Source organism: Ctenopharyngodon idella, chromosome 7 (assembly GCF_019924925.1).
Source record: "Ctenopharyngodon idella isolate HZGC_01 chromosome 7, HZGC01, whole genome shotgun sequence".
In the NCBI taxonomy this organism is placed as follows: Eukaryota; Metazoa; Chordata; class Actinopteri; order Cypriniformes; family Xenocyprididae; genus Ctenopharyngodon; species Ctenopharyngodon idella.
Genome location: NC_067226.1, coordinates 33,907,887 through 34,052,065, shown reverse-complemented (window position 1 = coordinate 34,052,065; position 144,179 = coordinate 33,907,887). Strand labels below are relative to the sequence as shown.

The following is a 144,179-nucleotide window of genomic DNA, read 5'->3' as shown; positions in this document are numbered from 1 at the left end:
GTGCGTGCGTGAGCATCGGCATCTCATGTGCTGTTCATGTTTTGTAATTTCAGTGTAAACGCAGTAAAGAACCTTTATTCCAACACGCTCGGGAGTTGGAGTTTTCACTCGGGTGTGTTACATATGCATTGTACTTTTTAAAGATATAAATAAATATTATATTTTATAACTGGTGACAAGAATATACAGATTATGATGCATATCCAAATATTTCTTTCTTCATTTTCAGCAGTGTATATTAAACAGTTTTAACATTTGGCAAGGCAAGTGTATATTATATAAAAAAAAAAAAAACATTCGAAAAATGTGCTTGTGCTATTTTTGCTTAAAATAAATTATTCTTGGTTTTGATATTTTATCTAATGCAATTACTTTCAGACATCAAGTATGGTTTAATACTGTTTGGGGGGAACTAATACACAGCCTTCAAAGAAAGTGTTATCAAAACTTGTAATAATTTCATAGTGGGATTGATTATTAAGCTCTGTGTGTGTGTGTGTGTGTGTGTGTGTGTGTGTGTGTGCAATGCTTTGAAATGCCACTAATCATTTGGGTCCCCTGGATCAGAGTGTTATAAATGAAATCCATGTGAGACGCATTTAATCAATGCAGAGGTACATTATAAATGCAAATGTACAAAATGTGTACACTGCATTTCAAAACACAATAACATCAGATTCCAAGCACACAAGTAAGTGTAAAGATATACAAAGGGTTGTAACAGCTGCTAACAGTATAGATTACATAATGAGATGTTTGTTCCATTCAAATTTTATGACATGACCTTTATTATTATTATTATTATTATTATTATTATTATTATAAGAAATGTTGCTTGAGCAGCAAATCAGCATATTAGAATGATTTCTGAAGGATCATGTGACACTCCAGACTGGAGTAATGACACTGTTTTTACTGTATTTTGGTCAAATAAATGCAGCCTTGGTGCGCAAAATAGACTGGTCTCTTGAATGGTAGTGTTCATCAGCCTCAACAGCGGCACATAATTACTGTTAGCATAATTCTGTTCGCTCTGCTGAGAGCTTTTACCCAGCTGCCCCTCATGAATCAACATCCCATAGTTACTGTGCGTCTAAACTTAATAGAAGTATTGATTTGTGTGTGTTCTATGGTAAGTGGAGCAGTGCTGCTAGTGTGTGTGTGTGTGTGTGTGTGTGTGTGTGTAGCTGAAGGTTCAGTTAGTAGCACACAGCTAATTTCAAAGCTTTCAAACAAACACATGAACACTAATTGGAAATCGAATAATTAAATAATAATTAAATAACAGAATAAATGGTGACACGTACTACAAACTGTGCATGTTTTGGTAAGATGATCATTCCTACTACGCAGTACATTTTTATGTTCTTTTTATTTAATTTCACTTTTTAAAGATGGAAATCTTCTCTCTGGAAATCACAATATCATTTTAATATTTTTATATATTTCTGATCTTTCAGTAAGCAACATGTTTTCTTGTGAACTTGGTTTTAATAGAAAATCAATTTACAATTATGTAAGTCCCTTTTAAATTTTTATTTATTAGAGATGTACCGATACTAAATTTCTCCACCAATACCAATAGCCGATTATTCAGAGCCGATTATTATTATTATTCATAATATTTTTAATTATTATATTTTGAAAGAAATGCAAATAAAAACTTTATTCTCTTCATTTCATCAACTTGTTTCAGAGTAACTGGAATCAGTTATAAGAAAACACATTACTCAAATTAATATTATCACACATTAACTAAATTCTGAAGATTAAATTAATATTTAATATTTAATTAAAATTTATGAATGTTATTCATTCATACGGTTATTATTAATATTGAACATCAAACTGGTTTCTTAGTGTTTTCTTTACACAAAGCACAAATTCAGTGCATTTTCTAGCCCTCTTTTGATTGACAGGATATGTCGGCCCTGACTATCGGCTGTTTTTAAACTATCGGCCGATACCGTTTATTGGCTGATATATCGGTGCATCTCTATTATTTATTGGTCAGTTAGTTAGTTACTTAGTTTTAAATATTTTCAAATATTTATAAATATTTAAATGTTAGCAATGGATTTGATGGATTCTGTGATGTTTTTGTTTGTAGTTATATTGTGTCACTTTGAAATATTAAATCCTGTTCTATAAAATGACAAAAATATGAATGATAATGTTACAAAAATAATACAAAAATGGAAAACCCCTCTGGAGCCGCATCTCTGAAATTCTCATTGTTCAACAAATGCGCATGTCAGAGTGTCTATCCCTTTTTTAAACTATTTAAACTATTTATATTTTTAAAATACATCCTCTTGGTCTTATTATGCAGAATCCATCAGTGCATGTTAAAAAACTGCATTTTGTGTTGACAATTTTAGGCTATGAAACCAGGTCTGATGCATTAAACACGTTGCATATGTTGAAGTACAGTGTACAAGACCCCAAAACAACAACCATCTTCTCATTTTATCACTTAAATATTACTGGGCTACACTTGATGAATAATTGCATTAGGTGACTATACTCTTACTGAAATAATTACATTGAATGTAACTGAACCCTTGAAAGTGCTGCTTGATCATTTCAAACAATGTACTTTTGCATCATGATCCACCTGGTTTAGAGTAGTAAGAATGTCTTTCTGTTGTATTTCAAATCAGGACTCAGTTTATGACGCCAGCTTTGTGTTTGGACTGCACAAACTCTGGCATGAACGAACCCCCCAAAAATAACACTGAAATGCAATGCAAACGTTGATAAGAGTTAAGTAACATGTTGGCCACACTGCCAGGAAGATGATTTGTAGCATTTAAATGAATTGAACAGAAAATAAAAGCTTGATCGATTGCCCTGCATTGTGGGAAATAAATGGTCGCGTTGAGAAGGAAGGAGTTTGTGGTTCTTATGATGGACAACAAATGCTCTCACTGTGCTGAATCATTCCTGAGAGCTATTTCTTCTGAGTGTACAAGATAAAGGAGTAATGCGACGGGAAAAAATATAAATCAGTTTTTAATGAAAGTGATCATAACATAACCACAGCGAATAGAATTGATGTCACACTCCTCAACACTGCTGTACGTGAATTTACAACATATACAATGTGTTACTGTAATGCTTTATTTTGTTATAAACTCCATGAAAAGTAGAAAACCAGCAATCAAAACGCTTCTGGTTGTGGAGATAAGACCTTCTTCAGAGGTAATTGACGTGAGGCGCTCTCTAGACTCAGAACTGAGATTAGTTGTGTCAGCGAGGCTCCCACCAGTGGATGACATAATAGCTGCATCCCAATTCAAAGGCTGCATCCTTAGAAGGCCGACTGCGTCACCGTGGTGCGACAAAGGCTGTCTTAATTCGAAGGCTCCTTCATATTTTGCTTCAAATTGCTGCCGTAGTTTCCCATGAAATGAAGGATACAACAGATGGATCCTTCATGGCCTTGCCTATCCCAGAATTCATTGTGCGCCAGTGATGACAGGAGTTTTTTGAGAGAAACTCCCGAATTACACTTTTAAGCCAGCTTGGGCATTTCCACTGTACTGTTAGCTGTCATTCTGTACTCGCTGTACATCGACACACAACCATCAGTGGTTGACTTTTTTTAATGTTGTATTTATATTTGAATGCAGTTATCACCCTTGCCTAATTTGAAGATTGCAATAAAGACTTGAAGCTAATGGGAATGTTGGAAACACAGTGTCTGTAATTTGGCACGCACACACAATATTTTCCCAGCACTTCAAATGTTATTTTTAATGTGATGACCAAAAACATTATTTGTTCATTCTTCTGAGATTGTCCCGATTTGTAAAACAGAAAGTTTCAAGATGTGGGAAATCCAACAGGTGAAGTATGAAGTACTCACAAAATTTCATGGAAAACAATAACTTTTCTTGTGAATGAATCACAGAAAGCGAGAACAGCGCTCTCCCTTTATAATCAGAAACAGTCAGTCAATGATTTCAGCACACTTGTGAAAACTCTCATTTTGTTCAATGAATCTAAGTGCACAATAAATCTTTAATTTACAAGTGTGTTGATGTTTTTTCACACAAAAGTGTGAAAACTGATGTTCGATTTGAATTTTGCTGAGGAGGAGCACTGACACATCTTTTCTTTATGTTGTCTTATGTTTGAATAGCTAAATTAATGCTAGGCCTGACTATTTAAGTGACTATATTGTGATTATAAACTAAGCTTCCTTACATCACTGACGTATTCAACTAGAAATGCAAACAGACTATTAATTTTGACAGTGGAAAAGAGCTTTAAGATACAATATACAAATTGTGTTCAGTGCAGTTTTATCATTTTTGCACTTTTTACCTCATTTGCATAATTAATTTAGTGAATCATATACTTAAAAAAAAAATGAAATTAAACAACATTATTATCATCTGACTATACTGACCTTTTTGAATAAGAACAGAAACTTGAACTGAACTGAGAATATGAATTGAAAATTGAGCTGAATAATAACACTATTCACTTTTGTAGAGTTATTGAACTGAATTGAATCAGCATTAAACTAAATTGAGCTGAATAAGGACACTATTGTATAGCTGCTTTACAGCTGAAATTGAAGTAGTTTCATAACTAAATTATGCAACATTAACACTGTTATTTTCCTGTGTAATAACATGCTTAAAACAATTATATTATGTAAGTCATTATATAAATAAATATTACTTCACATGAATTCCCCACAAATTGTAGTGTGGTCCCCTCGTAATTCCTGTTTTAAAGCTTTTAAGGGGCTATATGTAGAATTCAGAAACCCTTGTTTACTTTGCGTAAATAAAGTACAAATTACTTTGTACACGCAGGTCGCATATATGCAACAACATTACTTTATCCACAATGTGGCAATCATGTATTGGGGCGTCGATTCACAAGGTCTTCAAAGAAAAACTGCATAAACAGAACAGACGGGAACGCATGCAAGCTACAGCGACAATGGAGGCCGACATAGACAAGAGATTGTGTGAAGAGGTTAGAAAGTACCCTCATTTGTACAACTCTAGCAAGAAAGAATACAAAGATGTTTACATGGGTTGTAACTCGTGGCGAGAGAGTGCTAAAAATGTGTCGAACGCCTGTGTATTCATACGAGTCAAATGAAGTATACTTTGCAAGGCTTTTCGTTCGACAGTACGCGTACATTGCGCGTACATTAGTGCGTAAAAAAACAAAGTATACCCAGGGCTTTACTCGTTTCACTTTTGGTGTGAATTGGCCTTCACATTTGCCAAAATAGAACTTTATTTTTTTGTCATTAAAAAACAAACAAGCAAGCCCAGCCCAGGTGAGAAAAAGTAACGCAAAAGTAACGTAACTCATTACTTTCCATAAAAAAATTCTGCAGTTTAATTACTTTTTATGTAGTAACGCAGTATTGTAAAGCATTACTTTTAAAAGTAACTTTCCCTACCACTGCTCACACCAAAGTTGTTCGCTTAGAAGTAAAAAGTTGGAAATCCCTTTGCCCCGAACATCCCGACGTCCATGCTGCTGAGAGTGACGTTAATTAGATGAACATATAAATAGTATGTGCTGTGCTTTAACATACAACAAAAATGACAGCGGCAGTTCAGAAAGCAACTGATCATAGCAATATGGATATGTTTGAACCATCTCTGGGATTCACCGGCAACATGTTGACAGATGAGGACATTTCACGAGTTCGCCTGCCCATTCAGTCTGAATGGTTAATGGTAAAACAAACTTGGCTTGCTGTCCTCGAAGGAGGCTCGAACCCGAGGCTCGGCTTGAGTTCTGAGTTAAACCCCCCTATAACAGTGCTGCGTAGAGGGAGAATAATAGAAATAGAGGAGGAGATGGGGAGGAGGAGGGATGCTGGAAGAATTGTCGCTTGGATGACGCAGTGACTGCTGCTTATATACGCTCATAATGATGATTGACAGGACTGAATGTTTAGGCTCCTCCCGAACCTACTTTTGGAACTACATTAAAATTACACTGTTATGATATTTAGTATATTTGAGACTATAGACTATTAAGATCTGGCTATGTGAGAATGTAGTTTGAACGGATCTCTTTTCTTTGCATGACGCACTGACATTACAGTACAGAATGGCTCTTTGGGCATTATCCTGAACATTGTATAAGCATTCATTTCATGTGTCATTGAACAGATAAGAGGCTCTCTGGAGTGTAACCGTCACATCCTTTGGATTTTCTTCACATAAAAATCAGTCTACAGGCTTTCACTGACAACCTAGGAAGTTGGGGGAGGTCTCGTTTAAGTTTGATTACAAACTATTCATACTTGAACAGCAATAAAAAAACGATTAATACATGAAAATTCTTACATATAGCTCCTTTAGGATTTCCAGTGATAAGATCTGCAGTCTATTAACCAATGGTTGGTGATGATTCACCAGAAATATTGGAATCAATATAATCTTTATTGTGGTTGAGAACAGACATTGCATTTTCTCATCAAACAGGACACTGGCGTTTTGTTGGTTTGTCCTTCACATTAATAAAAGATACATTCATGACTTGATTTATATGACTTCAGCTGAGGCACTTGATATCATGCAGTGCAGACTAAAGCTCTCTGCAAATGTGAACACTTCATCAAGGACAACAGACTCAAAAAACATCAGCAAATCAGATTGTAACTGAAAGAGACAGATGCTCTTGTAAAGACAACGTTAAGATAAATGCAACAGTTTATGGGGTTTTTCATCTTTTTTGCCCCACAATTCAGACCAAAAACACGGTAAATGTGAATGCTTCACCAAGTATGCAGTCAAATTGTACAAACTGTACTTGCAGGGGTGGTTACAATAGAGTTAACTGCAAACGTCTGTGCCAATAAACCATAAATAAATATATTTACTAACCTTTGCTCCACAATGACAGTGTAAGAGAAGACTGACAGTAGAAGAAGAAAGTTTCTGTCTGCTATAGCACCCCTTGTGGCAATGCTAAGAATGCAGCTTCGTTTGCGTACAAAATTGAGCTTGCGTATCTAGACGTGTGTTCAGGGCCTTACTCAGATGTGTATTTCATTATTTTATAATATAAAAATATAAATTTGCTCCCTTGTTTCTTATAAATTCAGGATGCACTGGTTTGTGAGTACAGCTGCATCAGGTTGGTATGGTTTGGAAGTGTCTGATTTTGGTCTGATTCTGTGGCTTTGTGTGCTTCTGTTTTGGAGTGATTTCATTTTACTGAACCCCATCCAGGGCAGGAGCAAAAGAGAGGGCGTGGGTGTCATTTCAGGATTCATGCCTTCTTGTTTGATAGAGTTAGATGCAAAGAATTCAAGTTAGTTTCCATAAAGATGCCATCAAAACTTTGAGATCCTCTTTTAATTGTGTGGACTTACACCAGATGACTAGCAGCTTAAATATCCCATAGTGTGTACTGGTTGAAGCATGGTGTTAGTGCTAATCGTCCAAGTGCTGCTCCTCCCAGGTGGACGTGGGAATGGCGCTGTAGGGGTCCATGATGACTTTGGCACAGCGGATGATCATCGCCACCAGCAGCAGACAGAGGAAGGCGATGCATGCCAGGGTCAGACCCTGATCCACGTCCACAAAAGCAGGGTCTGGTGTTGTCTCCTCCATCGCGTCGGTCTGTCCGCATCAGTCCAGGCCTCTGCTACCATCCTGATCACTTATCTGAGGGAGATTGAGAGACAAGTTAAAGTCCAAAAAACTAAGCTGGTTTACATAAAGGATTTTAGGCTCAGTACACCTTAAACTCCAACAACAGCATCTGTGGGCTGTTGTCGAATTACCACAGTTAATATTGCAGTAAAATCTGTATTTGATCTGTTTTTACATTCGTTCTGAGCTATTTTTAGATTGTTTGACTGTGTCAGATAGACATTTTTGGAATTTTGAAAGACTTTTCAGTGGCTCTATGTGGAGTGAGTCTCTAGGAGTCATTTGTGCACATGATTGTAGAACTGTAGAGTTAGGAAACCAACAACCATATTTAGCTTTTATGTGTACATGTTCAAAAAACTACAAACTTGTGATAATAGCCCTAACCTTAGCAATCAAACTTTTTTTAAATGGGCACAATTATCAGCCAATGCTGATAACTTTAAGAGATTTTTTAGGCGAGAATGTAGTTGTTTAGACCTCAGACATGCAATTTATATGTAAACATAGCGCCTATTTGTGAGCTCCAGGCCGTCAGCGAGCGTTCAGCGCTCATGTATCCACAGAGAACAGCTTCATCTCGGCCAGTCCTTCGGGAATTTGCCGCTGGCTCTTATGTAGATAGTGGTTAAACATGAGGTATAATTAGTTTTGGGTATATCACACAGGCAATCTTTGGTCTTAATAATCTATTACTTGTTCCAGAGCTAATAGATTTGGCTTAAGGGCTCTATTAAGATTCATAACTTTATATTTACATTGAAATTAAATCCTGTAATAACTAGAGCGCTGCTTTTGAACGTTTGACTAAACTGTTTGCGTGTGTTTATTTCCTATTTTACGTCTTATACTGTTAGAATAGCTATTGTTGTTCATTTAAATATTATTGTTCAATAAATAATATTTTATATAAATTAAATGCCGTATTTTTTGGAATTGAGAAAAAGTCCATTAGTGATTTTGACTTCAGTGAACGTTACATTAATACGCCATTAGATGGCGGCAAAGACTGTCTTTATGAGTGAGTCAGTCAGTCGCAAAGACTTTTATATTGAAATAGACTGAAACAAGGAAACAAGGACGTTGTTTTTACTTTAAACAATATCTTACAAGAAGCAACTGACAAATGCATTGACTAGCGCTGTCATGGGAAATCCTCTTAAATGTTAAAAGGACAAAGACAAAGATATTGCTTTCCTCAGTGGACATTCAAACTGATTTTGTGATTATGAATATAGGATTGACCTGAAGAATATCAGATGCAGGTAATACACTCGCTCAGGCGATCTCTCTCTCATAATACTCTCATATTATAATGAACTTCAATGAAGCGACTCAACGTTCCTTCGTTACTAGTTATAAAGTGACGTTTCAGAATTAGTAACGGATCTTGGGCTCAACTGTTAAACTGTCAACTTGAGATTTGAATCCATGGCAGAAGGAAGTAGTTCCTCACAAAAGAGGGTTTTTAAAGTCAATCCGTTGTTGTTTCTTATTTATTTACACACTTGTGCCGCCGAACTGTTGTATAAACGCAATATCACACTTGTAGCCGTACAGCCATATCGCACGGCTACTCATGTGATATTGCTCAACCAAAATAATGCTGGGTTTTTTCAGCCCATGTTTGGGTCAAATATGGACAAACCCAACCATTGGGTTTAAAAAATGTAATTTAAAAATTTAAACCAACATTTGGGTTTGTTCATATTTGACCCAAACATGGGTTTAAAAACAACCCAGCATTTTAAGTGTACTGTTTTACTGTATGTTTAATCAAATAAATTCTTTCAAAACATTAAAAAAAAATCTTATATTCATCTTATATTTCATTTATATATCTAACTCTATTCACACATCTAAACTTATTCTACTCTTTGTATTGCATCACTTTTTTATGTTACTCTTTAGGATGTTTCTTCATTTCATCATGTTTTATTCTCTGCTAAACGAATAACTGTAAATGTTTATTTGTCATCTGCTGTTGTACCATAATGTGTTTTATAGTTTGTAATCATGCAGTGTGCTGCATTTATGGAGTTCATGAATCATTGATGAGATCATTAAACAGGTATTATGAATGTGATGTTCAGCCATTATAGCAGCGTATTAGTCATTTAAAAGAAGTGCATATGTTTTGCATGATAAGAGTGCAGACAAAGCACGCATTAGTCATCTCTGTTAGAGGGTCACATTTAATGCATTACAGATTGCTGATGTAACAGCTGATCACTCACTAAACAGCATTAATTCAGAGGCATCATTGAGTGAAGATGCCAAGTACAAATTTATTACGATTTATTTTTCTCTAGATATGAAGACAGGACTATAATCAATTGCTTTTGGATTAGGAGCCGGTTGCATGTCAATATCATTCAGTTTTATTGTCTGCACACAAAAAGGAAACCAATAAAAACTGTGGCTAATGAATTTCTTAGAGGCATTGAGTGTCTTTTAACTGTCCTTTGATTATGACTGGCTGTGAAGTTGATCTGCTACTGGTTACTAACTCTGTTCCATAAACTGTTTAAGGTCACATTGCTCAACAACAGGTGGTAGATGAATATATTTACACAAACATATTTAATATAAAACAAATGCTTTCAGATGGGTGTAGCTTTTTTAAGGGAACATGGTAAATATTTATTTTCATTTGATAATGTCATGTTTTCTAATGATCTCAAGATAATAATAATAAGACCTCTTAGAGATGCTATACACAATTTCATTCAGATATAAGTTAGGAAAGTTTTTTTATGAGGAGACGACTCAAACTTCAAATTCAAACATAAAAAGTTATTTTATTGTGAGGCAACTCTGAGCCCAAATTTACAGATGATTTCAAAGTTTGTAATGTTTTGATTCATCTCAGTTGGTTGGGTTGGTTCGTTGATCAGAACACTTTATTGAAGTTTTTTTCTCATCTCTGTAGAGGAAAAGAATGGGAAAATACTTCTGAAACCAGGACTGCTGAAAAGGTCACTGTTGCGCTTCATTAGTTCTGCAGTTCTGCTGGGTAAAAATGTTCTTTTGTAGACAACAGTACTGAACATGTCCAGACATTGTCTGAAGTCATTTTAAGTGACATTAAGTGAAGTTAATGGGGGAACACTGAAAGGATTTAAACATCACTCTAAGCCCAAAAACTTTACAGTCTCTCTTTGTATATATATCAGACATTTAAATCTGAGTCTTGTTAAAATGTTTATTTTAAATACTTTTCCTTAGATTTCTGCATATTAAGTGTATAGAAAAGGTTTTATCTAGGTTTGTAGATGTTTGTGGATGTTCATATGTAGTGTAGTTGAGTTAAATAATGAGGTATAAACAGTAATGTTCTGCAATGCAGTTCACTCAATGTACAGAACATATCTCATTTATCACAGTGAATATGAGCGCCAAATTCAATATGTGATGCTTCGCTGAGTCTTCACAAGGAGGCATGAGGGTGGATATATCAATATGATGATATAGCGCTATTCCAAACAAAATTAATGACCCCCATTTTAACTCAAAACAGTTTCAATGAACACCAAAAATGGATCAGAAACAGAAAGTACCTTTAACCATACAATACTAAATAGGCTGGTATAAGTAATTTCATATAAAATTAATATTACGGGCAAATAATTATTATGGGGCAGTCATGGCCGAGTGGTTAGAGAGTCTGGGTGTGTGTGTGTGTGTGTGTGTGTGTGTGTTCACTGCTCAATACTAATGTGTGTGCACTAATGGGTTAAATGCAGAGGACAAATTCTGAGTATGGGGTACCATACTTGGCCTTCACTTTAACTTATGTATTTATCATGATATAGAATATTTGTACTGAACAACCTGATATCCTATCAGTCGATACTCCGGCTAATGACATTGTGGAACAGAGGCCTGCTAGTAAGAGCTGAGTAAACTTCACTCCCTTGGCCTCAAGAAACGCACTAGTGACTGACGCTAGAGACTGCGGTTAGTGCGCCCACCTTGTTAGTGTGACTCCTGCTCAGAGTGGGTCGAGTAGGACGGGTTATATATGGTGCCGTGACCCTAGATGGGAGTGAGGTTTAGGGGGGTGAGTGTAACAGAGGCCAGCTAGTAAGAGCTGTGTGAATAAACCTCACTCCCATGGCCTCAAGAGGCGCACTAGCGACTGACAGGTCAAGTAGGACCGGTTATATTTGGTGCCGTGACCCGGATGGGAGTGAGGTTTAGGGTGGTGAGTGTGACGGAGACCAGCTAGTAAGAGCTGTGCAAGTAAACCTCATTCCCCTGGTCTCGAGAGACGCATCAGCGACTGACGCTAGAGGCTGAGGTCTTCACTGTCCTTGTTAGAGCACCCACCTCCCATTCTGGAGACGGCGGTTCGAATCCTGCTTGGAGCAGGTCGAGTAGGACCGGTTACATTTGGTGCCATGACCCAGATGGAAGTGAGTGTAATGGACGCCAGCTAGTAAGAGCTGTGTGAGTAAACCTCACTTCCCTGACCTCAAGAGACGCACTAGCGACTGATGGGTCGAATAGGACCGGTTAAATTTGGTGCTGTGACCCGGATGGGAGTGAGGTTTAGGGTGGTGAGTGTAACGGAGGCCAACTAGTAAGAGCTGTGTGAGTAAACCTCACTCCCCTGGCCTCAAGAGAAGCGCTAACGACTGACGTTAGATGACGATTGATGTTTTCACTGTCCTTGTTAGTGCACCCACCTCCCATACCGGAGACGGAGGTTCGAATCCTGCTCGGAGCAGGTCTAGTTGGACCGGTTATATTTGGTGTCGTGACCCAGATGGGAGTGAGGTTTAGGGGGGTGAGTGTAACGGAGGCCAGCTAGTAAGAGATGTGTGAGTAAACCTCACTCCCCTGACCTCAAGAGACGCGCTAGCAACTGACGCTAGAGGTTGCGGTCTTTAGTGTACTTGTTAGTACACACACCTCCCTTGCCGGAGACGCCAGTTCGAATCCCACTCGAAGTGGTGCAAGTAGAACCGGAGGGGTTACAATTGCATTACCCAAAAGGCCATACTTCATTCAGTTTGTATTCTTTGAGCAATGCTCTCTTTTTCAACACAACACTTTTCAGCTGTGTCTGTTTTTCCCATGACCACCACCAATACCATGACCCACGGTCCGGAGGCAGACCCTTAGCACTATTTAAATAAAATCTACTTTAACAATGATGCAAACTTCCAATCTGAGAGGCCTTGTGTGGAACACAACACACATTCCACCTCTGTCAGCAGGTTTTTTGGATTATCCCCGCTTTCATCAAGCCCACAAGCCCTTTCACGTCTTTGGTGAGGTCTGGTCTTTAAGCGGACATGCTGTTTGGGAACAGTAATTAGTGTTCACTCAAGGACGCAGCAACAGTAACCGTGGCAACGGTATTAGCAATTTAATGGAGAATTACAGCTGTCCCCTCTAACCAGGATACACGCAGAAAAAAACCTTTCATCTCTAAATTAACCCGAGTGTGGACACACTCTGTGGCTTCAAAAAAGACTCACCAAATCATTTCGAAACCGCTTTGTTTGGGGGGAAGAACGCAAACACAGACAGTATGAAATTAAAAGTGTCTGCTCAGAGATTATCTCCAATAACCAGCTAGCAATTTTATCCATTTATCTATCTGGTCCTTTTCTGAAGCGGTCATGTTTGAAAGGAGATGAAAAGCTGATAAATTGGTTTACATTTTTGTGTTTCCTACTGAGTCTCTCACTGAGTTTCTCACTGGCAATTCTTGACAAGATAATTAATAAACACTTTCAATATAGTGCATCAAGCAGCTCTGAGAATATATCAAACAGAATAAGGCAAACTCTAGTCTGATTAATTAAAAGCCAAAAGGAGACAACACAGAAAACACAGCTGAGTCACTGAAAGCAGCTCATATAGAGGACTGCAGGAGTCCTAAAACCCAGAAATGAGCATTTTTGCACTTCATACAAATGCCTGAAATAGGTCTGTGGTTAAAACAAGCTCAAGATATTTTCTATGTATTTCATTCTACGGCATAAAATACATCAAGTAATACCTCACCCGTGATTTTTCAAAGTTTTTACATGGTTGATAACAAGTGGCTAAATTGGACTACAGAGGTTGTCGGGGACATTAAACATCATCATTGCAAACTGGTAAACTCATCTACTCTCTAGTCCGCTTTCACAGCTTCATTGTGTTTATAATCACACTCTTGCAAACTATTCTAACTCAAAGTTTCCAACTTGTAGATTTCAAATAAAGATTGAAAAGTTGTCAAAGTTTAATGTTGTTGACATTAAAGTCGTGCATACACGGTGAATATATTTTCACCTTACTTTGAAGCCTAACTTAAGCTTTTTACTTCTGGTGATTGTATTTATAGGCTTTAAAATTCATATAAATAGTAAAATAAATAAAAATCCTATTGGTTTTGGATGAAGGAACCCGGTTGAAGCTAATTATCACTTCTTCAGCGCTCTATTAACACAGAACCTGATTTCACCAAGTGCAACATGTTCTTGGATCGACATCTTTGTTGATTCTGGAACAACATTTCCAATCAATCAGATTTGAGGGAAAGTTCACAGTTGATGTCAAGTTTAGGCTTACAACCAGGGTTAGGTTCTTCTACATCAGTGTTATTCACCTATAATTTTCCTCTGATTTTAGTGATAACTTATGGGTAAGGTTAGGTTTAGAGGATATGGTTAGGACAAAATTTTCAGACAGGAATGTTGTTCCAGGATCAAAAAAAAAATATGTTGACCCAGGAACGCATCTAACTCTGAAAAATCAGGACGTGACTCTATTAACAGTCTGGAAGTTAAAGGGCGTTTCACAGACAGAAAGCTGCATGTCATCAAGCGCAGCCGAAGGCCGTCTCAGTTTGAAGGATCCTTTGAAGGTAGCCTTAGTTTTGCGTCCTTCATTCAGCTCATTTCGAAGGATGCATCCAGTATATTCTTCGCGTCCTTCAGTCACTCACAATCCTTTGCATACATTACAATTCACGGAAAAGAACTGATGGAAAACAAGTCGGCACTGAGCTTGTCTGAGTTCATTATGAAATGTAAGACAAGAATAATGTTTTCAGAGATAAAGGCATACATATTATCTTTTGTTTTGGTGTTAATTAATCACAAAACTGCCAATAGTGTAAGCCACTGGGAGACCACAGACAGCTGTATTGCATTAATAGAAAGCCAGTTAATATAAAGATTTTGGTAACAATTTACAATAAGGTTCATTAGTTAACATTAGTTAACTACATTAGTTAATATGAACTAATAATGAACTGCACTTCTACAGCATTTATTCATCTTTGTTAATGTTAACATTTAACCAATACATTATTAAAAGGCAAAAATTAACAAAACATCTGTTTGGTTTTGATTATCATCTCTATCCTATAGAGATGATAATCATTTTAAGGTTTTTAGATTTATGAGGTAAATAACAAACGGAGTGGATGGATTTTTACCACAGTAGGGTGGATGTGTACACACACAAATATGTTCAAAACAATATAAAAGTGAATTTTGTATAATAGGTCCCCTTTAAAAATCTCATATTTAAAAATCTCAAAGCATATATTTTAGCATGAAACAACAATGCTAAAGATTTTAATTGACTTGCAACATTAAGGTCTGAGAGTTATTAGTTATTATAAATGCTAATGCATTGCAATCCGTTAAAGAAATCTAACATGGCAGTCTAACTTTTGGCCAAAATACCATAATTTCTTCAGTTCTAATTAAAAATGTAAAATTGTGCTCTGAAACTCTAGGGCAAGTATGTGAATGCAAGCACTACTAGTTATACTACTAATGAAATATGTCAGGCCGCAATTCATAATGCAACGTAAAGCAAGTATTAGCATAAACTGTTCATCTTCAGTCAGTTTTCTCTTTCACTACTGTCATATCAGAACAACTGAAGAGAGTCTGAAGAGAATCTTGCTGAACAAGCAAGTTAACGTTAGTTAAACGGTCAACATATTACAAACATTATGTCACAGACATTATCACCACGGTAACGCAAGAGAGCATGTGAGTGTATTCAGTGCACACTTATAATGTGTTGGTCAAGCATCAGCTATCTGATTGTGTATTTTCATCCAGAATGTTTCTGCTCTTAGTTGAATCTGTAGTATTGTACAGACATGTTTTGGTGATTAAAGGGTCCAAAAGCTGTCGCTGGAGATAAATTATTTTCTCTGCCGTTATCATTTAAGCTGTGATAGTGTGTGACATTTGCAGTATTTTGATAATTGCATGCTGTGATTAACGACTGAGAGTGTTAAACTGTCGAAGCTGGGATGGGAGATAACGGGAGTGTGTGTGTGTGTGTGTGTGTGTGTGTGTGTGTGTTTGAGGCAGAAACTACAGTGTCACTCAGGCCTGACATGAAGAACAACTCAATTTACGAGTGACTAGAGGGGAAAATACATTCTTGGACCTCTTTAGACTTGTATTTGAGCCTTTGTGTTGGAGTGTGTTGCATTGTGCAAAAAACGGAAGCTAGCAGATAATAATATCATTTATCATGGCAAGGGATTGGAATCCGAGGGAATTTATCCATTATCATTCTGATTCAGATTAAACTTTTCCATTTTTTAACATTTAAGAAGCCTTATAACAATTCCATTGTCATTTTTTTTATTTTGGGGAAAATTGACTCCAATTTTTAGTCCTAAGTGTCCTGAAAAAAAAAAAAAAACTATAAATAATAATATACAATAAACAATAGGAACAAGCAGCAAGTGTCACAAACTTTAAGTGCATATAAACTAATTTGAGGCTGATTCATGAGTCTTTCTGACTGATTCAAGAAAAATAATTAGTTTATAAGAGTCGTTTGTGAATCAGACTGCACAGGTCATGTTTTTTGGTTCCTGTTGTGTCGATCATGCAGAGAAAACATTGCAATGTAATGTTGTGAATAGGAGTGGGCAATATTTCATGATATGAGAAATTTCATTTCATGATAACGATATATCACAATAAAGGTATTTTGTGTTATCTTATCTAATTTCTGTTATTAAAAATAAGAAAAAGAAGCAAATTACAAACAATAGGACAAATGCAATATAACAAAAAAATGAATTAAACAAGTTTTTCAGGTACAATAGGTTTTTTAAAATATAGTTAGAATTAGTACAGAAATTTAATAATCAAATGTAAAAAAAAAAAAAAAAAAAAAAAAAACTATATATATATATATATATATAGATTGCATGGTCTTCACAATGAATTAAATATAAATTTACTCCTATTAAAGCTAAAAAAGTTATTCAGTCAAGAGCAGTAAGTTGTTTTCCTTTTTGATTGATTCACATTAATGAGGTTTATTAGGCTGCTGTCACTTGTAAGACCAAACGCACAGATTCATTATACTGATACACATCCGGTTTACACACAACTGTTTACTTTCACACAGACGTAACCGGGGCTGCGTTCCACTCCACTTTTGGACACACACTCAAGAACTTCCCTAGCCACTTCCCCTCAGGTGAATCCCTGCCACCATTCTGAAGTGCGTTCCACTTCGTGAAGTGGACAAAGGAAGTTTATGGATGCTCCCTCGCTCCCTCCAAAGCAGATTCCATGTGATCCGATTCTGTCAGTAGTGGGCGTTCATGCAACGACATAGTCAAGTCAAGTCAAGTCACCTTTATTTATATAGTGCTTTTTACAATGTAGATTGTGTCAAAGCAGCTTTACATTGATAACTGGTACATTATTTGGCTGCACAGCAGCTCTTAAAGAATAGTGTCAATGCAGGCAGATCAAAGCACTGTTGAATATCAAATGTCAAGTCAAGTGTCCCCAACTAAGCAAGCCGCAGCGGCAAGGAACCCAAACTCCATCAGGTGACATCAGGTGGCAGACAAGTGGCAAATAGGTGTTTAAATGGAGAAAAAAATCTTGGGAGAAACCAGGCTTAGTCGGGGGGCCAGTTCTCCTCTGGCCAACAGTGCTTCGTTACGATTCAGGTAGCTATCATAAGTCCGACAGGATCGCAACATTCAAAGTATGACATAGTCAACAAGACTGAGGGAAGTTCGTGAGAGAAGGGCATAAAAAACCCGAGCTGGAACGCAGCCCGGGTTTGTTTACTTGGACACTCCACACGATGGGCGTTTGGACATAATTGCATGTGTATTCAACCATTCAAGATGTGAAAGAGAACTGAATTCACGATCGCATGCTGAGAGACGCGACATTTCTGTGCGTGCGCTTACGCTGTGTGTCAGTCAGCACATGCACCTCATCCAGTTCTTTTTCACTGCTCATTGTGCTTTATAACACTTTTTTTAACATTGAGCATGTCCCAAATTCGCAATCTCGTTCTGAGAGAGGCAACTTCCTGCTCGCACTTTGGCAGTGTGCCATTCACCACGAGCACCGCACCAAGTTCCTTTTTTTAGCATATATTGCACTTATAAGATAACTCTTTTTAAAGGGTTAGTTCACCCAAAAATGAAATTTCTGTCATTAATTACTCACATTCATGTCATTCCACACCCATAAGACCTTCATTCATCTTCAGAACACAAATTAAGATATTTTTGATGAAATCTGAGAGCTCTCTGACTTGTCCATGGACAGCAATATAACCAACACTTTCAAGGTCCAGAAAGGTACTAAAGACATCGTTAAAACAGTCATGTGACTGCAGTGGTTCAACCTTAATGTGATGAAGCGACGAGAATACATTTTGTGCAAAAATAACGACTGTATTCAACAATCTCGTCTCTTCTGTGCCATTCTCATACGTTGTTTACATCCAGTGCTTCTGTGTTCTACGTCAGAACGCTGACTCATTATTGGCCGGCTCCTGCGTCAGAATCACACGCATGCTGCTCAGGTGATCAGCTTTGGCCAATACTGAGCCGGCATTCGGACGTAAACACGAAAGCTTTCACTGTACTTACAGCATGAACTACGTAAGTATAAAAAGAGATAGAAGAGATTGAGATTGTTGAATAAAAGTTATTTTTGTTTTGTTTTTGCACACAAAAAAAATTCTTGTCGCTTCATCACATTAGGTTGAACCACTGCAGTCACATGACTGTTTTAACAATGTCTTTAGTACCTTTCTGGACCTTGAAAGTGTTGATTATATTGCTGTCTATGGACGAGTCAGAGAGCTCATCAAAAATATCATAATTTTTGTTCTGAAGATGAACGAAGGTGTTATGGGTGGGGAACGACATGAGGGTAAGTAATAAATGACAGAAATTTTCATTTTTGGGTGAACTAACCCTTTAACATTAGGCACGTCCCGCTCTTTATATACTCATTCATGCATTTGATCACTTGATCATTGATCAGTGTGGATTCAGTCATGCTGCAGGAAACACTAAGTATTTTAATAGTGTACCATGTGCGTTGGCAGCAGAATACAGACGTTCAGAACTATTAATCAAACTGAAAGTCATGGAAATCATTCGGTTCCAGTATTTTTTAACAAATGCAACTGGTTTTCAGTTCCCAGCTGTAATCACGGCCATCTGTCAGAGATGAAGAGCAGAGACAGCGCATCTGTTGGGGCCGATGCTGCAGCATGAATACACACTCACACTTTCTTTACGGTGGTTTGTTCATCAGCTCTGGACACTACAGTGCTGTTTGATGGAGATTAGAGTCCTTTCACGCAGAGAAGCAGTTCTGTTTGTTAGTGCGTTTGCATTTAACTCCAGGGAACAATCCTCTTGCTATACCTCTCACTTTCCCCTTTCACCCTCTCCTTTTCCTCTTTATAATGGTCAATCTTCTCTCTCGCTCTATTCCCACTTGTTTCTCCTTCACATTCTCTAGTCTTGCCACGTGATCTGTCTGTCTTTTAAAAGAACTGCATCCTCGTGTTGTTCCAAACTCATTTATTTTTCATGTCGAACACAATAGGAGAATTTTTACAGAGCTAGTGCTTCTATTATGTTAAAATTCTGCGTCCGATAGTTATGTCACGGGTCAAATTTCACACTATGGAAAACAACAATAACAACAAAAATCAGGTTAAACAGTGAACCTTTCACATTAATAAATCACACATTACCAAAAAATGAAAACATATGCTTTTTAGCAACAGTTTAAAGACATTTGTTTTTCACAAAATGTAAATATTATTAACTGTATGTTAAATACTTTTTATTTAAATTTAAAAATTTATTTTGATTTAAAAAACTGTTTTTGCTTTCCTAAAGCTCAAACAGTAGAGCATGACGCTAGCAACACCAATGCTGGCATGTTCATGAGCCAACATAAGAAATAGTCACACATTTTCAGGAAAAAAGTTGCGGGTCAAATTGACCTGGAACATAAAATAAGGGTTTGAACAATGTTCCTGGTTCATCCGTGTCGACAGCCGTGCATGTGAACACGCTCAGGATGCACTAAAACAGTCAACATAAGATGTAAGACACAATCGAACACTGATCTCTAACACTTCCCAGCATCCGATCGTTTGATTTCACGTGTTCCTCTGGATCAGTGATTAGGGGCGAGTGGGGTGAAGTGAGGAATCCAGCCAAATAGCTTTAAATCAATTCCTCCACAGTCCCAGTGGCAATAAGCCCACATGAGTTCATTTGTTCGTACTTTCTCCTTCTCATCAGGACAAGTACTGTTCTTCTGACACAGAGAAGCCTACAAATCAAATAAACGGCTTCATATTAGTGCCAAATAGATGTATAATATAACATAATTTCTGAGTGAATTCCCAGGCTGATGATGGGATTTATATGCTGATTTGTCACTGATTCAAGTCATTTTAGGTCTAAGGAAATATTTAGCTAAATGTTGCTATTATAACCTGTTTATTAGGGTTTGTTGTGTTTTTTTGAGCTACATTTAATATAATCTTCTTAATTGAGATCAGGTTCATTCATTTAAAAAATCCTAATTGTTTTTATACCAGAAAATACTGTTAAGGAGTTCAGGGTTGGTAAGATTTTTTAAATCTTTTTAAAAGAAGTCTCTTCTGACCAAGGCTGTATTTATTGAATCAAAAATACATTAAAAACACTATTATTGTAAAATATTTTTACAATTTAAAATAACTGTTTTCTATGTGATTATATAGTAAAATGTAATTTATTCCTGTGATCAAAGCTGAATTTTCAGCATCATTACTCCAGTCTTCAGTGTCACATGATCCTTCAGAAATCATTCTAATATGATGATTTGCTGCTCAAGAAACATTTATGATTATTATCAATGTTGAAAACAGTTGAGCTGCTCAATATTTTTGGAGAAAATAGGATAATTTGAATAGAAAGTTCAAAAGAACAGCATTTATTTCAAATAGAGATCTTTTGTAACATTACAAATGTCTTTAGTGTCACTTTTGATCAATTAAACGCATCTTTTCTGAATAAAAGTGTTAATTTCTTTAAAAAAAAAAAAAAAAAAAACTTTTGAAAGGTGTCTTATGTTTAAAAAGATTTTAGGTAGCTGAAATGTAGACATCTACTTTTATTAGTAGCTTGTTTTATCAGTAGTATATAAGTGGTATCTTATAGCATCTACTTTTATTAGTAGCCGAGAAGCGTACTTGCATTCACTTCTACTTACACAGTGAGTCAATAGTATGTTTTAGACATTATTTTGCACAAAGTGTTACTGTTTGTGTGTTTTTTATTGTTTAGTTGTGGCACAAAATAGTTTACATTTCCAGTAAAGCACACACACTATATTTTAATTATAGTTTGTTTAAGTAATTTATTATGTCCTTTTGTCATTCTTATTTCAAGTATTTAAATTTAGCTATTTTTGTTTTGTTATATATATATACTTTTATAGTGAAACTATAGGCTACACTGTAAAAAAAAAAAAAAAAAAAAAGAATCTAAAGAATCTAATCTAAATTGTGGCAAGAGATTACAAGCAATATTATTAATTAAATCCAACATATAAGAATTGAGTTAGAATTAATCAAATTAATTCCTTAAAAGTCAACCATTTAAAATGTGTAAAATTAGCAAACACCATTACAAAAACCACAAACTGACATTAAAAGCAAAGAGTCAAACTTGCCAACTAAACGAAACACTGATCACCATAATGGTGATCAAACATTTTCAATAAAATCAACATCGACATCTAAACCTCTGTTAATTCATGTGTTTCTCTTTCCTTCAGTGATTCTGCTTGTTATCATCAGGTGTCTTCAATGTTGGCAATAAAAAAATAAAGAGTTCTTAATTCATCTTTGATGTATGTCAGATATTTTACTTAAATTTTACTCGTTTTAAATGGTTGGCATTTAAGGAATTAATTTGATTATTTCTAACTCAATTATATGAATTTTGCTTGTAATCTGTTGCCAAAATTATATGGAGTAGATATAGCATATTACAGTGTAAGTTACCTGGTTGCTATAAAATTTTGAGTTCAGTGAAATTAAAAATTTGAGTTAATACAATGAAGGCGATTGGTTTAATCAACAGAAACTCAAAATATTATGTTATCTGAACCACATTAATTACTGAAGTTGATTTGACAAAAGAAAAAATGTGATAAATCATGAAAATAATTTTTTACAGTGTTTAGTATTTCCAATTTGTCCATATATTTCATGTGTACGTCATAATATCAGTATAATACCCATGTCATTATACAAATTTGTGTCCTCATAAATCACAAAAACGCACACGCACACACACACACACACACACACACACACACACACACACACGCACACAATTATAGGCGTGTTTCCAGGAGAGCATTGGTCAATGTCACATCTGTTCCACATATTGTTTATTCCAAATAAATCACAGCAACTTACGCCAATATTAATGCGTTTAATCATTTCTAAATAGCAGATGGAGTCTGATACAGATCCTCCCGATGCCAGTCCAACTGATTCATCCATTATTAAAGCTGCGGTAGGGTTTTCTGCATCCACCAAACAGAAAAGACCTTTTTTCACACTTCTGGAAAGTAGAAAGCTGCCATGCTGCCTTATATTGGTCATATTGTCATCTAAATGACCTGCCTCCGTTTCCAGTCATTGCAGGGATGTCAAAACAATGTAAAAACTGGTTTCATGCTATTCGACTTGATGAAAACACACATTTTATGGCTTCAAGAGCGTGTAAGCGGCAATTCATTTTTAGGGAAATGTAAGTGCAATGACAAGCTACAGAAAAGTTTATCGTGTTCTTCAAACTATGGCATGCTTATTGATTTATGAAAAACAAATCTGTCCATTGTTAAAAAAAAATATGTTGGGCTATTTCAATTCGGATGTGACAGCTCATGGATTGGGAATAAATGTGACCCTGGACCACAAAACCAGTCATGAATTGCACGGGTATATTTGTAGCAATAGCCAACAATACATTGTATGTGTCAAAATGATCAATTTTTCTTTTATGCCAAAAATCATTAGGATAGTAAAGATCATGTTCCATGAAGATATTTTGTAAATTTCCTATTGTAACTATATCAAAAATGTATTTTTGTGAGGGGATATGCATTGCTAAGGACTTCATTTGGACAACTTTAAAGGTGGTTTTCTCAATATTTTGATATTTTTTTATTTTTTTTTAGATTCCAGATTTTCAAATAGTTGTATCTCGAACAAATATTGTCCTAACAAACCATACATCAATGGAAAGCTTATTTATTCAGCGTTCAGATGATGTATAAAGCTCAATTTTAAAAAATTGATTCTATATTTATATAGTTTTGTGGTCCAGGGTCACAAATATCGGGCCCAAGATGTTAAAGGTTTGTCTGGTTTGCATGGCTCTTTTTGCCCCTGCTGGTAGAAGCTGGAATAGCACACTCTTTCTCAGCAGCTATACAAAGAAAAATGCAAGCAACATAAGCCACTAATATTTCATTATATTACTGTAGATGTTTTCTAGTGACATATTTTGTTTAAGAGGCTCTTAAAAGCATGAAGTGGGCTTTTATTTTCATTAACTGCCATTAAGATGAAAGAGAATGCTAACATGTCTTTCCAGAAAGGCTATTTAAGGTTGTTTAAACAAACACTTTCAGTTTACTGCTCTCATTCTTCATATACATTATATATATATATATATATATATATATATATATATATATATATATATATATATATATATATTATCTCTCTCTCTCTTTCTCCAACCTTTATCTTCAGGTCTCTCCGGCAGGATAGTTCATATCTTGGTGCCCAGAAAATATTCCTCAAATTAATTTCCTGTATGACCTCCATCCACCCCAATAAACCTCAGGTCCTCACTGGAGAGTTTAAAGCTCAATTTCCATTTTATCATCAGCTCTAAAGTCTGCTGACTGTGAGGGTCTTCACTTCCACAGCTTTAAAAGACTCGCAGGTTTATTTTGAGGACAATAGATCTGATTTAATATTTCCTATGAGATTATTAGGAAAACCCTTTTAAAAGTGAGAGTACAAAAGAAAGGGAGCAACACTTTGATCCGCAGGGTAAATAGTGAAGGTAAAAATGATTAAGCTATGGTTTAATAAATCATATTCGTCATGATTCCAGGCACAAATCGATGAAGTGTGTTTGCCAGTATAATCTTTCATCTTTAATAGTCTGGCACCAACACACATTCTCTATGAGGAACGTTCTTGTCATTATAGGCTCGCTGAAAACTGCAAGAAAATGGTGCTTTGTTGTGGTTATTTCATGGAGTAACAGAGTAAATGTTTCATATTAGCAGTTTCCCTCAGTGTAATTTTTCTGTGACCATTAAGTCTCGTAAAGACTGTGACATTAGATTATTATTGGATTGTGAAACGTGTGTTTTTATGACAGGTGTTGGAGGTGAGGAGTTGAAAGAACGTCAGCCGAAAAGGAAAGTAATTTCAGAGGCAGAAAAACTTCTGTAGGATTTTTAAGGACAAAACATTTCATTCCCTTAAATAATGTGTGTACATTTTGATTTCATGACAGGGTTATTATAGTTAACTTAAACTAAAACTAAAATCATAACACATTTTTGTTGTTGTTGTTGTTGCTTGAAATACAATAAATGTTAACTGAAATATTATAAAATAAAAAACTGCCAAGGCAGCATTTCTCATTTTTATTTAGTTTAACTTGACGTACTAAAATAACGAAAACTAAAACTAAAATAAGAATTTAAAAAAAACTATATAGACATATGTTCTTTTTTAAATTTTAAATGACAAAAACACACAAAAAATAACTAAAACTTAACTTAATGAGGACCTATAATGCCCCTTTCACAAGATGTAATATGTCTCTGGTGTCTCTAGAATGTGTCTGTGAAGTTTCAGCTCAAAATACCCCACAGATCATTTATTATAGCTTGTCAAATTCGCCCCTATTTGGGTGTGAGCAAAAACATGCCATTTTGTGTCCCTTTAAATGCAAATGAGCTGCTGCTCCCGGCCCCCTTTCCAGAAGAGGGCGGAGCTTTAACAGCTCACGCTTCAGTCGCTCAACAACAACAAAGCTGGAGAATCTCACGCAGCCAAAATGAGGATTGTCAGTAACGGTGTTCAGCCTTACATTGTTCAAACCGGAGTCGACACTGATGCAGAGACTCAGGAAGAAGTTACAACTTTTAGAATGAAACTGGACGTTTCTGAATGGTTAGTGGATACATTTATGTATTATGTATTATGTTGCTGTGGAGTTGATTCAACTCATCCACTAGCATGTGCCGTCATGTTAATCTTTTGTGCAAAACCCGTATGGACGCTCATTATGCATAGCGTACCTGTTTGCCAAACAGAGCCATACACACCAGGCTAACGTTTATGATTGCTATCAAATGCTGTCAATGGTCTAATATATTTTTCAAAATATCTCTTGGACTCTAATTAGTGTTCTGTGCTCGTCTGTGCAGCCAACGACAGAACAGTTAGCATGCTTTGCTCGAACTTTTGACATGGTGTTAGAACTGGTACATTATTTACGCTTGCGAAAACAAAATGGCGGCGCCGTGGGTGGAAACATACAGATTAAAGGGCGATAATATTATAATAAGATCCCTCTTCCTACGTCACAAGGGAAGCGAAATCTGAACGGCTCGTTTTTTTGACATGCTTGCAGAGAAAGATTTACCAGAACAAGATACTGGGATGTCCTTTTTCATGTTTTCTGGGTTGGTAGATGCACCGGGTCACGATTATAGCACTCAAACACGGAAAAAGTCAGATTTTCATGATATGTCTCCTTTAAATTAAAATGAAAATGGGTAATATACAAATAAAAATTAATTTAAAATATTCATAAAAACTGTAATAGTATCTCAATGATACTAAAATAACACCGTTTCATGATGATTTTAATAGCGTATATAATTAATTATCTAATCTAATTATCTAAGATATGCTTTTAGAAAATGTATTAATATGTAATGTGTTAATGTATTCATCAAAAAATATAAATATATATTCAGTATGTATGTATCGTGTATGTATATATGTGTGTGTGTACATGAAATGCAACTTTCATTTGATTAATAACTTCGAGCTGCAGTATAACGGTCTACTGTAGATGTGTTTTTGTTTTCTCAGCACATTTTCAGCTTGTCACTCATGTGTTTCTGTGCTGTATGTGATAATTAATACAGCACACCTTGAAATGTTGACAGTCGCCTGAGAGAATCAGTCATATAGAAAATGATTACAGTGATTCAGATTCTGCTTGATCATGCAGGACTGACTTTAGATATGAATCAAGAGCTGCGATTAGAGACACGCTTCTGCAGCTTCCCGTTACCATCGTTACAGTGCTATTAAAATATTTAAATTGAGAAAATCTTCATCATAATAAAGTCAGAATGTTGCAGGCGCTCTGACTTATTTTTAAGGCCAGGAACGATATGTGATTAAAGCATATAATAATGTTCAAGATATTTTAAAGATTCATTCTTTCAAATCTGTCATACCATTTTATATTTCAAAACTAGTGTAATAAATGCCCTCAAAATCAGAGCCATGATTAAATCAGTTAGCATGTATTCTTATTAACTATCAAACCAACAACCAAAATATAAAATAGACAATACAGAAGATTAAATTCAAAGGCATCAAAACTTTAGACAGGAGAAGAAACAGCCAATAAAATCACATTTATACCTCCAAATCACTGTAAATTTCTTGCAGTCACAGCTCTTTTTCTCAGACAGAAAGATATTATTATGAATAACTTCTCTGTGCTTTAAGAAATTTAAAGCGTTACAGTTGCCTCTGGTCTGACTGAACTTTTTTTTTTTACAGCGATTGCATGAAAGACTGAACGATTCACAGACAAAAGCATCGCAGTAGGGCTTTCAATCCCCGTCTTAAAGATTGCAAAAACTTTCTGTATTCCCTCAGCCGCGAAAGACTCGAATTAAATAAAAATGAGATGAAGTCGACACTCCTCAACATCATTATCCAGCTGTAAACTGGTAAAAGTGATCAAACCGCCTCACATTCAGTGAAACATGCAACAATTATTAGGATCTCGTACAGGAACAAGACAAAAGACACTGAGACTGGGCTCTCCGTTCGGGCTCCCCAGGGCGGATGAGAGGGATCGGGTGCCTGGCAGAGCAGCAGAGAGATGTGACAGGAGGAGAGAAAGGACATGGACCTACCTGAACTCACATCCCGTGGAGCAGAAAGTGTGGATGAAGTGTTTCTTGATGCATGCTGCAGAGCGGCTGACACTGAGGCAGTGATGTTGCTGCAGCTCAGCGCTCACTCGTACTGCATTGCTTCTTAAAACAGACTGAGAAAGAGAGAGAGAAAGAGAGAGAGAGAAAGAGAGAGAGAGTGTGTGTGTATGTGTAAGAGCACGAATGTTTAGAAATTGAAGTGAGGGACTCACACTCCACATCCATCTATCTATCTATCTATCTATCTATCTATCTATCTATCTATCTATCTGTCTAACTGTCTAACTGTCTGTCTGCCTGTCTGTCTGTCTGTCCATCCACCCATCCAAGGTAGTTTATTAAATGTAAAAAAAATATTATGTGCAAAATATTACAGTTTTTCTCAGTCTCTTTGGTACATTTCTTAAATCATCCTTAAGATTTGCAAACCAGCAAGTGCAAGACTTGGTCAGTTTTTTCAGATATAAACTATGGCTACAATTTTGATGACAATGACTGAAAATGCACAATACTGCATTTTATCTCTGTGGCATATTTAAATTTCAACAGTACAAATGTACACATTACTCTATGTGGGATATTGATTGATTGAAAGAGACTGGACATGATTCACAGTTACACTTTCATTGTCTGTCTGCTGTCTGTCAACAAATTACTGTACAATGTCATTGTGATATAAACAAAAAGACAAGACTATATGTATATACTGTACACACACACGCACAGACTGTGCAAGTGTGTGTGTTTGTGTGTTACATTATGTCTCTATAAAGTATATTTACTGTATAAGGTAAAATGCAAGTGGACTTATTATGTGGAGGTTGAACAAGTAGTTTTGAGAATTTCAATTATAATCTGAGAAATGCACCAAAGTGACTGAGAAAAACTGTAATATACAAATATATATATATTTTTCCCTCATCCCATCGGCTCCCCCTTGGTCGTCACACCACTTCCTCCACAGACTTACGAGCCGTCCGCTGCGCTCCATCCCTTCACCCCTTCGGCTGCAGCAGGTTCCTTCTTCCCGCCGGCTTTGCAGTTTGTCCTCGGTCACACCAGCATCACCCCAGTCCTCGGACACTCTGGCTCCACCTATGGTACTCGTGGTGACATGGCCTGTGTCTCCTGCACCAGCGATGCCGCTCAGCTCCATCGACCCTCGGTCTGCACCTGTTTCTCTGCCCTGTTTTGGATTACTGCCTGTTTGGATTAAACTCCGTATTGGAGTCTTTGTCTGTCTGTCTGCCTGCAATGCACACCAGCACTGTGACAGATGACCGGACTGCCCCAAATGGACGATAGGGCCAGAATAATCATCCTGGCTCAGGAGAGCCAAATTGTTTTTTTATTTGTTAAAGACTTTTGTTGCCTGGCCATCACAAGCTCCCTCGACGGCTAGACCCTGAAGACCTTGTTCCAGATCGGGGCTACCTTCAACCACCCCGTCGACCTCCCAGACACCACAGGACTGGACTGGAGGGAAACCATCATTAGGTGTCTGGAGAGCATTGCGTCCCATTTCAGAGCCAGACCCAGAGCACGTTTCATCCCGTAAGACCACAGATAAATCACGTGAGCCCCTCACAGATCAAGAGGCACCACCTGCTGCAATGAGTGAGTCAGAGCCCATGGACAATAGGACAGAGCTTGTCATCGCCCTGGAAGTGGAGCCCCAGTGTGGATCTGACCAGGGAAGTGAGCCCGCAACACCAGCGGCCGAGGGAATGAAGACTGAGGACTGGCTGAGGGACTTTAATGAGGACTTGACAGCACTGACTGTGTCATTCTGACTGTGATCTTGTCAAGCTTTGTGTCACCATCACCACAGAGCTCAGCCAGTCTTCCAGCCCCATCGCTATTGGATGTTTGCAGCCCTGCGTCATCTCAGAGGAAGCCCTGCTATGGCGTCGAGCTGCAGGTCGTGTTACCACCAGCAGTGCCTATGCAAGGGGATCCTGCAGCTCCTCCTCCGGCCTCTGATCCCTTCGCTCCATTTCGGCCCTGTCGACCTGTCTGCTCCGTCTTGGCTCCTAACACCTTCAGCTCCACCAGAAACCCTCGACCTTGTGGCTCCACCGGGTTCCCTCGTCCCTCCTGCTCCCCCTTGGTCAGTTGTCACACCACTTCCGCCACAGACTTACAAGCCGTCCGCTGTGCTCCATCCCTCCACCCCTTCAGCTGCAGTGCGTTCCTTCTTCCCGTTGGCTTCGCCTCTGTCCTCAGTCACACTGGCATCACCCCAGTCCTCGGGTACTCTGGCTCCACCTACGACGCACGTCGCACGACATGGCCTGGGTCTCCTGCACCAGCGATGTCACTCAGCTCCATTGACCCTCGGTCTGCGCCATCGGATCCACCGGCTCTGTCTCCATCAGTCGGCGCCGGATGTTGGCAGCCAAGCCAGCAACATCTTGGCTCCTCCCTCCCTCGACTCCGCCGTGGGCTGTCGGCACTGGAGAGCTCTGGGTCTGTGACTAACTCAATCCTCACAGCTGTTCGTCTTTTAGTTCATCACCATTGTGTATTTAAGCTCCTTTGGTTCTCTTATTTTTTGTCCGGTCACGTTCACGTTAAGTGTGTTTCTCTGCCCTGTTTTGGAATACTGCCTGTTTGGATTAAACTTCATATTAGAATTTTATCTCTCTGAGTATTCGTCTATACCTCTGTCTGCAACGCACACCATTATTGTGACTTTAACGAGTATCATGTTTTTCCCAAGAAATTATCTAAACATCATTTAAACAAACAATTACCTGAAAAGCAACGCTGCTTGCAGATTTTTTTGTCACTTATTTAAGACATAATAAAATGACATTCTCTAAAAGAAAGAAAATTTACTTGAAAACAATTTTTAAAGTCATTTTAGCAGTGAGATGTAGTTATTTGTGGAGAAGTCAGCTAAAAGTAACATTTTAAAAAATTGTTGAAATTACACTGACTTATACAGGAGCATATAGGCTACTTCACCTAACCTCAGAGCTCGTGGTAGGTCATGAGATGTTTACACAGTTTTGAAACATTTACACATTATCCAAAAAATTGTCTATGGAGAAGGTGGATGTGATTGTGACTGCTGTGGTCTATTAAGCTCACTGAACATGAGGTTATGAGCGGTCATACGTATCAGTAAGAAGCCTGTGATGCTAATGGAAGCAGACAAGCAGCAGAGGCACTCTCACCATCCTCCTGCATTCTGGATGTTTCTGTCAGCAGTTAGTGCTGTCGGTACAGGTGTGGCGCTGTCTACTGACTGTCACAGTGCCTGCCTGTCCTATAAACATGCTGCCTAACAAGGACAAACAAGAGAGATTTGGACAAGTGAAGTCTGTGCAGTGTAGAAAAATACTTTAAATGCACTTTGTCATTTGCTTGTTATCGTGTTTTCAGTGGAAAATTGTTATGGACTGATGAAGAAAAAGTTCGAAATGCATCTGTCTCAACGATATCCACATTCAGAACATTCAAAATGCAGGGACTTTTCAACTTTGCTGTTTTCATATATTCCAAACTCATGCATAAAAACAAGGATTTTTTTCTCCTATAGCAATGACATTGAATGGAGACTTTTGCTGCTCCTCTGAAGTTTCTCAACAATGTTTCAAAGTGAGCTCAGAGTTTAAACTAAAGTATAAAGTCTCAATATGAACTCAAACATTTCTCATCAAATAAAACCATTTCTCTTCTTCCAAAACCAAATAATCTGTGCTCAGTCCACATTCAGTATACTCTTACTGTATGTCAACAATTGTTACTGTTCAATATTATTGGGTTTCCACAAAAATATGAAGCAGCACAACTGTTTTAACATTGATAATAATCAGAAATGTTTCTTGAGCAGCAAATCAGCATATTATAATGATTCCTGAGGGATCATGTGACACTGAAGACTGGAGTAAATTATAATATTTCACAGTATTACAGTTTTTACTGTACCAGCCACAAACATTTGAATGGTAGTGTATAAAAAAATGAAACTCATATAACCTTGAAGTAAGAAAATAATAGCTACATTTTCATTTTGGAGTGAACTATTCCTTTAAGCTTATCAGCAGGTGAATTACTGAAGCAATTGCTTTGAAATCCTTTTGAAGTGCTCAGTAAAGGCCAATAGGCTTTGAATTGGGACAAAAAGAAAAGAAAATGGAATTCCTCTTTGAAAGCTGTTCTTTGATTACTAAAATACAATCGCAAGATTAAAATGCATACTATGGCCGATCTTATATTTTACAGAGGGGTCGGTGAGGTGAAGACATTGATGGCTGTCATGCAACAACATGCAGAATTTCACTTTTGAAGTTTACAGGGCTCAAAGTTGCTTCTGACTGCTGAATATTAAAATTCAATGAACACCCCTCGTTCAGTTTGATCTGTCAGCCCTGTCTTATCTGTGTGTTGTTAAAGCACAGGCCAGTTTTTCTTTGCTGGAAGGCATGTTTAATAAAGTAGAGGTCAGCAGAACGTTATATGCAGGTGTCTGCAGTGCAAGAGCTTAAAAACCAGGGCAGAGCAGCACTGCAGAGAACCAGAGGAGAAAAACTGGCACATATCTAAACACCGCTGCAGAACACACAACTCATGATTATGATTTATTTCATTTGTATTTTATTAATTTTTATTTGTTTATTGGCATGTATTTTATTATTGTACTGAGACCCTAACTTTCACTTATCTTTATTCCCTTACTTATCATTCTGTTCTGACTTCTGGTGCTTCAACTTCAATCAGTCTATCTATCTATCTATCTATCTATCTATCTATCTATCTATCTATGTCTGTCTGTCTGTCTGTCTGTCTAACTGCCTATCTATCTATCTATCTATCTATCTATCTATCTATCTGTCTGTCTGTCTGTCTGTCTGTCTGTCTATCTAACTGCCTATCTATCTATCTATCTATCTATCTATCTATCTATCTATCTATCTATCTATCTATCTATCTATGTCTGTCTGTCTGTCTATCTATCTATCTATCTATCTATGTCTGTCTGTCTGTCTGTCTGTCTGTCTGTCTATCTATCTATGTCTGTCTGTCTGTCTATCTATCTATCTATCTATCTATCTATCTGTCTGTCTGTCTGTCTGTCTGTCTATCTATCTATCTATGTCTGTCTGTCTGTCTAACTGCCTATCTATCTATCTATCTATCTATCTATCTATCTATCTATGTCTGTCTGTCTAACTATCTATCTATCTATCTATCTATCTATCTATCTATGTCTGTCTGTCTAACTATCTATCTATCTATCTATCTATCTATCTATCTGTCTGTCTGTCTATCTATCTATCTATCTATCTATCTATCTATGTCTGTCTGTCTGTCTGTCTGTCTGTCTAACTGCCTATCTATCTATCTATCTATCTATCTATCTATCTATCTATCTATCTATCTATCTATCTATCTATCTATCTGTCTGTCTGTCTAACTGCCTGCCTGCCTATCTATCTATCTATCTATCTATCTATCTATCTATCTATCTATCTATCTATCTATCTATCTATGTCTGTCTGTCTGTCTAACTGCCTGTCTATCTATCTATCTATCTATCTATCTATCTATCTATCTATCTATCTATCTATCTATCTATCTATCTATCTATCTGTCTGTCTGTCTGTCTGTCTGTCTATCTATCTATCTATCTATCTATCTATGTCTGTCTGTCTGTCTAACTGCCTATCTATCTATCTATCTATCTATCTATCTATCTATCTATCTATGTCTGTCTGTCTAACTATCTATCTATCTATCTATCTATCTATCTATCTATCTATCTATCTATGTCTGTCTATCTATCTATCTATCTATCTATCTATCTATCTATCTATCTATCTATGTCTGTCTGTCTGTCTGTCTAACTGCCTATCTATCTATCTATCTATCTATCTATCTATCTATCTATCTATCTATCTATCTATCTATCTATCTATCTGTCTGTCTATCTATCTATCTATCTATCTATCTATCTATCTATCTATCTGTCTGTCTAACTGCCTGCCTGCCTATCTATCTATCTATCTATCTATCTATCTATCTATCTATCTATCTATCTGTCTGTCTGTCTGTCCGTCTATTTGTCTAACTGCCTATCTATCTATCTATCTATCTATCTATCTATCTATCTATCTATCTATCTATCTATCTGTCTGTCTGTCTGTCTGTCTGTCTGTCTGTCTGTCTGTCTGTCCGTCTATTTGTCTAACTGCCTATCTATCTATCTATCTATCTATCTATCTATCTATCTATCTATCTATCTATCTATCTATGTCTGTCTGTCTGTCTGTCTGTCTGTCTGTCTATCTATCTATCTAACTATCTATGTCTGTCTGTCTGTCTAACTGCCTATCTATCTATCTATCTATCTATCTATGTCTGTCTATCTATCTATCTATCTATCTATCTATCTATCTATCTGTCTGTCTGTCTGTCTGTCTGTCTGTCTATCTATCTATCTATCTATCTATCTGTCTGTCTGTCTGTCTGTCTATCTATCTGTCTAACTGCCTATCTATCTATCTATCTATCTATCTATCTATCTATCTATCTATCTGTCTGTCTGTCTGTCTGTCTGTCTGTCTGTCTGTCTGTCTGTCTGTCTATCTATCTGTCTAACTGCCTATCTATCTATCTGTCTAACTGCCTATCTATCTATCTGTCTAACTGCCTATCTATCTATCTATCTATCTATCTATCTATCTATCTATCTATCTATCTATCTATCTATCTATCCCTCTATCTATCTGTCTGTCTGTCTGTCTATCTATCTATCCCTCTATCTATCTGTCTGTCTATCTATCTATCTATCTATCACAACATTCTGGTAACTGTATCAATGGCATCTATTCTTGACAAAATTTTCTTTTTTATTTATTTATTTATTTTTTAGTTTAAATCAGTAGAATCTCATGTGAAAGTCAAACTGTATATATTGTATAAATAATCTAAAAGAGCCAAGCAATGTGTAATCATAGAGTCATCATAGTGTGTGTGTGCGTGCATTTTCTTGAAATTTCCCCATAAGAACCCCCGACCTCCTCCAGTGTAGATCACTCATTGTTTGACCCTCACTTCATCTATAGAGGGAAATTGGTTTTTACTCCATCATAAATCATCAAAAGAGTTTCTGTACTGGAACACTGGAAGATTAATGTTTTCACTGTGTTTGTGTTTCGTCATCTTTATATAAAAAGGGCACCATCACTTCTGTGAGTGGGTTGAGTTAAGAAATGTGCATAACAAGACTGAGTCGAGCCGTTTGTGTCCAAAACAGTGAGCATTACTGTTCCTCCCCTCTCTTCTGTTTAAAAGACAAAAGCTTAAAACAGTAACTTTGGGATTTAGGATCTTATTCAGACTAACTTGTATTGGACAATGTGTGATAACAAATGAGTTTGGAGCAGTGTGAAATGACGGGTCACTGTATGACAGAATTTTAAAGCCAGGAAATTCCTTGGGACCTTGACCTCAATAGGAATCTATTCATGGACTTCATCATCAGATCGTCTCCAGGCACATGATTAATCAGGAAAAGCCCTATGGAAATAATACTAAAATTATATTACACTCTTGATGTTCTAGGATCCCTGTCATGATTTAGCTCAATTACAAAAACTAGATCATGTGACAAAACTAAACAGATTTAAGGGAAATTCAGGACCATATTAAACTCTGCATAGACATTTAATAGATGCAAATTATTTAATATAAACAGAAATACTTTATGATAAAATGATGGCAAACATTTAATACTTTATACATAAATGGGGGAAATTGGGCTGTATTTCTCACTGCTTTTTTAAAAAAAAATCACCTTATAGAGGCACAAGGCTAAAGGCTTGACTATACAGTGTATACGGGCCATTCTGAATTGGTTTAAAGTCAGAGTTGGAAACGTCTTGAAAAAAGTGTCTTTTTCCACAAATTTTGTATGTATGCAAATTGTATAATATCCAATCTCCACATTTCTAGTAATTGTGCAGTTAATTCTCATATTGTATTTTCAGAAAGTTTGGGAATATTTTTCCTCTCCCCAGATTTGTCAGTACTGAAACACAATGATAGATAATTTAATAAGAAGGGTTATATTGACCTATTGAGATTTTGTTTACATCTACCTTGTAAATATATATTTTTTGCTATTTTATTAAAAAGTTTTCACAGGTAAATCAATAACAATTACAATTTTAACTATATTATCAAGTGTAATTTATGAGATTTGTTGTATTTTGAATCCAAATTTCTTTGTAAAAGGCATAAAGTTTATCATATTGATTTCAAAGTGAAGGATTCATTAGTTTGAATATACACTGAACCAAACACTATAATAACATTTTAGTTGATAATTCAATATACTTTATTTTTGACAAAATATCCCATGTTTCGGTCGTGACTGCACATTTCCGGTAGTGACAGTAATGTGTTGGTAGTGACCATATCACATTACACAATTTTAACTCGCATACTAAAACACTAATGATTTGCATAATAAAACATACTAAACTTAATGATTTGCATAACTGTACTAAAATTTAGTTTATTTCCCCCAAATAAACGATTCATCGTTCGATTTCATGTGTTCCCTTTTGTCACTACCGAAACAGTCACGACCAAAACATAGATAAATAAAGTTTTGGTAGTGATGATTTTAGATACTTTGATAATCAGCACATGGTTAGCTAGCACAGTTCTGAACATTTGTACACACATAAAAACTACATTTTATCGAATAACACTCAAAAAACAATGACGTCACAACCGAAACTTCACCGGCATGTTTCGGTTGTGACAGTTTCGGTATGTGACAATTTTAGATACTTTTGAGCCTTTCTCAAAAATGGTAATCAGCACATGGTTAGCTAGCACAGTTGTACACACATTAAAAACTAAATTTTATGGAATAATACCCAAAAAAGTTTGCTTAATTGCAGAAAAATGTGTTTGGTGGTGACGTTCCTTAAAGTTACACACAGATTTTCAGACTTTTGAACACATTTAACTCAAAATGATGGACCTATCTACTATGAAAGAGAGGCTATGAGAGGGAGGGACACAGATCAGAAATGTAAAGTGTGTTAAAATCAGTCTCAGTTAATGGACTAAAACATACACTGTTTCGGTAGTGACATGAAAATGTAGGACACATTTTTTTGGGGAAAAAAAAAATGCAAAAATTATTTCAATATCATTACTGAGGATCTGAGGATCTAAAATTTGAATACTTAAATGCTTTTTAAATGTGTTTTTTGGTTGTGGGACAGCAGTTTACACCAATTCTGTAGAATGGCCCATATATATATATATTTATTTATTTATTTATATTTAAAACATTAAACATACTGGCCCCTATAAGGAAGTAATGTAATAATGATTAATCCATAATTAATAGCAAAAATGTGATGATAGACTTTCTGGAAGACAGAACAGGCAAAATTTATTCTAATTTAACTAATTTTCTAATAAACTTATAGCTTTGAACTATGAGTCTGAAACCAGTATACAAAAGAGAAAACACTCAGAACCTCAGATATAATGCATGCACTCAATATTTTACGGGTCTCAGAACAGGCAGTGATGTCTAAGCACACGACCAGAGCAAAGCAACAATGCACGAGTAAATTCAAGCCCGGGCTGAAGTTCTTGGAGGGCGGAAAGGCGCCGAAGCCGCTGCTTGGATCCTGCGCTCATTAATTCAGTGAAGTCTCGCGGTGTTCACGCAACCTCTCAGACATCTTGCGTTTGTCAGACGAATCTGCTACATGCACGAATCGCAGTGAAACCTCATCCAGCATCGCTCGATCGCCATCACATCTTCACATGCGGGGCTGAACTGAGTTTGCGCGTTCGAGACACTCGGAGAGGATCGCGTGCGGCTTTATTTTTGTATTGTGCGTCATTTCTGCTTTTCTGCATATCTGCGTTTCCACCGAGGCAATATGGCAACACCCGCCGCTGTAAACCCATCGGGTGAGTAGCGATTTCACAGTTGTGCTTTCAAATATGTTGTGTGTGGTGTTTATAAGGAAACGGAACGTCGGTTTTTTTTAACGCAATATTGTGTTTTCGCGTTAACAAAAGAAACCGCGACGCTTTAAACGCACGCGAGCACCCCCTCCCCCCTGTACAAGTAACAACAGCAGCGACATTTAGAATTTTAAACGCTACATTGTATCGCTGGAATATTAACGTTCTTTCTTTTGTGACTATAGAACGTCGCGCGAGTGTATTGTGGCGTTAGAATGAAATGTATCACATTTGGCTTTATTCGGCCGCGGCTTGTTGCTAATGTAAATTAGATGCTGAATACATTTCCACAAGCCGGTACGTGCTTTGATTTCCTTTGATACGCAACTACTGAATCTGATACGTTTCTTATGGGACTGTAATGGTGATGGGAGGTTATTTGTTAAGAGCTTGATAACAGCTCTACTTCCTCAGCCTGTTGATTCCATTGCGACAATGGTTGTGGACCAAATAGCCAAGTTTATTGTCATATGTGCAGATTAGGACAGCAAGTACAGAGAGGTTTTTTTATGTTTCTGTGAAGCACTTAAAAAGTCAGCAGACAAAAATGATCATGTAGCAAGAATATGAGACAAAATGGGGAGTGATTGCAAGATGTAAACAAAAGGTCGGGATTGTTGTGCAAGATTATCATGAGCTAATGTTTAAGTTGACATGAATGTGTGACATTTTTGGTTTGTCACTGAATTTTTATTGGTGTTAGAGCTTAAGCTGTTGCTGTTTAGGTATTAATGCAGTCCAGAGTCACGAGTATGTGGGCATCTGTGGTCTATTTTAGTCATCATCACAGAATGTTTCAGGGTTCGACTCATAACAGCAGTCAGTATGAAAGTATGTAGAAGGCCAAATTATTATATTAGCATGGAGAGATAGAAATGTTACTTCAAGTGAAATCAGACATCAAATTTCATCACTGTTAAAGGATTAGTTCACTTCAGAATTAAAATGTCCTGATAATTTCCTCACCCCCATGTCATCCAAGATGTTTATGTCTTTCTTTCTTCAGTCGAAAGGAAAATAAGGTTTTTGAGGAAAACATTCCAGGATTTTTCTCCATATAGTGGGCTTCACTGGGGTTCAACGGGTTGAAGGTCCAAATGTCAGTTTCAGTGCAGCTTCAAAGAGCTCTACATGATCCCAGACGAGGAATAAGGGTCTTATCTAGAGAAACGATCGGCCATTTTCTAAAAAAATAAATAAAAATGATATACTTTTTAACCACAAATGCTCGTCTTGCACTGCTCTGCGATGCGCCACGCATTGCGTAATCACTTAGGAAAGGTCACGCGTGACGTAAGCGGAAGTACCGATCCGGTGTTTACAAAGAGAACGCATAAAGACTAAGTCAAACAGCCTTTACAAAAAAGGTAAAACAACGATGTCGGATGATTTTGAAGTTGGAGGAGAAAATGAGATGGCGTTTTTCGCCCTACCGCGGTACTTCTGCCTACATCACGTGTGACCTTTCCAACGTGATTACATAATGCGTGGCACATCGCAGAGCAGTGCAAGATGAGCATTTGTGGTTAAAAAGTATATAATTTTTTTTTTATTTATTTATTTTTTATAGAAAATGGCTGATCCTTTCACTAGATAAGACCCTTATTCCTCGTCTGGGATCGTGTAGCTGCACTGAAACTGACATTTGGACCTTCAACCCCTTGAACCCCATAAATCCCATAGTGTGAATATGAAGCTCATAGTTGAGAGGAGAAAACACCTCAGTTTTAATCAGAGGCCCAAACTGAGCAAAAATATGCAATTTGGTGCTTATGTTGTTATTTATATGGCCATAAAGATGGAAAATGTTAGTTTTATGTTTAATTTCTAAAGAATATAGAACATAAACACATTTACAATTATACTAAAAGGGCTGTTACTTGCTTAAAAAATATAAACTGTCTGTCGACTGAAGGCATATATAGAAGTTCATATATCAAATCATTTTACATACAATAAAAATAGTCTGAATTGGAAGAAATAAGCACAATATTATCTCTGGCCTGATAAAACTGATATTATACTCAGAACAAAAGGTACAAAAGCTGTCACTGGGGTGGTACCTTTTCAAAAGGTACAACTTTGTACCTAAAATGTGCATATAAAGGTACATATTTGTACCTAAAAGGAACAAAAGTGTACCTTTTGAAAGGTACCACCCCAGTGACAGCTTTTGTACCTTTTTTTCTGAGAGTGTATGATGGAAAAAAAACCTCCTACATCTAATAAACTTTATGAAACAGTCTTGCTGTACAAATGTGACTGATCCAGAGAAACACGTCACAGAAACCTACTGCTGCTCAGTTCATTCAGTCTGCACTTGAAGTAAATTACGCTCCATGACTCTACTGCTTCCATGAACACTCTTTTTTTCCCCCCTGCGGGCAATTCCTTCCCAGCCACCTCATTATAAATGCAAATGAGGGGAAATGAATAAAGAATGTGTGCGTTATTAGCACCTGGTTGACACACCGAGCTGCCAAGCGCGCTTTAGAATGCACAAGAGCATTCTGGGCCGGAGTCACATGACTGTAGTTGAACTCAAGGGCACTTTGTTTTAAAGTCAGCTTGCTTTTATTTCGCTTGCTTAAGAAATATGTAGGCCATCTGTACTTTACCGTTATGCCTACAATGCTTAACAAAAGGCCCTGGTTGCAGCATGGCTGCGATAAGAACGTGTTTCGTACAAATAGCAGTTGGCGTTGGTCAATGGGGATTACAGACACAGTTGATTAGCAACAGTTCAGACTGTTTGCCGACCTCTTGTGTTTGTGAAGGAAGCCTTTCTGAGAGGAGGAACGGATTACAGGACTGACCAGAAGAGTAGCATTGCTAAGAAAGACTTGTTTCTGGAGCATATGGTGCACTACATCAGCTAGCAAACGCTAATCACCTGTTGACAGGATTGACTTTGTTTTTTTGGATAAAAAGGGCTTTAGATATTTGATGTATGTAATGTGAGACAGTGTAAGTCAACATGTAGACAATTTTCTGTACCGTTTACATTCAGGCGATGTGTGTGCACACCACTGGTCAAAAGTTTGGGGTCAGTAAGGTCTTATTTTTAAAGAAATTAATGCTTTTATTTAGCAAGGATGCATTAAATTGATCAAAAGTGACAGTAAAGACATTTATAATGTTACAAAAGATTTCTGTTTCAAATAAATGCTGTTCTTTTGAGCTTTCATTTCATCAGAAAATCCTGAAAAAAAGTAACCTAATTTTCAACATGGATAATAATCATAAATATTTCTTGATTATCAAGTCAGCATATCAGAATGATTTCTGAAGGATCATGTGACACTGAAGACTGGAGTAATGATGCTGAAAATTCAGCTTTGATCACAGAAATAAATTACATTTGACTATATATTCAAACAAAAGACAGTTCACACTATTACTGTTTTACTGTTTTTGATCCGCCTTGGAGAGCATTATACACTTTTTTTTTTTTTTTTTTTTTTGTGGCGCTTTGAGCGCTGTTGAGTGGATTCGTAACACCTCTGATTGGCTATTGTGTTCACGAGCTCATCAGATATGTCTGTGATTGGCTACAATGATCAACGCTTCAAAAACATGTTGTAAATAGTCATCAATGACGCTCTTCGCCAAACGCTTACACAGACACACACGGGAGCATTTGAAAGCAGGCCATGCTTTCAAATGCTCCCGTATTCAAAACACTTTCAAACACTTCTGTGAGCTTTCAAACGCTCTCGTGCGTTGATCATTGTAGCCAATCACAGACATATATGTTTGAACACAGTGGCCAATCAGAGGTGTTTACTAATCCGCTCAACAGTGTCACATTTTAAAATTTCAGTATAGACTTGGTATCGAAGTCGGTACTTTTGACTACGCTAATGCCAAGTGCGAACACACCCTAACAGCCATTTCAAACCGCGAGCGTGAGCAGCATGTCAGCTTCACGTGAGCGTAACTACACTACGCGCGAGTATTCATACTGGAAGTGTTTGTACAGCGTCACAGCAGCGGCTCCAAGCTACATATAAAGTGAGCATTTCTTTACATATAAAAATACATTTATAGTTGTCTAAGTTGGTCATTTATAAACTTGATAGTCTTGAAAGTTTGTTAACATGGGGAGGTGTATAACATTAGCATGTAAACGGTAAACCACAACAACAAAAAAAGCCTTGTGTCATTGCTGCACATGAATGAGGTAAGCCTGGACATGTTTACAAGAGCACAAACTCGGGTTTGATTTGGGTAGTGCTCTATATACCTGTCTGTGTAATAACTAAAAGAATGTTTATATATCATATTTTCTGGCTAGTTTACTTTAGTTTTTTATAACACACTATACTTTGACCCAAACTACATAATTAAAAACAAGTTTAAATGGGTAAATCTTCTATAAATATTTTTGATTCTTAATTTTTAAATTCTTGTTAAAACACACTAGACATGCTTATTCTGTGCATTGAGCACTTTTTGTGTGAAATCATATTTATTTTGTCCATCAAAAGTGTGCTTTTACTTTAATTGAGCATTAGCAGTGCAGCAAAAATAGACTCGGCACCGAAACCCCCGCTTCACTGCTGCTCACACGACGCTTCTGCTTGACGCTCACGCTGCTCTTGGTGTGAATGCAATGTGCACGGTGAAAACAAAAACACACTGCTCACGCTGCCGGTGTGAAACGTCTGTAAGGGTGCTTTCGCACTAGCACTTTTGGTGCGCACCCGGGTTCGACTGATGTCAGAGTTTGGTTCTTTTGGGCAATGTGAACGCTGTCTTCTGAACTCTGGTGTGCACCTGAACCGTACCCGAGTCTGCATAAAAAGGGCGGTCTCTGATGCGGTTTTGACTGAAAATATGAACGCAACACAGACCAAAGACATTGTGATTATAAGGTTCTGTCTGCATTCTGAGCAGCTTTGAGATATTGAGCTTTGAAGTTTTTGAGTTCCATACTGCTTTGTAGATGTCACAGAATAAGAATATGTGAATAACTCAGTTTTGACAATTCCAAGGTGACGCCATGTAGACAAATTAAAAACAGGATGTGATATCAAGATGCGACTCTAAAAAGGACAGAACGCTCAAGCATACCTGTTTTTTTTCTAGTCATAGTCGCGCTGTTGCACTTCACAGTTCGGTACAGGCATCAGAACCGCAGATCTTTGTGTGTGACGGAGGATTTCCTGCTGCTGTTTGACTCCTTTACACTTTATAAGCTCTTCAGGAGTTGTGTACACTCATACAGCCCAGCACACAGCAGTGTTTTGGATGTTTGACAAGTTCCAGCGCAAAATATACCTCATTAAATCCGTTTTTTTGTTTTGTTTTGTTTTTTTGTATCTTTAGGTTTGGTGTTAAAAATGTTAAAAATAGTGTTAAAAAAGGTGTGAACATAAGCAAAACAGGACTAAATGTATTGTTTTCTTTTTTTGGTCCGGACCAAAAGAACCAAGAGAACAGAACACCCCTAAGGGTCCGTTCACACAGAATGTGTTTTAGGGCCCTATGATTTCCGCGATGCAGAAAATGTGGACGGAATCGCGGAATCCAGTCATAAAAACGGAATTAAGTAGGGTGAATTCAGGGACACTTTTTGCCATTGAGATTAATTGCAAAAAGTGTCCCAATCAACCTGAATTCACCCTATATAACGCGGATGTCACAGAATTTGTCAAATTTTTGATTAATGAATAAAAAGCAAGTCAGTACACTTAAATCAAATCGTGATATAGACAAGTGTCCGTGAATATTAAACTGCAAATAGAGAATAATATTAAATATGAATCCTGCATGTCTGTGTGCCATAAATGAAGTGGAAGCGTGGTTTCATTTACCTCACACACACACGCACGCATGTAAGCACACACACTGAAGCACGTGCGATGCTCGCAATGTTTTCATCCTCTGTCGCCTTACTATATGAGGAAATGAACGCACGAAATTTATCTCCAGAGCCGCTCTGAAAGTCACTTCATCAGCATTTAACCGCTTCGTTTGAGAAAAAACCATCGTCATAAACACAGAGAAACTCAAAGCTCTCGGCAACTCGTTCGATTTAACTTGACAGAAACAGATTAGTGTTGTACAGTAGAATTTAGATAAATTAATTTAATAATAAAATATTAAAAACTATCTTTTTAAGGAATAATCTCAGTTTTTCTTCCATGTTTTAATTTTAATAGTAAAGCTCTGTTGTGCAGCACATTGTTTGACAAAAAAAAGTAAATTTCATGATTAAAAGATAAATTAAATGGTATGCATTCATTTGATTGCCGGAAAAATTAAAATACGGAACAGAATTTCTGAGAAAAAAAAAATAAAAAATTCATAAAAATAATTATTTTAAATTAATTAATTTAGTTGCTTTTAAGAATTCGATTAATTAGATATGCTTTTTGATTATTAAAATGTAATTAAACCATTAAAATGGAATCCAGAAAAGTTAAAACAGAAAACGGTATTTGGTAAAAATAAAATTTCGGGGAAAGAATAAAACGGATATCATAGGGCCCTAAAAAGTGTAATTTTTTGTTAAACTTTTAAAAAATTGTTGGTTAAATTGGATAAGTTTCATTATTTCCATTAATTAGACATTCTTTTTGATTAGTAAAATTTAATTTAACCATTAAAATCGAGTCCAAAAAAACCCGGAGAAAAACGGAATGCAGAAAAATTAAAACTGAATTCAGAAAAGAATAAAACGGATTTCATAGGGCCCTAGTGTTTTTTTCATTCCAGTGCTCAATTTTTCCATTGTTTTTCTATGTAAATACGTGTTAGCCAGACGTGTTTGACCGCTGCGCTCACATCTTGTCTTTCGTAGCGTCTCGCACATTTCACGGCATTCTAAAAACACGGTGCTCATGTTAAAATCAGTTCAACTTGTAAAAAAACACATCTTGAGACCTTGCATTTTTTCCTCCATTCCACTGCCCGTGTTGCGTGTTTTCCAAAGCGAAGATGCGTAGGCCTGTCGCAATAATCAATATATCAACTCATCGCACAGTAAATGTACATGACCTCAATAATTTTTGGTGACGCAATATATCTCCCATTATGTCAAAGCCGCAATCCACTGTTCTGGTTCAAATATAAACGTCACAGCACAAAATGGTGCCACTAAAATAGTTTTAGCCACAGATATGGCCTGTTGAGGCATCTGTGCCTTTGTTCATATGGACATCTGACTGCTAAGTAAGGTTTGTTTTTTCAGCAATTGTGTGCACCCTTACTTTACAGAGAAAGAAGGACAGGGAAAAATCTGTCAATGGAAAATCTCCATAAGTGCCTTTTGTCCATTTGCAAGTGTGTGTGTTTTTTTTTTTTTTTTTTCTACTTGTTATCTTGCAAATTTTTTAAAAATGTTTACTTACTATTTATTCAAGTTTTTTATTTATTTATTTAGAATATTTAATTTCCATGGTCTAAAGAATTAAAAGGTTATTGTCATTTGAAAGTAGGCCTACTTGCTTTATTATGCTGTTATATTATGATTATATATTCAATGGCATAAAATGGTCTTAAAATGACAATAATATCGTTTATCGCAATTATTTCTGTGACAATATATCACACAACAAAAAGTAGTTATCGTGACAGGCCTAAAGATGCGTTCTGTGTGAACTCGCCCATAGACTTCTATGTAAATGCCCCTCTGCAATAAAAGACGGCAGTACTTTGTGCTGCAAGTTCAAAATAGTTTTTAAAAGCTTCATTCTTCAAAACAGTCTATTTGTAAAGCTGCATGACATTGTGACAGATTCATAAAACATGATGTGCGGAAATATTTGAGTATCTCATATTTCCCCTTCTTCATGTGTTTTTGATCACCCAGTAGGCATTGTTGACTTAAGTGTTTTGTATATTGATTTACCTGGCGTCAGTAAATTGGGTTCAGAACAAGTCATTTTTGCAGCTTAGTTTCAGGAAATGCTTTTTCAAAGTTTTTAGCTCTGAAAGTTACAGTATGTTTCAATAGTTCATTGAACACTTTGAGAATTGAATGAATCCTTCTTGCATGAAACATTAGTAAGTGATTGGAGTTTTGATGGTTTTTAAAACATCTGTTAAGAAATACAGCATTCGTCAGTCTCTGTAAGCGCTTGAAATGAGAATAAACCTAAAAAGAGGACAGTTGCGCATGCATTATTGAAGTATTTCAGCATGTTTTCGATTTTCTGTTGACCATCATGTCAGAAATATCTAGAATGTTTGGCAGCATGAACTTTCTTTGGCAGTGTAACAGTAGACCAGAAGAGAAGAGTCATTGTTCACGTTCGTGTGATCAGAAATAAAAGATTTGATCATGTTAATTAAATCGTTTGTAGATTTTCCCTTTAAACACATTTCTTTTTGATCCATTTCCTGCTCTGAAGCACTGAATTGAGAAACTCTTTTCTGCATGGAAATATGCCAGCCTCATCTACACCCTGACATTATATTGCTTCAGCTGCACTGAATCACTCTTTTCACTCTCTTTTAAGTGCTGGTAGAGAATATAGGAACTGAATGTTTTGCTACCAAACCTTCTGAGTTGAACGGGTTATTTTTCCATTCTTCATTTGTTGTCATCATTGTGATTTGAATGGCCTGATTCCGTCTTATGTTTTTATTTTTTATAGGGATTTAGCAATTATAATGAAGGTTTTAGTAGTCCATTCTTAAGTTGTAAGTCAATTCCTCAAATAATACTTTCATTTATCTGTATTGTACACGGCTGCAAACTCAGTGAGAGTTTTGAATCCCAAATATGTGATTCATGTAATTTTTGTGATTTAGTTTCTTTTGCGTTTGGCTGGTGGGAGAGAGAAAGGCTTCGAAATGTTATAAAAGATTAACTTGTCAACACAAAATTCTCTGAAGAGTTTTTACACTTAATGAGGTATGTGTTATAAAGTCCATGTAAATGTCAGCCCTGAAAAATGTTTTGCTAGTCGATTATGTGTGCTCTGGGACTGGGGACTTTCAAGGACTTTAGAGAAAAGCTTTTGATTTTACTGGTGTGTGTGTGTGTGTGTGTGTGTGTGTGTATGTGTTGATTTGTGTATGTATATGTGTGTATATAATGATGATTTGCTGCTCAAGAAACATTTCTGATTATTATCAATGTTGAAAACAACTTAAAGGGGATCTATAATGCCCCTTTTTACAAGAGTAAGTCTCTGGTAGGGATGTGTCACAATTTCGAATATTCGATTAGTTGATTTAATTATAGAATATCGAATAGGTTGTGTGATTATCGTCTTAAAAATATTCCCCATGTTTTCGGTGGTGACATGTTCATGTTTCACCTCACTTCGCCCATTCCGCCTGACTGACAAGACAACGATGGAAGATTTGGATCTAAAGCGAAATATAAAAGCGTCCATTTATGCGGGTTTGTCATTTTACTGTTTGGTTGTTGTGTTTTTCATTTAGAATAACAATGAACCCACCATTCAAACAATCTCAGCTCCCGAATTGGCGCTAATTTGAAAGTGAAAGTAAAATGCCCATGACCGCACGGGCATTCATAATGGTGCGTGTCCACTGGTGCAGAGCGAGCGTTTTCAGTTAATGTAATTCCTATGGAAGCTCAACTTCTATCAATTGAAAACGTTTGCTCTGCACCGCACTGTTATGATTTTCAATCTGAAAAAAAGATTGAAGGCGTGAATGGTCTCTCTCCCTTTCTCTCTTCGTTTATGTGTGTGTAACTTCTACATGCGTGCGTGTATGCGGGGGAGGGGTGCGATTTTCGAATAATAATCAAATAATTCCCAGCGATCATCGAATATTGTTTTTGCTTGAAATGCCCATCCCTAGTCTCTGGTGTCTCCAGAATGTGTGTGTGAAGTTTCAGCTCAAAATACCCCACAGATCATTTATTATAGCTTGTCAAATTTGCCCCTATTTGGGTGTGAGCAAAAACACGCCGTTTTTGTGTGTGTCCCTTTAAATGCAAATGAGCTGCTGGCTGCTTTCCAGAAGAGGGTGGAGCTTTCAAGGATTAGTTCACTTCTGAATGAACATTTCCTGATAATTTACTCACCCCCATGTCATCAAAGATGTTCATGTCTTTCTTTCTTCAGTCGAAAAGAAATTAAGGTTTTTGATGAAAACATTCCAGGATTTTTCTCCATATAGTGGACTTCACTGGGGTTCAACGGGTTGAAGGTCAAAATTACAGTTTCAGTGCAGCTTCAAAGGGCTTTAAATGATACCAGACGAGGAATAAGGGTCCTATCTAGAGAAACGATCGGTCATTTTGTAAAAAAAATACAAATGTATATGTTTTATAAACACAAATGATCACCTTGCAAGTGCTTCCGCTTTCCGTATTCTTCAAAAACAAAATGGCCGATCGTTTTAGTAGATAAGACCCTTGAAAGTGAACTAATCCTTTAACAGCACACGCTTCGGTTGCTCAACAACAACAAAGCTGGAGAATCTCACGCAGCCAAAATGAGGATTGTCAGTAACGGTGTTCAGCCTTACATTGTTCAAACGACATTGATGGAGAGACTCAGGAAGAAGTTACAACTTTTAGAATGAAACTGGACGTTTCTGAACGGTTAGTGGATAAATTTATGTAGTTGCTGTGGAGTTGATTCAACTCATCGACTAGCATGTGCCGTCATGTTAATCTTTTGTGCGAAACCCATATGGACGCCCACTATACATAGCGTACCTGTTTGCCAAACAGAGCCATACACACCAGGCTAACGTTTATGATTGCTATCAAATGCTGTGAATGGTCTAATATTTTTTCCAAAATATCGCTCGGACAGAAACGCTCCTTTTTTAGCAATCGAGCTTGCCAGGGTCAACTTGCAGGCTATCCAAGCTAACGAGACTCTAAATAGTGTTCAGTGCTCGTCTGTGCAGCCAATGACCGAACAGTTAGCATGTTTTGCTCGAACATTTGCCATGGCACACCGTTGTCACATATGAAAACAAAATGGCGGCGCCGTGGGTGGAAACGTGCAGATCAAGGAGCAGTAATATTATAATAAGATCCCCTTCCTACGTCACAAGGGGAGCGAAATCCAAGTGGCTCGTTTTTTTCACGTTTGCAGAGAAAGATTGGCCAAAACAAAGTTACTGGGTTGTTCTTTTTTCACATTTTCATGGTTTTTCACCCAATTATAGCACTTAAACGTGAAAAAAGTCAGATTTTCATGATAAGTTTCCTTTAATATTTCTGTGGAAACTGTGATAAAAAATTTTTTTCGGGATTCTTTGAGGAATAGAAAGTTTAAAGCATTTATATGAAATAGAAATCTGTTTTTTAACATTACAAATGTCTTTATTGTCACTCTTGTTCAATTTAATGCATCCTTGCAGAATAAAAGTTTTAATACTGCCATCAAACTTTTGAACAACATCTCTCCAGCATCAGCTATTGAAACAACAAAATCGACCGAAACTCTGCCACATACCCACAATCCTTTGCTGAACCTCAAGTATTGATAATCCAGATCTGAATCATTCCTTCAGAGAATCAATTTATCTAAGTTTATCCGTCACAGCATAGATCCGTACAGACGGGCCGCGGTCCAAGATGCTGTGGTGTTCTGGGAAGGTTTTCTCTACACTTTAAATGAAGAATTTGCTCATTTGGCCTGTTTTTGTCTCAATGGAGTTCACTTCTCACACAAAACATGAAATGAGACGTGCTATCCACATTTCTAAAGAGCTCAGACATTACAGGCGGGATCCTAAGGGACGGGTGCAGTATGGATGTTTTGTTTTGGGGCAGATCTGGAAACGGGCCTCTGTATTGCCATTAGAGCGAGTCAGAGGAGAGAAAAGAGAGAGAGAAGCGTGTAAGCTGTTGAATCGTGATTTAAAATGAGAGACAGCAGCGTCCTATCTGTCTTCAATCCTTCACTCCATCCCATGAGACAGATTAATGAGTTTGACCTGAAGGCTTTCTGAGAGAGAACGACAGCGGCAGGATGAGGGAGCTCTAGAAAGTTCTGCAGAGCAGAAAGCATGTACAATGGAGATATTTTGAAGAATGATGACAGCTTTTTCCATGCAGCAAAAGCATACGTTGACCAGCACCAAAAAACATGTGAACCCTGTACAGCTTGACATGAAATAATAGTTTGCATATGTGTTTTTTTTGTTGAGTATCATCCATACATCAGGCTTTATTGGCTCATATCGCTGAACGCATGCAGACACACTTTTCTAACGTCCTTGCATTATTCAGCCTGAAGGTGGCGCTCTAATGTTGATTGACAGGCACGTATTTATTGCCTCCGAATGTAGTTTTAGAATGTCTCCGCTGCACAATTAATCGTAAAAAGATCGCAATCTCCATTCAAACACCCACACAATCTTATTTCATTAATCATCTCAAAGCTTTCATATGTCTTCAGAAGACATTTGTGCACAAGTATACTATGTATTTTGGTATTCTCAGATAAAGTTTTTGTATCGTTCACTGATAATAAACAAAAGTCTAGTTATGGGGCTAATTAAAGTGTATTTAACAGAATTTTCCCACAAGTTTGCATAATATTTTAAAGGGTTAGTTCACCCAAAAATGAAAATAATGTAATTTATTACTCAAGCTCATGCCGTTCCAGAGCTGTAAGACCTTCGTTAATCTTCAGAATGCAAATTGAGATATTTTTGTTGAAATCCGATGGCTCAGTGAGGCCTGCATAGCCAGAAATGACATTTCCTCTCTCAAGATCCATTAATGTACTAAAAACATATTTAAATCAGTTCATGTGAGTACAATGGTTCAATATTAATATTATAAAGCGACGAGAATATTTTTTTGGTGCGCCAAAAAAAAAAACTAAATATCGACTTATATAGTGATGGCCGATTTCAAAACACTGCTTCATGACGCTTCGGAGCGTTATGAATCAGCGTGTCGAATCATGATTCGGATCGCGTGTCAAACCGCCAAACTGCTGAAATCACGTGACTTTGGCGCTCCGAACCGCTGATTCGACACGCTGATTCATGCTCTTTGGACTCAGGGTTTCTCTTGTACCTTCATATGAAGTAAGGTTTGAAATAAGGTGTAAGTAAACCTCATAAATGAATGAATGAGAACTAGAGTACAGGAGAAGTGGACGGCAGACTTTATGAAATATTAATATGATTCTACACTCATCGGTGCTGAACGTGTCAGTGTGTGTTCATTTTCTCAGCCAGCTGCTGTTGGCGATGTTAGCCTGAGCTGGTGTGTGTGTGTGTGTGTTTCTTTTAAAGAAATTACTACTTTTATTCAGAAAGGATGCAATAAATTAATCAAAAGTGAGAGTAAGGCTATTAATAAAGTTACAAACTGTTTCTATTTCAAATAAATTCTGTTCTTTCTATTAAAGAATCCTGAATGTTTCAGTTTCCACAAAAATATGACGCAGCATAACTGTTTTCCACTGATAATAATCAGTATTACTGTTTGTTATTTTTAATTTGTAGGTTCATTTCATGTGCTAAAGTCTAACATGACTGCAGTTCATTGTGTTCGTACAGCAGCTGTATGTATGTGAATCAGTGTTTCATATGGTTGATTGTGAGGATGTTTTTGTCCTTTTCAGAAATGGGCACGGATCTGCCGGGGTCGGTAGCCATGCCAGGCGCTGTGGGCGCGGGCCAGGTCAGGATGGCGGGCGCCATGCCAGGGCGAGGAGGCAAGCGGAGATCGACGGGGTGAGTTATTTTGCTGAACATTGTGTATTATTTTCATAATTCCAGATGCTGTTTATAGTTCAATCTGTGCGACTGAAAAAATATTCTTATAAAGTCAGAATTATCCATTTTCAGCTATGTAGTTTAGCTGTTTGTTAATAGAAAATCAAATGTGAAAAATATCTCATCATTAGTACATAATGGTAAATAATTAATGCATCAACAGCCATTTACCCACATTCTCTATTAGACTATTATTATGAATGAATAAATTATGAAATGATTCAGAAATTCAGTTTCCCTTAGGGAATGAAACTCCTTTATATACATACATATTTATACATTTTTTTCAAATCTATGTTTGTAATTTCTTTGGATGTAATTTCTTATTGAATAAAATAAAATATGTAATGCGAGTGTTAATGTGAAAGCTGCACACTTTAGTTTAGTTACACTGTATTTTTTAATGTGTGTTCAGTGTTAATGAAAGTGGGAAAAAAGCATAATTTCATTTACTGATGGGCCTTCTTCATGGCTCTTAAGTACTGGAGTTACTGAGCTGCATGTATTTTTGGGAGACATGGACGTAGTGTCCATGACGTCACCCGTAGGTTTCTGAAGGGCATTTTTGAAGCCTAAAGTGGGCAGAGCCAGCCATCGCCATCTTGGCAGCGTGTCACTCGCGGATAACCGGAAATGGGCAAAAAGGCGGGACGTGGGTGGAGCTGAGGTGCCTGGTTGCTGAAACCACGCCCGCCTAGCTCGACATGATCAAGTTAGCTCAGGCTAAGGAGCTATCGATCTATCTTAGACACTATCTAAAACATTAATAAAGATAACAAATTATACATCATTTGGAAGTTGTAAGGGTTTACTGTCAATCTATGGTGTGTTTTATGATATAGATGCTCCAGGACCAGTAATATTGTAATTTGTCGGGTGTGCAAATGACAACACGCAAAATCAAAACCAGACTTCATCCCTTTGTAATGAAATAGCGATCGCAAGATGAATCCAGTCCGTCCATGATAAGTGTCCATTGAAAAACATCCAACAGCACTTTTTGTCCACACAAGCGTTAAATCCATGAAATATTGATATATTGTCCATTGTTTGCATCATATTTCTTCTGAATGATCTGCTCTCTAAATTATGCAATCTGAGCAGCGTTTATGTTGTAAAACTATAGACGATTGTATACATTAGACTCTCACAAACAAATGAACCCACATCCAGAGTATATTTTTAAAATAGTGCAGCAGTTTTAGTTATAATATCCAAGCAGTGCTGTCAGATTTTGTGCTCTCTTGAGAGGCATATTCTCCAACCATTGTCATAGTAAATCTCAAATAAACAAAACTTTTAGCCAATGCCAAGACGATCCAACAACAATGCCAAGTTCAGCGGCTGGAATTAGCTGAGGTGCAGCAGCAATCCACCTGTCACTCAAGTGGCCACGCCCTTAATTATGCAGAATTTTAAGGCTTAATATAATTTAAACGGATGAGTTATAAAAAAAAAAATTCAGCCCCTCACAGTTGTCCTGAAGGATTAATTAAATTAGCTGTATAGACCAAAAACACAATTTGTACCAGGCTGAAAACTTGTTTTCTTATTCTGCTGTAATATTGAGCATTTTAACATGGGATTGACTCCCTTTTAGAGCCTGTCTCTAGCGGCCAGTCGATGAATTGCAGTTTAAGTCACTTCCGTGTTGCTGGAGGCAGGACTACAGTTCCCAGATTGCACCACAGCATGAATAAATCATGCAAACTACTGCTCAGTGTTTTAGTTATTAACTGTAGTATGTGCATCAGTGTAGTCTGAATCTAAAATTATTTGTGCACTAACATGTATTTGTTTGATTAGCTTCTCTGTTCTATTGTTTGATTTACTTAAAGTCTATGAAGCCGTTTTTCTGTTGCATCAGCTGCATATATTTTCTTTTATTCATTTACATTTCATTTTTTGTACTAGGATGGATGGATGTATATCACAAAATCAGCCTGCTATACAAAAGTTATATATACCAATTCAAACCATGTTTTTTGTTTTAGGATGGACTTTGATGACGAGGACGGAGAGGGACCCAGCAAATTTTCAAGGTAAACTTTTCACACGTTTACCAGCTTTTACACAAACGAGTTAGCCCATGCACCATGTCCTTTCTTTTATATTTTCTGTTGTTTGACCATGTCTTTCAGCTGTGCCACAGAGTTTGTGCCATTTCAAGACATCTCTCATGTTTTGTTGCCCTCAACTTATGGTTTCCTTTCAGTTCATGTTGTTTTAAAGGAGCTGTATCCATAGTTGCGCTGCGACTGACGGTAAAGACGCTTCACTGTTAGCTGTAGTATTGGAATGGAGACACTGACCCCTGCTGGAGACACGGGGAACACTGCAGCAATCTCCCACTTAGAGGAATTGCTCACTAAAAAAAATAAAATAAAATGCTGTCATTATTTGCTAAAACTTTACCTTCATGTTGTTCCAAATCCATATGCGTTTTGTGTGTGTGTGTGTGTGTGTGTGTGTGTGTGTGTGCAATTGAAGAATTTAAAGGACCAAAACAATGCATAAAAGTCAGTCCCACATGTGCACTATATTTCTAGAGTGAAATTTATGTTGTCAATGAGCTAGAACATATCATCAAATCAAAACCGCAGAACACAGGTTTGGAACAACATGAGGGTGATGAGGGTATGAAGACACGAGGATAAATGATGACAATTTTCATTTTGAACTTCTACTAGAGTGAACTATTTCACTTAGCCATTATACAATGGCTATATTGATAAATAGGCCTTTAGTTGTGTTGTATGAAATGTAGACATTTTTATCTCTTTCATTTTTCAAATTTCTTAAATATAGTGGCGCCAAAATATTTTCTGTAGACTAGCTTTGACCCTTTTTTTTTTTTTTTTTTTTTTGTATTTAATGCAATGACGTTTAGACATTTCTGTGACTGAAGCAGGGTTATTATAGTGTTAACTAAAATAAAATAAAATGTATAAAATAAAACTTATTTTATTTTATTTTAGGTAGTTACCAAGGCAACATTTCTCATTTTATATATTATGTATAAATACTCTTAATACTGATATACTAAAATAAAATAAAAAAAATAAAATTCACACACACACACACACACACACACATATATAGATAGATATATATAGATAGATATAGATATATATAGATAGATATATATAGATAGATATAGATATATATAGATATAGATATATATAGATAGATATATATAGATATAAAAATGACAAACATATATATACTAAAACTAACTAGGGAAAATACAAAAATAAAACTAATATATATAGTTAGTTTGGACACAAATTACTATTTTTAATTGAACTATTTTTTTGAAAGAAGTCTCTTCTGCTCACCAAGGCTGCGTTTATTTGATCAAAAATACAGAAAAAATTGTAATATTGTGAAATATTATTACACTTTAAAATACTGGTTTCCTATTTTTATATACTTTAAAATATAATTTATTTCTGTGATGCAATAGCTGAATTTTCATTAGCTATTACTATTATATAATATAGATAATAGACTATTATTATATAAATATAGATAACCGTTCAAAAGTTTGGGGTCAGTAATTTTTTTTCCTTAACTTTTTTTTAAGGAATTAATACTTTTATTCAGCAAGGATGTGCTAAATTGATAAAAAAGTTATAGTAAATACTTATATTGTTAGAAAAGATTACTATTTTGAATAAATGCTGTTATTTTTAACTTTTTATTCATAAATAAATCCTGAAAAAAGTATCACAGATTGCAAAAAAAAAAAAAAAGCAGCACAACTGTTTCCAACATTGATATCAAATCATCATATCAGAATGATTTCTGAAGGATCATGTGACACTGAAGACTGTACTGATGATGAAAATTCAGCTTTGATCACAGGAATAAATTACATTTTAAAAGCATATTACAATAAATAATTTTAAATAGCAATAATTTTTCACAATTTTATTGTTTTTTTTCTGTATTTTTGAAGAAATAAATGCAGCCTTGATTGAGCAGAAGAGACCGTAATGTGTCCAAACTTTTCCCCGGTACTGTATATACTGTAATAGTCTCTCAATGATACTAAAATAATACTTTATGAAGCAATTTAGGCAAGAGTGAGTTTATATTCTGGGATACAGACACCTCAGATTGTTGAGTTTGTTTTTTTGTTTAGTTTTTCATTATCCAGTGCTCTCAGTCCATTATTATATTACCATATTCACACACTATCTGTAAGTCAAGCCATTCAACATTAATAAATACAGTTCATAATCATTTCATTTTAGCCACAATCATAAAGTGTTTAAAAAAAAAAGAAAAAAGTAGCATTTAAAGACATTTTCAGGCTCATTTATTTATTTGAATCTTTCTCTCTCCCTGTCAGGTATGACGATGATCAAATTCCTGGTGATAAGGAGCGCTATGCCAGGTAGGGCTGTCTCAGGGAAGTTCCCTCAGGATAGCTAGAAATCAGACCCCTGCTGTCAGGACCAACCTCACTCTCTCACCTTGGCCTCACAAGCGAGCGTCTCAGTCTAGACCTGATGTTAAATGGATATTTAATTATCCTCCGCTGACACTTTCATCTGAAATTGTCGCGTTGTTTTGAGCCATTGCACTCCGTGGACTCATACAGCGCCCCGGCTTCTGAAGATTGGTTCGCATCTGTCAGCGTTCAGTTTATTACCAAAGTCTCTGCTAAATCATGAGAATGAAGTAAAAAAGTCTTAAATTATCCTCTCTGGCACTTTTTTAACTGAATGTTTCGGTTGAAGTAGAAGTGTCGCAGTAGATCGGTCCAAGGAACTTCTATGTAAGTTTGATAAGAAAGCACAAGCCAAATAAATGTATTTCTGTATATTGAAAGTAAAGAGTCCTGAATGCCTCCTTTACAATAATTCATAATTATTTATTTATCCATCAAGGTCAACGTTGAATGCGTTTAAGTATGTGAGGGCAGCCATAAGTAGGTGACAATTAGGTAAATTTCATAAAAGTGAAAGAAGGATCTTAAAAATACCACACACACACACACACACACACACACAAAATGCTTAATATAAAATGCAAAAATATGAAATATAAAATAATGTAAAAATATAAACTAGAGCTGTTGAAGAAACAAGATTTTTTTTAAAGTAAAATCAAGCTGAAGAAAAAATAAATCATAAATAAAATAATAATTTTTTTTTAAGTGATTTATGTTGTAGTGCTGTTATATGTAGTACATAATTTTAAAATATATTTAAAAAATATAATTGTATATATTTATTATTATAATATTTTCTATTAACATTAGGTAACAAGAAATAATATATTAAATAAGAACAGAAATTATTTTTGTTATACTTAATATATATATATATATATATATATATATATATTATAAAATTTTATCTTATGTAAAATTTAAAAAAAATAAAATATGTAAAAAATTTAGTTTGAAAAGTCTTCTGCTCACCACGATTGCATTTATTTGATTAAAAATACAGAAAAACAACAACAAAAACAGTAATATTGTGAAATATTATTACAATTTAAAATAACTGTTTATATACTGGCACTTTTGATCAATTTAATGCATCCTTGCTGAATAAAAGTATTAATTTCTTCAAAATCATACTGACCCCAAACCTTTGAACGGTAGTGTATAATGTTACAAAAGCTTTTTATTTCAGATAAATGCTGTTCTCTTGAACTTGTTTTGATCCTATGGTCCAAGCGTAGTTGTGAAAATGCTGTGCGTCTCTCATTACATGCTAATGATGGCAGTATTGTTCCTCTGTCCATCCAGAGAGAACCACAGTGAGATCGAGCGCCGCCGGCGTAACAAGATGACCCAGTACATCACAGAGCTGTCGGACATGGTGCCCACCTGCAGCGCTCTAGCGAGGAAGCCAGACAAGCTCACCATCCTGCGCATGGCCGTCTCACACATGAAGTCCATGAGGGGAACGGGGAACACGTCGACTGATGGCGCTTACAAACCCTCCTTCCTGACTGAACAGGTGACGTATGGTGAAGCTTTTGATAGACATCAGCGTATCTCAACTGGGTTTGATCAGTTACGTTAAACACTCAACACAGGACAAAAGGTCTTAAAATACAACATTAGCACCCTATAAAGCGTGTTGTATCATATTTGATACACACATTTGCTGAAAAAACTGTTGTACACAATCTAATATGTCGTCTGTCGTCTGACTGATGATAGTTTATAGGCCTTTCAATATAATTGTAAAAACGTCTCCAACTTCAGCTTGTGATACACGATTTTTATAAAGTAAACGGAAGAATATCATTTTATCTTGTTAGTAATATTTCAAGATGAACACTTACTGGATTAAAGCAACTTATCGTCCATATATCATTCTTAGAAAAATCATGTAATAATGTAAGTATGAAATATGATCATTAGGCTGTTGAGGAATGTTCATTTGTTCATCTCATTCATCATTGCATTGCAAGTGATATTTCTATGTATTTTATGTAAGTATTCTGCTGTACTGTTATAAAGATCTCATTGATTTACATTACAAGCTGACCGAATTTCATCTTTATGGCCATATAAATAACAACATAAGCACCAAATTGCATATTTTTGCTCAGTTTGGGCCACTGAATTGGTGCTTTTTCCTTTTCAGGTTTGAGCTTCATATTATTACTTTATCATACTATATGAGCCATAAAAGCCTGATGTATCAAATATACTCAACAACAAAAAAAACACACAGGCAAATTTTTGTTTTAGATTTTGTCAAAATATTCAATAAACTAAATAGTACCATGAACTGCATAGACCCAAATATATACAAAGTATGCAACAAAAACACAGTTTGAATAGGAAAATTCAGACAGTATAGATATTATATGGCCTGGTTTCACAGACAGGGCTTACATTAAGCCAGGATTAGGCTTTAGTTCAATTAGGACATTTAAAGGGTTAGTTCACCCTAAAATGAAAATTCATTTTAGGGTGCTCTTCCAAGCTTTATAATGATAGTGAATGGGGGTCGAGATTTGGAAGCCCAGAAAATGCGTCCATCCATCATAAAAGTAATCCATAAGACTCTAAGGGGGTTAATAAAGGCCTTCTGAAGCGAAGCGATGGGTTTTTGTAAGAAAAATATCCATATTTAAAACTTTATTAACTATAATAACTAGGTTCATGCAGACGGCCGTACGCATCGATAAAGAGGAGATTTTTCTTTTAAAAAAAAAACCATCGCTTCGCTTCAGAAGGCCTTTATTAACCCCCTGGAGTCATATGGATTACTTTTATGATGATGGATGTGCTTTTTTGGGCTTCAAAATTGTGAGCCCCATTCACTCCCATTATAAAGCTTGGAAGAGCCAGGATATTTTTAATATAAATCAGATTGTGTTTGTCTGAAAAAAGATAGTCATATACACCTAGGATGGCTTGAAGGTGAGTAAATCATGGCATAATTTTCATTTTTTTTGGGTGAACTATCCCTTTAAGTAGCTTTTATAAACGTGCCTTAGAAAAAATATCACTGTTGTGCATCCTGAGACAAAACAATGACACTGACATATTTTAAGATATGTCAGTGCAAGTTGCTTTCATTTAAAACGGCTTAGTCTGGGACTATTGTCTGTGAAACCGGGCATATATGTCTTTTGAAAGTCCTATAGACATCATTTAAAACTCTATTTACTGTCACAGGAACTGAAGCACTTGATTCTGGAGGCGGCAGACGGCTTCTTGTTCGTGGTGGCGGCTGAGACGGGTCGAGTTATCTACGTGTCGGATTCTGTCACTCCCGTTCTGAACCAGCCACAGTCCGAGTGGTTTGGCAGCACGCTCTTTGAGCAGGTCCATCCGGATGACGTGGACAAACTGAGGGAACAGCTGAGCACATCCGAGAATTCAATGACAGGTGAGAGACAGACACTGGTTACTGAAAGATTCTTGGGAACAGGAAATGATTGGGCTTGTCTCGCTTCAGTGCTGTAGCTCGACGTGTCCGGAGCACAACACAGCTAGACAATGACTACCATATGTGGACTTGTGGTGTCAGACTCAGTTTGGAATTAGCTGATCCAACACGTTTCCATCTCAGTCTGAATTCCTGGGAGTTCATATTTTTGGTGCCTACAACATGTGCTGACGTGACATTTGTTATACTTTCACTTTTGATCAATTTAGTGCATCTTTGCTGAATAAAAGTACTAACGAGTGAGCGAGCGAGCGAGAGTGAGTGAGTGAGTGCGAGTGAGTGCGAGTGAGTGCGAGTGAGTGCGAGTGAGTGAGAGTGAGTGAGTGAGAGTGAGAGTGCGAGAGTGAGAGTGCGAGAGTGAGAGAGTGAGAGTGCGAGAGTGAGAGTGCGAGAGTGAGAGTGCGAGAGTGAGCGAGAGAGTGAGTGAGTGAGAGTGCGAGAGTGAGAGTGCGAGAGTGAGCGAGAGAGTGAGTGAGTGAGAGTGCGAGAGTGAGAGTGCGAGAGTGAGCGAGAGAGTGAGTGAGTGAGAGTGAGAGTGCGAGAGTGAGAGTGAGTGAGTGAGTGAGTGAGCGAGTAAGTGAGAGTGAGTGAGAGAGAGTGAGAGAGAGTGAGAGAGAGTGAGAGAGAGTGAGAGAGTGAGTGAGAGAGTGAGTGAGAGCGAGCGAGAGTGCGCGAGCGAGCGAATGCTTGCGAGTGTGTGAGTGTGCACAAGTGTGTGCGCGTTTGAGTGTGTTTGCGAGAGTGTGAGTGTGAGGGCGGGGGGCAAATGCTAGTGTGCGCGTTTGAGTGTGAGCACGCGAGTGAGAGTGTGAGTGCGAGAATGCTAGTGTGTGTGAGAGTGCGAGCGAGTGCACGAGTGTGAGTGCGAGAATTTTAGTGTGAGCGAGTGTGCGTGTTTGAGTGCGAGAGTGTGAGTGTGCGAGGGCGCGAATGCTTGTGCGAGTGTGTGCGTGCACGAGTGTGAGTGAATGAGAGGAGCGTGTGCACGAGTTAGTGTGTGTGTGTATACACGTGTACATACAGCTGGCAGTTTGTCGTCTACTACTCATACTCTGTAGGGCTTTTCACACTACACTTAACCCCGGGTTATCGTTGTTCTAAACACCACTTTTAACCCCGGGTAAAGGAACATTTCACACTTGTAATTTAGAAGCAGGGTTAGCACCTCTTTTTACCCGGGGTTATGAAACCCTGCTCCGGAGCACCACATTTGCAGTGTTAACCCCGCATCGCGTTCTCATATTTGCCTGCTTTGGACAGTCACTGGAAACACTGCGCATTGTATATAAACAGTAAAATCAGCATTTGAGAGGAAAAATATCAAATGCTGACAGAAAACACGACAATTTGAGTGAAAAAGAGTCTGTTTCCAGGGTTAACCCAGGGTTTAGGAATGTGCAACGTGAAACGTCAGCTTGTGAATACCCAGGATTAATTGTCAAGCCCGGGTAAATTATGAGTAATATAAAGCATGAAGCAAGATAACCCAGGATTCCATTTAACCGGGGTTAGAATGACATAGGGTTAACCATGTCAAGTGTGAAAAGCCCTTGTGTTTGTCATGATACCTTGTTTTTATCTGCCTCAGATCAGTAAAGGTTGGCCGTATTGTAGTTGCTTATGATTTGGAGATCATCAATATATTCTAACAGGGTTGAGAATTCCCAGTGATGCTTGTGATGCTACACACACAAGTAATAAAAGTAAATTATAACTATTTGATTATTTTTGATGCAAGAATCATTTTAAGTGGACATCACAGAAAAACATATGGTGCCACACAACACAAGTGCTGAAGATGTCCTCTTTAATAGTTCTCTGCAGGGAACATTCAGACGCCTCATTAGTATTTGAGGCGAGAGCGAGTCAGCGGTAACTTTAATCAGCTGTGAGATTTTCAAACAAACCGCTGCTTGTTTATGACAATTCGCATTCGAAGTTCGAACAAACGGTTGAAATTGAGCTAATGAACTTTGTATGAGAACATAATTGCAAAAGTTTGCTTATTATTTTAAGATTTTTTTTGGAAAATAAAGCAAAAACAAGTGCTTATCAGAATCCTAAAATTAGTTCAGTGCCAAAGGATTCAGTGAACATACATTTATGATAGACATTCAAGACTTAAAATGTGTTGAGGCAAACGGAGGATCGTATACAGATGTTGTACTGTAATGTTGAAGTACAGATGGTTTGTTTGTGTAGAATTTGCTGTTTCAATCTCATCACAGAGGTCAGGACTTTGACTTGGCCCTTTCAGACATGAAAATCACTCATGTTAAATATTATAGTCAGGTTGAATGACCTATAATCATTTTTTGGTGAAATGTAATCATAGACAGATGCTGCCGAATTTCCTGGCAGAATTACACGTGGTTTGCAGTTCCAGTGAAGTTTTTGGGTTGGAATCCCCTGATTTATAAAGCTTTGTTTGTCCTCCAGAAACTTTTGTTTTGTTTTTGTGAATTATTCATGCAAGATCATTTGAAAGCTTGTTTCTGTCACCAAATAAAAAACAAAATGGTAATTGTGACTTTTTATCTCACAATTATTATTTTTTTAATCGCAATTTTGACTTTTTTTCCTGTGAATCGCATGTTTACATCTTGCAGTTTGGACATTATAACTCGTATTTCCGAGTTTATATCTTACAGTTCTGACTTTATTTCTCAGAATTGTGATACAAACTCACAGTTGTAGGGGAAAAAGTCAGAATTGTGAGCTAAAAAGTCACAATTACCTTTATTTTGTTTATTCTCTCATGTAAACAAGTTTCCATAAGATCCTGATGATCTTTACCATTATAGCACCAATGAAACAAAATTCATCATGAAGTTGGAAATTTAGTTGGCTGTGATTAAAATGGACTGAGTGTCCAAATGATTGATGTTGTTAGATGAAGATTAGATCACATTTTTGGGGCAGATGCATAAGTTTAGATATTTGTTTTTCTACTCCCTCCTCAGTGAAGTTTGAACCATTTCCCATATAATCAACCGCACTGTCAGCATGTGGCTGCAGCAGCGGTGGAAAAACTCAAAATAACAGAATACTAGAAAAACCAAACAATATCCAATGAGAACAGACAATGAACCGGAAGAAACAAAGAGCCTAAAAACACAAAACCAGTTAACAAAATGAAAGACAGGTGCAACTGATAATCAAATCAGGTCGAAACCATAGAAATTAACTGAAAACTAGGACACAAAACTAAAACCTACCCAAAACAGACGCAAACACAAGGAGTTATATAATATCACGGGAAAGCTCACCTCTCTCATGCAAAGATGGTTTCTGATCGGGCAGACCAGAGCGCTCTCCTTACTCTTTCTGTTGATTAGAGAGGCTAGTGCTGCTGTGATTTCTCAAGACACCTTTTTTCAGTAATATCTGTCAGATAGATATATGCTTATTGAATCAAGCACATGTCCTCTAATATTCTAAATAAGTTGAACTTGCCCACAGTAAATGTGTCACTCTGTGTTTCTCCACTAGAGGGCGCTAGACACATACCACAAACACAGTCTCTCTTCGTCTTTGTGGACACCCTTCTTTGTGGTTTTTTTTTGGAGTAAACCACAAGATGAATTATTCTCCTCAGATACAGAAAAAAAAAAAAAAACATTTTTACTGTGGGCAATCTTTCCATCTCGTCTTTATTGAAATGCGGCTGAATATTTTGAGGGAGTCATGTAATTTCAAACGCATAATCTGTGAGAGATTCCTCCAAGCATCAGATATGCGATGGCAAGGTTATTGTAGTGTTGTCTTTTTTTGTTTTTATTTTTAATAGTATTTTCAGGTTTAAATTTCAGAGTAGATTCTTTTAGTCTCCATTCAGCTTTTATATCAAGGACACATTTTTATTTTAAATGCATAAACGTTAAAAATTTGGAAGACGCTGTTATCCAGAGGGACTTGCATTCAAGGTGTGCATTTAATCAGTTCATGCATTCCCTGATTGTATATATATATATATATATTTTTTTTTTTTCTATTAGTCTTGTAGTTAATCAATAAGAAGTAATATATTATTTTTTTTAATAAATGTTTATATATATATATATGTAATTTTATTCATAATAAATTTAGTCTTGTAGTTAATCAATAAGAAATAATATATTATTATTTTTAAATTTCTATTATATTTATTTTATTTCAAATTCAGTTTTTGTAGTTGATCAATAAATAATATTTTAAAATAAATTTTATATATTAATTACAATTAAATTATTAATTAATAATAAAGTAATAATTAATAATTTTATACATATAATTATATAATTGTATATATTATATAATTGCTATATAATTATATAATAACATAATATAATTATATAAATATAAAAAAAAAAAATATATATATATATATATATATATAATATTATTAATTTAAGTATGAGAAATGTAGAGATCAAACAATCAGTCATAATCAAGGCTGAAGTTATTTTCTGTTTGTTCATTGGAAATGGACTACCAAGCATTGAATTGTGGGATACAGTTTTCTCCCAGACTGTGCTTTGTTGTTTGTTGTATACTCCAAATTTTGTAGTAGTTCATCCAGGCATTCCATGCATATCAAAAATGTGCATACTGTACACATAATAACTGCAGAAAATGTATGTTTTAAACATAGTTTTACATTTAAAAATAGTTTTTAGTTTTAGTATGTGATAATTACCCTGAAGCGCTGAGCCTCTGAAGCATGCAGTGACTGTATAATTTAATTATAGCCATGGCTGGAGTGATCCAGTGTGGTCTCTGTCTCTCACAGCCCTTTTGTCCTTCTTGTCTGATTTCCTTTTATTAAAAAGTTTCAGTGATCCGTAAGAGAATATCCTACGTAATAAAACGTTTTTACAGTCAGACTAGGTGCGAGCAGGGCATTGTCACAGTTCATTATGTCAACCGCTTGTGAGATGATGATTATTTTGAGAGGACCGGTCGCTGATGTGACCTGGACCACATCTAAATGAGACGCAGGGTCAAAGTGTCTACTGTTCCTCACCGCAGTAATATGAGCGCTGTCACAACTCGGGGGATTCACTTTATATGCAAAGAGGCATCTGTATTCATCTCTGTATGATTTTAGTGGTGTAATTGTATTCAGCATGTCTAGCTTCCAGTGGTTTGGCTGTGACACGAAACACACCAAGCTGTCTGTAATATGAAAATTATCTATTTAGTGGGAGCCAAAAATCTGAGATCACATTGAAAATTTGAGATTTCTTTCATTTTAACATGTAAATGGGTCATTTCGTGTCAAATCAACCAAGTTTCAGAAACTTCCCCGGCTCAAATTTTTGATTTTATTAATATTTTCTCTGTAGAAAGACAAACATAAATAGTGATTAAAGCCAAAATATTAATTGTCACAGATGTATATTTACTGAGTAATCCACTGTTTTGTAGAGGGGGACAAAATGACCATTTTAAACTGAGATTGGAGGGGTGTAAAATTGACTTTAGAAAGATGGCAGCATCATTATTTTATTTTCACACAGAGATTGGTAGGTCTACTAGTAAAATCTGTTGAGTTTATCAATCTTTTGTTTCATTACATGCCAACAGTGACAGTTCAAAAATGGCAAAAAGCACTTCTTGTGTTTTTTGCCTCATGTTTGCATGTCTGTAACTCAAGAAGTATTAATTAATTAAGTATCTAATTTGGCTCCAAATCTACAAAATAGTGGATTACTCAGTAAATATTAATCTGTGACATTAAATATTTTGGCTTTCATCACTATTTAAGTGCCTCCAAACCTTTTGAATGGTATTTTGTAATTGGTGTCATTTTTGTTGGTGATCTCTATACATCATATGAAATTGTTACATCTCCAGAAAAGGGTTGTAAGGAATTTTCTTTCCCATCAAAGAAGCTTGCAAGTTTCGAAGGAATTCCATTCTTGCGGAAGGTCCAGATAAAATATTGCAGTTAAAATATGGCGCTCTTGATGAGGTTTTGATAACCTCATATGTTTTAGTGATAAAGCGATCAAATGAAGCGGCCAAGGGAGATATTTTCCATGTCTCCTCAAACTCTCCACTAATGTGTTCTTTGTGCTGGAATGTTAAGGGTTGGCTCTGCATACATAATTGATTAAGAGTGATTTGGGGGGTGTGTGTGTGTGTGTGTGTGTGTGTGTGTGTTTTCCCCTGAAGTGGGAAATGATGGCTGGAGACATCAGCGAGATCTTGCACACCATCCATCAGACCACACAACACACCTGTGTGCAACAACACGATCTGTTCTTGTCTCATATACATATTCATATATACATGGAAACCTGCATATGTAATGCATCAAAATAGTGTTCTTTATGCATTGTGTTTTTTTTTGTTTTTTTTTTATATATATATACGACACATTATATGTTTCGCAATCTCAGTTAAAATGCATTTTAAGGAGTGTTCTGAATTACAAATCATAATATAATATAAATAACACATGAGACATCAGATTAAGTATTGATCTCAATGCATTATACTCTTTAAAGCTGTTACTATTAATAGGAAAGTATTATAATGCATCATTCCTCTGGTTACCATGTTTCACTGGCACATAAAACTGATCCTAATGCGCATCATAAAGCATAATGAATGGCCCACGGAAGGCATTTCTGCCATTTAGAGCCATTTTTACATAACATTAGTTATGCACATAATACCATGAGTAACGAATTCTGTTATTTTTACAATGCAATTCATCTTCATGGTGACAAAATGAAATATTTCCTCATCAATTATTAAAGCGTTGCATTGCGACATGCAAAGAATGCTCAAATTAGTTTTTGTAGCCCGTAGCCTATGTATCTAACCTGTTTACAAGTTTTGTGAGCTACGAGCTGTAACATGAAATGACTAATCTTAAGACAATAACTGCAAATATATGAGAAAGCGGCTGATTTGAATAATAATATGTGTGTTATTGTTTGTAAAGCATGGTGCAAGAGTTTGCCAACATCATGATTGAATGATGGTTGAATATAAATGAAATAATAACAGAATGCAGCTTTCCTTAAGGTTACAGATTCAAGCTGAAATTCTCTGTGGAAATTAAATGCGAAACCTTTTCAGAGTGCCTTCAAACAGCGTAATGGGACTTAAACTCAAAAGAGCATTCTTTAGTCGATGACTAACTTGACCCATTTTTCCTGAGTTTATTTTTCTAAACATAGTTTGCTGATGAAGATAACGTTCTTATTATGTGCTTTATTTTTCATTGGGATACATCCTTGAAGGACAGCTATTATTTCTCTGGCAACACTATTTGTTTGTCCTTCCATGTACGACAGTCTTGTCGACGGCGACTGCCGCCTAAATATTTAGCTTGGCTGTGGTTGGTGGCCTGGGATATTTGCCATTTTTTTTGCTGCTTTGTTCATTTTTAGAATAATAATGATACACTTGCCCACAGAGGAGAAACAATGGAGTCTGTGTGGCAGAATGGGATATATATGTGCGCGGCGCAGCCCTTTTTATGCATTCTGGGATGCTAATGAAACGGGCCTTTGCCCAGATTCCACATTGTGCCTTTTTCTTCTCAGAGGATTTGGGGATTTTGCTTGGAAGTCCTTGTGGTTCTGGGACCGATCTGGGAGTTCTGGCTAACATTTCCTCGTTCCGCCAGGCGTTGTCCTTAGATCCCCTTCAGGTGGTCACGGAGTTGAAGTTGGAGGAGTCGTGCTCGTCGGGAGGTGATGTTCCCATGCCTGCTGATGGAGTTCTTCAAAGATCAACTAAAGTTCTCCGTGGTGGAAGCGTCCAGGGAACCTGCTCCAAAGCAAACTCCACCTGCTGAGCTCTGCTTTGGGAAGCAGGAGGCTGAGGAACGGTCATCCAAACCCATGCCGGTCATCAAAACAGCAAACCACCATGCATATATGACTAGCACTTACTCAAACCAGTGCAAACAAGAAGATTGATTGAGGTGCGATCAAAAAGAGTTACCGTAAAACTGGTCAGTGGCTTTTATGAGGTCATGGCTTGAGTTATTTTTACCAGGTTGCGGGTGCGGCCATTTGTAATGTGCGAGGCTTCTGGTTTCAATCTCTTCCAGTTATTTTACCTGTACAAAACTGTGCATGTACGTACTTTTATGTTTTACAACGTTGTGTTCATATTCTGGGCTCATCAGCTTGACCTTATTTTGCAATGCAGAATGTGTAAGACTTCTGTTTCATTAGCCACTATAGGTAAATAACTATGTGTGTTCCAAACCAATGTGTTTGATGAAAATTCACTTTTATATCGTTTTGAACATATTTGTGTTCGCAGTGTATGTACACAACCACCCTATTGTGGTAAAAATCCATCCACTCCATTTGTTATTTTCCCCATAAATCTGAAACAGTGTCTCAAAATGAGGCATTTAAGAATGTGATCCAATGTGATGTCACATTACACAGGCCCCGCCCATAACTGAATCTCCCCTATTAGCTTAGCTCCTCCCCTCAGTGAGCTGTACACAGTCCGCCATGTTTATCTCCTCACCAGAGTGTTTAGCAGCATTCAAGTAAGAAATGTATTAATTAAAGCTACTAAAGTTATTCAGTCAAGCGCAGTGAGGGATTTTCTGTTTTTCTTTTGTTGTTTTATTCATATAAACAGCAGTAGGTACTGTGTATTACGCTGATGTCACTTTAATACACAGATCTAATATACACATATGATTTATTTCCCTGCTTGGGTTGGGGAGTAACGGAATACATGTAACGGCGTTACATAATCAGGATACAAAATTCTAGGTAACTGTAATTCGTTAGAGTTACATCTAAAAACAAAGTAATCAGAATACAGTTACGTTTTGTAAAAAATGGGAATACTGTCAGGATTACAATGGTTTCACTTAAATAAGCTGACTTTTTCCGTGTTTAAGTGCTATAATCGGATCCCCAGTGCATCTACCAACACAGAAAATGTGAAAAAGGACAACCCAGTAACTTTGTTTTGGTAAGCCTTTCTCTGCAAGCATGTGAAAAAAATGAGCCGTTTAGATTTCGCTCCCCTTGTGACGTAGGAAGAGGATCTTATTATAATATTACCGTCCCTTAATCTGTATGTTTCAACCGACGGTGCCGCCATTTTGTTTTCACAAACAACAACAGTGTACCAGTATACACTGGTCCTGGAGTGCAGCTGTCCTGCACAGTTTAGCTACAACCCTGATCAAACACACTTGAATGTCTTCAGTTGGATCGTTACCAACTGTTCATGATCCAAATTCATATATATTTCGTGATGTTTGCAAATTGTCTTTCTGAATGTTTCGTTAGCACGTTGTTAATATACTGTTAAATGTGGGTAAAGTTACCATAGTTTCTTACTGTATTCACGGAGACCAGAGCCATGTCGTTATTTTCATTTTAACCTGAAAACACTTTCAGTCTGTATAATTCATAAATACATCTTCATGCTTATTGAGTCTCTCCAACAGTGTGTAGCTTTAGCCACGTTAGCCGTGCAGCACGCTATCAAACTCATTCAGAACTGAATGTTAGCAAACATCCAAAAAAATACATGCCATACCTACGTGATCTGATATGCTACATCATCAACAATGATCCATCTTGGGAGTTATTTGCTGTGAGAGCTTCTCTTGTATTGTTTATGCCTCAGTGTATTGGAGTCGCAAGCTTGGGGGCGGGGAGCATGAGCTCATTTGCATTTAAAGGTACACACACCAAATCAGCGCATTTTTTCTCCCACCCAAAAATAGGCAGTTAAAACATGGTATAATAAAAAATTCATGGGGTGTTTTGAGCTGAAACTTCACAGACACATTCTGGGGACACCAGAGACGTATATTACATCTTGTAAAAAGGTGCATAATAGGTCACCTTTAAAACGAAATAAATTGACAATATTGACAGTAGTGATGCACAGATCGCGGTTATATCCGTCAAAACTGCGGATAATCCACAGGTCGGGCAGGCCAAGTAATAATAAAAAATAACATTCCAGTTAATTGCGGGTAGGTCGATGAGAGATAAATCACTATGTGGTCTACTTGTTTAAGCAGCAATGAAACCAGAGAAATTTTACAAGGAGAATTAAATACAAAAAAGGAAAGAAAGAAAAGTACAGTGTGGGAGCGTTTCACTGAAATAGTTAACCAGGATGAGCCATTGTGATGGGTATGTGATATGTAACCTTGAAGGAATCCAAAAGTAATCCGATTACATTACTTTTATATTGTGGTGCTTGGATTATGTTACTTAATACTTTTTATGAAGTAATTTGTGACATAATACATTTTTAAAGTGACCCTCCCTACTCTCCTCTGTGAGATGTTTCATTACATTCCTGCGTTATCTTCTAGCATTCAGTGCCAATCTCCACAAACTTCTTGTCATCCTACATCACTAAAAGTCCCATTTTGATTGCTAGAAGAAGTTAGAAAGTCAAAAAAAGTTCACCGCTGGGGAGGCAGAGGGGTCAGAGTTATTGCGGAGGTGATTGTGGAAAAATTCCTGTCTAATTTGACATCTCTAAACTGTTATTACATTGGCCTTGAAAAACCTTTTTGCGGTCGAAATATTTTTTCCCATTTCCAGCGAGGTTTGCCTTGTTGAAAGGCTGACATTACAGCATGACTGACTTGTTGGGTGTTATTGGGTTGTTGGTAGCAGCGTGCGGCTGTACTCAGGGCAGTGGGTCGACATCAGGATGATTTACGATCACAGTCCAGCTTCGTTTATCATCTCCATATGGTTTTTCACCCAATTGTTTGTTCAACAACAACTACCAAGGGCCCCTTTCTTGATGCTCTTGAACTTATCGAGCGGTTGTGTTGTTATCCGTCTTCGAGAGGAGTATTAATAGCTTTTAAATGCTTCCAACGTTCTTGGTGTCTGTCTTTCAGAGTGGAAAGACTTCTCGACAATTAGATCTGCTCCTGAGGGCTTTAGCAGCTGTCACCGGATCAGTTCGGAGACCGCTTCTTCTCCGCTGAAAGGCATGTCAGCTAATTTGTTTATGGAAATAACTTCAGGCTTCAATAATCCTGCGCTTTTGTCCTATAGGTATCAGCATTCCGAGAAGTATAGCTCACGCTTTGACTATTGTTGTGGGTGTTTTGTTAAGCCAATGACATTTTTTGGCTGCTTTGGATTGTGTTCCTCCCTCGTTCTAGCTGTGCTGGATGGGAAAAACAACTTTAAAATTGTTGTGATTTGATTATTTTAGCCAGTCTTCTGTGCCGTATAATCGAGCAGATGTTGTAGCAGTGAACGAGATGGTCATAACATTCACCGTGCATCTGTGTGTGTGTGTTTGTGGCACATTTGTTGTTTGTTCTGGGGTGTATTAGGATTGAACGGCCCCTGAAAAGCACTTCTGCAAACTGTTACTGTGGCATCTTAGAAATGTATTTTGTAGCTTAAGGCTTAGGGATGTGAACGAGTAATCGACTATAGTAGTCTATAGCTTTTCATTTGTTCCCTACAGCAGGCAAAGACCAAAATAAAATATACCCCTGCTAAATCGCTAGCATAAATCTTGTCTTTATTGTTAATTGTGCAGGGTGGTGCTGTGGATGCATGATGTTGAAGTGATATGAGCAGGTGCATCCAAAGGTTGTGTGGCAATATTTTTATTCGTATTGGTATATGTGGTCCTTGATATAATAATATATCCCAGCAGATGATGATACAAACCTTCATATAGATGTACATAACCATAGTGACATCTACATCTACTTTTCAGTACTCCTGGAGTGTATTTTTTTATTTTATTTATTTATTTATTTATTTTAATTATGAATTGTTAAATTTTTTTTATTAAAAAGATTTGAAAAATAGGATTATTATTAATATATTTAAAAGAAGTCTCCTAAGGTTGCATTTATTTGATAAAAACATGCAGTAAAAACTGTAATATAATGTGAAATATTTTTCGAGTCTTAAAAAGCTGTTTTCTATGTGAGTGTGTGTGTGTGTATATATGTGTATATATAGTAAAATGTAATTTATTCCTGTGATCAAAGCTGAATCAGCATCATTACTCCAGTCTTCAGTGTCACATGATCCTTCAGAAATCATTCTAATATGATGATTTGCTGCTCAAGAAACATTTCTGATTATTATCAATGTTGAAAATAGTTGTGCTGATTAAAGTTTTTGTGGAAACTGTGATACACTACCATTCAAATTTTTGGGGAAGTAAAATAAAAAATAAAAAAAGAAAGAAAGAAATGAACACCCTCAACAAGGATGCATTAAACTGATCAAAAGTGGCAGTAAAGACATTTATAATGTTACTAAAGATTTTTATTTCAAATAAATGCTGTTCTTTTGAACTTTCTATTCATCAAAAAATCCTGACAACAAAATGCTTCACAGTTTTATAACATTAAGCACGGTCAAAAATATTAAGCAGGAAAAACTGTTTTCGATAATAATTATTGAGCATCAATAATAACCAGACTTTTGACCAGTAGTGTATATATAAATATTTGAGTTATCTTATTGTGAAACCATTATTGCTGGTGTAACATTTGTAGATAAAACATTTTAATTTTCAGGTAATTCAAGTGATTTTGTGTACTGTGCCCCAAATATTACTATTTGAAATGCCCAAATGGTCATTTAATCTATTTTGTGTCTATTATTTTTTTTTTTTTTTGTCCATGTGTTTATGTATTTGAATGCATATCCAGGGCGTATTCTGGACCTAAAGACGGGGACGGTGAAGAAGGAAGGACAGCAGTCCTCTATGAGAATGTGTATGGGATCCAGACGCTCCTTCATCTGCAGAATGAGGTACAGTTTACAGTCTCACAGATCTCATCGTCACAGGTGTGGTGTAGTGTTAAAGTCAGCATCACTTTACAGAAGTTGTGGTTGTCTTTTTTTCCCCTATTGTGACGTATATCCGAGTAAAACGGCTTCTCAAACAAGAAAAAATGAAGGGCGTGTGGGGAATTGATTGGATTGTTGTGTTTTGCAATTGGTGGATCTCATGTAAGTGACAGGTTGCCCCTCATCATCAGAAAAGAGAAGAGATGTTAATCTTGGGTACATAGAGAGTAGTATTGCATCATTCATATCTTCAAAAAGTCTTTAGTTTTATCATATTTTTAAAAAATACATTCGCTGTACCGAGTCTTTCTATAAAAAGCAGAGCTCCTGGAGGCGTGTCTGCCATCAGTGCCATGGGCGGAGCTAAAGAGTCACGAGCGCGTGCAGCTTTTGTGTAGAGATCATCTGCAAGCTGCGACATCATTATAAATAAAAAGGGAACAAAAGAATTCGTGTTGTTTACATTATATGCACTTGCGCGCCGAATGCCAACAAAACACAAACATCTGATGCAGCTTTACTCTCCGCCCACGATCTGCAAATCCAGCGCCGAACTGGGACTTGTTTACAAAGTATTCATCAATAAAATCTTGGGAACAAACAAACATAAGTGTGCAACTCCGTTGCTGCCCCGGAAAAACAATCTTCATCCACTGTTCCCTTAATGCTGGGTTCTTTGGGAAGCTGAAAAAGGTAATCTTTCCCTCACAACCAAAAACACACTTCTTTGGTGACAGGAGCTGCGTCTCATTTCGGAGGCTGCGTCCTCTGAAGGCAGCATACGTCATCAAGGATGTCTTATTTAAGAAAAGGAACCGTAATAAAATTGACTGATGTTCACTGTGAAGTGTAAAATACTGTAATTTCTTTCTTACTTTGCAATCTAACGGTTATATTTCTTAAATGAGACTGCCTCAATGATGTATGCAGCCTTCAGAGGGTGCAGCCCCTGAATTGGGACACAGCCATTGTTGAAAAATCTCTCGGCTTCCATAACCTTAAAGAAGCGTGTTGATGGGCGTGCTCGTGCTCTTGCTCTGGGTGATGTGTGTGTGCACGCTTATCAGGGAGAAGTGTCTATACAAGGAATTCCACCCTTTATGACATGAAACAGGCCATACTCGAAAAAAATTTGGCAAAACAACCGGAAGTTGTATATTTGGCACAGAAATACCTCCAACTCGTTTTGAAAAAGTTTTGAAACTTTTGCCATGTTTAGCATGAGAATGCAACTCTTTAACAGTGTAAATAAGTCAGAATGCATGAAATAGCATTAGATCCCCCCTTTAAAAAAAAAAAAAAATGTGCACAGATAAATCAATTATAATAAATACTGCAATATTCCATAAAAATAAGGATGGTCAATTTTGATTTGATTGTGACTTTAAGGATCAGGACTGGTTATGCAAGAGTTTAGTGTTGTATTGTGCCCATTTTTTTAGATATTCAGATACCTTTTTTAGAACTTTTATCAGTTTTTTTTATTTATTTTTTTTATCAGGTTGGAGTATTTCTTGTGGTGTGCCGTTAACGTTTATATCACTACTTATAAATAAATCGTCACACAGGGCTTGACATTAACACCCGCCAAATACAGGTGGATTTCAGCAGTGGTGTGTACGCAGTCAATTACATTTTATATATAATATATACATTTTTCAATTGTGGTCTTTTAAACATGCATTTAAAATAATAAATTAAGTGCAATGTAGTGTTGTCAATTTTTCGATACTGAAATATCTGAAACGCTTCCAATATTAATTTTCCTCAGAATAGACACACGATACCAGCTGCTCTTTCTCTCATCTCTCCGACAGCGAGTCGACACACAGACCCTCCTCCCCTCACTCACTCGTTTCATTTGCTCTGGATAAATATTGTTGCTGTTACAGGGCTTGAATTTTGGCGTGGGATTGTGCGTATTGTGCATAATTTTACTCATTCCTGCAGATTTTGAATATAAAGCCGCCTCTCAGTACTAAATTGAGTTATTTTTCACTGCTTATTGCCCTTTAGCAGTCAAATACACACAAAATAATGTCAAATTGGCAAGTCTTCACGTAAACACAGTCAGTTGTTTTGAGTGAACGTAAACAGTTGAGAAAGAAAGCACATGTGTAACAGTGTAATGGATCCGTGCGTCAGGTCTTAAAGTGACAGCAGCCTAATAAACCTGTTGCTAAATTATGAGATAATATTAAAAATATCTGTAAGGCAGTTTTTCCCCATGGTATCGATGTCAAAATTGTGGTCAGTGAAAATGCTGAGTGGTTAGTAACTTTGGAAAACCACTAGACACTGTGGCTGGTGAGCAAAAAAGTCAATGTCAAGCCCTTGTCCACACATAAACGTTTATTTCGTCTCTACTTGAACAAAGGTGTTGTGGAATCACTATTATCAATCTGCACAACATTAATAGACCATCTGCATGTTTTTCCCTTGTAAAATGCTCTTCAATTATGCTCTGTGATGATCCTTTATGAGGTATTTACCTGTTTATCCAAGTGTTGTTTGTTCATCTGTTATTCTCTTATTCAGATTAAAGACAACAAAATGCATTCATTATGGGATTTTTTAGCAATGAGGTGAACAGAAACCAAGGCTGTTGTTGTTGCTGAACATTCCCGTCCTTCCCGCATTATGTTTAAAAGGTGTTTTCATTCATTTTTAACAACAGATGAAAACATGCATTTCCCGAATTTGTTTCGTATGTCCGTGCTAGTTGAAGTCATAAACCATGACGAGCAGATTCCGACATAACGTCCTCATGTGTCTTTGTGCTACATTCAGCAAATAAATATGAGTTAGCGATGTCAAGAATGTGTTCATGTTTAATGTTTTCTATTTGTGGTTACAAATTGAAACCGCATGTTAGCGGATGAGCGCATTTGTCAAAGTGTGTGTGTAAAAACACTTGAGATAAACAGAACCCCTTAAAAACATGATCGTCATTCTTAAAGGCTCTTATGTAATGGTTTATCTGAACACTATTAGACATCATGACTCAGGGTCTGGAGGACGTTGACTTTCTTGTTGTGTTCTAAAAATGTACATGCTGTTTGTTTGCATACCTTGCATTCATGAGCACATGAGCACAAACTATTTGACAAAGACCTGAGGGACGACCGACTTTGTCATGCCAGGTCTAATGGAAGTGATTTTGGGGGATAAACAGCTCAAGTTAGAACAGATGTGAACTGTTTTACCCCTCAACAGTGTCAGAGATCTCAGGTCACATGTATAGTCTTCACTAGCGGGTCATATACAGTATGTATGGTAATTAGAATATAAGATATCTTTGTAACACATTTGCACATGGTTTGTCTTAAAGCATATTAAAAACACCACATAGACATACAGTATAAAAAACATTAACAACTTGGTTTTCACCACCGGGGGTCTTTAACATTAATTACTGCGAACTAACATGAACATGAACATTTTTATAAACAATCATTAGCAAATGTTAAAGGGGTATTTGATTATGATTTCACTTTTTTAACTTTAGTTAGTGTGTAATGTTGCTGTTTGAGCATAAACAACATCTGCAAAGTTACAACGCTCAAAGTTCAATGCAAAGGGAGATATTTTCTTTTCTGCTTTTTAAGAAGTACAACAAACAGCTGGTAGGGACTACAACAAGCTTCTTCCCGGGTTAGTGACATCACTAACCCTAAAATTGACAAACCCCGCCCCCAAGAACACCCAACGAAGGAGGCGAGGCCATGTTGGGCCGCTTTAGAGAAGAGGAAGAGTTGTTGTAGTAGAGTGTTGTTACCATGCCGTCATTTTACGCCGGACTGCTTCACAAACGAGGGTCAATTCAACACTGGATTTGCACAAAAGATTAACATGACGGCACATGCTAGTAGATGAGTTGAATCAACTCCACAGCAACTACATAAATTTATCCACTAACCATTCAGAAACATCCAGTTTCACTCTAAAAGTTGTAACTTCATCCCGAGTCTCTCCATCAGTGTCGACTCCGGTTTGAACAATGTAAGGCTGAACACCGTTTTGGGGACACTCTAGTGTAACTTATAGTACATCTTGTGAAAGGGGCATTATAGGCCATACTTGCCACACTTTGATCTTTTTATTATTTTTTTTTTTTAACAAAAGCTTATCATAATTAAGTTGAGGCTTCCAGACTTTAATGTTTAACAAACATATTTGTGTATTTGCTTTCTTACTCGTTTATGATGAGAAATGAACTTTGTTTTTGAATGTTTTTTTAGGTGTGGTAATGCACCGTTGGATCATATCTCGCTGAATCGGTTGTCCAGCATGAGAAAAAGATACAGGTATGAATCTCTTTTTCCAAAGCAGTTCTCAAATTTGCACCCAATTATGCAGTTACTCAACCCTTCAGTAATAACCAAACATGCTCTAACTCAAAACAGAACTTGTGCAGTAGTACATGGCATTACTAATTCATTTGTCATGTTTCGCCTTACACTTGTGTATTATTTGTTTGTTTGTTTAAAGGGACAATGCATGTTAATGAACATCAGTATAAAATACAAAATGTAAACATGCCAGATTATAAAAACGTTGCTAATTTACATCCATTGTACGAGAAGTCCACTGAAAGCAAGTTTATTTGAACCAATGTGCAGTTTTATTGAATATGATCCAAAGTGAACAAAACAATGAGTTGACTACATGAACAAAACACGAATGAAGCAAACTCACCAACAGCAGTTACACAAACAATACTAGACAAAGGAACCATTAAACATGAGGGCTGTTTATACAAAAAGACAAATGAGCAGTAAAAAAACACCTGTGATCAATCAAGACAATAAACCAATCATAAAACAGAACAGAAACACATGACCTGAACAACCAATCAGAACAAGACACGAGACTAGGGAAGCACGTGACGGGATAAGGGAATTACATGACAAACAGGAAACATGACTGTGACTAAACTTCAAAATAAAAGACATGAAACATGAACATGAAACAAAACCAAAACTAGACATTATATCAGTAGTCCCCAGGCAGATAAAACAAAGACAAGTGAGATACAAATAAAAAAAAATTAATAAAAATATACCCAAAAGTAATTTTTTTTTATTTTGCCAAATGAACTCAACTTGAAATTTGGAACAGTCAATAATTCTGCAGAAGATAAAGAGAAGGAGCCAAATTATGAAGAGCTTAGACGAGCAGTAAAACTTTGTAATGGATACGATAACGAACTGGAAGCCAATGTAGTTGGAAAAGAATTGGAGTTATATGTTCAAAGGTACGTGAATGGGTAATAATCCTAGCAGCTGAGTTATGAATTAACTGTAATCGATGGAGTTGTTTTTCAGGAAGGCCAAATAAAAGAAAATTACAGCAATCAATCCGTGATGGAACCAAAGTATGAATAGTGCTATGCTGAGAAAGTGATGGAGTATAGCAATGTTGTGTAAATGAAAAAATGCAGTATGTAAAATATTATTAATATGGGAACCAAAACAAAGCAAACTATCAAATATAACACCAAGACTTTTCATCTGAGTGGAAATATTAACTGGACAGTTATCAATAAGCAGGGTGGAGGATTGAGTTTTAGATAAGACAGACCTAGACCCATGAAGAAGGGCTTCAGTTTTACTGGTATTTAGCTTTAAAAACTTCTTGGTCATCAAAATGTTAACATCCTGCAAACATTTAGTGAGTACTGAAGGGGGATGGGAAACATTAGGTTTTGTAGATATGTACAATTGTGTGTCAAACAGAATTTCCGTAAAAAACGGAAATTGATGTCATATGTACGAAAAATGCGACCAAAGGGTAGAATATAAATAATAAATAAAAGCGGACCCAACACAGACCCCTGTGGAACACCGTAAGTAACTGTGACAGACTCTGATCGAACATTCTTAGGGCCCTATCATACACCCGGTGCAATGCGACGCCAGGCGTGACACAAATGTTTTTTGCTAGTTTCAGCCCGAAGCAGTTATCATTTTCACGTCCTGTGCCACATTGTTTAAATAGAAATGCATTTGCACCCATTTGTGCGCCCATGGACGTGCTGGTCTGAAAACGAGGTGTGTTCAGGTGCATTGTTGGCGTGTTGCTATTTTGAGGCAACTGAAAATGTCTGCGCCATTGACCAACAAAAACCTGGTCTAAAGTCAATATTTCAGTCAGTATTTCTTTTTATTTATTTATTTTTTATTTAAAGAGCGCGTTAGTAATATGCAGGTGCACAACACGCGTACACTCTGCTTGTTACACACACAGGGACACGCAGCAGCACACAAACATGCCAAATATTAAAAATAAAAGGATTACGATGTAAAAAATGATTAATGTGTGCGTAAAGATAAAAATGCTTTGGTGGAATCCAGCTTGTCCCGTAGATGAGCTCACACGCTTTGACCTCACGCACGAGAAGATCCGTTTCCCCGCTAGAGAAGCCTTAGTTTTTCCGCTTGCAAATTCCGCCATGTAAATAGCAATCCGCCATGGCGTGAGCGCAATTGACTTTTAAAGGGAATGGGAGATGAGATCGGTTTATTGCACATTATGCCCAAAACACACCCACGCCTCATTAAGAGAATAGGGACAACCCTTTTAGACCATGCGACCATTTTTCCCGTCATTAAACTAGCAAAAGTGACACTAAGTGCACTTGCACCTTGCGCTTTAGACCATGCGCTTAGATCGTTAAAATAGGGCCCTTAATCTGGACAAACTGTTTCCTGTCACTTAAATAAGATGAAAACCAAAGGAGCGCATTGCCAGCAACTCCAATACAAGCCAAAACGAAGGCAGCACTAATATCTAAAAGATTAAGAATAGACAGGAAACCAGAATCAGCTGCAAGAAGATCATTTGTGACTTAGCACTAATAAGCAGTAATTAGGAGTTTTTTGAGACAAAAGTTGTAGTTAATAGTTAGTTAATAGTGAGAATTGGACCCTAATCTAAAGTGTGTCCAAATTATTATCTGGGAATCACAATTTGTCTTGCAGCACTTTTCGGCATCAGTTTGTCAACTAGAACATTTGGCGTTACATTCTCAGGAACGACTGCTAGGAGTTTTGCTGCTTCAAGAAAATTCCTAGAATTTGTTCCTGAGAATGTAACGCCAATGTTGCTATTCATTCCTCCGGTGATTCACCCTTTGACCCCTGACGTTGAACCCACTGCCCTCCTCCGCGGCAGGCGTGTTGTTTGTCTGCATCAGACTTGCAGCGCTGTGTGTTTTGCGGGCTGTGACAGCTCAGGAATGCAGGAATCACCTCTTCCAGGAACATCTGTGAGAAAAGTACATTGCAGATGTCTCATTGATGAATGGTGTACGTGTGTCAAGCTTTTATGTAAAAATGACAGGGGCCGGTCGTACAGTTCACAAAACACACAAGTGCCAATGTAGCTGAGGGATAATATTGATTTATTTCCATTCACTCATTTTGCAGATGCTTTATCTATGACCTGGATAAGTGCATGTAAGGAGTACACTTACACTTTATCATAGTTTTTCCTCAGAATTGAACCCATGACCTGGTGTTGTTTGTGCAATGATTGATGATCAATGATCGACCGGTTGAGCTTATAAGCAACAATTAAATCATTAATGCAAAGTAAATGCAATGGCGTAGTTTGCACCGTGCTCTGCCAGTTGAGCTAATTAAACTGAAATAAACTGAAATAAATTAATTAACACAAAGTAAATGGAATAACTAAAATTAATCTTTGCTGATTTGACAGGGGGATCGGATTGTGCACAGAGCGCATGAAGAACATCATGAGAAAAACACGTTTTTTGTATTAATGGATGGAGTAAAAAAAGTCTGACTCAGAGTTTATTGGATATTGTGAAAATTTGGTTTCCCCTTGCCTTTTTAATATCTCCTAAGCTCAGAAGCCTACATTTATTTTATGAGTAATTATATTTCTGGAAATGTTATTTAAGTTCCTCAGGAGATTGCTCGGGTGTAGTGTACACACATATATATTTTCACACTTTAGATTAGGTCCAATTGTCACGATTAACTAACTATTAACTACGACTATTAACTACTGCCTCAAACTCATAATTATTGCTTATTAATAGTTAGTAAGGTAGTTGCTAAAGAATTAGTTCACTTTCAAATGAAAATTACCCCAAGCTTTACTCACCCTCAAGCCATCCTAGGTGTATATGACTTTCTTCTTTCAGATGAACACAATCAGATTTATATTAATAAATATCCTGACACATCCGCCTCAGAAGGCCTTTATTAACCCCCCCGGAGCTGTGTGGAGTACGTTTATGATGGATGGATGTGGATGGAAGAACTTTCTTCAGCTCATACTCGTTGGTCCCGTTCACTGCCATTATAAAGCTCGGATGTATCAGGATATTTATTAATATAACTCAGATTGTGTTCGTTAGAAACAAGAAAGTCATATACACCTAGGATGGCTTGAGGGTGAGTAAAGCTTGGGGTAATTTTCCTTTGAAAGTGAACTAATCCTTTAAGTTTAGGTATTGGGTAGGATTGTGGGATGTAGAATATGGTCATGCAGAATAAGACATTAATATCCTAGTAATATGGTATGTACAGTTGCAAGAAAAAGTTTGTGAACCACTTGCAGAATTTGTGAAAATGTGATTAATTTTAACAAAATAAGAGAGATCATACAAAATGCATGTTTTTTTTTTTTTGTTTGTTTGTTTGTTTAGTACTGTTCTGAGTAAGATATTTTACATAAAAGATGTTTACATATAGTCCACAAGACAAAAAAAAAAGACAAAAAAAAATCTGAATTTATTAAAATGACCCCGTTCAAAAGTTTGTGAACCCTTGATTCTTAATACTGTGTGTGGTTACCTGGATGATCCACAACTGTTTATTTGTTTTGTGATGGTTGTTCATGAGTCTCTTGTTTGTTCTGAGCAGTTAAACTGAGCTCTGTTCTTCAGAATAATCCTCCATCAGATTCTTCAGTTTTCCAGCATCTTGCATATTTGAACCCTTTCCAGCAGTGACTGAATGATTTTGAGATCCATCTTTTCACCCTGAGGACAACCGAGGGACTCAAACACAACTATTACAAAAGCTGCAAACATTCACTGATGCTCCAGAAGGAAACACGATGCGTTAAGAGTCAGGGGGTGAAAACTTTTGAACAGGATGAAGATGTCCAAATTTTTCTTATTTTGTTTAAATATCATTGTTTTTCATTTAGTACTGTCCTTCGGAAGCAACAGAAGATACTTCCGTGTTTCCTGGAAGAAAAATTAAGTACAATTTACCTTGATCTACAAATTCAAAAAGTTTTCACCCCCCGACTCTCAATGCATCATGTTTTTTTTTCTGGAGCATCAGTGAATGTTTGAACCTTTTTTAATAGTTGTGTTTGAGTCCCTCAGTTGTCCTCAGTGTGAAAAGATGGATCTCAAAATCATTCAGTCACTGCTGGAAAGGATTCAAATATGCAAAAATGGAAAACTGAAGAATCTGCAGGACCTGGAGGATTATTCTGAAGAACAGAGCTCAGTTTAACTGCTCAGAACAAACAAGAGACTCATGAACAACCATCACAAAACAAACAAACAGTCGTAGATCATCCAGGTAACCACACACAGTGTTAAGAATCAAGGGTTCACAAACTTTTGAACAGGCCATTTTAATAATTTTTTTTTTTTTTTGTCTTGTCGACTATATATAAACATCTTTTATGTAAAATATCTTACTCAAGACAGTACTAAATAAAAATAACATGCTTTTTGTATGATCTTTTTTATTTTGTTAAACTTATTCACATTTTCACAGATTCTGCTAGTGGTTCACATACTTTTTCATGTAATTGTATCTAAATCTGAAAATCAACCTAAATAGAAATGTCGGAATAAAAACTGAACTGAAACTAAACTGCTCATGCTAAATGTTCATAAGTTTGCTGACAGTAAGTTTTCATTTGTTTGTTTTTTTTACACTTTTATTCGTTGTGTTCTTCTGAACTTTCTATTTATCAGAGGATCCTGAAAAAAACCCTATTGTTTTCCACAAAAAATATTAGTTTTTCTCAATTGCTGAAACATATTTCTTGAAATTATGCCTCCTTTTCTCGAAACTCTAAACAAAAATCCATAACATCTCGCCCAATTCCCCAAACATCCTATTTTCAGGTCAAAATGAAGCTCTACACTCAAAACCATTCACTCTTGCTGAAAAAACCAAACTTTGTCCTCAGACATCACACACAAGCCCTCAAAAACACACACACTACAACATAGTCTTACACACTGGTGCAATAAATTCAAAACAATACTACAAATACCGGTAATAAGTTATATTTCTTGGTTCTCCCCCTCAAAAACATTTTCGCATGATCAACACAACAAAAGACACAACAAATGTTTACATTTGCAAATTTTATTTATTCCTTAATGTACTGTACAGTACAATACACCAAACAACAACAAAAACAATTATTCTGCCCCACCCCTGCATCCCGTCTTTGGTCTGGGACAGGCCAGAGAATCTCGTCAAAAATCACAGGCTATGTTGGCCCTAGCCATGGCAGCGTGGGTAAAATCCTCTTGCATGCCTGATCCACCCCGGCACACATCAACTGAAACTCTTTGACAAATTTCATCAAAGGCTTCTTGTCTCCTTGCCCTTCCTCATCTTCCTCCTCATCCTCTTCCTTCTCCTCCTCAACCTCTTCTATCACGTCTCTCTGGATCCATTGTTCCAAAACTGAATGAACTCACTCAGACTCTTTGGTCTATCTATTGAAGGTTCTGATTGGTGTGTGATAAATTTTGACTCTTAGTGTTTCCAACTAGGTATTTGTACTAATTGAGCTGAAGCTGTGCTGACTTGAGTGAACAATATTGAGTGCTAGTGCTTTCTAAATGACCACATGGTGTAGGCAATGAGAAATGAAGGGATTTGTGTCTAGAGTTTTGCAGTGACAGTTCAACAAATCCGACTCATGCGTCAAAACAGGGGAATAGTTTTTATGGTTTAGGGAAATGGGTGTGCTTTTTGATATATGGCATTATGGTTTTGAAATTTTAGTTCAAAAGCCTGGTTATAGTGTTTAAGCAATCGAGAAAAACTGTAAACTTCTGTTTTCAACATTGATAATAATAATAAATGTTTCTTGAGCAGCAAATCAGCATATTAGAATGATACTGACACTGAAGACTGGAGTAATGAAATTTGCCATCACAAGAATAAATTACATCTTTAAATATATTCAAATAGAAAACAGTTCTTTTAAATTGTAATAACATCACACAATTTTTCTGTTTTTACTGTATTTTTGATCAAATAAATGCAGGCTTGGTGAGCAGGCTTGGTCTTTCAGAAACAAATCTTACCGACCTCAAACTTTTGAGCAATAGTGATCTGAAAATGGCATTAAAATACTAACTTTACAAAAACAAAACTACAGTAATCTTGATGTTTTCAGATAGCCGTGTTGTTGTTGTGCTTCTCTGTGTTTGTTTTGATGTGAAAAGCTGAAGGGAACATTTTTGCTGAGGTTCGTGCTGGTTTTCCAAATCAGATCCTGCAGACCGTAATTCTCACATGACCCGAATGCCAACTTGAATGTAGCCAACACGAGTACCAGACATGTTTGTTTGTCTCATTCTCTTTGTGTCTCTCTCTGGTTTGCAGGAATGGTCTTGGGCCGTCTAAGGAAGGGGAGGCGCAGTACTCTGTTGTGCACTGCACCGGCTACATCAAGGCCTGGCCGCCAGCGGGTACTTACACAAACACACTCACATCGCTTTCAGTTCAAAGCCACCGAGTCCGAGAGAAACTGACACACATACAAACAAAAAAAGTGTAGTGATGCTGTGGAGTAACTAACTAAAACAACCCATAAAATCAATTGAGTCGAGTCTAATCCATATGCTGTAATTGTACTTACTTTTAAATAACTGTTTATTCCATTGAATCATTTTATTTTTACGTGGGTAACACTTGACAATAAGATCCAGTTACTCAACATTAGTTAATGCAATAACTAACAATGAACAATACATTTGCTACAGTGTTTATTAATCTTTGTTAACTTTAGTTAAAATACAACTATTCATTTTTAGTTCATGTCAGCTCCATTAAATATTAACAAATACTATTTTTGATTTTAATAATTTATTAGTTCATCTTTAAATGAACGTTAGGAGTAATAAATGCCTTAGAAGTATTTTTCATTGTTAGTTCATGCTAGCTAATGTTGTTAACTAATATTAACAAGTGAAACTGGTAACACTTTATAATAAGTATAGTGTAATAAAGTATTTACAAATCATTTGCAAATTAAGTTTATAAACTGTAGTTAATATATTATTAGACTGTATATAAATGGTGAGTTCTTTATTCATTGTTACTGTAATTAATAAAGTGTTATGTTTAATTAGCTCATATGTAAAGAGTTAGATAATGCTTTGTTAACATCTTATTAACTGTAAATATTTTAGATGTCACTTTTTAGGTCACAGAAAATGGGAAAATGGGATTAAGTGCTTTAAACCAACCTTTATTAGACATTAATTGCATTATTATTATTATTATTATTATTATTATTAAGAGTTCATTAAAATGTTTTTAATGCATTAAGTCTATCACCAAAGCTAAACATAAACACTTAAATAAATAAATATAAAATAATGCTGTCAGTATGAATTACAAATACTCATAAGATTACATTGTTAAAATACATCAGCTAGGATTAGAGGAAAGAATATACAGTATGTACAGTAAAAAAAAAACTCATTATTTATATAGAAAGTCCCTATGAAACATGGAAACCCAATTTTAATTTTGATGTTAAATATACACTCTAAAAAATGCTGGGTTAAAAACAACCCAAGTTGGGTTGAAAATGGACAAACCCAGTGATTGGGTTGTTTTAACCCAGCGATTGGGCTAAATGTTTCCCCAACCTGCTGGGTAGTTTTATTTATCTTGACTAATGTTTGAAAAATACTGTATTGCTTGCTTAAAATGAACCCAAAATATGTTGGAAATTAACATTTATTAATGTCTAATAAATAAACATTTAATGAATAATAATTAAACAAAACATTTATTAAATTGCTTATAAATGTTCACCTTTTGATTATTATTGTTGCCTCTAGTAATTATGTGTCTGATTTTTAATTTCAAACCTATTTTGGGTTCATTTTAAGCCAAAAATATAGTCATTTTTAAACAATAGTTGGGTTAAATAAAACTGCCCAGCACACTGGGCAAACATTTAACCCAACCACTGGGTTAAAACAACCCAACCGCTGGGTTTGTTTATTTTCAACCCAACTTGGGTTGTTTTTAACCCAGAATTTTTTGGAGTGTAACTTCATCAATATCTGAATCAGTAGCAGTGATATGATGAAACTCAGAATGCGAATCCTCATGGCACACATTGAACATGTGCTTGAACTCCGTGAACTATTAGAACTTTGGAATTCGGTGTTAAATTCTGTTAGAATCCTCCGGTCTGCGGAACTGTCTGGAGTTTTGGATGACTCCCACATGACACCGGCACGCAAGATCCCCCCCGGTCTGCGATTCCTATTAGCACAACAGCATGTGTGCAGTGTGAAAGGAAGAAACGGACAGAGAATTGAGCAACCCTGAACTCAAAAGCACAAAACGTGAACTTTTTGCCTCATATCTTTGCTGGAGGTTCTCCAGGTATCCTCCGAGCACATCTCCTACAAATTTGCCATATGTTTGTGTGTCATAAAAATTAATCACACATGCTCGGCATCCTGTTTGTTGCATAACAGCATAAAGTAAGGATAAAAATAACCTGCAACTCTTGATTGTCAGCCAGTGTCGTGTCATAATGGAATGTGGTGATCTAAGCAAAGATCATATCGTTTTGAATGTTAATCGATGCATTAACGGTTAGTAAACACTCTGGTCACACCAGATGGCCCTGATATGGATTGTTGATCAGTTTCATAGCGTTCACAAAACACATTGTGCTCTTTATTACTCTATTATTATATGCGACCAAATTAATCCTGTCTGCTTTTATAATGTCAGTTTTTGCCAATTAAAGGCAGTAAATTAATTCAAAACATCACATCGGTGCATCTGTCCATAGTATGCAGCTGTTTTTTTCCCTGAATGTGTCATTTATGCAGAGTAAACAGTGATATATATATATATACAGCCGTTCCTGTTTATTTGTATTACAGAGTCATTAGTTTTGCAAACTAGCGTTTCTTGCTCCGCCATGCGCCGCTGATGAATTGAGTTGTATTTCACTCGAGGTGACAGTTTTGCAGTGTGAATGTGGGAACAGACCATGAAATAATGACAATAAATTGCCCATACGTCTCTCTATTCTATATTTGTATTATTCTGTATATATTTATATGCTGTTGGATGCACATAAAAACACAAACACAGCGAGTCTTATGAAGTGATTCTCAAGAAAACATCACAATTTACTGGATTAAAACATCTTAAAAGTCTAAATCTCTCTGTCATCGAGTGCAGCAGTGCCCGGCCACATCTTCAGCGTCCTTGCTTTTTTCCCGTTCATTTTTCCCATAGGGATTTTAAAAAAGTCCTTGTGAAAGAGTTATAATGCCACGTAATTCACGAGGTGAATCACAATATTACAAACTTTGATTTGAAGCAAGAATGTATTTACAAGTAGGACAGAAATATATTTTACATTTATTGCAAAATATGCAATAAATAGTTTGAGAGCATAGGGAAAAAGTGTTCTGATTGGTCGAGGTTTCTCTGCAATATCTCAATATATTAAAAATTTCTTTAAAAAGTTAAAATAAAGCGGGCTGATGGCCTCAACAAGAGCGTGTAACATACAAAATGAACAGCTTCGTAGCTCAAAGTAGGTTTGTCTTAAAATGTTTATAAGTTATTGCTCAAAATCAGAGAAATGAATGAGATTTTTTACTTCCGGAATCTATTGCACTCCATTGGCTGGACAAACCAATAGTCGCGCCCCTCACTCACATGATTGGTTGAGCCAATTTTTGGAGTATTCAAGGATGAAAGAAGTTAAATTGTTTAATATGAAAAACATATGTGACCCATGCTTTCAAAATGAGTGGGAATGCGCACAGGCTAATTTCGAGCTGCAGGCAAAACAAGTGAAAAATGCCAATTTCAGTTGAAATTGAGGTTTTCACAAAAATGAGTACATTAAGCCCTCGTCTAGCAATCCCAAGGCTCCAAATAGCAATTAAGCATCTAAAAGTATCTTTATTTCTACGTTTTCTGAGAGGAGTAGGATGAATTAAGGGTGATTGGAACATCATGAGCCCTATCATGCACCCGGTGCAATGATAGGGCTCATGATGGTGTTTTTTGACAGTTTCAGCCCGACGCAGTTATCATTTTCATGTCCTTTGCCACGTTGTTTAAATAGCAAATGCACTCGTTGCCATCTGTTCACACACGGGTGTGCTGGTCTGGAAACAAGGTGTGTTCAGGAGCATTGTTGGCATGTTGCTATTTTGAGGCAACTGAAAACGACTGCGCCATTGACCAACTAAAACCTGCTCTAAAGTCAATGGAGCAGTATTTTTTGTGTTACTTAAAGAGCGCGTTAGTAATATGCGCCTATAGGCGGGTGCACAACGCACATACACTCGCTTATTACACACACAGTGACGTGCAGCAGCACACAAACACACCAAATGTTAAAAATAAAAGGATTCCCCACTAGAGAAGCGTTCAGTTTTCAGACTCTGATTGGTTTATTGCACGTTACGCCAAAAAACACACCCATCACTCATTAAGAGAATAGGGACAACCATTTTGGACCATGCGCCTGGCGCGCCGACCATTTTTCCCATCATTAAACTAGCAAAAGTGGATTCGGACACGCCCTAAGTGCACCTGCGCCATGCGCTTTAGACCATGATCATTAAAATAGGGCCCAAGGTCAAATGAGACAGTATAACTATACAGAATTGATTTTCTCGCCTAATGAGTGAAAATAAAAACTTTTTTTGCTGAGCCCTAGCTGTGAGACTGCATAATTAACATGGGATACCCTCATTGGTGTGACATCACGCAGGTGGGCGGGGCAAGCATCAAACAGGAAGCTGACCATGAAATGCATGAACTGAGGAAAATGACATAAGCTTTTGCTAGTTTTCATAATAAGGTCCTAAAATTGTCATAGCCACTATATTGTACAAACTTTTGATGGAAACATGAATATGATGCACTACTGCTACAAAATCAGTAAAAAATTGTTAATATCACGTTTCTATTTTCAGAATTAGGTTGTTTTTATTTTTTCCCATCCACCCAAACACAATGGTGGATGGGACAGCATAATTTTGGGTGATTGGGACAGTGCTTAAATGCTTTGCTAATTAAGAAAATTATTAACTTAGACAATCAGTGTAAATTTTCTGTTTGCTCTAAATTAGTGGTTCCCAAACTTTTTATTTGTGCAAGCCCTAATCAGCCACAAAAATTATTCATGAAATAGATAGATTTTGCTAAAATAAAATGGGCAAATTCTAAAAATAGAAGCTTCATATATATATATATATATATATATATATATATATATATATATATATATATATATATATATATATATATATATATATATATATATAATATACTGATTTTGTTGCAGTAATAAACCATATTCATGTTTCTGTTAAAGGTTTGTGCAGGTTAAATGTGTTTGTCAAACAGTTAGTGATGGGCACACCCAACATCTCATCCACATCGTTTTTGGACCTGAAACATTTTTTTAATTGTTTATTTGATTTTTAAATGTTTTCAATGGCGTTTGGTCTTTACATGTGTTGTACTGTATGAACTGTGGATGGATTTATAAACATTGAGAAATAAAGTTGAACAGAAATGAACACAGACTCTTAATGATGATGAACAGAAAAGTAAATATTGCACATAAAATTATATCAAAGTATGAACTAACTCGGGCAATACAATAAATATGCTTACACTACCCTAAATCAGTGGAAAGATATGCTGTCCCAATCACCCAAATGTTACCAAATTTCTTTTTGGCTCTGTTTACAGAAAAGTGTGTGTCATGCATCCTTTCATTATAATATAACATTGTTTCCTCCTCAAATGGATGGTTAACATCTTCAGTATTACAGAAATGTATCATGTGTTGGGCAGATGTTTTTAATTTATGGCAAGAAACCTTTCACAAGGCGGAAATTCAAAAAGTATCCCAGTCACCCTTAATTCGCCTTTCCTTTGACTATGAAAAATGCCGTTTTTCTCTGTCCGCTTCTGGACGACTGGCGCTTCCTCTCAGCACAAGGTTGGCATCGTTGTAAAGCGCAGCATTCCAACTTTGTGAATATTCATAGCGACTTCTCAATGACATGAGTCTGAACCAGTGAAATGTGATTTTCAAACTCATGCTGATGTAAACAAAACGATCTTACTCACACTGACTGACAGATCCGAAGCGCGCGCACAAAGACGCCTCAGACAGCGCGCAAATAATTACAGTATTTCAAAAAATCTGTCTTGGCGAGTATTCAGGCAAACATTATCTTTTATGTCTTAAGTGAATGTTTGTGAACTGTTGGACAAAAATAAGTGTGGTACAGTAGATCTTAATATATAGGCTGTTTCATTAATGTTGCTGGTGATTTTGTTTTGGAGCATTCAGAAAACTTTACCTTGATTTTTCTCAAAATTGACTTTGCTGCCTCTATTGACTTCAAACAGGTTCATTTTTTGTTGGATTCCAACAAATCATACGTCATTTTGAAGGTTTTTTAATAGAGAATGTGAATAACAATAACTCATTTTTGAAAATCTGCTCATTGCGACTCATTTTGGCAGCACCGGTCAGATATATTAAAAACAATTCTGTTGGAAATAAAGGTATAAACTTACAGCTTTTTATAGCCATCTTATAAACTGTGAAAGTATTATATTTTATTCTTCTTTTGTTCTCTCTCACTCTCCCGTATTTGTTATTCACAAAGACTCATGTATCCTGAAAAGCTTTTTAGCCTTCAGCCATAATGAGGTCAAGGCTAAGAAGGAAGTGTGTCAACGAGAAATCGTTAATGTCATTAAAAAGAGATTAAACACTTGGTTTTTGCTTAAACTAAACTTCAGGACCGGAATCGCTCCTCCGTCCTGATCTTCATCAGTGTTTACTCCAGATAAACACTGCACGCCAACGTCCGAGAACAATAACCACCTCGCTACTGGTTTTGGACGACTAATATAAACCATTACGCATGAAAAGACTCGGGAAGACACTGACAAATAACGTCAAGCAGATGCTATTAGTGGAATGGAAAACATGTTTTGCGTGAAGATTTCCAAACAGGTTCTTAAGTGGTGTCGCAAGTTGGGAAAATGAGGTACGAATAAACAAGTTAGTCATCAGGACAATGTTAACTGTGACTGTTTCTGATCTCTCCACATATTTTCGGACAAATGACTGTTCTTGTGTGCGTCTTCTTCAGGCATGACTATTCCGGATGAAGATACGGAAGCAGGTCAAACCAGCAAATACTGCTTGGTTGCAATTGGAAGACTGCAGGTATGTGTGCCAAACTTAAATGCACGGATCTCTGACATATGTGGCAACACATACACTGGTATTACCAACAAACTAGAACACCCTAGCATGCTAAAACCACTCATAAAGGCATTGCAACTTCACGGTAACATCTCCAAAGCATTGTTTTGTATATTCAAGCACCACTCGTCTTATTTTCTTTTCTTGTTTACACTTGAGTACAACTTCTATTCCAATAAGAGACTGATATTGTTACTGACTCATTTCTCTTTGATTCAACTTGATATTGAAAATAATTTATCCTGGTGAGTTATGAGGAGTCTGGGATTTCATAATTTGAGTAATACTCTGTACAGAAGAAATATTAGGATATGTTGAATCTATCATTTAATTAGACTTATTTTTTGGCACATGATATTTCTGCCAACTTAATTCATCTCTCGTTATAAATAAAAAAAGTACCTTGTCAGCTCTTAAATAACAAACTCATTTGTTATACTCCGTGTCAGTGCCGAAATGTATTTCTTGTTTTAATAAATACCAGCAACTTTTGAGGATTTGTGGGATTTTTGCCCCTCAAAAAATAAAGTATAGACTCATAAAAAAATCAATCATTACTTATGATCCATTAGAAGTGTGTGGTGGTGTTTGTGTATACAGACTGTTCATTTACACACACACACACACACACACACACACAAAAACAGTAACTAAAATCCTGCATAGTGCACCTTTTAAAGGAGTGGTTGATTATGATTTGACTTTTTTAACTTTAGTTAGTGTGTAATGTTGCTGTTTGAGCATAAACAACATCTGCAAAGTTACGACACTCAAAGTTCAATGCAAAGAGAGATATTTTCTTTTACAGAATTCTGTTTAAGGACTACAACAAACGGCTGGTAGGGACTACAATGAGCTCCTTCCCGGTTTAGTGACATCACTAACCCTAACATTTACTTAAAACCTGCCCCCAGGAACACACAATGTGGCCATGTTGGGCTGCTTTAGAGAAGAGGAAGAGTTGTTGTAGTAGAGTGTTGTTACCATGCCGTCATTTTACACCGGACTGCTTCACAAACGAGGGTCAGTTCAACGCTGGATTTGCACAAACGATTAACATGACGGCACATGCTAGTCGATGAGTTGAATCAACTCCACAGCAACTACATAAATTTATCCACTAACCATTCAGAAACGTCCAGTTTCATTCTAAAAGTTGTAACTTCTTCCTGAGTCTCTCCATCAGTGTCGACTCCGGTTTGAACAATGTAAGGCTGAACACCGTTACTGACAATCCTCATTTTGGCTGCGTGAGATTCTCCAGCTTTGTTGCTGTTGAGCGACCGAAGCGTGAGCTGTTAAAGCTCCACCCTCTTCTGGAAAGGGGGCCGGGAGCAGCAGCTCATTTGCATTTAAAGGGACACACACAAAAAGGGCGTGTTTTTGTTCACACACACATGGGGCAAATTTGACAAGCTATAATAAATGATCTGTGGGGTATTTTGAACTGAAACTTCACAGACACATTCTGGGGACACCAGAGACTTATATTACATCTTTTGAAAAGGGGCATTATAGGTCCCCTTTAATGTTTCGAAATGTCTGATTCATTTGTTTTTGATATATTTTCTTAATGTGTATAGACAACTATTTCTTTCACAAACCCATGGTAGTGTGGTGTTACAAAACATGCATCTGTATGTTGAATCATCCTGCCTGTCTGTTGTGTAAAGATCCCTTCATCTCGTCCCTCAGGTGACCAGCTCTCCAGTTTCCATGGATATGAACGGACTCTCAGTTCCAACAGAATTCCTTTCCCGCCACAACTCGGATGGCATTATCACATTCGTGGACCCTCGTTGCATCAACGTGATTGGCTACCAGCCTCAGGTCATTTTTATTGAATGTGTCGTGCAGCATAATATTAATGCACAGTTACAGGAACTAAAGCAGTGCTTTAGTATTTATGTCCTGCTTATTTATTTGAGATGCATTTGATCTTAATCACAGATTTATGACATTTTCTGAATAATAGAGAATTAATGGAGGTTCATCGCTGCTTGAAATAGTCAAAATGTTCCAGTTATTATTCATTGTAGCCCTGATGCTGTCTGTTCTGTGTTTAACAAGCACTAAGAGCTCATATAAATGACTGTTCGTTTTATTGGGTTTACACAGGATCTTCTTGGTAAAGACATTCTGGAGTTCTGCCACCCAGAGGACCAGAGCCACCTGCGAGAGAGCTTCCAGCAGGTGCGTCAACCAGACCTCAGCCAACAGCCAGTGGGGATCTAGGCCATGTTTACACATGGTATTAAGATGCGTTTTGATCGATCGGATCACAAGTAGATGAGGGAGACTCATTCCTGTTTACATCTGGTGTTTTAATCCGTCTCTTTTGTCCACTTTCAACCACTTCTGTCCTGATTTCTTCTAAGGGAAGGTCTATGGGTGTGTAAATGAATGGGCTTTTTCAGATCTTTCGATCTAATAGATGAAATAAGCTTGTGAAATTTACATATGAACGCGCCTGGAGACGACGGAAAAACATACTTGAGTCTTCAGCCAACAAAGTTTAAATCCTGTCTGGCTAGAGCTCTTCCCATAATGTTTACTCATTAGGTCAGTAGACGGAGAGTAGATGGTCTTTTGTGGCTGTTTGAAAACATTCGACCACATGAGCGTTTACACTTACGAAAGCAATCCGGTCGAATGTGTTTTCAACTACCTCTGGAAGTGATCGAAAGTGGACAAGCTCAAAACTTTTTAGACCCCATTTACAGCTGTATTTACCATTGTTCACTTGTGATCCGATTGACCAAAGTGCATCTTAATATGAGCTGTAAACAGGGCCCTAGTCTCTCTCACACACACACGCATAGAGAGAGGTTTGAAAGTGAGCATCAGCACTGTAAACCCATAGGAAAGAAACATTATGAATGAGATCTTACTATTTCTCTGTATGTAACAGAGAGCTAATGGAGATTCCAGTGGTTGGACTCACAAAACATTCTTAAAGATAAAATTTGTCTTATTTTTTATTTTTTTTTTTTAAGAAAATATTTGAGAACTTGTGAAGAATTACTTGGGAAAATTCTTATGAACTTCTCAAAATTGATCTTAAGGAATTTCTTAACTTCTTTTTCCAGACGATTTTCATGAATCTGGCCTAAGGGTGGGTTATTTTTACAGTAATCTGCAGGCAGCGCAGAAAGTTACCCTTTGAGGTGCTTTCCATGTCATTATATTCATGTCAAGAATTGCAGTTCCTAATTTTAGGAGAAAGTCTAAGACAAGGCGACATAACTGAAAATTTGATAGTCTCCAAAGCTATGAAACCGCAACCTCTGGGCTCTGGGGTGACATTATGTGAACGTTGCTTGCCAATAAAAACAAACTCTTCTCAACACATCCCACAGTCCCTAGCTTCCCCTCTCCAGTCAGCACTAGCAAGTGAAGTCCAGTGCTGTTTGGTTAGTCATTCAGAAGCAGTAGCTGTGACTCTCTGTGGAGTCAGTTAATAGGTGTTGATTGGCCACCGCTGAGAGTTTCTCAGAGTCCGTCGAGTACCTGTGGAGTATGGCAGACGGTGGTCGAGTGGACGCTTCCACGCTCTTCACCGTTTCTTCTGTTGTTGTTGTTTGTCTTTCTCCTGTTGTATCCCTTTGCCATTTAAACCTCAAGTAGGGCTGGGCAATATGGCCAAAAATATTATGAAATTTTCATATTAATTTACCTATATGTTTATTTACCTACCATTAATGGGGAAGGAAATGCTTTCCACATATTGTTAGACCTTAAGAATGAACACGTAAACTTGTTGGCTCACAATTAAACTCCACAGAGTAGCTCCATTTTAAAGGATTAGTTCAATTCAGAATTAAAATGTCCTGGTAATTTCCTCACCCCCATGTCATCCAAGATGTTCATGTCTTTCTTTCTTCAGTGGAAAAGAAATGAAGGTTTTTGAGGAAAACATTCCAGGATTTTTCTCCATATAGTGGACTTCACTGGGGTTCAACGGGTTGAAGGTCCAAATGTCAGTTTCAGTGCAGCTCCAAAGAGCTCTACATGATCCCAGACGTGGAATAAGGGTCTTATCTAGAGAAACGATCTGCCATTTTCAGAAAAAAATTACAATTTTATACATTTTAACCACAAATGCTCATCTTGCACTGCTCTACAATGCGCCACACATTACATAATCACATTGGAAAGGTCAGGCAGACGTAAAAGTAAAGGTGACGCAGGTGGAAGTACCGCGGTAGGGTGAAAAACTCCATTACATTTTTTCCTCCAACTTCAAAATCGTCTGACATCATTGTTTTACCCTTTTTTTTTTTTTTTTTTTTTTTTTTTTGTAAAGGGTGTTTGACTTGGTCTTTACACGTTTACTTTGTAAACACTGGATCGGTACTTCCGCCTACGTCACGCATGACCTTTCCAACGTGATTACATAATGTGTGGCACATTGCAGAGCAGTGCAAGACAAGCATTTGTGGTTAAAAAGTATAGAGATTTTTTTTTTTTTTTTTTATAAATAAAATGGCCGATGGTTTCTCTAGATAAGACCCTTATTCCTCGTCTGGGATCGTGTAGAGCTCTTTGAAGCTGCACTGAAACTGACATTTGGATCTTCAACCAGTTGAACCCCAGTGAAGTCCATTATATGGAGAAAAATCCTGGAATGTTTTCCTCAAAAACCTTCATTTCTTTTCCACTGAAGAAAGACAGACATGAACATCTTGGATGACATGGGGGTGAGGAAATTATCAGGAAATTTGAATTCTGAAGTGAACTAATCCTTTAATTTAGAGCCCCAGAAAATCCTTTTTATTTTTCCCTAAATTTTGTGCTTTCCGTTTTATTTTTGGGGGGATTCTGCGTTTTATGATTCAATACAAATTTCTATAAACTTTAACAATTTAATCAATCTTTTAAAATGTAATCTAATGAAAATATAACAATTAATTTACAACAAAACATTGCATTTTTATTTTTTTTTTGTCAAATAAGATGCTGCACAACAGAACTGTATAAATTTATAACATGCATGAAAAAAAATATCTTGGTTCTATGATATTCCTTAGAAATAATAATATTATTATTATTACTTTGAGAAGTACATTTTAGTGTACAGTAGTGATACATTTCTGTCATAATTTCTTGAAGTTAAACCAAACTTTTATTTTGATAGTTTGATGAAGATCTTTCAGTTTCAGTGTGTATTTGATGGTAGTTTTTCTCAAATCTTGTGAAGTGACTCTCAGGGCAAATTCATGTGTTCATGTCCTCATATATCGAGACTGCAGACGCTGAAAACACTGTGAGCGTCACCTTTGTGTGAGTTTGTGTATCAGAAAGGGTTATTCTATAGGCACATATTACTAACACGCCCTTTAAATTACACAAAAATACTGCGCCATTGACTTTAGACCAGGTTTCAGTTGGTCAATGGTGCAGTCGTTTTCAGTTGCCTCAAAATAGCAACACGCCAACAATGCACCTGAACACACCTTGTTTTCAGACCAGCACACCAATGGGTGAACAGATGGCCGCAAGTGCATTTGCTATTTAAACAACCTGGCGCTGGATGTGAAAATAACTCTGTCGGGCTGAAACTAGCAAAAAACACATGCATTGCGCCTGCTGTCGCATTGTGCCAGGTGTATGATAGGGCCCTGGTTATCAATATAAATTTCATTGCGATCTCGATATGATATCGTTTATCGCCCAGCCCAAACCTCAAGTCTTTTTGGCTTCACCTCTTACTCTTCCTGTCGGGTCACATCTTTTCCTGTTCTTTTCCTCATCCTACCTCTTTATCTTTGGTCTTTTACAAGAACTCACTGTCTTTTTGTAATCCTGCTCTTTATTCCCCCAGCTTTCGGTCTTTTTTAGCCCCTTTTTCTTTGTCTTCAACTACCTGTCTGCTGTCATCAGTATTCCCTTCACCTCCTGAGATCCACACACATTTATGCCCAACCGTGTGTGTGTGTGTGTGTGTGTGTGTGTGTGTGTGTGTAAGGATGATATTGTGGGCACTTGAAGGGTGGGCGCAGTGTCTTTACTCCCTAGATGATTGTGCCCTCTATATTACGTGCTCCGCTTCTCAAAAGACCCTCGAATCCTCCGCCTCTCTTTTCCCGGAAGGCCAAGGTTGAGTGGTCAGGTACGCCACAAAGAGATTTGTCAAAGTACTTTCGCCTGTTTCTCTGCGTAGGTCTGTTGACGGCTGATAAAGACTCCTCTGGCTGACATCCAGAAAAGCCTTCAGATAACTAGACTTCTTCGAAACTCAAGACCACACGCGCATGGCGTACACAAGCAAACACTCACATAGACACCTGTTTCTGAGTCTTATCTGTTTCTTATCTTGTACTTGTGAAGTCAAGTGGAACAAAAGCCGACAATTTATGCGTAGCGAGACGTTGAAAGGCGGGAGATTGTGTGTTATTCTTGGCCTGTAGTGTAGATATTGAGTCCCGACAGATGTCAGAGGCTAGAACAATATACATTCACGGGGGTTGCTCCAAATCATTTGATTTTGAGGACTACTGGATTCTTACTTGACAGATTCTTTACCGTGTGAAGATGAAGAGACCATTTGTTATAGAAGAATGAAGGATGAAATCCATAGAGAGATATAAATCTAAGATCCTGCCCTGATATCACAATCCAGAATTCCCTGGCTTCCCTGAAGTCAACTTTAACTCTAAATTGACCCTGTAATACACATTCCTGGTCTTATAATTTAATCAAATCTGATTTAATAACTCGCTTTAATATTAAAAAGACCTCCCTATTTGGTGGAAACCGAAGGTGGAACTAAGATTTAATAAGTGCAGTTCATTCTTTATTCATGTTAACTAAATTTGTTAACTTATTATTTTTGGATTATTTATATACTCTTTTAGTGTTTATTAATATTTTTAATAACATTTTAAATTAATATTTCATAATTATAATTAATTTATAATAAACTTTTAAAAGTTTTAGTGTTTCTTATGTGCTTTTGTCTTTTTTTATTATTAATTTTGTTTTTTTAATATTTCTATTTTAGCTTTAATTCAGTTCTAGTAATTTTAGTACTACAACTTCCTTAACGTAACCCTTACACATAGGTCCATAGAGGACAAAAATATCCGTGTCAAAAACTCATAAAAACGTGAAGCTTGGGGAGCATAGATTTAAGTTTGGTCTCATTTGAAAGAAGACCCTTGGCAGGATCTTGCTGAAGTAAACAACATGTTTAAAAAAGTGAAACCAAATGTTATAGATATAGGTTAACTTTTAACCTATATCTATAACCCATGAGTTATAGATATAGGTTTAAGTTTATGAAAATAATTTATGAACGTTTATTTTATATAAAATATATATTTTATGAAACATGTTGAACTCTAAAGCTACTAGAAAATCAAAGCCATAAGTCTAAACAAGTTATGTTCCAAATTTGAGGTTGATATCTCAAAAAATGAGCTTTCAGTAAGATTTTGTTTGGGCGCAAGTAACAAATTTCCCCCATTAGACGGCAGCAAAACTCTGCTAGTACACGCAGTGGCTGGATTTGTGATTTGCAGTAGTTTTTCTCTCTCAGATATTACAAGCACACACATACAATTTTTATTACACATATACAAACCACACTCTCACATCCACACCAACACACCCACACAATTATAGCTGCATAATTTATCAAATTAATATAATATGCAGAAGAAAACAGGAATAAAGTGAGTATTTGCTTTATAGGCCAAACCTGAGAAAATGGCACCATCTGGTATAAAATAGTCAACATTTAAATTTCGAAGCCTTGCCAAAAGAATGAAAGCCTATTAACAAAGACTGCATCATTTTATTGTTAAATGGCCCTGGGATTAAAAATTGCAGTTTTAATGGGTTTCAATGGAGATATTTTTGTCCTTAAGATCCTGAGAGGAACTATTTTGTGTTACTGGTGTGAAATAGATGTATTAAAGGAAATGGGGTGAAGTGGTAAAATTCCAATAAAAATACAAATTTGTGCCAAAATTTAAGCAGTTGGCATTAACACAGGCAAAATTACCAAAAAAACTAAACAAACTGAAAAAGACAAAAATGTCCATAGGGACGCACGAGGGTTTAACTTATTTCAGTTAATTGCCAAGGTAACATTTTTTCATACAATATTTTATTTTATTGCAGTTTTGTTTCACTTAATGAAAACAATTTTTAATCCTTTTTTGTTTTTAGTTGACAATAACAGCGCTGTTTGTTATACACAGGCATGTAGTATAATTTCTTTATTTCATGCTTCATTGTAGGCCTACAGTACATCTGCTAAATGATTAAACTGTTTTCTGTTGTTGCATCTGTTTTAAATCTAAAAGCCGTTTTTCACTTTACATTATGTTTGGGCTCATTTGAAGCAAATAGAGATCTGGACTTTAAAGGTGAGCGGATTTTTTTGTTATCAGTTTAAAAGAATGTCGATAAACATCTAAAATTAAACAATATATCAGTTATTGGCTTCAAAATGTAAATAAATATCAGTATTGGCTAAAATTTCAATATTTATGCGTCCCCTACTCAAAAATGAGTTGCAATTTCATGTTGGATTAAAGGCCGTGTTATGATTTTCATTGATGTTTCCCAATATATTAAACTCTATGTAGCATTTAAAGACTGTAAAGCTTCGAGAACAAATTCTTCTTCATTCTGTGATGACTAAAAGCAATCACCAGGATGTTTTTCTGTGTTATACATGTGCTTACGGTTTACTATCTACACTTCTCAGTTTCTTACTACCAAGCAGTCTTGTTAAAATGGCCCTTCGGTGACTCTGCACTCTTACAATAAAGCTTCCACAAGGGGCTTTTCGTTGCAATGCAATAGAAGAACTATTTTGGGTTTTCCAAAGAACCTATCAAACTAAAAAAAGGAACTTGGTGTGAAAGTCATTTTAATAATTTGAAGAACCTTTTTGCACTATAAAGAACCTTTTGTGGAATGGAAAGATTCCATGAATGTTCTTTAGATCCATTGATGCCAATGAAGACGCTTTATTTTTTAAGAGTGTACTTGCAGCTCTTTGCACATAAATGTCAAAGCAGTGCAAAGTGCTTCTGTTGAGAGGTGCGTTGAAGCCCTGATGTGAGTCATGTGACCTCAGGTTTGGTTTGAGCGTTGACACTATGAACTCTGGGCTCTGTTTCAGAAGGAAGAGGTGACGTTTGTGTCTTTCCCTCCCTCCTGAGATTTCTCGAGCCTAAAGGGAAAGTGGCCTTTTGTCATCAAGAATAATATCCCATATCCTCTCTCCTCTCTCAAAGCAGGATATACGTCTGAAAAGTCAAGTTTCTCTTTATTTTCTTTTAACTCACTGTATTTTTTTTTCACTCACTTGAAGTGCTGCCGGCTGTGCTGTTTGTTTAAGAGAGCCATTTTCGGCAGATGCTTTATAAGGTTTTTGAACTCAGAAGATCTTTTTCGTTGTCTTTCATGCTCTGTTGAGTGGAAAGTAGTTTTCTCTGGGTACAGCTTTTTATTTAAAGCAATCTCTGTACTTGGATGGGCAAACATGGCTTTAAGTGACAATAGAGGCGAGCATGTGGATGCAGTCCAGAGTCCGACGTTTGCTCAAGATGAGCCAGTCTTCTTCCTTATACATTTTTTTTTTTTTTTGAATCCGTAACGTGAGGAATACTCCCACATGGAGTTCTGAATGGGGAAAAAAACCTTTATGCATCCTGGATAAACTAGTGATGGTCAATTTTCCACTGCTGTTCTTAATTCCTAAAGCCAGTTTGTGTTCACATTTGGTCAATTTTGAATCCTTGTGGGGGACTTTGGTAATACGTTTGGTATTTGTTGTAGGAACCAACATCTTTCTTCTGTTGAACATAAAGGAAGATATTTTGAAGAATGTGGGAAAGCAAACAGCTGCTGGTCCCCATTGACTTCCATAGCATAGAAAAAAAAATACTATGGAAGTTAATGGGGACCAAAAACTGTTTGGTTACTGACATTCTTGAAAATATTTTCTTTTGTGTTCAACACAAAAAAAAGAAATTCATACAGGTTCAGAACAACTTTAGGAGGTTGCAACCAGAGTTCCCTGGCTTAAATTTTTGATTTTGTTAATATTTTCTCTGTAGAAAGACAAACATAAATGGTGATGAAAGCCAAAATATTAAATGTCACAGATGTATATTTACTGAGTAATCCACTGTTTGTAGAGGGGGTCAAAATGACCATTTTAAACTGAGATTTGGAGCCAATTTACAGGGGTGTAAAAATGACTTTAGAAAGATGGTAGCAACATTGTTTTATTATAACACAGAGATTGGTAGGTCTATTAGTAAAATCTGTTGACTTTATCAGTCTTTTGTTTTATTATATGCCAACAGTGACAGTTCAAAAATGGGAAAAAAGCACTTCTTGTGTTTTTTACCTCAAGTTTGCATGTCTGCAACTCAAGAAGTATTAAAGATATCTTAATATCCTTTTAGATTCTGGTTCATAACAAGCTTTCTTTTTGGTATCTTCATTTTAAAGGCCCTCGATGGTTCAGTCCCAGATTTATGGAGATCTTAATGCGGTTGCATGAGTAAATTGGTCAATTTTACCCATTTTCAGTGGTCAGAAACCAAATGTGGGACACTTTGCATACAGCTGATACTTTTTTTTTCTTTTAAAGAGGAATATCTGAAAAACAGTCATTCCTCTTTAAATGCAATAAGTATCAGTCGTGTGCAAAATGAACCACATTTGGTTTTCAATCACTGAAAATGAGTAAAATTCAACAATTTGATCATGGAGCTGCTTTGAGATCCCCATATCTATGGGACTGAACTATAGAGGGCCTTGAAAATTAAGATTTCAAAAGGAAAGTTTATTAAGAATCAGAATCTAGAAGGATTTTAAGATATCTTGAATACTTTTAAAGTTACAGGCATGACAACTTTGGAAAAGGAATATTTATGCTACTCAAAGGTGTGTTTTATGCAATTGAGTTAATAGAAAAACAGGAGATACATTTCTAGTTTCAACTTATTTGTTTTTCAGATATTCCTCTTTAAAAGAAAAAAAAAAAAAAAGGTATCAGCTGTATGCAAAATGACTCACATTTGGTTTTTGACCACTGAAAATGTGTACAATTGACCAATTTACTCATGGAGCCTCATTAAGATCTCCATATCTCTGGCATTGAACCATCGAGGGCCTTTAAAATGAAGATACCAAAAGGAAAGTTTGTTATGAACCAGAATCTAAAAGGATTTTATGATATCTTTAATGTTTCTTGAGTTACAGGCATGCAAACTTGAGGCAAAAAACACAAGAAGTCTGTCACTGTTGGCATATAATGAAACAAAAGATAGCTAAAGTCAACAGATTTTACTAATAGACCTACCAGTCTCTGTGTGAAAATAAAATAATGATGCTGAAGTCATTTTTACACCCCTGTAAATTGGCTCCAAATCTCAGGAGAAAATGGTCATTTTGACCCCCTCTACAAAACAGTGGATTACTCAGTAAATATTCATCTGTGACATTTAGTATTTTGGATTTCATCACTATTTATGTTTGTCTTTCTACAGAGAAAATATTAACAAAATCAAAAATTTGAGCCAGAGAAGTTTCCAAAATTTGGTTGATTTGACACTGAATGACCCTTTAGTAGTACATAAGTTGTAACACAGCCGGCCCCCAGTCTGGTTCCTGACAGTCTTACACATTTAAATTTCTAAGATGTAAGTGCACGTGACGTGAACTAATGTTCCCTGTCCTCCCGTGTTCCTCTGTTGTGTTTAGGTGGTCAAGCTGAAAGGGCAGGTTCTCTCGGTCATGTACCGGTTCCGGATGAAGAACCGAGAGTGGATGCTCATCAGAACCAGCAGCTTCACCTTCCAAAACCCGTATTCAGACGAGATTGAGTACATCATCTGCACCAACACCAATGTCAAGTATGTTCAACTTTCTCATCTCGCTTCTTTGAAGGCTGTTGTGATGCAGGGAACACCTAATGTCCTGACTGCTCATATTATCAAATATTGATGCTCTAAAATTTTGGCAACTGCAAATATTTGGTCGAACATGAATTTTCTGTTTCAGTTAAAACCATTTTCTTTCTTATGTAAGAATGACAGCTAGTGGTTGAAATTGGTCTAAAGCGACGACAGCCTAATAAACCTGCAGCCGCTTGTCATTAAAGGGGTGGTTGATTATTATTTCTCTTTTTTAACTTTAGTTAGTGTGTAATGTTGCTGTTTGAAAATAAACAACATCTGCAAAGTTACGACGCTCAAAGTTCAATGCAAAAGGAGATATTTTCTTTTAAATAATTCTGTTTAAGAACTACAACAAACGGCTGGTAGAAACTACAACGAGCTCCTTCCCAGGTTAGTGACATCACAAACCCCAAAATGTACATAAACCCTGCAACCGAGAACACACAACAAAGGGGGTGAGGCCATGTTGGGCTGCTTTAGAGAAGAGGAAGAGTTGTTGTAGTAGAGTGTTGTTACCATGCCGTCATCTTACGCCGGACTGCTTCACAAACGAGGGTCAATTCAACGCTGGATTTGCACAAAAGATTAACATGACGGCACATGCTAGTCGATGAGTTGAATCAACTCCACAGCAACTACATAAATTTATCCACTAACCATTCAGAAACGTCCAGTTTCATTCTAAAAGTTGTAACTTCTTCCTGAGTCTCTCCATCAGTGTCGACTCCGGTTTGAACAATGTAAGGCTGAACACAGTTACTGACAATCCTCATTTTGGCTGCGTGAGATTCTCCAGCTTTGTTGTTGTTGAGCAACCGCAGCACGAGCTGTTAAAGCTCCGCCCTCTTCTGGAAATCAGCCAGCAGCTCATTTGCATTTACAAACAGGTGCCCTTCTTTTGATGACTGATGGTTTTGGTTAGTTTCTGTAATTAGCACCAGTCAGGAACATCCATGTGACCTGCCTCGAGATATTTGGCCCTCTATGGGATCAGGTCTAAAATCAATATCATTTATTCTCCACCTGTTTAACACTTTTGAAATATTTGCCTGTTTAGCTGGTGTTGGCAGAACAGGCTTGATTTATGCCCACACTAGTCCTGTGAACTTGTAGATGTGCATTTAAAGCAGGTTGTATGCAGTTGCAAGAAAAAGTATGTGAACCACTTGCAGAATCTGTGAAAATGTGAATAATTTTAACAAAATAACAGAGATCATACAAAATGCATGTTATTTTTTGTTTAGTACTGTCCTGAGTAAGATAGTTGACATAAAAGATGTTTACATAAAGTCCACAAGACAAAAAATAGCTGAATTTATTAAAACGACCCACTCAAAAGTTTGTGAACCCTTGATTCTTAATACTGTGTGTGGTTACCTGGATGATCTACGACTGTTTTTTTGTTTTGTGATGGTTGTTCATGAGTCTCTTGTTTGCTCTGAGCAGTTAAACTGAGCTCTGTTCTTCAGAAAAATCCTCCATCAGATTCTTCAGTTTTCCAGCATCTTCTGCATATTTGAACCCTTTACAGCAGTGACTGAATGATTTTGAGATCCATCTTTTCACCCTGAGGACAACCGAGGGACTCAAACACAACTATTACAAAAGCTGCAAACATTCACTGATGCTCCAGAAGGAAACACGATGCGTTAAGAGTCGAGGGGGTGAAAACTTTTGAACAGGATGAAGATGTCCCAATTTTTCTTATTTTGTTTAAATATCTTTTTTCTTTTTTTTTTTCATTTAGTACTGCCCTTCGGCAGCAACAGAAGATACTTACTTGTTTCCCGGAAGAAAAGTTAAGTACAATTTACCTTGATCTTCAAATTGAAAAGTTTTTACCCCCCTACTCTTAATGCGTCGTGTTTCCTTCTGGAGCATCAGTGAATGTTTGAACCTTGTTTAATAGTTGTGTTTGAGTCCCTCAGTTGTCCTCGGTGTGAAAAGATGGATCTCAAAATATTCAGTCACTGCTGGAAAGGGTTCAAATATGCAAAAATGCTGGAAAACTGAAGAATCTGCAGGATTATTCTGAAGAACAGAGCTCAGTTTAACTGCTCAGAACAAACAAGAGACTTATGAACAACCATCACAAAACAAACAAACAGTCGTAGATCATCCAGGTAACCACACACAGTATTAAGAATCAAGGGTTCACAAACTTTTGAGCGGGTCGTTTGAATAAATTCAGCTATTTTTTTGTCTTGTTGACATATCTTACTCAGGACAGTACTAATTAAAAAATATCATGCATTTTGTATGATCTCTTTTATTTTGTTAATATTCATATTTTCACAGATTCTGCAAGTGGTTCACATACTTTTTCTTGCAACTGTATAGTTTGCTACTTTGGATCTTTTTTTTTTTTTTGGTCAATGCACTGTTACAAAACATAACCTTGACCTGTTGTCAACTGGGTGTTTTTTTTTTTCTTCTTTTCTTTTTTTTTTTTTTTTTTTTTTAAAGCTAGTTTAAACTTTTTTTCAGCATAGGTGTAACTGAATGGTAGCTGGAATTGTCTGCTTTGAATTATGGGTAGCTTATTGCTTGGCAAACAGCAGTTTCAAAGTAGCTTCCGCAACACTGCTAATGAATGCTAATGAAATTGAGTCTGTTACAGAATGGACATTCCCCTCTTCCATGGTCAATAAACTTTCTCATCATTTCATAATTTCCTTGCCAGTAATTCTCTTCACACAATGAAAAACACATTGTAATGTTTGAGCTCTCATTTAGGTTCGCTGCGTGTTTGTTTTGTGTGCAGAATAAGTGTTCATATCCTGCTCTCTATTTCCACGCTACTAAACACAGAGAAATCAAATATGTCTCCCATGAGAGAACCTGCTTTTGCAACAATTTTAGGTTGCATATATTATGAAACAATATGTTTTGTGCTGAAATTAACTCTGGGAATGCTGTAGCTACAGTATTGTGATACCTCTTTTTTATTTATGAGGATTTATGTCTGTTTTCTGCAGTTTACAATGCCACTGGGGTCAGTAAGATTTTTTAAAAAGAAATAGATACTTTCATTCAGCAAAGATGCATTACATTGATCAAAAGTGACATTATAAATGACATTATAAATGATCTTTCAATTCAAATCACTTTTTCAAACAAAAATATTGCGCAGCACAACTGTTTTCAACATTGATAATAATCATAAATGTTTCTTGAACATCAAATCATCACATTAGAATGATTTCTGAAGGATCATGTGACACTGAAGACTGGAGTAATGATGCTGAAAACTCAGCTTTGATCACAGGAATAAATTTGTATATTCACATAGAAAACAGTTATTTTAAATTATAATAAATTTTTACAATATTACTGTTTTTACTGTATTTTTGATCAAATTAATGGAGCCTTGATGAGTATATATTTTTATATTAAATATAAATATATATGGTTTTTATTTAAAAATAATACTATGGTACATGTCCAAAAAATAGTTTTAATCTGGTACCATGTCAAAATTTATTTTGCTTAATGCATAAATGTAAAATACCATGGTATTCAAATAGAAAACAGATATTTTGAATTGTAATAATGATGTAGATTGTTTCAAAGAAGTTGAACAAAAAGTCAAACAATATGTTGTTAAAAAAAAAAAAAAAAAACAGTATTTTATTATTATTATTTAGCAATTTGTAAATCCAAATCCAATCCAAAACCCACATCCTTTGTTGAATAAGGTGTGTGCGAATGCAACACTTGAGTGTGTGTTTGTGTGTGTGTGTGTGTGTGTGATTGTGTGTGTGTGTTGTACTTTTGGGACCGTGTGAATATATGGGAGACATTCATCACAGATGGCATCAGCTATCCCAGACTCCCCAGCCCATGACACGTGGAAGAATGCTAGAATGAGTCACCCTGGGGGCAGGAAAAACAGAGCCTCCTTAAAAATGATCAATTTTACAAAAAATAAAACAACAAATCCCAAATATTGCAAATTATTAGATCAAATGGTGTTTAAAATCATCTTTAGAAAGCAATACCAGCAGATGAAGGCCTCTTTTGAGCTTGTTGTGATCTCATTGAAATTTTATAGCATGATGTGAATGTGAAGCGAATAACAGCAAAAGGCAGTGTGTCCAGAGCGCTGTGATTGGCTGGTGGCAGATTGATTTTTTTTTTTTTTTTTTTTTTTTTTTTTTAAGGATAAACATTCTGCAAGAGAAACAAGAAAAAATCACCAATAGGGTAAGAAAAACAAGCTTAATTCTAGATAAATTCTCAGAAAACGAGTCTTAATATCTAGTAAATATAAATTCATCTTGTTTTGAAGACATTGAGATATTTTTACTGGAAAACGAGGCAAATAATCATTGCACTTTTGCACTGCACAGGCCAAGAAATCCCAGCATGAAAGATATCCAAAAAATGGGCAGAAATAAACAAAGCTTTCTCACATTAGGTGTCATTTTCTCCGTGTTGACTTTGAGATTATGGGTAAATAATAAGCGCAGCAGGTACCAGTGAGATGAATATTCATGCACAGCGGTGCCGAGGTGAGACGGCAGCTTCAGGGCTCCAGACTGGCAAACTGCCCGCAGATAGACAGGGATGCTGTGGGTGAGAGAGGGCATGGAGAGAGGAAGAAGGTGGAAAGAGAGCGATAAACACTCACCCCTCAGACAGACGGTGCGGTAGGTAAGCAGATAAGACGCAAACAGCAAGAGTAGAGCCAAACGCTTGGTGTGACAGACTGACGTGTGCTGTGTTTAAAGGAATTGTTTAAGAAAAAATGACAATTCAGACATTATTTACTTTCCCTCGTGTCATTCCACGCTGTTGTTCTGTTCATAATGACCACGTCTGTCAAGCTCCAAAAACACCATAAAAGTAGTTCATATGACTTGTGCTCAATATTTGAGTCTTCAGACGTCTAATTGAGGTTATTTCTGAAAAATCCCCTGTGCGGCAGCTCTTAAATCTCATTCCTCGTTCTATATATTTGAACAAATGAAAGAACCAATGACATTTGCTGTGAATGATGTCAGTCTCTGTGCAATTGCAAATGAGATTTCAGAGAGTCTGCTGAAGTCTAGATTATCATTGAATAACAAGTCTCTTATAAAGTCTCTTCTGCTCACCTGGGCTGAATTTATTTGATTAAAATACAGTAATCTTGTGAAATATTACAATTTTAAAGTAACTGTTTTTGTATTTGAAAGTATTTTATTCCTGTGATCAAAGCTGAATTTTCAGCATCATTACTCCAGTCTTCAGTGTCACATGATCCTTCAGAAATCATTCTGATATTATGATTTGATGCTCAAGAAACATTTCTGATTATTATTGAAAAGTTGAAAACAGTTGTGCCGCTTAATATTGTTGTGGAAAACGTGAAAAATTTTATCGTTCCAGATTCTTTGATGAATAGAAAGTTCAGAAGAACTGCACTTATTTGAAATAGAAATCATAACATTATCTGTAACATTATACATGTCTTTGGTATCACTTTTAATAATTAATTCAATAAGGATGCATTCAAAGTATTACTGAACCCAAAGTTACACACACAGACCATCAATATTTTTCAGCTTTTAACGGGGCTAAAGGAGCTTTGGATTTTATTAAACCACTATGTTCACCCAAAAATGAAAATTATGTCATTAATTACACCCATAAGACCTTCGTTCATCTTCAGAACACAAATTAAGATATTTTTGTTGAAATCCGATGGCTCAGTGAGGCCTACATAGACAGCAATGACATTTCCTCTCTCAAGATCCATTAATGTACTAAAAACATATTTAAATCAGTTCATGTGAGTACAGTGGTTCAATATTAATATTATAAAGCAACGAGAATATTTTTGGTGCGCCAAAAAAGCAAAGAAATATTCTCGTTACACCACATTTTTGCAATCATCCTCCAAATATTCTCTCAAAATGAATTAAAACCAGAAAGACTTGGTCCTCAAAAAAGAGGATGAATGCAAGCAATTTGTTAATTTATTATAAAATTTTTAACTCTTTTAAATTAATTTAAACCATATGGACACAAAAAATTAGCATCACGTCATTGACCCATATATCAAAAGGCTGAAAAATATTGAGGTTTTTGTTGTCGTTCTTATAGTGCCAAGCCGTGTTTGTCTTCTAAGCAGGGTTGCTGAAAGGCACAGCGATGAATCATTGGGGTTCATCTGGGGTTTGAATCTGTCTTTGTGTTTCCAGCTTTAACTATAATACCACACCACCACAAGACCTAGATATCCATCTAGAGACATCTTCATATAAAGGACGTCGAGCAAGAACATGAACAAAGACCAATCATTAGTGACTCTGAAACAAAAGTTTAGATATTTTCTTACAGGCGCCAGACAGACACAGATCGCGCCGCTGGATGAATGGATGGTGTTCAGAGGTGCTGCACTGCAAACTTCTTTTGTTTTGGTTAGAGAGAACATTTAATACTGTAATATAATATAAAGCGCATATATATTATCGCAGAATTATGTGCTTTTGCTGAACAAAGGAGTGCACAACCTAAAAAGAGAAATGCACATGAAATTAATTTGGCTGACATAAAACCATAAAATACAGTTTTGTATGGGAACCCAGCTCCAACACTAAAAGGCTGTTTGCCAAAGTTACTTATTCTTTCTTCAGCCAGACAGAAACTGATCCAGATGCAGTTTTTTAGCAAAGATGAAAGTTTGTTAAACAGGTTTGGAACGACACCCAAAATGTTCAACTATCCCTTTAAGGGTGAACAACATGGCTGCGTTCACTAGTCAACACTAGCTGCGTTTACATGGACCCTAATAACCCGGACTGGTAGCACAGTCAAAATAAAAAAAAGTCACATGTAATGAATTTGCCAAATCCGATTAAAAAATCTCATTCGGATTGCCTGTGTGTTTCAGCAGAGATGTTGAGCTTCTGGAAACAATCAGTCAGTGTCTCTCTTATTTCCTGTGTGTGTCTGTCTGCTTGTCTCCGTCTCTCCCAGCATGCATGGTCCAGTTTCGCGCCGCTTTTTCCTCCCCTGTTGCCATGACAACGGCGATCCATCCTATAGGTTCGCTCGCACTCGCATCCTCCGAGACTCTTCCCGTTCAGAAACGTGTGGCAGTCACCCAAGCACAGGCGGCACGTTACCGGCGCATGATTTCCCATGCCGAGATGAAAGTGCCGTGGCTTCCTTGTAATCGTTTTTCATATTTAGAGACATAGTGAGTTAATTGCAGAGGGAGGCAGGGGAGAGTTTGAGTTTCTGTGGAAACTTGGATGCTTGGATGTTTTTGCCCTTTTTACATTTTTGTTTCAGTTTTTCCCCTCCGTTCTTTCTGTCCTCACGAAGTTCAAGTGTAGTTCAGTGTTTTGGGTTTAATCCATCTCATTCCACTGTTGGTCCAGGTGGCCTAGTGTGCTCTCAGAATGTGTGCACGCTAATGTCTGGGTCCATGTGTTTTCGTGGGAAATTTCCGACCACCTATTGATATAATAAGGCTTTTTTTTTTTCTTTTTAGGGTAATATGATTTCCTTTAGATAGGAAAAGCACCCTATTTCATTTGCAGGTATATTTGAAGCTCCATGACACCTCGTATTGATAGTGAAACTGAACAAAGATATCTCATAATAAGAGCTTTGCTTCTCAGAAGGGAATTTCCCTTCTGCTCAAAAGCAGTCAGAGAATCTGTTTTCCTCAGAAACACACACTCTGATCCAAAACCTAGAGTGCTGCCCACAGAGGATTTTAAGGCATCAAAGATGTATTTTTTAAGCAAAAAGGTAGGCAGTGATTTTGCTGAGACACCACTGCATGTGTAGTGTGGAAAGCCCAACCCTATAATGCATTGTGACAAGCTCACTGTTTTTCAATACACCCAAGATTGCAGATGAAGTGAAAGACATGTTGATTGTGAAATATATTGTTTTCAATCCTGTAAAATCTTAAAGGGGTCATGAACTGCGTTGTTATATTGTTTTATAATGTTTCCTGGGGTACACTTATAATGTTAGTATGCTTTTCACATCAAAATTTAGAAATAAAAGGCATTTTTCCTACCCTGATTTTAGCTCTCTGATTTGAACGCTCTGTTTTAAGGGGCGTGTCTGCAGTGAGACTTAAGTGTAAACGCCCACTGCTGTGATTTCCATTTTAAATGGATAAATATTACTCTTTCTTTTAGCAAGTTTTTACCATTACAGCTCTCAAGGTTAACTAATCGTGAAAAGTGCTGCATTACCTTTAGATGGTGGCATGAAAGGTTGCAGTGATGAACATTGTAGCCGATCACAGACATGTTGTTGAGCTCATGAAAGCAGTGATCTCGTCATTACAACTCAATTTCTGCACACTAACGAATGCTTTCATCATAACTAACGGTGCAAACACGATGTGACTAAGAGATTCGTTGAATAAAACGAGTTTTGGTGCGAGTCCAGAACTCAGTCACTGATAAACTCGTACTGTTTGATTGACAGCTCCAGCGATTGTAAAGGGAGTGTTCTTTGATCGCTTTCTATATATAATTTAATCACTGTTTAAGTAACAGATTATTTTCATCCTACTAAGAGAAACAACGTGAAGTTGACTGTTTAGTCACTGGTTTGATTTACTGACACATAGACAAAGATCATCTGACTGTACATGAATCATTAATATCAGATCAAGCATTAGAATTTACACAGTTACTTACATGTTGTTGCATTACTGTCGAGTCCATATCGTAAAAGACTGTTTGCAAAGCCTGCACTGAAATGCAATTGATTTACCAAAGAATCCACAGTGAAATGTACCGAATACAAATAAATAAAGCTGAACTGAGACGTTCACATTGTTGAAAATAAATAACCATATTCCTAGCATTAGGATCCTTTGAAAGGTAATGATATTTTTGTCCTGTATCACTCTTCTCTCCTCCTCATCTCACTAACACACCAGTGGGCGGGGCTAACATTGCACTGATGAAGTATGCGTTGATTTCTTTTGTGGAGGCAGGGTTTCACCTGTCATAGATAGGCACATTCCAGGATCAGTCGTTATCTGGGCCTGGTGTCAGTAAAAGCTTTTAACAAAGAAGGTTTTCAGTTCTGGAACTTACAGGATATTCTTATAGTATGATGACCTCTTATATATCAAAAGCTCAAGGAAAAATTGATTTCACAATACATGACCCCTTTAATAAAAAAATAGTGGTCTAATTTAAAATGTACTATTTTCCCCAAAAGCTTTGTGTTGCCAGTTAAGAAATTTAACTACTAAACCACACAAAATTATATTAACAATAGTATAATCCATACTGGAGTATTACATATACATAGTCTATTGTCTACATTGGCAACTGAATAGGCAGCATCCTAACTGAAATGGACCCTCATATTAACCAACTTAGTGCGCTCTACATAGACAGCAGCTCTTTCTTATTTAACGTGACGCACAGAGGAAACTGTGCTTGGTTTCAGTAACATTTGCTTTTAGCATGTAGCTGCTAATGACGAGATCCTCCAATACACAAAAAATTTATAAAAATAAAATAAATTGGTAACACTTTACAGTAAGGTTTTATTAGTTAACATCAGTTAATGTATCAACTAACACACTCTAAAAAATGCTGGGTTGTTTCAACCCATGTTTGGGTCAAATATGGACAAACTTTACCGATGGTTTAAATTTTAAAATTAAATTTAAAATAAATACATTTTAAATCTGACAAAGTGACCCCTGCAAATCCATTTGTTCTTCATGTCAGTATTGCGATTGCTTGAAGTACGTCAGAAACAGAACGGGGCATGAGTTTATTGTCGGGAATTTGTCGTGCCGCATCCAGTGTAGACAGCATCACTAATTATAATGGATTCTATCTGCTTTTGTCAGCCGCGCTGCTCGCGTCTGGTGTAGACATGGTGTTAATGGTTAAATTTCCTTACTGGCAACCCAAAGGTTTCAGATTTGAACTCCAGAAGTAGTATTACATGAGCTATAAGCCACTAAATCACCGCAGGAAAAGATTCGGTACATCACTTTCGATAAGAAAGCGTGTGCTACATTCATAATGACATGTAATTTACTACACTATTTCACCAAGGCTGATTTTTGGCTTTGATGATCTTGGGCAATGTATAAAGAATATGGATTGGAGTGTTATGTATATGATTGATCTGTTTTTACTGAAAACGAATATTCATTTGAGGTTGTTTATCGGACTAGTATATCTACAAGCTCAGTTAATGATGTCTTTACTCAAAGTGGAATATGATAAACAGTAGGTGTTGATGTTAAAGTTGTATGTTGGTTGTGTTTGATTCCAGGCAGCTTCAGCAGCAGCAGCAGGCCGAACTGGAGGTTCACCAGAGAGATGGACTGACTGCTTACGATCTGTCGCAGGTGCGCGATACACACTTTTCTTATAGTTTGTCATTTAGTCACCTAACCCTTACAGGTTCATTACTCTTTTTAGCTTGTGTAGTACATTTAATTTCTCCTCCTTCGCTTTATATGCAAGTCCCTCCATCAGTGTCACAGCTGAGCCGGTTTTAGATTTATACTTCAAATTGAATATCAGACAGTGAAACTCCAAGAGGAAAATTTTATTCTCTAGAAGTGCTCTATAACAGCTCAAGAGACTTAATGGAGTTAACCTGTCATGTTTCATCAACTTTGTCTCAGATGTTTCTCCTAAAATCCCTGATTGTTGTCACACTATATATACTATATACTTGATACTAAATAGAGTTTAGAGCTGTAAAATGAATTTGGATAGCGGCTCTGATCATTTGGTTTTGGGAGCATGTGAGAAATGTGAGTTCATTTTGAGATCTGTAATGTTTGATTGCCGGTTACTAAATACTTGCTAAAGAAGATGGAATATTTTATTTGTTTAACTGCACATAATGAGACCATTTACTGACATCATAAAATAAGAGACTTTAGCAAAAGTCACAATTTATTCTCTATTTAAAGGGTTAGTTCACCCAAAAATGAAAATAATGTCATTTATTACTCATGCCGTTCCACACCCGTAAGACCTTCGTTAATCTTCGGAACGCAAATTGAGATATTTTTGTTTAAATCCGATGGCTCTGTGAGGCCTGCATAGGGAGCAATGACATTTCCTCTCTCAAGATCCATTAATGTACTAAAAACATATTTAAATCAGTTCATGTGAGTACAGTGGTTCAGTATTAACAAAATAACAAATTATTTAGTGATGGCTGATTTCAAAACACTGCGTGTCGAATCCGCAGTTCGGAGCGCCAAAGTCACGTGATTTCAGCAGTTTGGTGGTTTGATACGCAATCCGAATCGTGATTCGACACGCTGATTCATAACGCTCTGAAGCTTCCTGAAGCAGTGTTTTGAAATCGGCCATCACTAAATAAGTCATTATTTTGTTTTTTTGGCGCACCAAAAATATTCTCGTCGCTTTAAAATATTAATACTGAACCACTGTACTCACATGAACTGATTTAAATATGTTTTTAGTACTTTTATGAATCTTGAGAGAGGAAATGTCATTTCTGGCTATGTAGGCCTCACTGAGCCATCGGATTTCAACAAAAATATCTTAATTTGTGTTCTGAAGATCAACGAAGGTCTTACGGGTGTGGAACGGCACGAGGGTGAGTAATAAATGACAGAATTTTCATTTTTGGGTGAACTAACCCTTTAATTTTTTTTGCTGTTTAGGAGAAACAGTTGAGATACTGATAGATCACATTTTCTTCTCTTTCACAAGCAGGAGCCGGATTGAGGTTGAGTAGCCAGCACATTTGAGCTTTAGCAAGAGCCAATGAGGTTCATTCTCATGTTACGCAGCACATTTGAGCTTCCGCAAGAACCAGCGAGGGTCATTCCCATGTTACGCAGCACGTTTGAACTTTGGCAAGAACGAGGTCACTCTTGTGTGCTTTATGCTTTACATCACGTGTTAGTTAGCGTGATATGTGTTCTAGGATTGCTTAAGAGCACTTTGTTACTGTGGGTAATGACTGATAAATTCAATAGAGAATCTGCATAATTTTAGTCATTTTAACTGTGGACCGTTAACTCCCTCTCTGTGGCTCTGTGCAATAAAAATAGGATACAGCTATGAGATGAAGTCACACATATCACCCGTTGTATGGAATATGCCATCTGTCTTTATCTTTAACAACTTTTACAACTTAATGCACATTTGCTTTGAATCATAAGTGATAATGTTGTTATGCTATATTATATGCTGTTTATGTTAAAGGGGTCATTTGAGTCAGTCTTAATAAAGCAGAGAGGATTATTTGTTGAAAATAGATAACTCCTCACACATGGGGTCTTGGGTAGCACCCACCAGCATTTAAAATCTATAACGCCTGTCTGCAATTTTAGAAAGACACTTTTTTGGTCATCATTACTGATTCCTGTGTTTTTAGTTTAACACTTTTAGTGAAGTTAGTTTTGTGATCCTTGTGGCATTCACTTCACATCTTATTTAGCATTTAGTTTTGATTAAAGTTAAATAGTCAATCACAAACTGACCCTCTCATGTTGACACCCACAGGTGCCGGTTGCCAGCGTGCCATCCGGCGTTCACGAGGCGGGCAAGACTATCGACAAAACCGATTCGCTGTTCTCCCAGGAGAGAGACCCTCGCTTCAGCGACATGTACACAGGGATCTCTGGCTGTATGTTCATAGATACATTATATTTGACTAGCACTGCATCACACACTGATTTTGATCTAAACATGCAATTTACTGTAATTTTGCGTAATGTAATTACTAAGCCTGCGGATGTCTGCCAGCTCCAGTTTGTACACTATTTTAAGGCATGGTATGATGTGTATACAATGTATGATTGCTACATTTGGTAGGTATTACAAAGAAATTAAGTCAGAAATTCCAGCTAAAACACGTACATGTCTTTCCTCTGTAGTTTATCTCTATTTCTCTATTCTTTTTCCTCAGTGTCTTTGTGGCCGATAAAGCTGATGCTGTAATGTGTGACTCTTAAATGTAGTCATTCAGTAACTGTGAGCTTGATGAGGATCTTTGTTTATTGGTTTTGTTTGTGTTTAGCTGATAAAAAGATGATGGTTCCCTCCTCTACTGCTGGTGGGCAGCAGTTATACTCTCAAGGCAGCCCGTTCCAGCCCGGACACTCCGGCAAGAGCTTCGGGTATGGATGAACACATTTCAGTACTTTAAAAACCTGTTCACAACAAGTTTTGAAATGAAACGCAAATACACTTTTTATGCAAATGTTATTTTATGCAGGATACAACTCCTGATTGTATGTGCTTTAATGCAAAATCACTAAAATGTTACTGATACACTACTGTTCAAAAGTTTGGGTTAGTAAGTTTTTTGTTGTTGTTTTTTAAGAAATTAATACTTTTATTCAGCAATGATGCATTAAAAAGTGATGGCAAAGACATTTATAATGTTGCAAATAATTTCGATTTCATGTAAAGGCTGTTCTTTTAAACTTTATTCACCAGAAAATCATCATACAAGATAACTAAGCAGCACAGCTGTTTTTTAACAATAGCTACATTTCCATCCACCTATTTTTATGCACATTTTGGGATATCGCATTAAAAAACGCTGGATGGAAATGCCAGAATGTGCATAAATTCTAAAAAATGTGCATCAAAAAAAAAGCAATTGATGCAGATACGTTTTTTTATCCGATAAGAAGACATGCACATAAACTAAAATGGAGGCACATTTACAGAATAAATCCATTGATGTGCAAAAAAATAAAAATAAAAATTCACATGACTTTGCCTCATCTGGATAACTGGACTAACCAGTTTCATTGCACAATGTTGGTCTGATCATACTGTAATGCCTGAGCCAAAGTCTGTCATTTATAATGTAGATGAAAACAGGCACAGTGGCTTCCCCAATTGCAGGAACTTCCATTATTATTACAGATATTTTGCACCAGTGGAAACATTGTGACAATGTGTGAAACAAGTGTTTCTTGAGCAGCAAATCAGCATTTTAGAATGATTTCTGAAAGATCATGTGACACTGAAGACTGGAGTAATGATGCTGAAAATTCAGCTTTGATCACAGGAATAAATTACAGTTTACAATATATTCAAATAGAAAACAGTCATTTTAAGTTGTAATAATAATTCACTGTTTTTACTGTATTTTTGATCAAATAAATTCAGCCTTGTTGAGCCGAAGAGACAATTCATAAAAATCTTATCAACCGCAAACTTTTGAACGCTAGTGACCGTTGTCATGTTCTTGAAACAAAAAAGTGATGATATTGGAATATATCAGGATGTAAATTATGGCTGTCTACAAAATACATCTTTGGAGTCGTAACATTTATTAGTCGTAAATATTTCTTGCTGGCCATGACAATATTTGTGGCATTATTGCACTAGAAATGTTGTATTGTGCTTTTAAAGAAGACATTTGATGTGGATTATATAGTTTATTTTCCCAGTCACTGTCAAGACCCATCGTGATTTTGTGCCTAAAATGCTTTCTTTGGATGCAGTGAATGTTGCTTCCATGATCATAACAGTTGGCACTTTGTTGCAGGGTCTGGTGTAAAGGGATCTTTTTTTACTTTAATGCTTCATTGTGGTGTGAGAAGGCCTTTAGACACTTCACATGAATCAAGAGGATGGTCATAATGTGGTGCATGTGTGTCTTTCAGCTCATCTGTGATCCACGTCCCAGGCGTCAATGACATCCAGTCCACAGCTGGTTCAGCTGGACAGAACCTCACCCAGATATCCCGGCAGATCAACGCCAGCCAGGTGTCCTGGACAGGAAGCCGACCGCCCTTCTCTGGCCAGGTGAGAATGAACCCATCGCTGCGCCAGCCGCTGCCCACTGCCGCTCTGTTCTCCATCAGCTTAATTAAAGTAATGGATCATTCCTCTTGAGTGTTGTGATGAGAGAACTGAAACCAGATCCATGTTTGGACGTGGAGCATTAGCTGAAAAAGATCATTCAGGGCAAAGCAATAAATACTAAAATATGTGATTTAATACTTGCCTTACAAAAAATTATATATATATATATGTATATGTGTGTGTGTGTGTGTATTCATTTTATTACTATTTTATTGCCAACATTTATTTTTAGTTTAAAATTCTCAGCTAATATTTATAGTTTATTTTATTTCAGCTTTATTTCAATTAACATAAATGTTATTAAAAATGTTAATTAATGATATAAACCCTTATTTTATATATATAAACATAACCCCTATCCCTGTATATACCCTAAACTGTATATACTATAGTATACATACACAAAAAAAATATTGTTTTTATTTGCAAAGCTGTATAAATGGATACTGTACAAACTATTAGTGTATAATTGGGACATGTTCGCTCTTAAATAGTGTTTTAGGCCATGTTTAATGTTGAGTCCTGCCATTAGAGAAGATTACTGGGGTTATGAAGGGTTATGATATGTGTTTTTAATCATCTCTGAAGAGTGTGTGTGTTTGTGTGTGCTTTATGGTCTCTCATCTGTGTCTCTTTAGTAAGTAATAAATTGCCTGTATATCATTTTAATGTCATGTCATATTTATAATATCGGAAATAACAGCATATGTAAAGTCAGTTCACATATAAATCCCTGTGTTGTGTAGAAGAACAGAGAAATGCTGGTCCACACGTAGCTCTGCGGTTCTTCATTGATTACAAGTAAAGCTTGTTGTCTGCAGCTGTAATTGTGTGATTGCAGTGGTTTCCCTTCTGCCTAGCTCAGTTACGGCTTTTAGTCTGATTGTATAATCTGATTTACTGCTAATCTTGAGTTTGACATGAAATTGAAAGTGTTGAGTTCCTTTTTGTTCTTTAGCTGACACACTGTCCTAACCAAGCTTGTGATGAAAGAACAGCATTTATTTGAAATAGAAATCTTTCGTGACGTTATAAATGTCTTTACTGTCACTTTTGATCTGTTTAGTACATCCTTACTGAATAAAAGAACTTTTTGAATGTTAGCAAATAAGATTTTGCTCTGTATATATTAGCATCATCATGTCTGTTATTCCCCCACAGCAGCAGATTCCTGCTCAGTCCAATAAGGCCCAGTCCTCACCGTTCGGCATCGGCTCCAGCCACAGCTACCAGGCCGACCCGTCCTCATACAGCCCTCTGTCCAGCCCCGCCACCTCCTCGCCCTCCGGAAACGCCTACTCCAACCTGGCTAATCGCAGCACTGCTTTTGGTAAGATCTGTTCAGTCCCTCCAGCGGGAGTTATTCTGTATATCAGGGTCACTGTTTCTGAACTCCCTGAAACGCCTCCATTATAGTCTTGAGTTTTCTTCCAGGAACGAACACGTCACAATATTCCTCATTTAAATAATTCATACGCAGAATAAAGGGGCGGGGCCTGGCCGAGTTAGTTAGTAGCGTGTTGAAACTGCCGGTTATAGTAAGGGGCGGGACATTTCCCAAACGCGCTTGAAGCGCTTGCCAATCACAAAACACTGCTCCAAGTGACCAATCAGAGCACACTGTGCTTTTCAGAAGGAGGGGCTTCATAGAGACAGGAACTAAACAGAGCGTTACTGACAGACTGGGAAGAGAGGAGCTGAACAATGGAGAATATGGGGAAAATAATGTGTTTTGAACACTCAACATGAAAACTTGTTCTAGTAGAGCACGAAACAACATCAAAACTTTAAAAAAGGGCATAATATGGCCTCTTCAACATTCATTGAATCATTTATTGTTCAACTATTTGTGATAGAAATCATTTCCAATGATGTTTGGGATGTCAGACGTTTCATTGACTTGTTGTGTTACAGATGTGTTTGTGTTTGTTAACGTTGTGGTAGAAGTTTTAATAATTTATTTATGTAAACATTGGTTTTCTTTGTTTCAGTTGAATTTGTGTCAAAATATTGAATTCGAGTTTGTTCATTTTAGAGCTGATTCGATTCCGATTCCAATTCAAAAGATCTCAAATTGATTCGATTCGATTTGATTCAGTGAATTCAATTATTCAATTTTCACTGGCCCCACCACAAAAAAATTATATTAAATTAATAAAATATGCATTGTCTTTGACCCATGTATCCCCAAAATTTTAGACACCAGTGAAATTGAACAATTCTCAATACCAATTTTGATGCCATTGCTAAAGCTACTATTTAACTCAGTCATTTCAAAGATTATTAAAGACAAGTAAACTTGACAAGTAAAAAAAAAAATATTCAACTGCAAGCAGTAGCACAAATAATTGCAAAAATCTATTTTTTTTTGCCCAGCCCTAGTTCATTTGTCTTGTGTTAAAAGAATTGCTATTGATAATCATTGAATTATTGATATCAGCTAGTGAAATGTTGGTATTGTGCCAACCCTGGAGACCTTCAGCTCTGTTTTTACCTGAAACGGCCGAATGATCTCACCGCATGATTGACAGAAGTTCCCTGGTGCCCTTCAAACCGTGATCTGATCCAGACTGACGTCAGTCTAAGATTAACAGACCTTCATATGGAGGTGACATCAGAGCACCTCTGGGAAACAGAATCCTCCCATGGGCCTTTTCAGATGCCTGTGTGAACCATCTTTTACATGTACAGAGATTTATAGATTTCCGTATAAAACAAAGACTATAACACAATGACTGAAACAGACATTTGTCTTCAACAAAAGGATGTGTCATTACCAGCAGACGGTGTGAGAATTGAATGGCATCCATATTGAGACAAACGGTTTTGTTGTTTTGGTTTCTTTAGATTGGCCACTTAATCTCTAAAATAGACCATATGAAAAACAGATTTCTGTGGTTCGAGTGATCACATTCGTTGGATAACAGGCAATTAGTTTTGAAAACTCTTTTGAATTACTTCTCAACACAATAGCGACTATTAATCATGACTGTTACACAACATGCATGACTTATTCAATACGTTTGGAAAATTGCTTTTCAAGTAAGTTATCTAAATGTAATTTTATGTAATCAAAACACAGATCAAGAAAGATGCTGTCACAAAAAACGAGGCCATGTGAGGCCATGCATTACAGTGTTTTACTACGGTAAAGTGTGCTAATAAAGTGGCCGGTGATTGTGTGTGTATGTGTGTGTATATATATGTATATATATATATATATATATATATATATATATAATATATATATTATTTTCTTTTGTTCTTTGATTAACATTAATGACAGACTGTAGCAGGTTTATTAGGCTGCTGTCACTTTAAGACCTGTCGCACATGACACGGATCCTATTTTCTCACAACTCTTGTGTTCATTTAAAGGCACAACATGTAAAATTTCACCACTAGAGGTCTCTTATTCAAAACAGAGGCGTATCTTGATGACGCCTTGATTTCGTGGAATCATGGGAGGTGTTGTTTCACGTCTACAACCGGTGGAAAAGAATCCGACGGGACTCGAGCAGAAATCATGTTCATGGATGAGATTATTAACATTACTGTAGTATGAAGCAGGGTGTGGCTGAAAACCGTTGGAGTTTCACATGTATTGACTGACAGCTCTCCTGTCCCCATGTTGAGAGAAATAAAGTGCAGAGGTGTTGTGTGCGCTGTGTGAACATGATGGGTATTGTAGTTTTAGACTAAATTTTAACATGCATTTACTCATCTCACTTGCACAAAAACATTCAGTATTCCTCAAAATGAATAAAAACAGTGAAATGCAATCTCAAAATTTTATGCAAACCTGTAATAATTAACTATATTCAATTACACAAATATACTTTATGTATTTATTCTCACTTTATTAACCAATGTCTTTGCTGCTGACTTTCAGTGACCTAATTCAACCATACTAATAAGCAAAAATGACTTATTAGAAATAAGAGTGTTGAACTTCCTTCTCCTGTATCCTGTTCTTCTGTGATCGAACTAAACCACTGATTTTCAAATGGCAGATGCGGTCTGCATCCGGACCCCAGCATGTTTCCATCCGGACAGAGCAGTAGCACCATTTTATGGTTTAGTTGAAGTGAGCAGCGGATCACACCACAAGCTCTCAGGATCATTTGTGGTATTGATATTTCAGCGCTATATCCTCTAGTAGTTTTATCTAAAGCCAAACGCGCTTCATTGAAGCCCTTTCAGGGCTAGTAATAATAATAATTATTATTATTATTATTGTGCATTCACTGTTATTGTCATATAAAATTCCTCATACCATGATATAAGACCACTCCTATCCTATCCTAATGAAGATTGTGTTGAGCTTACATCAGTCAAACTCTTGCTCTTGACGTGTTTCTTTTGTAATGTGCGGGGCTTCAAACAGCCTGCAGTGGGTTTAATTAATCTGTCATGAGTTGCACCTTTTAACTCATGCAACAGAGATCTGGTTTCTGTATCCTGACACTTTAAAGTAAGGAATTTGACCAGCATGACACGAAGGGCAAAGATCCACAAACACGGTTGTGCAACTTTTCACATTCCTCGACCGAAGGCGGAACATGCTGAACGGCTTAAAGGGAGAAACTGTAGAATCGTTGTTATTGCATTACATCCGTTTAAAGCCGCCTCGAATTTCTCCGTCACATTCGGGTCTATGAAGCGAATTTAATTTGCAGCAGGGCATACGTACGGAGACTTATAGGATGCCATTTTTTCCCATTGTTGTGTCCCTTGAGGGAAACTCTCTACCTTGAACCTGTGATTAGTGTTTCCATTTAATAAGTAATTTATGTTAAAGAGGTGACATTAAAAACCCACTTCAATTTCGAGTGTATCGGGCTCTGAATGTCTTTCCAAGCCCTGAAGAAATGAATCCATGTCCAGATCATTCTCTTTTAATATGGTGTCATTAAAGGAAATGGAACATTTATCTTCACCTCCTCACGTGGACGGCCCTTGAACACGTAACAGGAGGAAGAAGCCGAGACTGCTGGGATGTCTTTTTCTCTATTTGGGATTAATCCATTCAATGCCATTTTTTTCCCAGCAAACTGAGCACATTATTGTATTGTAATGTAATCCTTAGTTAGTGAAATTACATACAGTATGTGCACAATTGTAACCAATTAGAAAAACAAAAACTGTCCAGTTGATTGATAAGACTTAAGTGTATTTGATCAAAAATATCTGTTTTCTATTTTAAAGGATTAGTTCACTTCAGAATTAAAATGTACTGATAATTTACTCACCCCCATGTCATCCAAGATGTTCATGTCTTTCTTTCTTCAGTCGAAAAGAAACAAAGGTTTTTGAGGAAAACATTCCAGGATTTTTCTCCATATAGTGGACTTCACTGGGGTTCAACGGGTTGAAGGTCCAAATGTCAGTTTCAGTGCAGCTTCAAAGAGCTCTACATGATCCCAGACGAGGAATAAGGGTCTTATCTAGACAAATGATTGGTTATTTTCTAAAAAAAAATATATAAAAATTGTATACTTTTTACCCACAAATGCTTGTCTTGCACTGCTCTGCGATGCGCCACGCATTACGTAATCACGTTGGAAAGGTCATGTGTGACGTAGGTGGAAGTACCTGTGGTAGGGTGAAAAACTTTCTTATTTTCTCCTACAACTTCTAAATCGTCCGACATCGTTGTTTTACCTTTTTTGTAAAGGCGGTTTGACTTAGTCTTTACACGTTCGCTATCGGTACTTCCACCTACGTCATGTGTGACCTTTCCAACATGATTATGTAATGCGTGGCACATTGCAGAGCAGTGCAAGATGAGCATTTGTGGTTAAAAAATATATAAATTGCTAATTATATATAATATAAAATGACCGATTGTTTCTCTAGATAAGACCCTTATTCCTCGTCTGGGATCATGTAGAGCTCTTTGAAGCTGCACTGAAACTGACATTTGGACCTTCAACCCGTTGAACCCCAGTGAAGTCCACTATATGGAGAAAAATCCTGGAATGTTTTCCTCAAAAACCTTCATTTCTTTTCGACTGAAGAAAGAAAGACATGAACATCTTGGATGACATGGGGGTGAGTAAATTATCAGGAAATTCTAATTCTGAAGTGAACTAATCCTTTAATTACCCATTTTAAAATGCAATTTATTCCTGTGATGTGAAGCTGAATTTTAGCAGTCTGTCCTCCAGTTTTCTGGGGTTACGTGATCCTTCAGAAACAGCATTTATTTGGAACAGATATCTTTTTTTTAACATTACAATTGCATTTACTGTCACTTTTTGATCAATTTAATGTGTCCTTGCTCACATACATGTTTATATACATCTTAATTGCTTTTGCCAAAGTGTAAATTTGCCAGAATATATTTATGGTCTTGTTCCCTACCCAGACATAATGACTTTCTCTCTATGATAAATTCATAAAAAGGAAAGTTGTACTTTTCGAATAACTATAAAACTTAGATTTTCATATTTCATATTCAGTTCTGATGGAAATGAGAAGTGACAGGGGAGCACATCTCTTCCAGAGCAGCAGTTTGAAGATCAGAAATGCCATTAATTTTAACATTTTTATATCATGATCTGAGGGCAGATTTATAAGGTGTCATTACCAAACCACTGCATATTTCAACAATTCAATTTCTTTTTATTGGTATATGCTTTAAAGGGGACCTATTATGCAAAAAGTCACTTTTATATTGTTTTGAACATATTTGTGTGTGTACACAACCACCCTATTATGGTAAAAATCCATGATATTTTCCCCATAAATCTGAAACCGTGTCTCAAAATGAGCCGTTCAGGAATGTGATCCAGGGTGATGTCACATTGCACAGGCCCCGCCCACAACTGAATCTGTCCTATTAGCTTAGCTCTTCCCCTCAGTGAGCTGTACACAGTCCGCCATGTTTATCTCCTCACCAGATCATTTAACAGCAGCATTCAAGTAAGAAATGTATTCTTATTAAAGCTACTAAAGTTATTCAGTCAAGAGCAGTGAGTGATTTTCTGTTTCTCTTTTGTTGTTTGGTTCATATTAACAGCATATACAGCAGTAGATACTGTATATTACACTGCTGTCACTTTAATACATAGAGTAAAATATACACATGCGATTTCTTTACTTGCTGTGTACATTCACAGACATAACCGACTGTGTTTATCTGAACTTTGTGTTTTTCACAGTTTAACAGCAATAAGACAAGAAAGAGAACTTAGTTTTATACTCACACGACGTGCCATCTGAAAGAGAGCTTTCTGTGTGCTCAGAAAACCATATATCAGAAGTTTAAACTGATTTGACTTTAAAACACATGCAGATAATAAACTTTAATGATGATGAAGAACTGCAATGTCACGTGAGCGTGACCTCGATAGAGATAATCAAAAACAAACAGTTTTTTTTAATTTTTGGCAGAGTATCCGAGGCATGAGCTGTACAGGCTCCACCCTCTTCTGGAAAGGGGGCGGGGAGCCGCAGCTCATTTGCATTTAAAGACATATGCACAAAAACATCATGTTTTTCCTTCTACTCAAAAATGGGCATTTACAACATGATATAATAAATGATCTGTGGGGTATTTTGAGCTGAAACTTCACAGACACATTCTGGAGACACCAGAGATCTTGTGAAAAGGGGGCATTAAAGGTCCCCTTTAGGATTGCTAGTTATTGTTTGATGTAGGTTATTGTTATTGTTCCATTTGTGTAAATATATTTATTTCTTCTTTCTCCAAGTTTTTAATCACTCACATATGCGAGGACATAAAAGAAAAGAAAATCAGCAGAGTAAGAATGAGAGAATTGTCATGTAAAAACATTCACATGAAATCAATACAACCTTTTATTTACAGATTAAATACTCGATTTGCACTTCATAGTTTGTACAACATTATTGCAGTGCATAAACAACCATCACACTGCCTTCATTCAAATGTTTCATACTGAGATAATGTTACATTGTGACTTAATTGCAGTCTTTATGTGCTTACGTGAAACTGAGCATGCTTTCATCGCTGTGAAAGCGAGAGAATGTGCTTTCATTCCTCGCATTGATTGAAGAGCACTCGGGACCAGCGGCGAAGCCCGGCTCTTTGTTTGAAAGGCGTTTGCTTTTGTCACGTCGGCTTTTTGTACCATTACATCTTTGAGAATCATGTTTGATGGAGCGGTCAGAGAATAAGCGGCACCTAAGCTCTACAGACGCCGAGGGAAAACGTGAAGCACGCCGATTTCAGATTGATGGGGATGGAGAAAGATGGCTAGGGGAGAATAGAAAAATTGATAGAGAGATGTACGAGGCGCGTCAGTGAAGCCAAACAGCCGAACCTTGAGGGAAAGACAGCCAGAAATGGAGCCAGGGAAGTCTGCGTGGCAAGCGCTAACACAGTAGGGAAATGAGAAGTTTGACCTTACATCACTGCCTCATCAACATGGAGAATATGAGAAACAGCTCGAGGGCATCGCTGTGCCATCTTGCAAAACACCCACCCACGTCGTCACCTCCGCCCGCGCCCACCGCGCATTAGTCTTGTCGAGTCGCTCGTTTCCTAACCAAAGACTCGGGCCCCGCGGGTGAAGAGACTCTAGATGTATGCGTTTAAATGATTCTGTCAGCCTGGAGTAAATGTGCTCCCCTCCTGTGCGACAAATTGAGCGAAATGGAGGTCGTACGGTTGGAGTGTTTTACACGCACGCTCGATTGAGATGCTGCAAAAGTAGACGTGTCGAAGTTAATGTGAAAGTTGATACCGCAAAGTCTAAACATGTTTGTTGAGAAGTGGAGGAGGATCCGTTTCGGAAGATTCTTCCATCATCCATTCACCATGATTGATTTTTTTCATGAAAGATTTTTTAAACAGTCTTTTCCAGTGTTGTTTTTGTACTATTATAGTATTTATTAATGTTTAGAATTAGCTTTCATCTTCTTAATTTTCAGTTTTCATTTTTCATTTGTGCTTGTCATTTTTATTAGTTTGTTTTTCTATTTAGCATATTTTTTTCTCAGTTTTAGTAATTTTAGCATTTATTTTATTTTAATTTTATTCAGTTTAATTTTTTCTATTTAATATTTTTATTTTATTTCAGCTTTATTTCAATCAGCAATTTATTTTAATAGTTTTAGTTAACAATAACAAAATATTTTATTTAGTTTATAATTTATTAGTTTTTTTAAGTTTTTCATCTAATATTTATATTTTATTTCAGCTATATTTCAGTCAACAAATGATTTTTAATAGTTTTAGTTTATAGCAACACTTGTTATATTTTATTTTTTCATATATATTATATGATATTATAATTTAAGTTTTTCATCTAATATTTGTTTTATTTAAGCTTTATTTCAATCAAAAATTATTTTTAATAGTTTAACAATTATAACATCAATTTTATTTATATTTTGAGTTTATAATTTTCTTTTAAGTGTAGGTTTTTCATCTAATTTAAACTTTAATTTATTTTAGATCAACAAATGGTTTTTAATAGTTTTAGTTAACAATTGACACGTTTTATTTCATTTATTTTATTTTTATTTTATTCAGTTTATAATTTTAAGTTTTTCATTTAATATTTATATTTATTCAGCTTTATTTCAATCAGCAAATGATTTTTTAATAGTTTTCATTAACAATTTTAACACTTATTTTATTTATATTTTATTGAGTTTATAATTTTCTTTTAAGTTTTTTAAGTTTAGGTTTTTCATTTAATATTTATACTTTATTTAATTTCAGCTTTATTGCAATCAACAAATGATTTTTTTAAATAGTTTTCATTAACAATTATAACACTTTATTTCAGGTATTTTATTTTATTTTATTTAGTTTATAATTTATTAGTTTTTTTTAAGTTTTTCATCTAATATTTACACGATTTTATTTTTACAAATGATTTATTAATTGTTTTCGTTCACAATAATAACACTCCACAGCTCATTTCCATACATTTCACTGGGATTCCAGAAAGACCTTCATGAAAGAGTCGTCTGTTATCATCTGTTGATCTGTGAGCTGAAGATGTGACTGCTCAGACCGTGTTTGTTTCTGCAGATGTGTCGGGTGAAAGCAGCCAGAGCGGAGGGCAGTTCCAGGGCCGCCCGTCTGAAGTTTGGTCTCAGTGGCAGAGTCAACACCACAGCCAGCAGGCCGGAGACCCTCACCCTCACCCTCAGTCCAGCCAGACGGAGGTCTTCCAGGTGACGTTCATACACATCAAACATCATCCACCTGTATACAGCACATGGAGAGTGGTACTGGTGGGCAGCAGAACATGTGAAGCCTGTGATTGACCTGTAGGAAACAATATGCTAACTAGGGATATGCGAGACTTGGAAATCATAGTCATTTATATATATGAGTAATATAGCCGTGCGATATGGCTGTATATCAGCACAGCTGTGTTTCGGCTGTAGTCATGAGGCCGCAGGCAGCCATATCGCATGGCTGTATATAAATAAGAAATAACGATAAAGTGTCTTTAAAACCCTCTTTTGTGAGGAAATACTTCCTTCCGCCACAGATTCAAATCTCAAGTTGACAGTTTAACAGTTGAGCCCAAGATCCGTTACCAATTCTAAAATGTCACTTTAGAACTAGTAACGAAGGAACGTTGAGTCGCTTCATTGAAACTCATTGTATTTTATACAGTATTATTGAGAGAGAGAGAGAGAGAGAGAGAGAGAGAGAGAGAGAGAGAGATCGCCTGAGCGAGCATTACCTGTGTCTGATATAACATTCATTCTTCAGGTCGATGTCCATAATATTATATCCATTATAAAAATCCCTTCGAATGTCCGCTGAGGAAAGCGATCTTTGTATTTGTCCCTTTTACAGTTGAGGGAATTTTCCATAACATACAGCGCTGAAACAACATCCTTTTGTTTACAAAAGTCCCTTTTAATTTAAAAGTCTCTTGCGACTCCCTGACTCATTCACTCGGATTAATCGTATTAATGTAACTTTCACTCAATCCACTAATGGACCCTTTCTCAATACCAAATACAACATATCATTTATATAAAATAATATTTATTGAACAACAATATTTAAATTAATATCATTAGCCATTATAAATGATAATAGGAAATAAACACCATTGTACAATTCAGTCAAACGTACAAAAGCAGTGCTCTACAGGATAGTTAAATATAGCCTTAATATTAAATAATTAAATTTAACATAGCCCAATTCGATTTGCTCAGAAACAAGTAATAGATTAATAAGACCAAAGATTGCCCGTTTTATGTACCCAAAATGAATTATGTCTCAGTTTTAACCACTATAAGAGACAGCGGCAAATCCCTGAAGCACTGGCCGAGATGAAGCTGTTCTCGACGGGTACTTGAGCCCTGAACGGCCGCTGACGGCCTGGAGCTCGCATCTCCAAAAACGTCTAAACAAATAGTAAAATAGGCCCTATGATTAAATATGAGTCACATATTTCAGGTCTAAACAACTAAATTCTCACCTAAAAAACTCCTAAAACTACAGTTCGTGGTACAACAAGTGTAGTATTTGTAAAAAAACAATGACAGTCGCTTCAAGTGTAGTGATACAAACGGTGAAAAGGTAGGAGTGCTGTTATCACTAGATTATCGCACGGCTATCAGCCCATGTGATTTGAGAACCAGAAAGAACTGTTGTGTGTGTGTGTTTTTATATATATATATATATATATATATATATATATATATATATATATATATATATATATATATATATATAATATTAGTCAAACCAAAATTGAAAAGCTTTATTTAACAATAGATAATGAGTTTTAATTATCTATTAAATTTAATTTAATTAATTTTATTTAACAATATCAACACTGATCATTACTCAGTGTTTTGTGTGAGACTTTTTTGGTGAAAATCTTTTTTTTTTTTTTTTTTTTTTTTCACATTCATATATATATCAATAAATATACAATACACAGATGATTCCTCTCTCTAAAGTATTATATTTGGCACAAAACAGGAAACTCTCGCAGGAGATCACGTTCACACAGAAAGAAAGAAAAAGAAAAATCCCAGGCTTGCAAAACACAAGGCAAACACAATAATTAACTTTTGATTTATATATTATATAAAATATGACTCATCAATGATGGTTTGAGACCATTGACCATTCATGTCATTGACGTCAAACCTTATGTGATGCGTCAATTTGAGAAAGAAAAATTTTTATTTTACCACACAAATTGATTCTACTCTTTACAGTTACACTGACAAACTCAGTAACTCTGTGTTTCTCCGTGTCCCACAGGATATGTTGCCGATGCCAGGCGATCCCACTCAAGGAACGACCAATTACAACATTGAAGACTTTGCCGACCTCGGCATGTTCCCACCGTTTTCTGAGTAACCGGAGACTCGAGTGTTTGTTAGTTTTGTTTTGGTTCAGACTGCAGTACCTTCATCTCTCACGTGACGCTGCTGAAACACATCTCTGAATTCACACACGCTCTCTTGTACACACACAGTACAAAAATAAATATATCCCAGTCTTGATTCTCATCATTTGATCATGATGTGATGATTAACTGCTGCCATTATCACTAGAAAATATATGTAAACATCCCTTTTTAAATACATTTGCGTTTATAACGCTATTTTTGTGAGCAGTAACAGTGCAAGATTATTTGCAGCAGGCATTAATTTACTTCAGCGCAATAACTAATAAGCCTAATTTACATAGAAAGCAGGCCAATTGAATGCCTGGTTTGGGTGAAATGTGAATTTGACGCAAGATTGTGTGTCAAAATGACCGTATGCTAAAGTTCACGCAGCAACCTCATGTCAGGACTGTTTTCACATCCAACAAAAATATAATAAAGAGTTTTCTTTTTCTTTTTTTATCATAAAGAAGTGTTTTCAGAATCTTTCGTGATGCGAAGAATCTTTTTCTTCAAGTGTTGCACCTCATTTTTCATTGCCAAACAGCATCTTGCTGAGATATTTTTACGCTTACCGTGTAAAATGTAGTCTATGTAGTGATGTCTATAACCTAGCTGAACTAATAATAAATGTAGACGGATGTAAAGAAAAAAATTGAAAATTTGCATTTGCAACTTTTTTTTTTTAACTTTAACTTTTGTTGTTCTTACAAAAACACTATAGCAACAGTGTCACTTTGTGCAGTCATCGACACCAGCCTCACAAACGCAGCATAAACTCACACATCTTACAGGTGTTCATTGTAATCTTTGTGGCAGCTGCAATTCTTGTGATTAACTTTTGGACTGATAACGTGGACTTCTCGTTTTCATGATGAAACTCGATCATGCCACAAACATGGACTGATGGAAAGACCTCGACAGGAAATCGAAACCTTTTTGAAAAATCGAATGGATGTTTAATGTAAATAATGTGATTTTTATGTCGGACCATGTTTAATTTGACATCCAGCTATATATACTTGTGTAGGTTTAACATCATTGTGTGCAATGTGAGTACATATTTAACTCTCAGTAATTAGTTAGCCTGTCCATTGTACAATGAGTTTAGGATTGTATAAATTGTGTAAATGTGTTCCGTTACGTTTGTGTAACTTTATGACGAGAAATTGTGCTTGTGACAATAAATTCTCATTGAATATGTGGATTTCATTCAAACAGACTGAGCTCAATTCATTGGGTTGCTGAATCTACACATATTTAAGTGTAAACATACATAATAAAAAATGTAATTGCGTTTTATTTTCTTGTTATTGCGAGTTTGTATCTCGCAGTTCTAATGAATTTGAACTGCGAGTTATAATCTTGCAAATGCAAGAGAAAAGTCAGTATTGCGATATACATTTTAAATTCAAAGTTTTAGTCATTTTGTTATGTGCACTTCTCATTTTTATTAGTTTTTTTATATTTAGCTTTATTTCAGGTTTAATTTATTTTGTTTTTAATTTGTTAAATAGTAATTTATTTAATTAATGTTACCTCAAATTAAACTTATTTCAGTTAGTTGCCAAGGCATTATTTTGTTGATTTAATTTTATTTCAGCTTTATTTTTATTTATCAATAGATGATTAATTTTATTAATTTTATTTAACAATATCAACACTGATTATTAAAGGAAAAATCTTCTAAAATCATATGATTGTTTTGTGTGAGAGACTTTTTCTGGTGAATTTTTTTTTATTCGCTTGTAGCTCTTGAATCTCATTTGCATTCTTTCAGATATGCTTCATCAGTGATGATCTGTGATAAGAACCTATGACAATTTATATCATGTTCATTTTGACAGTTTTTGTTTAACAGGTCTTAAGTTGTGTAAATTCAATCCTGATGATACAAGAAAATTACGATTTCTCAACAATAGTCACGGTAAATAATGGAAGTTATCCACCAGGCATTTGTGATTTTATATCTTGAAATTCTGATATAAAGTTATAAAGTCTGAATTGTGAGATGTAAACTTGCATTTGTGACAAAAAAGTCAGAATTGTGAGATAAAGGCCTGGTTTCACAGACAGGATTTAGATTAAGCCAGGATTACTGGTGTGCATCTTGAGACAAAACAATGACATTTTAGTCTTGGACAAGCTTAAAGAGGACCTATAATTCCCCTTTTACAAGATGTAATCTAAGTCTCTGGTGTCTCCAGAATGTGTGTGTGAAGTTTCAGCTCAAAATACCCCACAGATCATTTATTATAGCTTGTCAAATTTGCCCCTATTTGGGTGTGAGCAAAAACACACCGTTTTTGTGTCCCTTTAAATGCAAATGAGCTGCTGCTCCTTTCCAGAAGAGGGCGGAGCTTTAACAGCTCACGCTTCGGTTGCTTAACAACAACAAAGCTGGAGAATCTCACGCAGCCAAAATGAGGATTGTCAGTAACGGTGTTCAGCCTTACATTGTTCAAACCGGAGTCGACACTGATGGAGAGACTCAGGAAGAAGTTACAACTTTTAGAATGAAACTGGACGTTTCTGAATGGTTAGTGGATAAATTTATGTAGTTGCTGTGGAGTTGATTCAACTCATCGACTAGCATGTGCCGTCATGTTAATCTTTTGTGCAAATCCAGTGTTGAATTGACCCTCGTTTGTGAAGCAGTCCATGACGGCATGGTAACAACACTCTACTACAACAACTCTTCCTCTTCTCTAAAGCAGCCCAACATGGCCTCGCCCCTTTTGTTGAGTGTTCTCAGGGGCGGGGTTTATGTAAATCTTAGGGTTAGTGATGTCACTAACCCAGGAAGAAGCTTGTTGTAGTTTCTACCAGCTGTTTGTTGTAGTCCTTAAACAGAGAATTCTTGACAAGAAAATCTCTCTCTTTGCATTGAACTTTGAGCGTCGTAACTTTGCAGATGTTGTTTATGTTCAAACAGCAACATTACACACTAACTAAAGTTAAAAAAGAGAAATAATAATCAACCACCCCTTAAGCCTTGTTTGTGAAACTGGGGGAATAAGTCACAATGACCTTTTTTATTTCATGGCAGAAACAAGCTTCCATGGTAAATAGCATTTTGCGCCTTATATTACATATTCTTTATTGCTGCTCCAAGAAACATCAATGGACAGACTAAGACTTAATGCCTGGTAATTTATGCTTCCTTATCCTGCTTATTTAGGTTGTTGGTCAGGGAACAGGAAGGGATTTGACCACAGGAATTACTCATAAACACCAGCAGACACTAAATATGCTTTCTGAATTCATTTGGACATTCAAACTGCACAGGAGAAAAGCGAAGGTCTTTGATACTGCGCTCACTCCTGCTCTGCAATGGGCTGCAGTATTCCTAAACTAATCTTATTGTTTTGTTGTTTTGACATTTTTGCATCTAATAATAAACCCAGGTGCTTCACTTCCTCCTGTAAAGTTTCTACTTATGACTTTTTAAAGTGCAATTAAATGATTTTGATTTAACGTTAAGCGATTTCCTGTTTCTATCTTGCTTTTTCTCTTCCTAACACACAGGAAGCACCAATTCAACAGAATGAAGAGCGAAGGATGTGCCACTTTGGCGGGTTGAATTTTATATATAATATATACATTTTTCAAATGTAATGTCTTTTAAAAACGCATCTGAAATAATAAACTAAGTGCAATGTGTTGGCAAAAATATTGATTTTTCAATACTGGAATATCTGAAACGCTTCCGATACTCATTTTCCTCAGAATAGACACACAATATCAGCTGCTCTTTCTCTCTCTCTCATCTCTCCGACAGCGAGTCGACACACAAACCCTCCTCCCCTCACTCACTCGTTTCATTTGCTCCGGATGAACATTGTTGGTGTTACAGGGCTTGAATTTCGCTGTGGGATTGCAGGATTTTGTGCTCACGCACACGTAAAGCCGCCTCTCAGTACTAAATCGAGTTCTTTTTCACTGCTTAAACAGTCAAATACACACAAAATAATGTCAAAGTGTCAGTCTTGGCTAGTATTCACGTAAACACAGTCGGTTATGTTTTAAGTGAACGTAAACAAGAAAACGCATGTGTAACAGTATAATGGATCCTTGTGTCAGGTCTTAAAGTGACAGCAGCCTAATAAACCTGCTGCCAAATTATGAGATAATATTAAAAATATCTATAAGGCAGTTTTTCCTCATGGTATTGATGTCAAAGTTGTGGTCAGTGAAAATGATGAGTGGCTAGTAACTTTGGAAAACCACTAGACACAGTGGCTGTGAGCAAAAAAGTTCATGTCTTTTATTAGTTTAGACATTCTACTAAGTAGGCTAACTTTGCAACTACGTGTCAACTAACTCTCATTAGTGTATTAGTAGACTGTTAGGTTAGGGTTAGTAAAATAAGTTGACATACTTGCAAATATACTTATAGTCAGTTGAATGACCGCCTTCTGTATTCTACGTACGAAGAAAGTGTAAAACTATCGCAGTTCAAAAAGCTTACGCTACGTCCTATGCCTTCCCTATTCAACTTGCGGTAAAAGCTTAACTGAAGTGACGCTAGTTTACACTTTCTTCCTAACTTGAATATTGAAGGAAGTCTGACAGAAGCTAGATATTTTACTTCATTACTTGTTAAATATGGATATTTTTTTTTACACAAACGCATCATTTCACTTCAGAAGGCCTTTATTAACTCCCCGGAGCTTATATGTTTATGATGGATGGATGTGGAGGGAAGTACTTTCTTCAGCTCAAACTCGTTGGTCCAATTCCCTCCCATTATAAAGCTCGGATGCATCAGGATTGTGTTCATCAGAAAGAAGAAAGTCACATACACCTAGGATGACTTGAGGGTGAGTAAAGCTTGGGCTAATTTCCATTTGAAAGTGAATCCTTTAAGCAGACAGTGTACTAATACTCTAATAACTGCTAGTTGATGTAGTTAGTCGAATGTCTAAACTGGACCATCAAAATAAAGTGTTGCCAAGATTGTTAATAGTTTTACTTACTAATAACTACACTGCTTATTATGAATGTCAATGAGCTTCTTCCATGAATAATGCATATGCCCACTACTCCAAGTTTCCACCTGGCAGTTATGTAATGTGCTATGTTGTAACCATGTGGTAAAGCTCATGTGCGCTCATCTTGTACATGATCGTTCTGACATGACTTAAAGATAGCAAATCTCTTCTTTTTGTTTCAGGTGGTTTTCTTCTACGTGCATGTGAGCGCCGAGAGACCATATCATCTTGTCACATAATTGCATTTCTGTACACTGTCAAAAATGTTCATGTTAAGTTCCTTCTGGGTGAAGCGTGACATGACTTGACTGGCTAGAAGCGTAAACAGCAGCTCCGTTAATCACGTTCATTGCGTGCCTCAGTTTAATGCAGGAGATCTGTTCAGATGTTCAGCATTCCAGCGGATCTTGATGCTCTTTGATTAGACTGTCTGAACGCTCAGATGACACCTCAGATCTGTTTAGTAGAGAAACTTGAGATGTTTTGCAGAGGTCAATCTGGCTGCATTCACTGCCATTCCTGCATGTTTTCATTGATGTTTTGTAACAGTATGAAAAGTTTTCTTAAACTAATGGGATTCACTTTAAAGAGTATATCTTTTAAAGTCACCATGAAATCAAAACTGTTTTATGGAATATTGCTGTATTTATTATAAATGTAATCTTGAATCAGAATAACTTCCCCTCCCTCTTGCAGCGACATCTCTTCTCTTGTCTGATGACAAGGGCGGGGCAACCTGTCACTCACATGAGATCCACCAATAACAAACCACAACCATCCAATCAATTCTCCACAGACAAAATCAAGTCCCACCCTACATTTGTTCTTGTTTGCAAAGCAATTTCACTCAGATATGTATCACAATAGGGTAGAAAAGACAATTGCAAACTCTGTTTCGTGCCGACTTTAAATAATGATGTAACACTTTACAATAAGATTTCATTTGTTAACATTAGTTAACATGAACTAACAATGAAAAATACTCTGCCGTTCAAAAGTTTGGGACTGGTAAGATTTTTGATGTTTTTCAAAGAAGTCTCTTCTGCTCATCAAGGCTGCATTTATTTGATTAAATATGTCATTGATTTATTGTTAGTTAATCTATTTGAAATAATTGGTTAGTTTATTCAGTAACACTATACAAAAAAGTTTCATTTGTTAACATTAGTTAACTACATTAATTAAACTATTAGGGAAAAGTAATTCTACAGCATTTATTAGTCTTAGTTAATGTTCAACATTTACTAATACATTTTTAAAATTAAGTTGTAATCGTCAACATTAGTTGCACTGTGAAATAACATAATGAACGACTGTATTTTTTATTGACTAACACTGACAAAGATTATTAGATGTTTCTCACTTTTAGCTCATGTTAATACACTAACTAATGTTAACAAATGAGACCTTATTGTAAATTGTTACCATTTGTAGTTTAGTTTTTGTCAATGTAAGACAACAAGCACATATTTGAGATGCATAATGTGCATCTCAAAAATTGAGATGCATTTAAAACCATATAAATAAATAAATGGAACAATTTGCATTGAACTGTTAATTTTTTTAGACTTAATCTACACTATAAAAAAAAAAACAATGGGTTAAAAACAACCCAATTTGGGCTTCATTTAAGCTCGTTTAATAAATATTAGAAGTAAAAATTAAGCATTTAGAAGTAATTGAAGTGTAATGGAGGAGTGTCTGTTGTCCTGTTTCCACCGTAACGGCGCTGAATCTTGTGCCGGAGATGGCTCGCGTTCGGCGGGGGAACTGATAACTTCAGACCGCCGCCTGCGTTTCACTCATAGCCGAAAAATGCTGTGACTGACTCCATAACCTGTCCATAAATAATCAGTGTACAATTCTGAGAACATATTTTAACATCCTGAGTATTTATATTCTGTATCTTTTTGAATAAAATCATAAAATTTTATACAAGGCATCAGGCGTTTCCATCACGCAAAAAAAAAAAAAAAAAAAAAAAACGATGCGACACTCGTTTAGGTGACTCACATCTCCCCTTGTATGTTGCTTTGCATAAAATTAAACGAATAACGAATTTTTAGATAAAATAAAACATACACAAACCTGTATTTTACCAAAGCCATGCACCAATTTGACGGAGCTGCACTGCTCTCTCCTGAAGAGGGCGCACAAATCTGGATCTGAACAAAAACTACCCAAACACTGGGTTGTTACTTCTGACCCAGGATCTGGGTAACACAAAAACTATCCAAACACTGGAAAAATAACCCAAATAAATGACCAAAAAAGTCTCAACCCAGGACTTGGGTAGAAAAAATAACCCAAGATTTTTAGTGTGTAAAGTTCAGTGAATACATTTATTTAGAACAATGAGGATGAATTCAATTAAAAAAAGTATTTTTTACAGGTCTGTAGGATTATAAATACATAGTAAAAGTTTCATTCCCCACCTCACAGGCCTGCAGCAATGTAATCAAACCCTGTTTTTGTGTTGGAACTCTACCAGCGCATTCATTTAATGTTGCGTGCAATGCACTGTCGTATCTGACAGGATCAGGTCAGGCACATTGAAAGCGGGTTTTGCAATAAAACCATTAGCACATTTTGAGTGACAAATAAAAACACGGCTTCTGCCCTGCTGTTTTCATGCGGGATGTTTTTGAATTGTTTCGTATGATGGCCAAACAGAGTGGAAAAGAAGATGACATGGATTTCTTTGTCAGATTAACGGGTTAGATATAGACTTTAGACGGCTAACTCTGAGGCATCTCCTGATTTCGCAGAGCTAGACACTTTCCTGGGTCAACATAGTTGTTGATCCTGGAAAAAACATTCCTGTCCAAATATTTAATCCTAACCATATCCCCTAAACCTAACCCTCCCATAAGTTATGCTTATGATTGGTGAATAACACTGATGTAGATCCAGGAACATGTTACACTTTGTGAAATCAGGTTCTGCAACTCTGAGTGTACAGGCCGTTAGATTTCCCATTCATGTTTGTCCGTTCACACTGCTGGATGTTCCTGTTGTCTGAACACTGTGGAAAACTGACGTCGTGAAAACACTGACTAATGGCTCCACAAGAACACACAGTCCCAAACCCTTCACTATAGTGACTATCCTGAACTATGATGTCAAAGACTGCAGACAGAGAGAAAGATATGTCCATTTCAAGCCGTTTATGTCCGTTCTTTGTTTGCTCATTTATTTAACATTCTGGCTAATTTGATTTTGATTTCAACTACTGTGAGTGTGTACTTTCAGCTCTGTTTAATACATTTTACCCACTCAAAAAAATATTTAGGCCTAAGTTTAAGATGTATACATTTGAAATTTCCATCCATTTCAATTACACAGTTTTAACATATATTAATAACCTTAACGTTATGCAAATTTGTCAGTCATACATAAATGAAACAGGTCAAATTCCTGAGTTTAAAAGTTTATCATCTATTTGATTCATTTATTCAAATTGCTTAGAATCAGCATAAATCTGTTCATTGTGATAATTACATTTATTCAGTTAAAAAGTATGAACATGGTTAAAATATGGCAAGCTGTGGAACAAGTGATATTTAGCTAAATTGTAGATTAAAACAAATTGATTGATTGATAAAAATTCATAAACCTGGGTATTTTGTATTTAAAACACATTCAGTTTATTAGTACTATTACAGAAATCTCACTCTTTTTATTTATGTATGACAGAAGAAGTGTTGCCCTTTAAACAGCTCTGCCTATCCTGATACATGACATATGTTCAGTGATGTTTCTTTTCTTTCTGATTTCTCAGAAATTTCAGAGGCCCCTAAAATAACAACTCATCCCGCTGCACAGTACTTGCCCTCAGTGTGAGTACATGTTCATTTAAAGGGTTAGTTCACCTAAAAATGAAAATGTCATTTATTACTCACCCCTATGTTCGTTCATCTTTGGAACACAAATTAAGATATTTTTGATTAAATCCGATGGCTCAGTGAGGCCTGCAGCAATGGTACTTCCTCTCTCAAGATCCATAAAGGTACTTAAAACATATTTAAATCAGTTCATGTGAGTTCAGTGGTTCTACCTTAATATTATAAAGTGACAAGAATATTTTTTGTGCACCAAAAAAAACAAAATAACGACTTTTTAACAATATCTAATGATGGCCGATTTCAAAACACTGCTCTGGAGCGTTATAAATTTTTTGAGTCGAATTAGTGATTCGGATCGCGTGTCAAACCACCAAGCTGCTGAAATCACGTGACTTTGGCGCTCCGAACCACTGATTCGATTCATAAAGCTCCAAAGCTTCATGGAGCAGTGTTTTGAAATCGGCCATCATTAGATATTGTTAAAAAGTCGTTATTTTGGTTTTTTTGGCGCAAATATGTTTTTAGTACCTTTATGGATCTTAAGAGAGGAAGTACCATTGCTGTCTATGCAGGCCTCGCTGAGCCATCGTATTTAATCAAAAATATCTTAATTTGTGTTCCGAAGATGAACGAAGGTCTTACAGGTGTGGAACGTCATGAGGATGAGTAATTAATGACAGAATTTTCATTTTTGGGTGAACTAACCCTTTAAGTACAGAAACATTCACTTTTTTTAATGTTAAAAAGACACTGACTCTGTCCTAAAAACCTAGTAAGCTGCCTACATAGGAAGCATTATGTTATATTATATTATATTATATTATATGTGTGGTATTATTACGCTGCTTTCTAATATGTCTTCTTTTGTCCAAATTCTAAAGCAACACTCTTTTTTTTTCCATCATGAAAGCTTTGAAAAATTAAACACACTGTTATTTGTTATCTGGTACATTGACTCTAGCTTTGGGAAGTCAGAAACTCCCAACTTCATTAGAGGAGAACAAGCTCAATCTCGGTTCCGATAAGATTCCCAGAATCTCCCCCAGTCCCTCAATTAAGTTACGTGTAGCCTCCATGTGTGTAACGTGAGATGGTTTCTGGTTCCTCTTGAATGTAAGTTGACATGCTTTACCTTTAAAAATGAAACCGTGGTGTCGGTGATCATTAGCTACGAAAAGCTCCCTTGGGCGAAACTTTCATGAGGTTCCTCCACATTGTTTACAGCTAAAACTCTTAAGAAGACATCAATTACCCTGAGGACCTGAGGCAAAGCTGTGATGGACACGTCAATGAAGATATTTCGACAACCTCCTCCTTCTTCAAACCATTCAAAGAGAGGGCAGCTGGCCCCTGAAAATGCTTCTGATGGTGTAACAGACAATAAATCCATTCCTTTTTCACTGAACATGAGACAAGAAAATTGAAGCTTTGACATGTTTGTAATTTGTCATCTTTTCTATTTATTTTGGTTGTTTTTTTTTTTCTGCCCATGTTTGTTGGTTTATGTTATCGTACTAGTGATTGTAAGCTTCTGGATGAACTGATGTTTTGTCTGGTGCCAAGAAGACCAAAAGGATAAGAATATAGCATATCTATTCTACAAATTTTTGAATGTCATTAAAATCATTTAGGTATGTTTATATCCACCAGTGTTTGTCAGTTCATCGAATTTGTCAGAATCGAACCAATACCATCGATTCAAATGAATCAAATTCAATTTCAAATTCTGAAAGTATGGTTTATATGAACACCGAAGTCCAAATGCATGCAATGTCCAGTTGTCACATTCAGATTCAGAACTGGAATCACCGGAGCTTCTGTGAGTATAATTGTCATTTTTGCCTTGATGATGCATATACAAAAAAGATGACATAGCCTACATGTGTCACACAACATTGTAGTATTAAAATGCATGATGAAGTGGAATCACAGGAAACTGGCTTTAATAACAAAAACACATGAGATAACCACAGAATACACTTCACAACCACAATACATTGATGAGAATGGACAACCAATAACAGAAAACTCATTACTTAAATAGACAGATCAAACAAAGGGAGCTAATGAGTTAATTAAAGGATGACAGATGAATGAAATGACTAATTAAACTGACTGAGGAAAACTAGGTCACAGGGCAGAACCAAAAACACAACTAAACACGGCATACACGTTACAGTACGCCCCCTCTTGAAAAGGTGCATCTCCGCATTGTCCAAAACAGTTCAACTGATTAGGGAGGGCAGGGGCTCTGGAGGAGGGCGTAGAGCAAAAGCAAATCTAAAAGAATCCATGGAAGAAGAAAATACAGTCCATGGAGGAGTAGATGGTGGGAGGAGCCATAAGCAGGAGGAGCTGAATGGTGAGCCAGAGGCCAGCCAGGGTGAGTCGAAGGCAGGAGGAGCCATGGTGGAGATGATGACTTGATGGAATACGACACCCTGGGGATGACCAACGTAGATGCAGCCAGCGATGTTGGAAACCTAGGTGGAGATGATGAGCCGACGTGACGCAGATGGTCCAGGAGACTGAGGTGGAACCACAATGAAGAGCATCTGAGGTGAAACCGGTGAACCAGAGGACTGAGGTGGAGCCAGAAGAACCGAAGGCGAAGCCGGGGGGAGGGTGGAGCCAGATGCAGCCGAAGGCACAGACAGGATGATGTCTGACCAAGGCGGAGCCGGAGGGACAAGGGAGCCTGGTGGAGCCATATGGCCGATGGTTTCCAGTGGAGCCGAGGGAGGGGGGAGCCAAGGTGAAGCCGATGTGTCGACAGGCCACGGTGGAGCGATGGGCACAGAGGCTGGAGGCTGAGTCAGGGGATCCTCTGGGCCAGGTGGAACTGGTGGCCTGAAGCTCTGAGGCAGATCCACACAAGGTGTAGTAGATGCAGAGGGGCTGAAGGATACCAGTGGAGGTGGGGCCAAGGAATTGGCTGTTTAAGGAGGTGGGACAGGGAGGCTGGATGGGCATTCAGAAGAATTAGGAGATGCTGGAGATACAGGGACATTGGGTATTACCTCCCCTACCCAATCTATTAAATCCACCTCAAAAATGTCCTTCAGTTCTTCAAAATATCCACCAGAAGTCTTCACTATCACATCCACTGTGGCGGGGTTGTGGGCGGGGCTTCCCTCCAAGCCGACATACTCCACTAACACTCTCTCAGAGATTCGCGGTGTTGCCGGCTCGCGCACCTGGTCAGATGCTGGTTGTGGTAAGGCCTCCAGGGCGATGACTTCTACCGACCTCTTCCTCGGTTTGGGCTCGTCCATCGTGGCAGGCCAGTCTCCATGGTCTGTGGTGGGCACATGCAAAATCTCTGTCAAGTCGCTCAATGGTGGTGGATGGCTGGTCTCTGGTGGTGTGTTCAGAGTGGGACTGATGACGATGTCATCCTCAGTGGGGTCGATGGTGTAGGCTGAACCACAGTTCACCAACACCCACTCGACAAACTCGGCAAATGATCCTCGAGGACCCACACCAGGCAGGTGAACCTTTGTGCACTTGTTCAAACTGGCCAAATAAAAATCACACAGGGAGAAGTCTGGATAGTGCATGAGGCTCGCCAGATAGAGGAATCCTCATGTGTGGCCCTCGAGGCTCTTCTGCTCCTGCTCCAAGCGGTGTATAATTTGGGTGTTTATAAAAGATAGATGGCTTTCAGATTTTAGAATGGGGTCCCTCACATGAGGATGATCAATATTTGGGGGTCTGTAACATCTAAAAGATTGAATACCCCTGGTCCAAAGTCATTTTTGGAAACAACAGCCTACTCATTACCCGACTTTCAAATTTAGTTGCTGAAATCTCCAAACACTGTATTGCTACTCTTCCCATCATCCCAGTGACTGAAAGTGTGTGCAAACCCTTCATCCCACAACATTGTAAATATTTCTGCTTTCAGTTTCCCCAAACCACAGCCCATGATGCTTTCAAAGCTAAAAACCAAGTCCTGGGTGAGGGACTGCTCATTTCTCATATAAATATTGTTATTGTGTCCAGACAGCTTTCCAAAGCCATGCCATGACCCTATCAGATGCTAAAAGTCATGTTTCCAGACACGTTGCATCAGTACAGGGCATATGATTGGCCAGCTGTCTAGCTAACTTAACTTGGTTGAAACCAACCGTTAACATTACAGAAAACAAAAGCCGGAGCAATCCAGACATTGATAACATAAGCTTCCAGTCAGTTGCTGTCCAATTGAGTAAAACCATTTTTATTGCTCCATCTGGAGAATTTCGCCACTGTCTCATTGTATTAGCGTACGAGGGTGCACTTGAGAACATCTCAAATGTACTATGATGAGTGATCCGGATATTGTTATAGAGTTTGGAGCCAGAACTTCTTAGATCCTACTGGGACACTGTGGAAATGACCAGGCAGAAGTGATGAGGCAGGGGGGTGATGCATGGTGGGAAAGTAGCAGGAAAAACAGTCCTGTGACATCACTGTGTTCATTTCTTCTAAATGTTATTCTCCCATGCATTGGTGTGTCATTGGTGTCTAATTAAAAGATCATTGCTGCATTATCCCATGTATAATGACGTGATGACTTAGGCAAACAATTACAGTTTACCGGAATGATTGTCATTATAAACTCACCCTGATATTGTGCAAAACACACAAATCGAGGATGAATATAGACAAGGTTTGATGTCACTGACACCATCACTGATCCGTAAATGGCATTTGAGAGCTGCAGTATAGAGGGGAAGATTTTCATCCTGAGCATTGTGTAAAATTTGTTTCTCTCACTGTGCAGACATTTTGTTTATCTCAAAACCACAGCCATTGCATCATTACAAGATGATTTTAGCTTGTAAAGCCAGCTTCAGAAAATGCATCATAGAAAGATAACATACATTTTGGTGAGTCTCACATTTGCATAAAGAAAATTTATCCTTCTTTTGGGATCATTTGCATTGTGAAATTATGTTATGACAATTAAATCAAACAAAAATTTTGTATATGTATATATATATATATATATATATACACAGTTGAGCTCAAAAGTTTACATACCCCTTGAAGAATCTAGGAAAATGTGAATCATTTTAACAAAATAAGAAGGATCATGAAAATTGCATGTTATTTTTTATTTAGTACTGTCCTGAATAAACTATTTCACATAACAGTTGTTTACATAAAGTCCACAGTCCATTGTTTACATAAAGTTTGTTCTGAGCAGTTAAACTGAGCTCTGTTCTTCAGAAAAATCCTCCAGGTCCTGCAGATTCTTTGGTTTTCAGAATCTTTTGCATATTTGAACCCTTTCCAGCAGTGACTGAATGATTTTGAGATCCATCTTTTCACACTGAGGACAACTGAGGGACTCAAACACAACTATTACAAAAGGTTCAAACATTCACTGATGCTCCAGAAGGAAACACGATGCATTAAGAGTGAGGGATGTAAACTTTTTGAATTGGATGAACAGAATAAATTGTACTTTTTTTGTCTTCTGGGAAACATGTAAGTATCTTTTGTAGCTTCCAAAGGGCAGAATTAAATGAAAAAATATATTCTTTAAACAAAATAAAAAAAAACTTGCACATCAACTTCTTGTTCAAAAGTTTTCACCTGCTGGCTCCACTGCTGGTGGTCGGACATCTAACTCCACACTGGACCCTACCACCATGGGCCTTCATCCTGGTTGTGCTCTGGGTCACTCCCTTCCTCCTCCCTGCATCATCTCCTCCCTGGGTCTTCCCTCCAGCATCTTCACAATTGTCTTTCCCTCTGCTGACTCCCCTATGGACTCTTTTTCTTCTTCACATGGACCTTTTTTCTGTTTTTTTTTTTTTTTTTTTTTTTTTTTCTGCCCCATTTAGTCTATGTGTGTATATATATATATATACTCCATGTTTAGTTCAGTTCCTTGTCCGTTCTTATGTCTATTATGTAATTGTTTAGTGGTCGTTTTTTTTTTTTTATCCTGTGCATTATCTTGATCTCCTGAGTGTTTATTTTGATTTATTGTTCATTAAATT

General features: G+C 36.7%; 2 protein-coding genes across 5 annotated transcripts; one reads left to right on the top strand and one right to left on the bottom strand.

Moving 5' to 3' along the window:
- Nucleotides 1–6,415: 6,415 nt before the first annotated feature.
- On the bottom strand, nt 6,416–27,381 carry LOC127516767 (cortexin domain-containing 1). The gene is made up of 2 exons (XM_051901625.1): nt 27,200–27,381; nt 6,416–7,664 (listed from the first exon to the last, which is right to left on the bottom strand). Exon 2 carries the CDS (start codon nt 7,608–7,610, stop codon nt 7,431–7,433), a length of 180 nt encoding a protein of 59 aa, XP_051757585.1. The 5' UTR covers nt 7,611–7,664; nt 27,200–27,381; the 3' UTR covers nt 6,416–7,430.
- A 9,429-nt stretch (nt 27,382–36,810) lies between these two features.
- Nucleotides 36,811–130,562, top strand: arnt2 (aryl-hydrocarbon receptor nuclear translocator 2). Of its 4 annotated transcripts, none has more exons than XM_051901735.1 (20): nt 36,811–37,180; nt 50,773–50,884; nt 52,921–52,968; nt 55,284–55,328; nt 56,694–56,907; nt 58,587–58,800; nt 71,516–71,618; nt 75,899–75,964; nt 83,291–83,376; nt 90,100–90,176; nt 91,911–92,045; nt 92,334–92,408; nt 101,952–102,103; nt 112,421–112,496; nt 114,646–114,769; nt 115,163–115,262; nt 116,769–116,910; nt 118,135–118,300; nt 127,001–127,146; nt 129,215–130,562. In XM_051901735.1, the coding sequence occupies exons 1-20, from the start codon at nt 37,150–37,152 to the stop codon at nt 129,311–129,313; spliced, it is 2,211 nt and encodes a 736-aa protein (XP_051757695.1). In that variant the 5' UTR covers nt 36,811–37,149; the 3' UTR covers nt 129,314–130,562. The 4 variants fall into 4 exon arrangements, with proteins under 4 accessions (XP_051757695.1, XP_051757697.1, XP_051757694.1 ...); XM_051901734.1 differs by having other exon boundaries at nt 36,814–37,180; nt 118,132–118,300; XM_051901737.1 differs by lacking the exon at nt 55,284–55,328 and having other exon boundaries at nt 36,813–37,180.
- The last annotated feature ends 13,617 nt before the right edge of the window (nt 130,563–144,179 follow it).

What these genes read in the sequence shown, in the direction of transcription:
- arnt2 (XM_051901734.1), top strand. Translation starts at nt 37,150, where the DNA reads ATGGCAACACCCGCCGCTGTAAACCCATCGG. An exon ending in CTGCTTACGATCTGTCGCAG is followed by an intron (nt 112,497 to 114,645) that starts GTGCGCGATACA and finishes TGACACCCACAG; the next exon opens with GTGCCGGTTGCCAGCGTGCC. An exon ending in TAATCGCAGCACTGCTTTTG is followed by an intron (nt 118,301 to 127,000) that starts GTAAGATCTGTT and finishes TTGTTTCTGCAG; the next exon opens with ATGTGTCGGGTGAAAGCAGC.
- LOC127516767 (XM_051901625.1), bottom strand. Translation starts at nt 7,610, where the DNA reads ATGGAGGAGACAACACCAGACCCTGCTTTTGTGGACGTGGATCAGGGT.